Source organism: Phoenix dactylifera, chromosome 15, assembly GCF_051530095.1.
Source record: "Phoenix dactylifera cultivar Ajwa chromosome 15, Ajwa_hap1_PhDact_Kaust_v1.1, whole genome shotgun sequence".
Classification (NCBI taxonomy): Eukaryota; Viridiplantae; Streptophyta; class Magnoliopsida; order Arecales; family Arecaceae; genus Phoenix; species Phoenix dactylifera.
The window spans coordinates 21,849,681-21,992,734 of record NC_143204.1 but is presented as its reverse complement, the minus strand read 5'-3'; the positions used below and the strand labels follow the sequence as shown (position 1 = coordinate 21,992,734).

Below are 143,054 nucleotides of genomic sequence, written 5' to 3'. Positions count from 1 at the left end.
TAGGGCTCCACCTGAGGCATTTTGAATCTCACGGGAACCGGCTCGTCCTCGATCTGGCGGGAGAAGGGGGACTTGGCAGTGAACTCAAAGTCCCCTTCCTGTCTTGCCTTCTTGCCGTGGAGTGCCGCAATCTGGCGCTCCAGATGCTCAACTTTTCGGTCGAGCTCCCCCACCCGTGGGATTGTCGTTGTGGTTTGCGCCGGCCCTTGGCGGTCCGGGGCTGACTCCGCCTCGGAAAGTTGGGGTCTCCGATCGAAACCTTCTCTCGGTAACTCCCTACGGGGAGTAGCCCGTTCTCCGTTGTTGGCTCTGGAGGAGCCATGCAGATTTTGACTGGGGAGAACCGGGCCGTTGGGGAGACACTCCGGCGGGGCCTGGGCCTGCGGGGGAAGCGCCGATGAAGCTTCCACGCGCCGTAGGCCCTGCACGGCGGCGGCCAGGGCCTGGACTTGCTGTACCAGGGCATTGAACTGTTCCAGCTGGACCTGAGGACCTGGGTCAGCTGGAGTTGGGAAATTCTGGACGGAGTGTCCAGGACTTTGCGGGGGACGCCGGGAGACGTTAGAGGCTCCCTTACTTCTCAACTTCATGACTGCTACTCGGGCCCTCCTTCTAGCGCCAACTGTTGCTGGAAATTGGACCCGGGGGCAATCTTCGGTCGAGGAGAGGGAGCGGGAGGTGGTTACTCACGGCGGGGCGGTGGTTCGTCGACGGGCGGCGTCCTCCGTCTGGGGCGATCGGCGAGAAGGAGCGGCTGATTCCCGCGGCTGGGCGACGATCCGACAGTGGGCGGCGTCCTCCGTCTGGGTGCCTGCACACGAGCCGGTGGCCGGGTCTCCCGGCGCCGGCCCTCCGACGCTCAAGTCAGGGAGGGGGCAAATCGTGTAGAGTAGAGGTAAACGGTGCGTCTCTTCAGTATCGATTTTCCAACCCCCTTTTATAGACCGGGGGTCGGTTTACCTGCGATGTAACGGGGCGAAGCCGTAGTACGGCTCGGCATGTCGTTCAGGTCGGCGCTTGGTCAGGCGAATAATTGCACTGATGTCGGCGATGAGGGCGTTGTACAACCCGAACTAGCACGCTACCAGGCGAATTTATTGCATCAGTGTCGGAGGTATGGCCGAGATCAGAGACTTATGGCCGAGATCAGAGACTTATCACAGTTGACTAGACTCTGCTGGGCTTATTTGCCGTGGAGAGCTGGGAGTCCGTAGATGACAGGAGTCACGTGCATTAATTGTTGAGTGAGCCGGAGATCCACATTTATTGTGGAGTAAGCCGGAGATCCGCATTTATTGTGGAGTAAGCCGGAGATCCGCATTCATTGTGGAGTAAGCCGGAGATCCACATTTATTGTGGAGTAAGCCGGAGATCCGCATTTATTGTGGAGTAAGCTGGAGATCCATATTTATTGTGGAGTGTGCCGGAGGATCACAGCGGTCATGCGCAATAAATGCCGGAGGGGCGTCATAGTACGGTCTCTGGCCGGACCTCGGAGACGTATAGCCGTAGTAGGTGGCTGACAAAAGTAGGCCTCGGGCATTGGGGTTTCTCTTAGGTCGGAGGTTCCGAGTTCGGGTGCCGACTTCGGCCTTCCAGGGTCGACGATTGTGCGGCTTCTTTGGGGCATTCGTGTCATTTGGGGGAAAAACCTTATTCCCCCAACAGTTTCATCTATATTCTGGCAAAAAGTACCAGAAAGTTCATAAAACCAAACTCAGATACCAAAAAAAATCCTCATTAGCAAAGTGATATTTCAATCATATAGAAATATTTCTCATATACCATAACCTTTTCATGCTTGCAAACTGAACGGTTAATGGGTGTGGTTGTCAACTTTTGTAAACAGACAATGGTAAATGTTTGATCCTATTAAGGTGCATCTTATGCCTGTGGCATTATGGAAATAGGAGAGAGAATGATAAGAGTGGTAACGATAGGCACCAAAGGAGAGAAGTTTTTTGTATACTTTTCATGTGGCATGAACAGCCGTATATATATAAAGGAAAGGGAACGAATCCCACACAATATGCATCAAGAATGGAAATGTACAAAATCAAATCCCACAAAATATAACAAAATCAAATCCCACACAATGTGCATTAAGAAAGAAAAATACAGATTAGGTGCAAGGCATGATATTCGTAAGAGAGAATGTGTGAATGAATATATGGCTGGCTTTTTCAGATTCAATTCTGAGTTGCCATGAACTGTAGATATATTTGTGAGCGAAGCTATATGAATTTAGTAGCAACCATCAACTGTTGTCAACTCTGGCAAGCTTCGCTAATAATAAAACAAAATATTTAGAGAAGTAACAAGTAGAGAAGACAAAATATCAGAAAATGAAAGACAAGCAGCATGTCTAGATTTCTCCTTTAAAAAGTCAGAGCAAAATCTGACGAGGGCCAAAACTAATCCAAGAATGGGATCATGCCTTCATATTTCAGCCATCTAACAAACATAGCAGTTCCTTCGAACAGCAAATTAAGAGCCAGCAGTATAATTCATCATTCTAGTACTAACCACAACAGATGGACAATTTAATGTACTTGCAGAGTGCCAGATGTTGCAGATTACAAAAAAACTTATTATCCCCACATTTCTGTTTACTGACAAGAAGATACTTGGTATAACAATAGAACATTCTCCCACGGCGACCAAAATGCTTATCAAGCATAAAGAAACAACCCTTTCTGAAGTCCCAAAAAGCTTCTCCAGATGACATTGCTTAAAGCATGATATTCCCTGCATGTCCATGTTACATCCATACCTCAGCTTGAATGCCAGCAGTCGAAAAAAGATAAAGACAAACTAATAAGTTGCGTAATTTCCTTGATCAATAACATTGGTAAGGACAACAGCAGTACTGACATCAGGTGATATTTGGTATGGAAACTAATAAGTTATCTGAGGATCTCTAAATGACCCTGGGCTTAACAGACATAAAACTGAAGCTAGTTTTCCTTAGGTCTGCTATCTCCATCCATCACTTTCTGACAAAGAAACTATCCGTATGTTCCTACATATATTTCCTGAGCATTCGAACCACGAATTTTGTTTTGGTGCATTTATAGAAACAACTTGTGGTGATCTCCCTGGGTGGCAGATTTATGGATATGGCTTCCCATAGTTTCCAGCCTAAATTTTGTGGTGCTACTTCGAGCCACATCTTTACTTAACCTTCCCTAACTACTACATTTCATTTATTCACACAATTATAGCTCCCTTCATGATTCGCCTTATGTTCATGTACCCTTCTCATTATGCAGCACTCTAGAGTAGTTGCATAGTTAAAGCCTTAATTATGCAGCTTTCCTCTGCTAACATTTCTCATTGTATAGGAAGGCCAATAAGCCAGCTGACTGGCTCTACAAAGAGGGTCTAAATAGTTACAAAGGAATATGTTGGGGCTCCAATTTTTTGCGAACTTGACCTTGTTCATATTGACATAAGCGTTGCTTTATTTCAAAGAATTTTTCTTTCTCTTTCTAGAAGATGTTTCAAAGGAATATTACCTAACCTGAATGTTAAAGCCTTAACAAGTATGTGTTATTATTTTTATTTTTTTAGGGAAAGGGAGGGAGACTGGCCCATTTCCTGATTTGGGCTCACCGAGTTTGTCTTAAAAAGCATAAAAGTGGTTTTTGTCATGCCTCAGATCCAAAGCATAATTTGTCACGCCCTAGATTTGGAGCGTGACATATTCGTGCTACTGAGGGGTATAACCCAAGATAACACGAAGCCAAAAGTTTTATTTAAAATTTCAAATCCATCTTAACTTCCAAATTCATCTAAAAAAATATATAATAAATAAAAGTTCAATTTTATTATTTATTAAGTGCAACCAATATTGGTTCAGACCAACTACATCAAACATAAATACCAACCCATAATCCTCGATATTTAGAAGATTACTAAGCTACAAATTCATAAGCAACTAAAGAATTAAAGTTCTGCTATATAACTCGCTAATCTCGCTTACATGAACTCTAAGCCTAGACCGTTCTTCATCCTTACTGATCCTACTCACCTGGAGAGAAAATAAAATAGAGATACATGAGTGACACAACTTAGTAAGTAGATCTTTCATTATCTTACCGGATCAAGAATAAGTTTTCCATGTCAATGTATTATGTAAGAAAAATAACAGTTATTGCCAAAATAAAACGTTCATGGTAGAGTATATTAAAACAAGTCATAAAGCAAATCATGTATGAACAAATCATCCTTCTTTTATAAACATAGTTCTAAGTTTATATTGCAAATAAATTCGTAAAATCATTCTTCATATCATTTAATCCTATTATGGATCAAAACATTGCTCACAGATATGCATACTATTACCGTAACAAAGCTGTAATCGACTGCATGTCCCAGTCTGCCAACTATTATACCCATTGGCGAGGGTCGTATGCCAACTATTATACCCGTTGATAGGAGTCGTTACCAACTATTATATCCGTTAGCAAGAACCATTACCAACTATTATATCCGTTGGCGAGGGCCGTTACAAACTATTATACCCGCTGACAAAGGTCGTTATCAACTATTATACTTGCTAGTGAGGACCGTATATAGGTATCTAAAAGCCTTTCACATACTTATATTTTTTTCTTAAAACATACACATAATAAATGAAAAACACTAAAATGCATAATCATATTAATATTTCATAATAAAGCTATTTTATTTAAAAATTTATAAAACTATTTTTTAATAAATCATGATTTTTATATATTTATGTTGATCCATAATTCAAAAATAATAATATTTCCACAAGTTGTGAATCTTATATAGGAAAAATATTTATGATCCCTAAGCTACTGGTGCCACATACGGGCTGCAGAACAATGTTGTTTCCGTTCAGGCTGTCTGCAAAAACTATTCATCAGCAGTTAAATGGATCGAATTTTATTTACGAGAATTTAAATCACAATCCCTTGTAAAGGCTGCAAACCTTTCGAGCCTTTAGAGTAGGTGCAGAATAATTATTAATAAAGTACTAAATTCATATACATCTATTTACCAGATTGTAAGTTACAGGCAGCGCACAAAGGTTGCAAACAACTTGCAACCGATAGGTATAATATGTTTAGAATGTTTATTGATTGGTCATTAAAGTTTTAACTGTTCAATCCCTATCTGGGATATATGTTTGAAAAGTTATCGTTAACTCCCTAAGGGAATATCACTGTTAGACTCTTAGTATCAAATCTCATACAAAGACTGCAAAGAGCAAAAGTCTCTATATAAAATGTCTGAAAAAAAAATGGGATTTTGAGCACCAATGATTGTAAATTTTTTTAGCCATTCCTAAATAACAAATCTCTCATACAGGTTGCAAAGTTTTAATGTTTTCTAGTTTCTAATTACAAATTTCATGTATAAACTGCCGCTTATTTTCAATCTATGTATGAAAAATAAATGAAAAGGTTATCAATAATTATTTATTAGACCCAAACCAGTCTATATCATGAAATATGTTTTAGTGAAAACAAACAGTAGTTTCTTGAACAGACATGAACTTATTTATCAATCCCTAGGTTACAACTCACATATAGAGATTGCAGATTATTCGTAGCCTATGCATGGAGCATGCTGAAGAACACTCATTGAATAGTTATTTGGTGGTTTTAATCTATAAATCTTATATATATACTAAAAATATTTTGCAATTCTTGTAACAGTGTAACAATTTTTAAGAAAAAGAATAATTAATAATTTCCTAGGTACATGTATAAGCATTTACTTCTCCCTCCAAAATATAATAATTTGCATATTTAGTATTGACTAAGAGTGCAACTTTGCAGGTCAAGTTTGACTGAGGGCAACCAGAGCCCAATACAACTTGACAACAAATCCGACCAACCTGATGACAGTCTAACGCAACGATATTTTCATCTAAAACAATATTCATGTTGGTTTGAGCAAGCTTTAAGCCAAATTAGATTGATAGTTTAACAATTAACATACAAATAGTGTTTGTGATATTTTCAGTTTGAAAGCCACAAAAACAAAAACAGAAAAAGGAGGAAGAAAGCAAGGGTTTACTATTGGGCCGGGCTAGGTCAGATGCTTTATTAAAAACATCAGTTAGGTTTTTAAATTGAGTAAATTTATCGAGTTTAACTATTCTATCGACAATTTATTATATTTACATCGATTTATCGGGCGCCTCTGCACCTAGCATTTAGTAGACTTCATACGATAACTATTCTTGTTCTAATCTTTTCTTTAGTCTTATCTTCCAAAATTATTACAAAATCTTTTTTCTTTATTACATTAGCACCCAACCTAAATTATGGGTTGGCATTAGAGAAACGAGGCCCAAACTACATGATAGCAACCTCTTTCATTAATGCCTACTATAGTCAACACGTTGCTAATCTTTCTATGTAATAATTCAAGTGGGAGGGATTGAACAAAAGGCTCCACCCAATCCCTTGCCTCCACCGGAGGTCAATTACGACGGCGGCTGGATCACATCAACGGGCTTGATCGCACCAATGAACGCCGGGCCCATGACCTGGCCGGATAAAGACCACCCATGTTCATCCCCTGATCCCATATTTATCCTTTCCTCCCACCCTGTCAGCACGAACACGTGTCAACCATTGCTTTATTCTTCAGGAATCTTACGAAGATCCTGATTCCGAAGCTGTATAGGTTAATCCAGAGAACAGCTTTCTCTTACATGAAGATGGCGATTGCGGCTGGAAGGTTTAAAACAGAATGAATACGTGGTGTGTCTCTGTTTGTGGGAAGGCTGTTTTCTGTTTGCGGTAGGCAGCATAAAGAAACCACCAACTATGGACATTCTAGGATCATGAATAGATTCAGCCTCTAGAGTGGCAAGTCCTAACACGATTTCAATAGATTAATTCTCGCTATAGGACGAAATTAGCAAGTATAAACAGAATGGATGCCCCATGGCCAACATTTCAAACACTCGACCACCTCTTGGGTGTAGAGAGAGAGAGAGAGAGAGAGAGAGAGAGAGAAAGAGATGAATTTTGAGCTTCCCCCTGGTTTTAGGTTCCATCCAACGGATGAGGAGCTCATCATCTACTACCTTCATAACCATGCGATGTCGAGGCCGTGCCCGGCCTCGATCATTCCAGAGGTTAACATATGCAAGTTCGACCCGTGGGAATTACCAGGTTAGTTTGCTCGATTCAACTCAACTAAGCTAGTTAATATTCGATTTCATCATAATACTTTTAGAAGCATCATTCTATTTCCTCTATTTTTTTTTTATTTTGCTGTAAATCTTGCCATATGTGTGTAACTATGGCCTACAATGGCCCCCTTTTTTTATATTATTATTGTAGGGAAGTCATACTTACGCGAGGGGGAATGGTATTTCTTCAGTCCGCGTGACCGTAAATACCCGAATGGCGGACGGCCTAACCGCGCCACCGCATCGGGGTTTTGGAAGGCCACAGGCGCGGATAAGGCCATCCATAGCAACTCCAAGCACGTAGGGGTGAAGAAGGCCCTCGTGTTCTATAGAGGCAGGCCACCTAAAGGGTCCAAGACTGAGTGGATCATGCATGAGTACCGGCTGGGTCAACCAAGTAATGGAGTTTTCAAGCCTACGAGAGTAAGTACTAGGTTAGAAGACTTCTTTCTTATATATATATATATATATATATATATATATATATATATATATATATATATATATATATATATATATATATATGTTGCTCTTGTTTTCTAGTTATACTAACTTCGCATTCTCATTTCATTTCATAGGTTGATGAATGGGTGCTATGTAGGATCCATCAAAAGAAGCAGTCAATGAGGATTAGAGATGATGGGCAGGAAGATTGTTTTGTCGAGGAGACACCGCATATGAAAATAATAAGTAATTTGGAGGAGAACATGCCAAAATTTCCGAGATCATTCTCTCTGGCTCGTCTCATAGAGCCAGATTGCAGCCTAGATGCTCAACTGTTTGATGAGTTGCCAAATGGCCCGATCAACGGGCTTTTCGACACCCGTTGGTATGATTGGACTGCTGACACGGTTAAATTTCAATCGGCCGATGCGGCGAAACCTGTAGGAAGTCAGAGTCTTCTGCTCAAGAACCCAATCTCTGTCGGTCCAATCTTCCAGCATTAAGATATTAATGGAAGCAAAAGAGAGGAGGGAAGTCAAGCCAGCTTGAGCTTGACCATGAGCTTCTTCCACTGGTCAAAAGCTTGTACAACTTGTCCTCTGCGGGGGGAAAAAGAAAAGCTTGTACAATTTGTCCACTATGAGAAGCTTGCATGTGCTCTAATTGAGGTGAAGTTAACACACCCTGCTATAGGAGGGATGGTATCAAGAATTGATTATATTCTATCCACAGTTTGTGTGAACATGCGTGTAAATTTATTGGGGCAAAAAGGAATCAGCCAAGACTTGTACTCGGGTTAATTGTTTGAAGATATGAATACCTTTAATATCTATGTGAATGTATTGGAATCTATGAGCATGCTTTTTCTTGTTTTTTTTAGTAGACTTTTTCCTGTTTCAGCAGAGAGTGTTAAAGGAGCTTGTTGGCCCAATCAGCTATAGACCCAATCAAGAAAATACTTTGTTTAGATTTGCAAATTACATACTTGGTCTAGCTCATGCCAGAGAAATTAAAGCCTGTATAAATATGGGGTTGTCTTAGTCTTCTTTTGTTTATTTTAGTTAAAGAAAGAAAGAAGGGTACACCCACTTGAGCTTTTCTCTTTTTCTTTTCTTTTTTTTTTTTTTTGATTCAGGGAAACTCATTCGATTAAGTCCAACTACTTGGGGATGCACCACCTCCAATTTTAACCCAAATCCTCACGGAAAAGTGTGTAACCATGAGGCATTGTGAGTTTGCTCTTAGAATTAACATTTACAATAAGCTAAAAAATATCAAGCAAAATTCTAAGCCAAACCTACCCTTGCCTTGAATGAAGCCACACTTTGGAGGAGTTTTTGACTAGTCTGTCCGAATTGATTTCAGCTCAAGCTCAAGCCTATTGACCAATCATAATCTTTCATCGAACTTAAAAATTTCATCAATGAACATTGTGCATTTATCAATTATTTGTATTTTGTTCATTTGCAAACATTGAGAAAAACATAAAAAGAAGTAAATATACTGGAGAATCTGAAGGGAACCTTCCCTTTCATTTAATTACTGAAAAGTTCTGGTGGCAATCTCCTCTTTTGTTTCTCATCAACAAAAAAAGAAATAAAACATAGTTCTTATTCACTCAACCCGCAGAGTAAAAAAAAATTATAACTATTCAACCACAATATGTATCAAAAGGCAAAGATGTCATTTGGATGATTAACCCTTTACATTACTAAAATCAAAGTAGATAATTAAAACTCCAACTGGAGGTTATATATACTAATAATCAAAGTTCATAGAGATAATACGAAGATTTAAGGGATTTAAATATAGATAAGGAAGTTCGTCTGGGGTTATGTGTAAAACATCATTCATAAAAGGAAGTTTCTTATATCGAATTGGAATTTGGGAATAGATTTAAAATATTTTTCTAGAAGGGAAAATACGTCTAAAATTGTGACAAGAAATAGAGAGCTAGCTATAATTTGTTCTCAGTTTGCAAGATGTACTGAAGTACTAATAAGAATAGCTTTAAATGTAAACCACTATCTTGAAAATTCCTATCTGATTTTTAAGGGATTTTGTCATATTTCTCAATAATTTCGACATGCCCACCTCATTTTGTAGCTTTCAAAACTTTTAACATAAATTTTTCAAAACTTTATGTGTTTCTTGTTTGAAAAAGATAAGGTCAATTGTTAATAATTGAATCATTTAACAAATAGTCATATAAGTGGTTTGTTGGCGATAAAGGCAGTTCCAAGTCTCGAATATTTACTCGTTATAATATGTGCCACATCCTCCTTATCCATTAGCTAGTACAAAATTTGAATAAGAATATCCATATTAAGCACCCACTCACTAAGATAAGGAATCATCATCTAAGATTCCTTCTTTTTTTTTTTTTTTTTGTACTACGGCGGCTTACTAAGATTCCTTAGTCATCAATACTTTAACAAGGAATCGTCTTAGACTCCTTCATCATTACTTTCTCTAACAAATCGCCTTATTAAAATGTGAAATACTGATTAGCCACGGCACGTTCCCTAAAAGGAATTATTTTTGCCTCTTTGTTTCTATACAGGCTTTTGGTTTGTGCTGGACTCGCATGACAGAATATTTCTTATCTTGCTTTTTTTTTTTTTTTTTTAATACAACAGCTGCGCACCCTATCCTAGCATGGGTACAGTCAGCAAAATCAAGAGCAACAATCTAATAAAACTGTAGAAGAAAGATATTCTGGTCGGTACATAGAACCCACCCGGAGTGCTGTGCTGCATAGGATGCAACCCAATCGATAGTTCTAATCGTTTTCCTATACACATTTACTATATGAAAGTCACTACAGTTTTTCACCATCTACCGAATGTCATCGGGTAGGAGCGCGAGCAGTGCTGAGCAGACGTGGCTGGGGGATCTCCGCAGAGTGTGGGACATGTGGAGCTGAGGAGTCGGTGGACCATATGCTTTTCTAGTGTACATGGGCGAGGTTGACATAGCAGTGGACAGGGATCCCGCATGAGGCTCGGAGCGCGAGGCCATAGTTCTTTCAGGCGATACGGCAGGGGCTGGCCAGTTCGAAGACTTGTCAGGAGGCCATCAGAGCGACTTGCATAGCACATCAAATTTGGCTGGCAAGGAATGCTCGTACTCTCGGTAAGCATAGGGTGTTACCGAGGTTTGTTGCGGAGCTTGCTCGAGTGTAGGCCATGAAGATCAGGCCCATCCTTTCTTCAGGTAGACCTTTGATAACTCAGGACACCTGGGTTCCCCTTCTGCTTCGGCAGCTCCTCAGACGGTATTTTTCATCTGGAAGCCCCCACCCCCGAGTTTCCTCAAGGTCAATTTCGACGGGTTGGTACCGGATGGCGGTACGCGGGGCAGTGCAAGCTTTGTCATACGAGGCCCGCACTCCAGGGTGGTGGCAGCAAGTGGCTGCCAGCTGTTTGACACGTCGGTGCCAGAGGCAGAGCTGCGAGCTGCCTAGGTGGGTCTACGTCATGCGCGGGTGGTGCTGCAGGCCAATTCGATCATTCTGAAGGGCGACTCGGCCACGGTTATTGGGTGGATTCAGAGAGGGTTGAGGGGTGACGGCACAGACCATCTTTTGATCCGTGACAAAGTGATGATGATGAGAGATGGGAGGGTCTTTCAGGCCAAGCATATATTCAGAGAGGCAAATTGGGCGGACAACTGGGTGGCTGCCCACCACTCAGGGTACACCCTTTGGTCAGGGGAGGGGGAGTTGCGTTTAGCACTCCGCGAATTGTTATATTTTGACTTTCTTGGATGTACCGTATGAAATACTTGCTTCAAGAAGAAGAAGAAGAAGAAGAAGAAGAAGAAGAAGAAGAAGTAATGTCATCGGGTAGGAAACTCATATCTCCCCTCGGCCCTCTTCGCACAGCGAATCGATCACTACTATGGCTATGTGGCATCTCTTTCCCGGGATCCGAGATGGGATATGGGACGTCCACGTCTGATCTGGTACGAAGATGTTATAATGTCCACGTGTCGAACATGTAGAGATTACGTGGCAGAGGGTGCCTGCGCCCTAAAGCCGCCGTGCAGGGCCCGTGGGGATGACGGTTTCGTTACGACACGAACGTGTCGGATATAGCGCGGTTGAGGAGGAAGCGGGCCCACGAGTTACGTGTCGGCCGGGCGGTTGAGGTGGGCAAGCGGGCTCACGCGTTACGTGTCGGCCGGTGCGGAGAGACCTTCGTTGGAGATATCATCCAAGCCGCCAACCATCTTTCGAGCGTAGCACTTTGCTTTGTGTATGCACACGCAAACACATGCAACTGCTTCTTGTTCTTCTCGCAATTGGTTTAGATCATCATATATTACTATGATGGTGTGTGACAGGTAAATGACAGTGTAGATAGATTTGAGGAGGCCCCGTCGAATCGCAATTTTTTTTGTATAGTCTATTTATTTTTTATTATTATTTTTTTTTTATTTTTAAGATGTCAGATCTCCTCAACATCCATCGTTCCTAAAATATTTCATGGCAGAAATATTTTGCGACCTACATGTGAATTTTTATGTTACGACTTGGGTTGTCATAGCTCTCTTGAGGCCTGGTATAATATATACTAGGTATCCTATATATCAAGCCATCTCTTTGATGGAATAATGCATTTTACATGTTACAAAGCATCTTATGCCCTTTGATGAACCACCACTATTACCATTACATTATAGGCCTAATCTAATCGGAGAGAAGGAAGAATTTTCTCAACCCGTTCAATTCTCAAATTTTTTTTATAAAAAATAAAATATTATGAAAGTAGGGTTTACATCTTTTTTTTCATTGATGATCAATTAATGAATCAAAACTGAGGTATATATATTATAGCCTCTATTTATAATAGTAGGGAAGTCCGTCTTTGACAATCCTAATCAAATTCCTCTCCTACTTCGAACAGGATTAGCTTTCCAACAATAAGCATAACTAATAGAAATAAATACGAAAAAAATATTATAATCCTACAAAATGTAGATATCGATTCCCGCATCAATTTCTTCTTATATCTCTCTATTTTTTTTTAATGGATGGGGAGATACGTTTGATCAAGTTTTTCATAAAAAGAAAATTTTTAGTTTAATCAGCTCGTTTCGTTACCCAAATGATGGAATATGGGCTCATTTTAATCTCTTAAAGAGTTAGTCCTATGTCGTATATCTCAAAAACGTATCCAATTTGAAAAAAAAAAACATCTCAATTGGATGCCGTATGACTAAGTAATAGCCTGTGGAAGTTTGGTGCTCGATTCAACTTTCCGTTGCGGCGAATCTCAGTTTTGGCCCATGTCATGTCCTACACATAGTGGCCAAAACAATCTACATAGAGTTTGATGATCCTTCTAAATTAAAGCTAGGCCATGCATTTGTAACCGTTAAAACTCTAATTCTAAAATAAAACTAAGGAATAGAGCTAACTACGGGAATCACATATAACTTTGCAATTGGTGGCTGCCCTGTAACCCCATGTCTTGGCAAAGAGGTCTGTGACCATGTAATGCATGCCTTCTTAAGCATCATATTGCACGGTCATGCAATACTATATTTAAAAGATCATCTTCCAACCATAAAGATGGATTTTTTTTCTGAATTTTTTGTCTCTGTAAATGGTTGCTCTTAAAGTGGAAGTTGATTCACATGTTTGGTTTTAGAAATGGATTATTAGGTGAGACTTAACTATCTCAAGCTGTTGCAACCAAGTTGGAAATATCCAAGATATTTTCATCTAAAAACAAGACACAATTTTGGGTTCTTGAGATACAGGGAAAACATTGTTCGAAAGGTGTAAATAGAAGAGCGGATGGCCACCTCTCAAACGTAAGCCACAGTATTGAGGCTATCATGCATGATGGACCTTAGGCCTCACCATCTTTCCTCGCTAAACTCCGAGGATATTCGACCAAACTCAGGTCCTTTTGGCCTCCTGTATCTATCAAGAAGCCAATCAGGTGGTGGACCAGCCTTGAAGGTGACCAAGTACCAGCTAAAATACTATCAGAGACACCTTGATCAGGATGTTGAGAAGGTCGACATAGATGGATTTTTTTTTACTATGTGATTGTAGCTCACTTCCCTTATGAAGATATTTGGAGGAAAAAAAATAAAAAATAAAAAAACAAACATTAGCAATTCTAATATTACATATCCCGTCCACCATGAGGATGACACATAGCATGATGATGCCACCTAGGACTCGAAAATTCTCTTGGTGAGGGCATACCTGAAATCAAAGGATATCAGCATAGAATACTATTCCAATTACACCTAACAAGTTTCTTTGCTTTATTTCTTCTCATCTACTATTCCAATATTTGCAATCTCCAAACAATATGCTCAAACCATCAAGCATGGGCATTTAAGGCAATGTGCAGTGCAAATCCCTAGGGATCACTTCTAGCTATCAAGCACATACAACTAGCCAAAGTTGGAGAATATCATACAATTTGGGTTGTGGATGACTACATGTGTGCATTCTCACAGAAGTTCTTTACTTTTGAAAAAATAAATACTATGTAACTAATAGAAAAACACACTCAACCATTTAAGCAATAAAATGAAAGGGCAGCAATACAACAATTTTTGTTCACAAAAAAAAAGAAACATTTAAAAAGAAAGAAATAAAGAAAGGGTGGTAGTACAACAGATTCTATGTTTTAAGAATGTCTCTATAAGATATGAGACATTAGCAAGCCTAATCATGGACAGTGGCACTCAAAAGAGATGCATTGGACACTAGGTGATTCTAAACAACAAAAAGGAACTTTATTATAACCTGTGTTTTTTTAACATCCTTCATCACAAAAAATAATGTAAATTAGTTTGTATTAATTACCATTTGAAAATTCTAGTATCATCATGCCTGTTTTGAGACTTAACATTTGCATTTTCTGACTGCCTTTAATGAAGCCCAAGCAGAAATAGTCATATTCTTTATGCATACTATACTAAGCTTATGCATACTGCGTTCATCAAGCGATGAACAGTTATGCAATTGAAGGGGAACAATAGAAAAGAAGGGGCTTAAAAATACAAGAACTCAGAGTAGCACTGTCGAATTTTACCCTCAGTTATGTGAAATATTTTATTCAAACAGCATATTCAATTCATGAACTCCCTGCTGTTAACAATATTTAGGTTAATGAGATTAACAACTGATGCCTTCAGAATGACAACTTTATCTTGAGGACCACCATGTCTTAATCCCCCCGTGACACCGCCGGCACGAGCAATACAAGACATTTTTGGGGGTTTTTTTAACTTTTTTATTACGCTTTTTTTTTGGCAGCATTCTATTCAGTTTGAGTAACAAGATCAAGAATAAAATTGGCTGATATATTTTCAAATCCTCCATTTTGTCTCGACCGATAATTAAAGTGAAGATTTTGGGACATTTCCACTGAAAGGGATGCAAATTCTTCCCGTGACACCTTCCCAAACTTGGCCTGCAGGCCTTCAGTGCATGTTTTACAAAGGTGACCTCTAACCTCATCTCAGAAAACAAGATCCTAAATTTTGTCACTGGTCAGTTAGCAAGTGCTATTTTAAGGTTAACTTTGTCTATTATCAGATAACCAAGTCTATTATTTACTGGAGATGTGCTTCGCATTTCGCATGCTACTGCATAACCAGGAATATTAAAGCTGTCAACTTCATAGCTAAGTTTAGTCCAATAACCTATTAATAATGAGAAGTTTAGCCCCACACATCATTGATCTATATGACTTAACTACTCCTAAAGTGGGGACGACAAGCATTCCCCTGATGGCCTTGCCGTGCAAGTCTAAAACAGTTTCATATATGAAGGGCTAAAGATATATGCAGACACTGTTGCTGACCCAAAAATTAAGGCTTTTGTCTTGCTGAAGATTTCATTACATCAAGAAGGCAACAAACCACAGTGGAAAATGCAAGAATAAAGAACGGCAAATGGGCATGAACCAAGCATGCAATCATATTGTTAGCAGAAACCAAACAATCGTATTTAGTTCATAGGCAGTATAAAAGAAATTAATGGGTCAGGCTCCTGCCCTCCATTTATTAAGACTTGATAAGAGGCACAAAGAATGCCAGAGAAGCAGAGCTGTCTAATGATATGGAACATATCAAAGAAAAGATGGTATCTTAGATTTGCATATCATTTTTATAAGATGAGGTCTAGAACCTTGCAACTGCCCCCGGATGCTCTTGTTCATGAGGAAAGAATTTTGGGTAGGTGACCTAACTGATGCTGATCACACCTAGAAATCCACATAGTTGGTTCTGCTGGCATCTGATTGACGGAAAGGTTTGTGGGTGGAACAATCAGGGATACGTCCATGGTTTTAGCACCCCATATGATATGAGTCTCATATCATTGAGCCCCCACTGTCTCAACAGAGGACAAAGCATGAAATAGTGGATTAGTGGGTGACCTATGAGCTGGTTCTTTTGTGTGATTGCCAAGGCCCCACGTTTCATCATGCTAACAATAATAAGGTCCTCTAGATAGAGCTCTCATCTCTAAAAGATATCCATGTGAAGGATTTAATGATGATTAAGTTCGTGATCCTCGATCAAGCAGAAACAACAGATAAAAAAAGAAAAGAGAAAAAAAAAAGAGAGAGACTTTCATCAATGCTCAAGAATAATACCAAAGAAGAACTGAATCTTTCATATCATAATGACAGAACAATGCAAACATGTTTCTAAAAGACAAAAACTCCAAGAAACAATCTCCAGACACTACAATTTTCTTACAATCATCTCATTGGAGGTTCAGAAAATTTATACACAAGCCATCGATCTATAAACAAACAAGCAAACAAGCGAATACTAGAATCTCTCTCTCTGCGCCTCCTCCTAAACTAAATTCAGTAGCTCCACAGAGACTCGTCAAGGTGCAGAGGCCCAGCTGAGGTAGATGGGACTTCTTGACCGTCAAAAGTCTGCCTACTCATCTCCTTGTCAGACAGAGCCGAAGAGATCTCAGGGTTCATGTCAGTGGTGAGACCTGTTTCCTGCGAAACACTTGGCATCTCCCTATCGGTCTTGCAGCTCTGTTTCAGGCCATACCCATTACTCTCCAGCAACCGCACCAAACTACCACCAGAGTGCAGCATGTTGCCCAAATTCGGAGCCCCTTGGCCGGCATACAAGGAGCTTGGCAGCGACACCTTGGAGAGAAGCAGCGAGGGCGGCGGTACCTCCGAAGGATTGGCGGAGGCAGAGAGGAAAGGGGAGTTGAGGTACTCTGCCAGCATCTCCTCATGGCCTTTCGGACCCTCCACTGCATTGGAGAAGCAGGTCACGTGGGCCGGGTCAGATACCGATGAGGCCTTGTTCTTGCTGGTGAAGGGAATATCCATCAATGGTGGCAGAAGAGAAGTGCCCAATTCATCTCCGAAGGATGATCCCACTCTCACCAGCCCCATGGCTTTCTTCCCACTTGAATTCTTTTGGAACACCCTACATATCACCCACTCATTCTATCCAAACAGTAAAAGAAAACACAATAGAAGTCATCAAGACAAGTTGAGGATTTCAGATGCTCATAGACTACAAACAAAGGTGACGCAGAGAGAGTGCAAGCTACCTTTGCAGTTTTGGGGAGGTTGTAGACAGAGTACTTCCCCTCCAGTCTGTATTCATGCATGATCCAATTGGACTTCTCTCCCTTTGGTGCCCTGCCTCCGTAGAAGACAAGGGTCTTCTTCATCCCAACTAGGCTCCTCCCTCTGTGGATCGCCCTGTCCTTTCCTGTTGCTTTCCAGTAGCCAGCCTCAGTGGCCCTGTTGGTCCTCAAACCAGTTGGGTACTTCCTGTCCCTCGCACAGAAGAAGTACCACTCTTTCTCTCCCATTTTTGCTCTCCCTAGAACCCCAAACGCGTATAGATTTAAGAAGACAGGACTTGTGAACCAAAAATCTAAGACAGGGACTCGAGGGCTCAGGGAAAGCTTACAAGGCAAATCCCATGGCTCGCACTTGTTCAAGTCGACCTCTCCGATTGCTCCCGCGTTGAAGCTGGCGTCCATGACCTTCTTGCAGAGGTAGTGCGTGATGAGCTCTTCGTCGGTGGGGTGGAACCGGAAGCCAGGCGGCAAGTCCATGTGTTCCTCTCCCTCGTGAAGAACCACAACACCATGTTCCATTGCCTTGTGATGTGCTCTGTTTTAATCACCAAGTTGAATTAATAAAACGGACTCAAAGTAGTTGCAATCAAATAAGAAGCTCTCTTGTATTCTATAGCATGCAATAGACTAGGCATCAAAATAAACTCTTTTATTTGCGGCGAAAATTAAAATAAACTCTTTATAACCACTAATTTTAGACAATCCAACAAGAAGAGAAAAATAAGAGATTAATTACAAACCTAGTACATGATCACACAGTGGCTAATGGAGGGCCGTCACCCTCCCTAGCCTCTGTTTTAATTCAAAAAAAAAAAAAAATGAAGTACATAATAACAACAATAGAAAATTGAATACAGTACATAAAGATATCAGGTGGCGGGAGGAAGGGTAAGAGAGAAGGTACTTGGAGATGAGAGCCTCTAATCTTTGAGAGATTGAAAGAAGTCGTTAAGGAAAATTACGTTGGGGGGGAGATGGCCCTCTCTTATACTATAAACTCTTGTTTTCTGTAGAAAGAGACGTGACCTGCAAGGCACCATGCTACACAGTTCTAGCTTCCTTTTAAACCCCTTTAGCTATTTTATCTTCCCTTATCGTTATCCTAGAATTAACTCATTGACCTGACCAGATGTTGGAAACAGTTTAAAGGGTTACCACACATGGGTTAATTGACTCGGTTATTTACATTGTCATGGCGGTGCAATATTAGTTAGATTTTACAGGCAAATAATGCATCTTCCCAAAGTTTTAAATAATTTTTTATTTAATCATGTTGTTAATTTTTATCAATTGTGATTCAATGGAGAATTTTTTCAATTCGTTCAACTTGAATCTCTTTAAAAAAAAAATTAGAGAAAGATGAAAAAATTATGAAAGTAGAGTTTACGTTCTCTTTTCTTTTATTAATGATCCATTCCTTAAATGAGATATATAGCCCCTATTTATAGTAATGATGAGGTCCTCCTTTTCACAACCCGAATAGGGTTCCTCTCCTATTTCGAATAGAAGTAGATCTTTAAAAATAAATATGACTAATATAATGAAAAACTAAAATCCCACAAGATAAAGATCACAACTCCTATAACAACTTTGCTTTCTGTTGCTCCACTTAATTCTTCTCGAATTGAAAGATAACATCCGATCAAAGTCTTTCCTGAAAAGAAATTTTTTAGTTTAATCGACTTGTTTCGTACCATAAAAGTTAGAATCTAATCCCATGCTAACCCCTAGGAGGTTAGCCCTAAATTATAGATCTCAAAAAAAAAATTAATTTGAAAAAAAATCATCTTAATCAGACACCTTATGACCAAGTTATGACCTTCGAAAGTTTGGCACAGAATTCAGCTTTCTTATAGGGTAAATCTTACTCCTAAACCCTATCAAATCCTGCTTGTAGTGGCCAAAATGATTCATGTCAAGTATGATGATCCTCATACATATCTGTAATGGCTAAAATAATTCTCATAGAGTATGGTGATCCTTTAGAATATCTGCAGTGGCCAAAGCCACATCAACTTTGGTAATTCTTTTTGTCAGGGCCGGCCCAATTTTTAGGCGACTGAGGTGACCGTCTAAGGCTCCGATCCAAAGAAGACCCACTGCAGAAAAGGCCTCAAAGAATTAAAAAAAAAAAAAAAAGAAATTGAGCTCGCTTTAGGCCCCCAAATACATTGGGCCGCTCCTGCTAACTGTAATCCAAAGCATTGCATTGGTTTCCACATACAGCTCATTGTAACTCAAGGAAGGTTAGAAGCATGCATGAGCTGACCTCTCCTATAAAATTTGAGTTTGAGCATAATAAGATCAAGCCACAGGGGTTGAGCTGCAACGATTGGCTTTGATAAGGTTGTACTGTTTGAGGTATCATTTCCTGGTTATTGATGTAGATGGTTTATCTGCAACCGATTCTTTAATGAACTTTTTATGGGCACATACGGGAGGTTTGGTCTCATAGTTCCCACCAGCTCCTCAACCATTGTCGCCTACCTTACGACTTCACATCATCTCTCCTCCTTTTTATTATTTTTTCCTCTCGTTTCACGCACGGCAGGACATCACCAACAAACCATCTTGTCACCACCCCAACGGTCTGAATGGCCCCGTGGCTTGGCGTCATGATAAAGGTGGCAATCCACTATCAGCAAATTTTTTAGCAGGTCAGTGCAAAAAAATTGACTTTTTTACTTATGTCGCTCAAAATTATCAATAAAACCTCTTAATTTCTTTTAATTCCTTAAATAAATCTGATCAAAACTATTTTCTCCTTGAACATTCATTCCATGGATATTCTTCTTCAATAGCAAACCATAGTCAAATTTCCGGAATCGCCGATTGTTAATCATGAGCCTAAAGACTATTTTATGAAAACTATATTTTGATACACCATATCAATCCGAAAGTTTCATGTTAATATAACTCTCCTTTTGCCCTTTTACCATTACCTCATCTGCATCATCTCATCCCCTCTTTGTTAAGCCAATATTGTTGATCCTCTCCATTATCACATATTTTTTTTTAAGAAATATATATATATATATAATATTTATGATCAAAATAATAATTATGCAATACATAGTTGTCGGTCCCACATGATGCTTGGACTCAAAAGTGAAAATTGGCTAAACTATGATGCCCTGAACCATAACAAAATAACAAATTGGTCGTTATCAATTGCATGCATTTTTATTTTTTATTTTTTTTCTTATAGTGTGACAATAAGTTATTTATTGTTTAATGTTGGATTGTCGCCAGAAGAAACAGACTGCCACATGGATGGTGCTTCCCTGATGTCCTCTATAATTGCAATGCGATGCAAGGAATCACCGCTTTCCATCATCATCTCTAACTGAAACCCGTTCCAAAATGACGACATGGAAGCCACACTCCCTCTCCGAGTCTAATTTCTTACCGTAGAGACGCTTTCCCTTTCTAAACTGCGCCAATGATGGCGAGACGCGTGAGGGATTTGGTCACTTGGGAGGAGTTCCAAGCGTCCGGAGAACCATCCAAGGGTGAGCCGACTGGGTCCCGACGTCCATATCCAGCCACCTCAGCAGCCAGCACTTCCTGTTAAAATATTTAAAGGAGAAGAGACAACAAGAAAAATCGATTAAAAAAAATAATTTCATTTCTCTATTCTAAAATATTCAGTAGAAAATAATATATACTGATATAAGATTATGCTAATAAAGAAAAATAATACTCGCTGATATAAGTTGTTATGTGATCCCTAAAATTATTTTAATAAAATTGTGCTAACAAAAAAATTAATACTGACCGATATAGAATCATGCTAACAAAAAAAAAAATATAGACTGATTACCGATTGTTAAGTGATTTCTAAAATTATGCCGATCCTCTCACTTAGAAACCAGCTACCTACCTACCATGTGTTTTGTCCCATTTGTGTAAACATGAGTTGGCAACGTTTAGCTGAATAGAGAACATGCAGAAATCGAACCCTAGTAGAGTGGAGCCCATAAGCATTAAGCTAAGCCAATTGGGAAGGAAGTACATCACCCCTTTACCATATAACATCTGCATCCATAGCAGCTGAGGCCAACCAATCTGCTACTTGATTCTCTTCTCTATAAATATGTGTAACTTGAATCACCCAAATGACTTTTCCCATCTGTAAAATATCTAGGAGTAGAGGATTTAATAGATGTCAGGAATACTTGTTTGGAATTCAAGTAATAACTGTGGCGGAATCTCCTTCTAGCCACACCTGGGTACCTTTAAATTTGAACACCACCAAGCACAAACCCATCCAAGTTGCTGTTAACACCTGGATGTAAGAAGCTTTTGATGTTATTGTATTTGTAGCGGATCTATATATGGTGCTCTTATACTCATTGGAGACTTCATGTAAAATCAAAGAAAACCTATAAAATAGACAAATATTTTGACGAGATGCACCACCTAGGGTATTTTCACAAAGATAATTATTTTTCTACTATGCAGGTAGATTTTATGAAAATTATCGTCCCAAGATACAAAGTTCACATAGTTTCTACATTTTAGGTTGCACCGCGAACTATAGCAGATCAATATCCATACTTGTTGATTTGTAAGAGAGAGAGAGTTATGGTTATAATAATAAAGAGGAGAAGAAGCCCATCAAAGTTTCAAACTTCCTCTTAAGAGAGGAAACCAAGCATTGTGGTTAAAGAACCAAATGGAAAAGAAGAGATTATTTTGAAAATAAAACTCTAACAAGTATGCTTTCATGTAGTGTCATGGTTGGAGATAATTCTGAATACAGTCAATTGCACCAGGCATATCACATGAGCAGATAAGTGGCTATTTATTAGTATGATTTTTCTTTTTACGTACCCTTAAACTAGCAATATCTTATCAGCATATGGTGAATCTAAATCAGAAAAATCTTTTCAGGTCAATAGGAACATCGACTTTTCATTGAGGACTATTTTTCATCCTATGTACGTTTGATAAGCACATTGCATGTCTTGAAATAAGCACAAATGTATTAGGATGAATGTGAATCTAAAGACAGGTTATCTCTAACTAGAAAAATGTAAATTTACATTTTGAAGGACTAGCAAAGATAATATAGTTTTTTTAATTATTATATTGGACTTATCTTAGTAGTCATATAGATTCTAGATTTTAGTATATTTGAGTCCTGGACCGTGCATCTCCAAGTATTCAAATCTGCGTAATTATGATATACAATTTTTTTTTTTTTGATTATAAGCTTGTTTTGTTCAGTAATAATTTTTTTTTTTTTTTGTGAAAACGGCATTCATATAGCTCTTACATGGGTACAGCCTGCCAAGTCGGAAACAATAAAATGATACAAAGAAGAGGGAATCTCAGAGATGTTAGTCTAAAGAAACTCTCCGGTGTGTCGAGCAACGTAAGAGGCGACCTTACCTGTGACTCTGTTCGCCTCCCATTACACATATACAACCTGTAAGAAAGTCAACTCTCTGACCAGTTTGCGAGTTTCAAGAATCAGTGGATGACCATCTCCATATCGATCAACCTTCCGTATCCAATCGATCACCATAGAGAAATTTCCTCGAGGTATATCGTGTCTGCATCAAGTACCCTCCTCGTATAGAAGATGCCCTTCCATGCTGCCTAAAGCTCCACCTCAATGATAGCCAAGCCGAGGGATCACCAACCAAAAACTTTTTTTTCTTTTGAAAAATAGAGAAAGAACTCTATGAAGAACCAAGTGGGTACCTGTTTTTCCACTAGGACGGTGGAGCTGACTCATACAAGTTGATGATGTGTCTGTGTGGCTTCATCAGAGTGGTTCTATCAATTTTTTTATTATTATTATTCTACTCTTGTAATTAAGAGGCGGCGTTTTTCTCTTGGCTGAGGCCCTCGGCCCGGCATGAGGAGAGAAATCCCAGACCCAGGAGTCAAAGACTGGGGCGAATACCAGAAGTCTCCACTAATTGATGGGAATAATATTGATTAAAAGCTTAGTCTCTCATGGCCATCTGGTCAAGTCATCAAGAATCCTAGAATTTGATCGAAGCGATGGCTAATATTCCCACGGCATTATTAGGATTGGAGGACGATAAATACTGGGCTTCCAAGTAGCCGCCCGGCCTAAAGCTAAATCCTTCCCACCACAGAAGAGAATGTGATACTATAAGAAAATATAAAATATATAAATAAAATCTATTTTATGTTATTAGTTTAAGTTTTTAGAATAACCGGTGATTTTAATATGCTTTAAGTTTGAATCCTATCTCCACACTTTTTAACCCTATTATTTAAAAAAAAAATTTTCACATGTTGGGCTCACTTAGAAGTACTTTTAACATAGTGTCCTTGCTTACTAAGAAGGAAACATGGTAATGTAAGAAAATATAAAATATATAAATAATATTTATTTTATTCTATTAGCATAAATTTTTGGGGTAAATGGTGATTTCAATATATACTTTCTTTCTTCTTCTTCTTCTGAGTTTTTTTTTTTTTTAACCCAAATGTAGTACCCTAGAAAGCATGTCCAACATTTTTTAAAGGGGGTGCTTGGCAGGTCAGCAACCGGATGGTTCTGTTGAACGTGAGCCGTCCGTCAGAAGAAGAATGGCTAGTGTTGGATACTTTATATGACACCTGGTATGCTGTAAGAGGACGATTGATAGCTTTTAGTCCCACATCGGAAACGGGAAGACGAGGTAGGGATGGCTCGAGATATAAAAACGACACCTTGGAATGAGCACCGGCATCTTTGCGCTTGGGGCAATGACGCAGCTAGTGAGGTTATAACCGAGGCGCGTCAATTGCTGGTTGAAAACTATTTCCAAACCCCCTCTTTGGCCTGGGTTCGGCCCTGCGCCATTGAGAATTTCTGGAAGGGCTCCCTCTAACCCAGGGTAAAGCCCTACAATTCTGTAATTCTAAATGTTTTGCTCTAACATATAGAGGAATTAGCTTGCAGCCAACAGCCCCTTCAGTACTGTATATAAGTAACCTTAGACTCAGGATCCACGACATCATGGAGTTGTGCTTACAAGCTGTTTGAACAAATCTCCGAGTTGCTACTCTTCCTCCATGCCTGCACCAAGCTCTTGTGGGCCTTTGCTGCAGCCCAGTTCCATGGAATGATCCTGAAGCTTGGGTTTCTCTCATTTGTATACAAGCAAATTGTGGAGATGGGGCGAATTGCTAGTGCTCTTTTTGATGAATCTGCGAGAGGGGATGTTGCTGCTTAGATCTGCTTTCATTGCAAGCTATGCGAGAAGAGACGAATTGAATGTTGCTCATCAATTGTTCCATGAGTCTACTTGCAAAGATTCGGTCTCTTGGAACATGATGCCACTTTGGAAAAGGCAAACGGCAGCATGCCATTATAAGCTTGTTGCTGCTGGAAATTGTTCTGACCTAGATGCCGAGTCAGGTTTGTTGGAGATCCTGGTTTGTCTGTCCTTTCAGTCGAAGAGATCGGATGGAATTGCTATACACCTCCATGACGATGCTTTGGAGCATTGCTGCGCTCGATTAGCGGTGATCCCGACATCAAGCATCCACGGGTCGGCATTGGACATTAGAGGAACAGTTTCAGGCGGCGGGGATGGTTTCTCCTCATCTGAAATCCCTCCTCTTTCTTAGGATATGGAACCCACACCTCTATCTCAGTACTGAGGGCCGTCCTTAGCGGCCCTCGGTACCTAAGGTGTGGGAAGTTGAGGGATTTATGGCCGGGGGATGGTTTCCCCTCCACCGAACCCCTCCCTCGAACAGAGAAAGGATATTTCATTTCAAATCCTTTTCTTTAAAGAATTCAAGCCACCATTGCATTTAATGGACTTCAAGAACCCATTTAACCTAACAAACTATAGGTATTTGGGTAGTATGAAGCGTCTTACCATGCATGTCTTCATGGATTTAGTAGATTTTTGGGTGCTCCTGCATAGTTCTTTCCTGAATTGAACCATTGAATATAGGAGAATAAAAGATCTTCTCCAACCATTCAAGAGGGCTAGTTTAATCACTAAAAGTTGTTAGCTAAAGGATGGGCATACAATTGTTGTATGAAAATGGCATGTAGTTCCAAAAATGCATTTAACATATGAAGGCTTGCTGTGTAATATATGTTGCTGGAGACTAAAAAATAGAAGAGGACTTTATCAGCATTGTAATTCAACAATGAAGAACCAGTTGAAGACATAAATCCACCATTCATGCTTCAATGAAGACCGGAAAAAGCTTAAACTTGATGGTAAGTGTTTAACGATCCATGCAATCATAGTAGTTCCAATGGGAAATAACTTTGATGATTATGACAGATGATATCCAATAAATCAGTTAGCAAAGAATATGAGGTAGATTTATGTATATATTTTATATTTTCTTCCACTCCCCCTTATATATGGGCCGGATTTTTCTTTAATGGGTGAGCCCAACATGTGCAATTTTTAATAATGAGGTTAAAGAGTGCGGAGACAGAGTTCGAACTCAGCTCTGATACCATGTTAAAATCACCACTTATCCCAAAAGCTTAAATTGATAGAATGAAGTAGATTTATTTATATATTTTATATTTTCTTACAGAATGTTAGTGGTACAAGAAAATGCTGCATATCTTTCATTCAACCTAGTCATTTCTTCTAAACTATATAGAGACTAACTCGTGCTTATGTAAAAGGCGAGCAATACACCAAGTAGTAAATCATTAAAACATATCTAAAAAGAAGCAACATATTTCTTTTTTTTAAAAATTAATGCTCATGTTGCTTGACAAGGACCTAGGTTTTTCCCCCCCATTAGCAATCAAAACCAATTATAACAAACAACCAAAGTGATCCAATACTTTCTTCATAGTGCAGAAGATTGCAGCAACAGGTATACTTTTTCATTTTCTTGACCATGCCATCCTCTTCTTCCACTTGATGTATATCATTAAATTGTCCAAATTGAAGAAGGAAGATATTTAGATTTCCTTCTTTATGATTCCTCATCTGCAAAGGGTTTATTGCATTGAGTAACTAATTAATCCTAAAAGTCACCAACAGAAATAGCACACATCCCCCATTTTGCATCATGTGCGTCCAGTTTAAAAATTATGAGACAAGGAGAGAGGAAGATGATCTACCTCACTAATGCGGGACTAATCTCTCTGGAGACATGAGCACCAGGATGCCGTCCCAGGTCCAATATTCATACATCAACCGAAATGGAATTTGGAACGAGCAAGCTCGCGAGAGTTTTAAAAAATCGTCACCTCTTTTTTCAACTTTATCTTTTAGATAAATTATAAAAATTCTTATAAGATTATAGATAAATTATACTTTCATCTAATAATTCAAAAAATCTACGCTTATCTTTTGAAGATTTATTTTTATCTAACAATTTAACAAAATATTAGTCAAATTATTAATCTTTAATAGAACCTAGGTGCTGCATCAGAAAAAAAAACCCATAGATCACATCCAATAATATAAGAAAATTATGGCATCATTATTTCTATTTAAGAGCAATTTGATTTTTCATATAAGATAAATAGTTTTACGAATGCAGTTGCTTTAATTAGTATAAGTGTTAGTTTTATAAATTACTAGGTGCAAGTTTAACAAAACCAGGGAGGGAGGGGGATATGTTTGTCACTAAACTATTTTTTATTGTTAGTTTGAGAGTCTGTCACTGTAAAAAAAAAAAGTTTGAGTGGCCAAGATGTTCTCAATTCCTTGACCCTTATCCGGCTTAGCCAAGTTTCCTCCCATTTCGATTTCCTCTAAAATGTAGAAAGAGAGGATAAATAGGTAACACGTGGCAGAATGCTAGGAACTTAATACCCAACCTTCACTTTCCCCACGCTTCCACCACTAGTAGCTGTTACCTTGCAGAGAATCCGAACGCAATTCATCAAGCTAGCTTCTTCCTCCAATGGGCAGCTACGCGAAGCATATGATCCTATTCCATGCGAACATCACCAAGTCCCAAGGTGACCGCCATCATCGCCGGCTACAACAAGCAGTCCATCCAATATCCTCAACTCGGGCCGCCGAGGAGAAGCCGAGGACAAGGCGGCGGTGGGCTCTGCTGTTCACGGTCATGGCAGCCTCCCCGACGCCGGGGTTGAGGCGACCGCCACCGCCGGCCCGGGCGCAGAGCTGGGGCACGCATTCGTTCCTGAAGGAGAAGTACTTCCAGCCGGGGCTGACGCCGGAGGAGGCGGCGGCGAGGATCCGGCAGACGGCGGAGGGGCTGCGGGAGATACGGCACATGGTGGACACCATGTCGTGGCGGTACGTGATGTTCTACATCCGGCTCAAGGAGGCCTACCTCGACTCCGACCTCAAGAACGCCATGGCCACCGTCCCCGACGCCCGCCGCAAGTCCTACATTAAGACTGCCAACGAACTCGTTGATAGCATGGCCGAGGTTAGTAATGGAAGCCAAGCCCCCTCCTCTTTCTCTCTCTCTCTCTCTCTCATTCTGAGAAGCAAAATGAGATGATAAGATTCCAACGGTCCTCTGCAAAGCGGACGGTCGACATCTCCAACTTGTCAGCGTTGACTGAATGGACGGCTGAGATTGAGCGGACCGCTAAGATCATATGAATTGGATGGTTGGGATTAGAAGTTAATCAAGGTTTGCAGAGTGGACAGCTAAGATCATACATCTCATATAAAACAAGCAGAAAATAATTTAAAAATATTTTTTTAAAAAACAAAAGATAGGTTTACTGTTTATATAATGGGTGGATTGATTAAGATCTTGCAAATAAATCTAAAAATATATTTTTTAAAAAGATAGGTTTATCGGTTGCATAATGGATGGATAGTTAATATCATATAAATATATATATGTATAGACCAATTCAAAAAATTTTGATGGTAATTCTTATTTCTTCTATAATCTTGTTTGTTGTTCCTACAGCTCGACCGTTATGTGAGGTCTCCTAAGGTATATGAATCCTACCTCTACTACGAGAAGACACTTAAATCATTGGATGAACTGATAGCAATGCTGGCTTGATTATGGGAGACCATATGCGCTGAAGTTGGCTACGTTGTGTGTGCTGAAGGTTGAATGAAAAGCAACGAATGGCCTACCAAAACAAATCTGCAGCAAAAGAGCCTATATTGTTCGATGCAAGAGACTTTTGATGGAGCTTGCAGCATCGGGTTGTAGCTTTATCAAGGTGTATTTAAGGGAAGACAGCATTTTTTTCAGTTCATGCCTTCATCATGTTGTAGACCTTACTTCTTTGGTGTTAAATTTTCTAATTTGCAGAAAAATCTCCTCATCATATCTCACTTATATTATCCTAATAATAACACTGCATTGCAACTTATCCTAAAACCATAACAAGGAAGAGTTTCTATATTTATTTTTTTTTTAACAAGGAGATTGATAAGACTTCATTTTGACAACCCGACATTACATCATTTGCCTTGTGGGGCCAAATTCTTACGAGGAAGACAGGAAGGTAAACAGTATGAGCACAACCATGGCATCAAAGAAGCCCGTCAGGGAAACAGAGATGCGTTCACAGGAGTCGATAACGTGAACAAGGGGCACTGGAAGGGATAAAATAATTTAGCTGCTTACCACACATTTTGCAGTCACGAAGAACCTATACACAAACCAAGGACAAAAGAGAATGAGCACAAACATTTCTGCTTTAAGTCCCTGAATTGCAAATTTGCATCCATGTAGCATTTGTGTGAATAAAGAGTGGATAACCTACGTGAAGGTCCATCATACTTAGCCTTGTAGCGGATTAACCGTGCAAAGAAAGGGAGGATCTCATTGGTTGTTCCCATGGCTACGGCACTCCCCATTGTGCCAATGAAGACATGAAGTCCAGCATAGAAACCACTCTGCTGATCCCTAAGCATGGCAGACTTGGAAGCTTCTCTTGTTCCAAGGCTTCCCCTTCATTGTTTAAGAGTTTGGAACGACATTTATGTAAGAGGAGGGAGGAATTTCCCCCAATTTATTAATAAAGAATTAAGAACATGAGGTTTAGAGTTTAAAAGAGCAAGGTGGAAGAATATGATGAGACTAAGCAATCTCAAATCTTTACAAGATTCGCAAACTACCTCTCAAGGACTTGGTGCCCCCAATCCCCATTACTCTTCCCCGTGGGTTCTTTGTTTTTTAAGGAACACCCTAGCATTTCATTCCATCCAAATCTGCTATCAAATAAACAGCGATAGCAGCCAGTAGTCTGATATGACTGCGCAACAACCCTTTATGCATTGAACATCAGCGCGATGAAGCACTTTTTTTGGGACAACATCAGCAGATCTTTTTTGAAGGAAAACTATTGTCAGTGTATCATTCCACAACTTCCGAACTGCATTCAATCTCTTTAATTTGTTACACAAAGCCCCAAGTTATTTGTCACAATTTCTTGAAAATCAAAAACCAAGCTTCCATTCTCGTGGGGCATATTTATAAAGCTTTGGTTTTCCTCTACTTTGGCCAAGTTCTCTTATATAACCAAACAATGCCATGCATATTGATCAAGAAAGAGAACTTCGAAGTTATAGGCCAAAAGACATGTTAACCAATCGATGGTTTAATTCTATTCTTTGATTTGATTCTGCTATAAACCTTATCAAATGTATAAATTATATTCCAACATCTAGATTGTTACCCCAAAATTGAGGATCCTGAATTGGAACCAAAATGATAAACACGTAAGAATACGATCAGCGTGCACTAAATTTTTCTTGCAAAGTTTACATTTTTCTCAATAGGGAAATAAGTGGCACAGAAAACGTATAAATTTCAAAATGAGAATCCGTGAGAATACAAAATAATTATGATGCATCACATTACCTCTGATAGCATGTCCAAGAAGCCAGAGCTACAGAACCTGTCCCTTACGACTTCAACAGATCCTTTTAAAACCACCAACATAACCCAGGAAAAGCAGAACCCAATTAAAAGTGATGGATAAAATTTATATATTGTCAATATAATGTTCTTTCAAAACCCTCAAAAAATATTCCCAGCATGCTGATCATTAGAGCCCACTCAAAGTGACAGCATCTTTTGAAAACCACCACCATAATCCAGGAAAAGAAGAACGCAGTAAAAAAAAATGATGAATAAAATTTATATATAGCCAATATAATGTTCCTTCAAAACTCTAAAATCGATATTTTTTAGAGCAAGCTGTCCCTTAAGCCAGCTTGTAATGACTTCAGTTCCAAGTCAAAACACTACAGGAGAAACTCAAATGAATAGAAATTAAAAACAAATCATAGGTTCTTTTAAATGAAGAAACAGATGAAAGAACCACAATCACGCTTGCCTTCATATGCTATACAGTACTCTACACGGATCCCTCTGGAGCCCAAACTTATCAGACTTCAACAGAGGGCGTCATTTGGATCTCCGTTCTCATAAGAATCAATCATTAGGCCAGCACTGACTAAAATATGCGTAATTGAATAAACAAAAATCTAAATAATTCAATTATAGGATGTTAAATCCAACACTTTTTGAACTTTGCATGCAAAGAAGTGGAGATGCAACTGCCATTACTATGGCAGCTGCCAGCATTATATTCCAAAAATAAATTCCTTGCAATTAAGCATCACAGAAATGAGAAAATGGAACCTAAGATTTGATAAAGCAATGCTTTAACCACTCACAAAATAAACTATAAAGCATCAAAAACTATCGGAATACAAAACCCAATGGGAAAAGCATTATGTGCTGACCAATAAATAACAGCACACAACTAAAGGAGGATTTAAAATTATGCAGTTTTATATCAGTCAAAAACCTACAAGATTAGATGAAACATAATGAGAACTTCCAGGGAAAAAATTGAGCGTATTCCTTGAATAAAACAGTTCTCAGAGTTAAATAACTTCTAAAATCATGCTGTAGGAACTTAAAGATGCAGCGGCTAAACTCCGGCAAGAAAGCTTTGATTTGAAACCTTTGTATACCAGAGAGAGAGAGAGAGAGAGTCCTGAAACCAATCCAAAGGGAGGCAAAGGGGGCAAGGGGGTGCTGATACCTTGATTTTTAGAAATACACCTAAACTAATTAAAAGATCTTAGTTTGAGGATTGTGACAACAGTCATATAAAAAAGTACATACCAATTGAAAGAGACTAAAATTTTAGTCGTAGAAGATAATTACTTATTACAAGAACACCCCACATGCCCAGAGATCTGCAATGCAAAAAGAATAGTGTGCCTCAGATTGATGTCTTTTCATAGTAATTACTCAAAGTATATTTATAACCATCATAGGCACTTACTGGTATCAAAAAGGAAAACCCTAGAACATTAATTACAATACATTATCATTGTGTCCTGATTTGATCACAGAAAGGGCTAAGCCTCCTATTAGCAGAGAAAAAATACAAAAGTATCTAACTAATTCTACCACCCACTGAAGTAGAATTCATAAAAGAGAATAATGATAGGCAGTCAAAAGCAAGAGGATTAGTAGCAGTATTTTAATATATAAGAAAGGAGGAGAAGAAGAATAGGCTTGCAGGACATAGATAGGTAAGTAACCCAGATGAACTCACTGCAATTTCACCACTTGATCAAAAGCCAAAAAAAAAAAAACAAACAAAAAAACACCCAAGATCACAATAAACAAAAGCATGACTTGGCATATAAACTTAAAGAAAACTAAGTAATCGATGACAAGAAGAGTGCAGACATCCCTATCTGTTTTAATCATCATTTGCAACTTACATGAAGTCAAGATAAAAAAATATGAAAGCATCACTAGAATACAACAGAACTTTAGAATGTTAAAAAGAGGAGAAGAAAATATGGCAATGTAAAAAGATTAAAGCTGTCATAATCAAAAGCTTGATTATTTCCAGGGAACGTAAACGAGCCTTTACAAATCATATTTCCGCAGCCTTCTTATCATCTCTAGCATCTAATAACATAATAGGCTGTCGAGGAAAGAAAAACTATGCATACAAAATGCAAAAATGCTATATATGTTTCATAGATTTGCCTTCTTGACTAGTACCATCATAGGGTATACAATGTCAAAAAAGGGGTCAGCTGTTCGAAATGCCAAAAAGCTATATACTGTTAAATATAAATGAAGCATAGCAAAGGCTTGCCTCCACTACTAGGCAGTAAAACAATACGAAATTTATAATTATCCAAAAATCATGTGAAGATATATTATAATTCATTCATCCGTAACCACATAACGCATTTCGTTTGCTATCTCATTACTATAAAAAATTATGATATTCTTTGCTGCATCTAGACATCAAAATTTAAAAAAAGAAAAAAAAAAGAAAAAAGGGGACAACTCATACAGAAAATAAATACAATATCAAGATTATCAAATTTAACATAACAATCACCAGGAAGCATTGAAAATAATTTGAAAATGAGATTCACACATTAAGTTTACAGAGTCAAATATGATAAATCTGATTATTTTGCACCAATTTAACAATATAGCATTCCCTTCACTTGTAAATCCTACACATACAGAATGAAAGTGCTAATCTTCTTGAACAATGATACGAAAACCAGATTACTCTTTTCATGATGTCAATTAAATGGCACAATGTAAGCAACAATGACAAATAAAAAAGGATAACATATAAAAAGGTATGTTAATTTATTTTTATAAAAAAAATCCTCTTGGTCACCAGCGCAAATAGGGAATCAACAATCAATACAAATAAATGTCATCACCCAGATTTCTGTTTCCAAGTAATATTTACATGAAGTAATAAACTGTTCACCAAATCACAGACACGGGTCAAAACCTAAAGAATTAGGTTGAATATACCAAGAAATAGGTCTGCCTCAGCGGTAGTGACAATCTTAATATATCGTCATTTTGAATCCGATAATACGTGCATATTATGCATCATCGGCAGACTAGTATTAAGACTTAAAAACGGAAAACAACAACAAAAACAGAGAATGAAGAGTTCTAACCGCAAAAAAGAAGGACACGGATCACCCAAAAAAGTGGCAACGCAGCGATAAAAACACAGCTTTACAATTGGAAAGGATGCAACCTGAAAATTAGCAAATTTGTGCATCAGAGAGATTCCCATTAGATCAAGTCATCACTCTCCGCAGATAGGAGTGCTGATGTCCCTGTCTGTTTTCTCATCACTTGCAGACTCGTCTTTCTAATCTCCTGAGACCAAGAGCTATTTGGAGCTAAAAACGCCACCAAGTACCCATCTTTTTTCCCCGTGGCCAAAACATCAGTTAATTGCATGCATCCGCCACTACGCTGCCCACGGATCCGAACTTAAAACCATACCAAGTTCCAACATTGTTACTGGTGGGACATGGAAATTCTACCAACAAAGCATACTTGTGTTGCTGGGCAAGATTTCAACGCCTTGATCACATGTTAAGATGCACATGACCAAGATCTCCATCAGCCCGTTTAATCCTAAAATCTTCGTGCAGATAATTTTTTTTAAAAAAAAACTCTTTTCGAATCAAACAATTTCTCCAGATAAATTAAGCATACAAGAAACGCCTCGGATTGGTTCCTTTTCACTAAAATCACAAACCCAAAGCACGCTCAAAACCATACAGAGTGATGCCCAAATCATTAAAAAAAAAAAAAAACTCCGTGGATTCGATGCAAGAACAAAAGGGGGGAAGAAAATAATTAAGACAATCCATCCTAAGAGAAGCTTGGGTTGAGGAGGGGTGGGCTGGCGAACTGACCTACAACAGGGTAGAGTGGCGAGAGGTGAAGAGAGGGAGCCAAAATTAGGGTTTAGGTTTCGCAAATGGAGCGAGGAAATGCGGCGTTGAGACTTGGATGGCATTAATATAGGGAATCGATACGGGTGGGTGCGTCCAGATCTTGGGCCATAGAAACTTCCTGAAGGCCCGCCCAGGCCTGCATCATCCTCCAGGAAAATTCGGGCCATCCTCGGTGGATTCGGGTCGGGCTCCGACACCAGCTTCATATTGCTGTACGACATTCGCATGCTCTAAATTAATTAAGTATAAATTTTGAGAACAACACATATTTACATAAAAATAAATAGTACAACTAATTAAGTGACTTCATTTGTAGTCCACTATGAGACTTTATCTAAACCGACCACATGGCGGTGTCTCACGATTTGTGTTATTATTTTTTTATTAATTCCATTAACTGTATTTAAGCTCGACATGCATAAGCTGTTGTTGTACAAAAAAAAAAAAAAAAAAAAAAAAGCCAGCCCAGCCTTCTGATGTGACTAGTTCTAAGATCGCCGAGGCAAAGAGAGTGTTCTTAGTGACAAAAATATTGGTTATCTTCGTGATGACCGAACGTAGAACCAACTTAGCCAATGGTTCAACGGCTCGGATGAAATCAGGTTAGAGTTAGATCGAGTGCAGAGAACAATATATAGTATCAAGGCATGTATCTCACCTAACCAGATAGTCGAAATCTTTTAATCCATACTCACCCATAAATCAATATTGTTGACCCAATCTAACCTGTGTGTCCTGTGACTTGATTTATTTCACGAGGCTCAATTCCTACACCATCTAATCTAACATGAATCCAATCCTCAGAATTCGTGGTGACTTATTTTTAAGACGATTCATATAACTGGTAATTAAAACTGGACATTCAAAAAAATTCTTTTTTAGTGAGATAGAAGGATGTGCTCATCCCTGTTATAATTAAGGGTACCAGGATAAGAACAGGTCGGTTCATCAGTCAAAAAATTCTTAACTGATGCTGCCCTAGCTAAAGTATTCTAACAAAATCACTAACTCTACTCCTAGGGCTTATTTGATACTGTTATTTTTCTTTATTTTTTTATAAAAAAATAAAAATGCTGGAATCCGAAAAAATATATTTGGTTATATTATTTCTATTTATATTTTTTAAACAACTTTTATTCTTCTAAAAAAATATTTTTTAAAAAAAATTACTTCTAATTGTTTTAAAAATATATTTTCACTCTTCTCCTTCCAACACTTTTTTTTTCGTCCAATCTTTTCCTTGACCGCATCACTTATGCCTAACCAAACTACTTTTATAGATCTCGCTGGCCATTCTTTCCACACTCGATGTTGGGCTCTTCTTTATCCTTTAATCACATCACTGGCTCATCTTTTCTCTCTCTTTTTTTGTGCGCGCTAAAACGGACATTTCATACATCACGAGTACTAATACACCCAATAGAATTGGCAAACAAAAGGTCTCGAAGTGCATCAGACATCTCACCCTCCCCAACCTATAGGGTGCCTCTTGAGTAGCTTACTACATATGTCGCCACCTAGTCTATCACCCTATTAGTCTCACAATATATATGCATAGCCTGAAATATAATACCCTCCCTCACCACCAACTAAATATCACGGAGTAGGGGATGAACTCCTCCATCCTCCCTCCCTCCATCTTCCCTATCACCGGCAGCATCATCGGTTGAAAAAAAAACATATATATATATATATTATGTTATGAGAAATTTAAAAAAAATGTTTTGAGATTTTTTTAATAGAAAAATGAGTAGGATGCAAAACACAATTTTTTTTTGGTACAATGACAGCTCACCTATGTCGAGCATGGAAGCAGCCAGCTAAATTAGAAGAAAAAATATAACCAAAAGCGCGAGGTACTACTGCATGAACATCCCAAATGAAATTCTTCAGCGAGGTGGGCGGCGAATGAAGCCATCTAGTCAGCCGTACTGTTCGCCTCCCTATAGATATGTGTGACCTCATGTAAACCATGTTCGGCTAAGAGCCTGTGAATGTCGCGTAGCAATTGGCTGAAGCTGATATCATGATTTCGGCCCTGGATCTGCTCAATCACGAATCACCCTTAAGAAGGATGTAGTCCGCCTCTAGAATTCGTCTTCCTTTCATGGTGCTCGGATCTCGTCCTCGCCCTCAAGGACCGTGGCGTTAAATACCCCCGGGCCCGGGCCCTAAAAATCCGTGTCAAAAAACTCTGACTATACCTTAAAAACTATTGGCCCGAGAGATAGGGGTTGGTTCGGGCTAGGCTTCACTCTGGGTTAATTTTTATCATCCATCCATCCGGATGTGGTGGACCCTCATCAGTTAATAGTAATCCCTTGGGCGAAATCAACGGTCAAGGTCGCATCTACATGTTGTACATGAAACCGTAAATCGTGTCGGACTCGCACCGTTCCCGGTCCCTTCTTTTTTACGGTAAAGTTTCCATCAGTTTCTTTCCTCCTATCTGGAGTCGGCGGATTTCTCCTCGTCGGATAGCAATCCTCTCCGAGGCGGCCAAGCCCCAAACAAAGGAAAGAAAAGCTCGGACCGAAAAAAGGAAAAAAAAATCCCAAATCCCATATCATCAAGCTACAAAGCCCCAAAATTCTTCTCCATCTGAAAACCTAATCCTAGAAATCCATCGAACGAGTGCAAGAATTCTTCTCCTCCTTCGTCCTTCGGCGCCGCGGAAGGTGATCTAGATATCGGAAGCTAGGTCGGAGATGTCTTCGAGCTCGGGGCAGCCGCAGTTCCGGTACACGCAGACTCCGTCGAAGGTGCTCCACCTCCGCAACCTGCCGTGGGAGTGCACGGAGGAGGAGCTTGTCGAGCTCTGCAAGCCCTTCGGCAAGATCGTCAACACCAAATGCAACGTCGGCGCCAATCGCAACCAGGCCTTTGTTGAGTTTGTGAGTATTTTCTCGCAAAAAAAAGAAACACCTTTTGTTTTTTTTTTTGAGCTATCCGTGCGAAGATTCAATTAGATCCGTCTCATAAATTCCTATTAGGTTTTACTTGTTATCTGATGTCTCCGATTGTATCGGGTGTCAGGGATGTGGCATGGTGGCGGTACTTCTTGTCTCTGTACCTTTTGATGACATAGAATCGGTAAGACCAATGTGTCTGTACGTTCTCATGACATGAATCGATAAGACCAATGGAAGAGATCAGAGAAATATAAAAATCAGGATTCAGCGTTCGTCCCCGGGGTGGATATTTTAGGAATCAAATCACTGATCTTTAGATATAATTCTATGTTTTTATTGTTATTGCTGTAACGGTGTGATGATTGATGGAGATAGATGTGCTGCTTTATGATGAAGTGTCTATTTGCCGTAGTGGAAGATTAGGTGGTCGTCTTGTACTTATTGGCAGAGGGAGAGGTAAAACCTTTGTTGCTTGCCAAGCTGCCAATATATGAAAGTTTACTTTTTGGCAGGGCTGCAGACAAACCAATCTGTTTATAAACAGCTGGGCTTGACTTGGTAATAAGCTCATTGGAGCTCAGGCCAGATATGAAATGAATGGAGCTCAAACATTTTTTGAACATCTGTTCATACCCTTGCTGAGGTTGAACACCTTAGGCTTGAAAAAGTGATTGGGACTTAGTTTGGTTCGATAAAAAGCTTGTTTAATCTTGGTTCAAACGACAAATGAACTGAGCTTGAACACAGCCTATCAAGCTCAGCTTGAGCTCGATTACCCTTTTATATAACGAGCCAAACTTGAGGGTTCAGCTTAGCTTGTTTGCACCCTAGTCTTTCGTATTAATGCGTCTAAATTTTCAGTATTTCTGAGACTATATTTTGAAGAAAAGAGAGGAACAACAAGTGAAAAAAAGGTTAGAGCAAGGTTCTGAGGGCAAGATAGAAGTTACAAGGAAAGAAAGTTTTATTTCCTAATGTGGTTCAAATAGGGGATCACTGGTTTGCCCCATCATGAAGTCATGAGCTTGCCAAACAAATGTTGCAGCTTTTCTCCCACGTTTAGTTCTCAAGCGAGTTACAATCAACTCAGTAATTCTAGCAAATAGACTAGGATTCCACCGCAACAAGGAGATCCAACCCATGAACGTTACCTGCAAATCGGTCAAGGCAGCAAAACATCAAGGGCGTGAAGCATAGGAGTGGCAGCCAGGGCCTGATTGGGGCTTTTGACCGAGAGGCCCCCATTTCGGAAGGTGGGCTTGGAGGGTGCAGCAGTGGAGCCCTTTGAGGTGAAGAAGAAATCATTATCAAACTAAATATTAGAACACCCAATCGAAAAAAAAAGAGACATATCCTGGGAAGAAGTGTAGATGTTGGACCTTGAAACTGGAGAAGTTCTCCTTTTTGCTTCTGTGGAGAAAAAGGAGAAGCTGCTAACCCGGCAGCCAAAAATATCAGGTTGCTTAGTAATATGCATGGATTTGTTTAATTAATAGTACAGGTACGTGTGCAATGAATGTCAAATTTATAAAAAGAGGACAAAAAAATAGATCTGAAAAATTATATAAAGATATACATATGTATAAGAATTGGGATAGGTCAAGAAGATATATACACATAAATGAAGCAACGATCTGTTAACAATGTCATGCCACAAGAATGAAAATAAGACAATCATGTGGTAGAGGCTGTTCTTGTAGGGAAAAAAACTAGGAGGGAGGGGAGATAAGTTGACTAAATGTGAGGTCAGTGGTTACAAGGTGAGAGAATGTAACGTTGTGGGTTGGGTAGGAGAGGTAGAGAGAGGGAGACATGACAATGAAATCAAGATTCCAGTTACCAAGCAAGTTAGATAAAGTAGTTAGAGGGGTATGTCCTAAACTTTTGTTTACTAAATGCGGGGCAAGAGAGAAGAAAGCAGGGAAGGTATTTATGTTTGGGATGGGTTTTTTTTTTTTTTTGGGTGGATTGGGTTGGGGGGAGAATGAGAAACATGTGAAAAAGATGGACAAGTGGACAGCTTGTTCCGACTAGTTACTAGCATCTGTCACTAATATTATTTTTTTTATAAAATTTGGTTACAAAAAGTAATGACAGAGTTGGAAATTAAAAGTTTACGTGCCTAAAGGATCAACATGCTTCGCGCCCCCCCCCCCCCCCCCAGTTTACGTGCCTAAAGGATCGCCCCCCCCCCCCCCCCCCCCCTCCCCAAAATGTAGCCTAGATAATAGGAGGAATGAATCGAACAACACGTAACAATTGATGAATGGTTTGTGAGGATCATCAGAATGCAGAGTTATAGGACTCATTGCATTAATGGTGGTATAATTAGAGATTGTAGGATTAATTAGAGAACAATCATAAAAAATATTTTGACATCCAAAAGAACTCGTCATTCAACTAGTAATTCTTCATCATTCTTTACTTTAGGGCTTAACTGGCTTTCTGTCTACGATGGGGAGACGAGTCACACTTCTCTTAGTTTCTTCTCATGCCTGTTCCATTTTTTCCTCCTTAATCAACTCCTCTGTTGAGTATCCTGTGAGCATCCAAGCAGACTGATAATCAAATTATGTGCCTCATGACATTAATGATCCTGTATTTGTAATTTTTTTTCTTCAAGATAAGTTCAGAGCATAAGAATCTAACTAGGTTAAGTTCTAGTTCAGGGCTCGTAGTAAGTCTTAGTTGAGTTTTGCTATCATAATTTCAGAATCTCCTTTTCTTTTTAGATCTATGCAGACCTCATCAAAATTATTGCATTTTTTCCTTACAAGTTGTAGATATTGGGGTTGAATATTTTCATTGGTCATTGGGTGCATGAGTACTACTCCGTTGTCAAAAATCGAGATTTTAAGAGTATTGTTAGATTTGAAAATGATGCAAGCTGGATTAGGCATGCTTGGAAGAGAACCTCAAGGTTTTTCAAGATTTCAAGATTACCACATACTGTCGCTGTTAATTTGTGTCTTCCTTACCATCTCTTGGTGTATGAAGATGAGATCTATTATATGCGGCAAATGGAGAAGCTCGATAATTGTCTTATCTATGATAGGCATAATTGTTGCAAAGACAAATGTGGCTGAGATGTATGATATTGTGCTTATTGTTTTGTCTGATAATCATAAATAGATCATATATACATTATTAGGTTTAAGCTTTTATTCATGATGTATGCTATTATTTCATTTATATATTCAATTTCTTAAGTATGCTGTTGAATTCAAGGGTTTTGAGTCTTTAAATTTTAACAAGTGTACTAGTTAATCAGATATGACTGAGATATGGTCGTCTTATGGAAGAGCTGTTGACGTTACTAAAAATAATGATTTTGCCATTGATACTGGTTTCCTACATAAAGTTGATTTTAGAGTCTTTCTTTAGTAAAATTTGAGCTATAAATCAGACTCTATAGCTTATAAATGTCTTTAGGGCTAGACCTCAAGATTTTGTGTTTCCAAAAGCCCCATAATCCATGGTAAACAGTGGCTTTTTGCTTTTTCTATAAATAATCTTGTATTTTGTGCTTTTTGGGAGATCTGAAAATTCACATTCGATGAGGGTTGAATGTTGATAACTAAATATTTATTGAAGTTTTGATTGTTCTTGAGTGGACTTCAACAAATTAAAAAATTGAACCATTACTAAAAGAGTCAGTGGTCTACATCAGGTCTCAACCATGAGCAAGGATCACAGTACCATGTTTAGTGCCTGTGCTAGTTCTGATCACTTGCTGGATTGGCATGATAATGATATTGTATGGTACCATGTTGTGCTAGTCAAATGCCAGGGCATGTAGAAAATTAAATGGTTCCTTGTTGGATATTGTCAGGCCACATTGTCTGTCTGAAATATATATTTGGTCAAAATATATTCTTTTATAAGGTTGAACAAAATAAGTAAGCTTGCTAGAAGATTTTCAATTTTTTCTCCTAGATTTAGCTTCAAGGAAAAATTTGGGGGAGTTTTTTTTGAGGGGGAGGGGTACACAAGGGAGAAATATGTTTATGCGAAAATTCATTCACAAGAATGTATTCTTATAGGCATGATCATGAACTAGAAATTTGAATCATTATAGTGTAAAAACTTATATGTTTTTTAGTTCTTCCCTGCTAGGATCTAGTGTAATATAGCTGGCTCCATTTGAATAATCTTTCTTAAATGAAATCTGAATCTTTGCATTGAACAGAACGTCTGCATGAATAATACTGTATTTTCAAATCACTTTGGAGGAAATAAGTTGGTACAGACGAATAGTTAAATTTACTTGTACTGCTATAATTTCAAAAATAATAGGAGGCAGACAAGGCAATATGAAGGGTTAAAAGATGAAGTTCACATCATTTATCAAATGCACAAACAAATTGGGGACCCACCTCAGAATACTTTTCTCTGGATATACGTAGTAATATTTTTATTTTTTAATGCATGTTTAAATTTATATGATTTATATTTATGCAAGCACTCCTAAATTCTTATTTGACTTTGCACTAAACACAAGGTTGACAAAGCAAGGAAATATATTTTTTGGGTTTTTGCTGTCAGATTGTTAGCATTTGATTCTAATTCCTTTCTGTATTGGTTGCTACAAGATCATAAGGAATAGCTTTCCCTTCTTGTTCTTGTTCATGGTTTTCCTGCCATTGTTGGCTTTTATCCTATATTAGCTAGGTTGTATGGAGTTTAGTTCTTTGTTTTGTTATTTGTGAAGTGTTTTGCATTCAGAAAATGTATAGTTCACCATTTTCTAGTATTCAGCTCTATTTTGTATTTCTCTAAGTCAAAAGCTAATGGTTTGCACTTTGCACTATATATAGTAACATTTCCCCCCCTCTCTCAGGCGGATCTTAATCAAGCAATATCAATGGTTTCATATTATGCTTCTTCATCTGATCCTGCACAAGTTCGTGGCAAAACTGTTTATATCCAGTATTCGAATAGGCAAGAAATTACAAATAATAAGAGCTCTGGAGATGTGTCTGGGAATGTCTTGCTTGTCACTATTGAAGGCGTTGAAGCTGGCGATGTTAGCATAGATGTCATTCATTTGGTAAGTCCTATATGTCAAGATTCTTCTGTATACAGGGACCCGTTTAGCTACTATGGTTATCATCTTCAAGTAGTGCACTTATGGTTGATTGGACCGTATTGACGGTTAGAAATGTGTGAGAATTTGTCAAATGTATTTTTTGAAAGCAAGCTGATCTTGCTTTATCTTTTTGGCTTCTAGCAACATTCTCTGCATGGATCAGCAGCAGGTCCATGTTAATATGGAGATATCCTTGTTATCAACCTACAGCATTGGGAGAGACACCATGTTTCTTGCTCTCTCTTTCTTTTGACCATATTTAGAGATTTTTGAACCTAAATAGTGAATGGTGCTTTCTAACTGTACTTGATCATCACACTTCATTGGAGTTTCATGACAAAGTTGATCTGAATGGGCTACGCTTTTTTTAGTCAACTTTCCAATAACTAGTAATCTAATAGTGCTCTTGAATGTTGTAATTTTGATGGTTTTTCTACATGATTTGGTGGGCTTGCTAGTTCTTTTATTTGTGACAATAACTTGTCAAATGTTCTTTTTTGTAAATCTGTTCTTCACAACTGTCAAACTTTATGTAGATATTACAACTTTTTGCTTGGCAACATGATTTGGCTATATTCCCTCTTTAAAGGCACACTTATTGGAAGCATCCTTTTTTTTCCTCATTTTAATTGTTTGTATGGAGGAACTGACGAAAATAATTATCTTGTGCATCATATCCACCCTTTTAAATATACCGTACTATGCATGATGTCCATGGAGTTTTGATGAATGCCATGCTCTTGCCTACAGGTGCCCCTCTGCTCTTCAAATGAGATCAATTAATAGTTTTCTGTGGGAGGCTCTACACTTAACATCTGTATTGTTTATTATTCTTGTTAAAATATTTTGTGCAGTAATCATATTGCCCCTTTATCTCAGGTGTTCTCTGCCTTCGGATTTGTGCACAAAATTGCTACCTTTGAAAAGGCTGCTGGTTTTCAGGTACAAACATCTCTATCTTGGGAGATTATTTTGTATGACTTAAGGGCAGTCACTTACCTCAGTATTTGAATTTTTTGTAGGCACTGATTCAGTACACTGATGCAGAAACTGCTTCAAATGCAAGAAATGCCTTGGATGGACGAAGTATTCCAAGGTTTTACTTTATTTTCCTTATTTTCTAATACATATCTGGGATGCAAAATTTGATCTCCTTTTCTTTAAAAACATGCTGATTGAATTTGAGACTTCCAGATACTTGCTTCCGGAGCATGTTGCCTCATGCCACTTGCGTATCTCGTTTTCTGCACACACGGATTTGAATATCAAGTTCCAATCACATCGCAGCAGGTATAAAAATCAGTTCGACTAGTCTATCAATGCTGGTTATGTTTTATTGTCTTCTTGCTTTTTTATTAATTGATATATTGTGTTATAACATTTCCTAAAAAATTCATCGTGCTTCATATGAATTATTGAGTAATACAACATTTACTTTTGGTTTTTGCGAACTCTCCATGTCACAAGCATGAAGATGATGTACCCCTGCAAGGAACTGTGGCATAACATGTCTTAGGCATTAACACTTAGCATATTTGGCTGGAAACTGTAAATGCAACATTTTAGATCTGTTTTGATAAATAGCTTAATTTATGTCCAGACAGTTCTGTGCATACAAATATTGCTACAACCTTGTCATTTTCACATTGTCCTTATTGCACAATAGGTGTAACCTTTAGAACATCAACAGCCCACCTGCCTCCATCCTGCTTGTGCAGTATGGTGTAACTTCTGTTTCCATATTTAAACATATAATATGCTTTATGCAATTACAAGTAATTATACAGAAAAAAAATCTATTTCATGTTGACTGATGAATCTCCACACTCTCTCTAATGTTATACATGTCTGTGTTTTTGTTATGACAAAGCTTAATTTGTGTTCAGACATTTCTGTGCATACAAGTGCTGCTACAAACTTGTTGCTTTGACATCACCATTATTGCTCAAAGTGGCCCAGTCTAGAATATTGACACTGCTCCTGCTTCCATCCTGAATCCCGGATTGTGTAGTATGGTGCAACCTCTGTAATTGTTAATTATCTATCAAGTAATATAGCAAGATCCGCGATTTTGGTATCGAGTACCGTATTGGTACCTTATCGGTATGGTAAGGTATGGTACACCACTGTACTGAAATAGCTCTCTTGCCATTTTTTCAATTTTTATCTTGGTATGCCCCGATATAGGTCAGCACGCCTTGGTACGGGCCGGTACACATCTCGTTGGAGGTTGGTATACCTCGATATGGGATGGTATACGTCGGAACGGGGCTTGTACCGATTTACAGTTAAGTTTCGTATCGATTTTCTCTTGGTATGGTACGGTACAGTCTGTACTGGGTGGTGCGACATACCATATGATATGGTAATCTACTCGTTTTTTTAGTGTGCACGTGAACTGCGCTAATTTGGTAATACCTAAGCTCAAGGTTACTGTGCCAAGGATCTTAAGGATATCTATTCAATTGCATCAATTGATCTGCATGAGATGCATGCCAACTACTTATTAATTTAACTCTATGACATTGGCTCTTCTAGATCTTTATAGTTTCTCGTAGCAAATGACTTGTCTATTGAGTTATCAAAGAATATAAGTTTTAATTTAAGAATGCGAGAGCCGACAGACATTTTTGAGGAATGCTACACCTTGGTGCATGTTCTGGCTTTCATTTTTGTCCACAGCTTTTGGATCTGGTTGTGTTGGTTAACACTGCATTTTTTTTGTTAGGGACCTTAGGTTTGACTGTGCATTATTATGCATGACTGTGATCACTAGCCAAGTGCAGGAGCTAAGAAACTGCTTGGAGAGGCATAAATGATTCAGTTAACCAGTTTGGATACATCAAAATATGTTCATTAATATAGGCTTTCCAGGGGATCTCTAAATGCTAAAGCCCTCTTGCCCCCTTTATGTCTTTAGATATGTTTCTGGATGGTGGTGGTGAAGTAAATCAAAACTGAAGGAACAAATGGGTAGAAGCAAAATAGATTTCACTTAAAAGCTGGGAACTCATAGTGATGGAAGTTGCACGTTTGGCAAGTTGAATGCATCTATGACCAGTTATAATTTTCTTTCTTTCACATAAATAGTGCCTCTGGAGTTTCAAGTGATGATCCTGGTTGGGATGTTATGTGCTTTCAGATACCAGAGGAGACTCTGGTAATGCATTAAGGTTTGGGTTTTGTGTTGATGGACCAGGAAGAAAAGCATGGAATATTTTAGAGACAATGGATGTGATAGTATTTGAATAATCTGACATCAACATGAACTGTTGCATTGGCCCTCTAGGGGAGCAAATGGAAATAGATTAAATGAACCACCTATATAAAAACTATCTTAAGATATAAGTTCATTACTATTTTGGGTTGCATGTGGTGATTATATTGGGTTATAATGCACTTTATCACTACATATCCCTGTTTTCTCTCTATACTGGCGTTTTACTTTCTCAAATGTTTTATTTTCTGCATTTGCATGGGGATTGCTTTTGTTTAAAATTAGCGCCATCATTCAAATTGTGAATTGGTTTAGATGGTCCTAACTTTTTGGCTGATTGTGCAGGGATTACACAAATCCTTATCTTCCTGTAAACCCCTCAGCAATTGAGGGAACTCTACAGGTGACTTCTATACATAGAATTTTCATGAGTCTTTACATTTTCTTTTTGTTCTTTTTATTTGATGTACTAATGTGAAGTTATTTACAGCCTACGTTGGGTCCAGATGGAAAGAAAAAGGAGCCTGAGAGTAATGTACTTTTAGCTTCGATTGAGAATATGCAATATGCTGTGACAGTTGATGTTCTTCATAAGGTATGATGTTTAATATTTTTCTATAATATGAATTTTGAGTTCTGCATTGATATGCAGTTGAAAAATAAATTTGGCACTTCATTTTTAGGTGTTCTCGACATTCGGTACTGTGCAGAAAATTGCAATTTTTGAGAAGAACGGTGGAATGCAGGCTTTAATTCAATATCCTGGTAGGGATGTTATGTGCATAGTACTTTATATCTTGGTATCTGGTATGAATTCCATACGGTAATTGCAAATATTATGCCTCTGTAGGATGTTAGCGTGTTTATTATGAATATTGTTTTTTTTACATGATAATATAACTGAAATCAAGCACAGACTACAGTAAGATATGAGCTAATAACACGTTGTGGTTCTAATATATGCACTTGCTCATGATCGCAAGAAGCATGCATGCATCATAACAAATGATTCTGAAGTACTGATATTCATGCATATACAAAATTCATGTTTTTGTTGGTCGTTTCTTCAAGCCTCTTGTTAATTAAATTCAACATGGTAATATTTGTAACATTCTACATGACCTTCCTTTGTCTTTTGTTTGGTCTCGGAAGCTGTCTTTGTTTAGAGCAATATTTGCAGTCTTGGTACCAGACCTGTATGGTATCTAATGGGCACACCCTGCCCCAAGTCTCAGCTTGGTGCATACTTTGGTACCAACTCTTGGTATGCATGGTGTATTTAGTCTTTAGCACATTACAGGTGTGGTATTATATGTCATCGTGCTTGGCGGAATGATCTAATACAACAAACCATAGTTTAGAGTCTGAATGACTTCTTTTTGAGCCTTTGTTACAAGTTGTTCTCCCTTAAAGTGTAGTTGTTCTCTTTTTTGGGAAAAAGAGACATCCAGGTGATGTTGGTTTGTTTGCCCTTGGATGTTACATATTCTCAGACAAATTTCCCTGCCTTTAAGCCTGTCCAAGAAATGAGGGGTTGATATGCATCTGCTTGTTAAAGCATGCTGCCATGCTGGGTTTCCTGATATCCGTGAGACACACAACATATATTTGTTAAGGATAACAATGTGAAGAACGGAAAGGGATTTTACTTTACTCAAAAAATTAAAAAGGGACGTTGATGCAGGACAACCCTTGGGAACCTAATATGCAATGTCACACACTTTCAATGAAATCCTAGTTTATAATGATGTGGAACTGATTCCAATATGATAACAAATATAATGATCCGGAAATTAAATTCAGAGACTAGTAGCCTTAGTAAATAAACTAGAAGTTAATTTGGATGCAAAGAGAATGCATGGAATTCATGCCATGTATACAGGTTGCTGAAATAAACATCAGATGATATCTTGCAGATAACTAAACACAAATTCTGTGAAGAATAGATTGAAAATTTCCAAAAATTAGTCAGAAGAGTTTATGATGGTGGTTTTGTGTTCTTTCAGTGTGAATTGACCTCAACCCTGCTGTATGATCCAACTTGTTCCTGTTTCTTGCTACTGGAGTATGTATGGTTGCAATCTAGTTCCATGTTTCCCTTGTGTTGAAGGATATTGCTTACAACAACTTCCAGGAACTAATTTAGGGGATAATATGAATAGGAAGCTCGAATTAGTTTCAGAGCAACCAGAAGAGAGCAGATCTGAAAATCTTGTAACTCAAGGAAATCAAAAGGATCACCAGGTGATAAATTAGCATCACTGTTGGTTGCAGCACTTCTGGAGGTTTAACGGAGGTATAAATGAACTTTTAAGGCTTCAGAAAGTGAACAAGCAGGTTCTTTTGAACAGCTGACCTGGCCAGTCCCTGTAGGGACTGCTTTCAGCGAGCTAGGTCCTCCAATAAGGCCTTGTTTGGATGGATGAGGCTGCTGCTATGTTAAACACGTATGGGGATTGTTAGGGTTGTGAGATGGAAAGCTTATGATTGTGGTTTGGATTGGAAAACAAGAAGGGAAGGAAAACAGAAAACAAATAACAAGAGTGCAATGAAGAGAAAGATAAAGTAAGCCATGGTCTACCGATCACGTTGTTGGCTGTGGACTAACTCCCAGGGCTTCACATCGGCATCCACAACTCACTCCCAGGGAAAAGAGAAGCATAACTTCATTGAGAGAAAGTACCTACATAATATGAAACAGATATAGAGGATCCAGCCAACACATATGAAGGGGTTCCTTTTCTAATGCCCCGATTTCCCTTTTCCCTTCTTGAATTAAGCATGTGACTGAGATATTCACTTGACTCATTTCAAACTAAAACTAAAAAAGGGGTTGAACATAAAATAAACTAAAACACATAGTGAAGACTCCATAACTTCATTTAGGCTCCAAAGGTGCTCTCAACTGATGTTTGGCGATGAATCTGACACGGTATAAGGATATTATGTCCATTCAAAAGGTTGGAAATATTTCAACTGCCTTATAGGAGCTCAAAATCTTTTGCGATCTTCATCAAATGTTAAAGCACAGTTATGTATAACTGTACATAACTGCATCAAAAATTTTAGATATGAAACCATAGTGAAATTGTATTATCAGAGCCAGGTCTGGATTTACCCATTATAGTGGAAACCTACCATGTTTGTTCACATTCAAAAGATGCCTTGCCAAACACAATAAGAATGTATCTGCCATTCAGTGAAAGTCTCCCTCCTCCATCTGCACAAGCATTTTTAAATTCTCGCTACCCGGTCTCATCTTTTACTGTACCTCATTCCTGTCACTTCTACACAAACAAGATCATGCGAAGTCCCCTCAGATTACATATTAATTGATTCTACCATTTTATCCTGTTGCAACTTTGCTTTTACTAAAATCTCCTTTTAAACCACACCTGGTTTTAGTCACCTTGATATTCTCATGTTTGTTTGTCTTTCTCTAAAAGGATGCATTTATTTTAGAAATTATTCTGCATCCTTAATTTTTTTTCTTGATTAGTCTTATTCTCACATGCCAGAATCTGAGTTCTGTATCCATGTCTATGCATAGCACTGTTGAAATGGTGTTTGCATAAAGATTAATGGGCCTTATACCTGTTTAGCTGCTTAGATGCCCATATTCATGGTTAAGGTGGTCATTTATTCTTTTTTCCTTTTGTTTTTTCTGTGAGTCATTAGTTGATTTCATCAATTAAAGGATGAACTGATGCTTCCCCAGGAAAAATATTGATTGGGGGATTGAAGAGGTAATTTGTACAATGATCAATGAATTGGTTCTTTTAGTTTAGAACTGTTAACTTCTAACTACTACTAAATAAATTGAGTATATCTATTATGTGATTTTTGTAAGTGTTTTCTTTCTGTTAATGAATTCATGTTTGTCATATGTATCCACATATCCATATACTCTTTTATGCTGGGATTCTAATGTTGCACTGAAAGTGCCGCGACAATCTTGACAGCTCAAAAGTTTTTTGTCCATAAGATTTCCTCTCCCTGTGATCAGACATGAATTGATTGCATCATATTTCTCCAGACGTTTGAATTTTTTTGTATAATGAAATTTTTGTCTATTTGGTTTTTTGTAATGGTGACAAAATTACGTTTGTGTATTGCTCCAAGTAAATGTTATGGTTGTGAGTGGAATTGATTTTACTTTCAGATGTAACAACCGCAGCAGTTGCCAAAGGGGCTTTGGAGGGACACTGCATCTATGAAGGTGGTTATTGTAAGCTTCATCTGTCATACTCTCGTCATACTGATCTCAACGTAAAGGTATAAATATGATTTTTTGGGTTATATAAAGCAATAATAACTGTTAAAAGAAGTTTATAAAAAGTGATTTTAGAAGAAGAAACCTCTTGTCCATCAGGAAAAAGAGAATTGTTGGGTTCTTGATGTCCATTTGTTGACTGTCCAATTGCGTATGTTTCTTGACACGATGTTTCATATATATATATATATATATATATATATATGTATTGCTCTTCTTGTACTTGATTTTATGTACACAATTTTGTTTTCAGGCACATAATGATAGAAGCAGAGACTACACGATCCCGGACACAGGTATACTTGCGATGCCCCAAGCTCCTGGTTTGCCAACTGCTGCTGCTGGTTGGCAGGCTAATCCCCAGGCTGCATCTATGTATGTTGGTAATGAGTATGCAGTTGGTGCACAAGCACCAGTTCCCAATGGGCAAATGCCAACTTGGGATCCTAGCATGCAGGGAGGGGCCTATGCCTCCCCAAGCACATACCCGGCTCAAACATTTGCACCACCCCCTGTTTCTCAGTACCCTTCTTTGGCAGCTATCTCTCATGCTCCAGCTGAATCACTTCAAGCTTCACAGTCGATGTCGATGCCTCCATATGGTATGCCGCCAAATGCACAGCCACATGCTGCATCAGCCGTCCTGCCTTCTTATTACCCTTCATAAGCTGTATGTTCCCTGACATCTTTTTGAATCCATTGCATCTGTCACAAGTATTCCACGAGTTCTATTCTCCATCAGTGATCTGGTGGTACTTTGAAATGACTGTTTTTACTGTATGTTACTGGTTCTCATCACAGCTTTCTCTATGTAGCCTTGAAACAAGTTGCCCCAGTTAAATGCTGTCTCACTTAAATTTGTCCCTTGGAAAATGTTGGTTCTTTGTTGTCGGCATATGATAGCAAGTTACATATTACATTAGCAAGTGTTACGATGGCCTTGCAAGATTTGGAGCTCGACTTTGTAATGGTCATATTCGAAGAAATTCATGACTTGGAACCAATGCCATTCAAGCGGGCTCGCACTGCTGCGTTTGGGGCCGTCTCTACATTATGTTCTGCAGTCTAAACACCATATTGTATAATCAAAGGCTCTTAAATCATTCCATCCATGACTGTTGAAACATCTTCAAGATCGGTAAACTAGAATCTCACATAGCCACTTTTGAGTTCGATAACCTTAAGTTTCTTTTTTTGAAACATCGGGATGACGAGGCCACAGGTTTGGACAAATGCCACCGTGATGTTGCTACCGGCCAATCACTGCAGCCAAAGCGTATGGGTTTCGTCAGCTTCCCTTGCAGTCGGTGTACATAGACCTCGTGGGCCCCATGGTAAGCTGCAAGGTGCCGCTGAGAGTGCAGGAAGCGACTCTCCACGAAGAAAGACAGCCTTACAGCGCAGGTGCTGTCCCAGAGATGAGGTGCTTCTCTCTTCTCCTAGTGTCGAGTCAAACGGCATGTCAGGTGTTTAAAAAAAGTTTTGAACAATTTAAAGCTGAGTGTCAATTCTGGGTCGGATTTTGGCCGGGAATTTTAGTCATTGAGGCTCCTGTGGAGCTCTTGCTCCCTGTCGTATCCATGCTAACAGCCGGGTTTCCTAGTTGCTGAGCCTCGTGTGACTATTGGGAATGATTTGACCTGATGCATGAGGTTCGTAGTTTTGAAAAAATGCGGAATTTTTGCGGGAAGTTGGAAAGAACATGGGTAACTAAAAGTCACAGGGAAAAAGATATGACTCAACTCCATTAAATCTTAATCCCGAATTAGTTAGGATTGGTTATATATGTATTCTTTTTCTCCATTCTGTTCAGTTTAGAGCTTTCTAGAATATACTATATTTAGTACATAGTAGGTTTTAAGCTTGGATAAGAGAGGAGAGTTGCAGTCGCAAATTTTGAGAAAAATAGAGGATATTAGGCTATTTAAATATTTCTTATGAGAAAATAAATATGTAGTAAGAAAAATAAAAAATGGGCAAAATTTCATTGCTATTTTAAAAACCAAGCACAAAATTAATAATCAGTTTGAATAATTCTTGGTAAGTTTTCTTATCAAGAATAATTTGGAGAATCGTTTGCCGGTGTGAAAAAATGGAGCTACGTACTTCTAAGTGTGGAGAATATTGTGGCTGCTGGACGGCAGACTTGTCGATTGGAGAGGCATCTTTTGTTCTCAAAGATTACTGACCTAGAAATAATAGTTCTTTAGTCATCTTGACCAACTGCTTTCATCTCAATGATCTGTTGTAGATTCTTCCCCTTTTTTTTATGGAAATCCATTCTATGTTTTCGCTGCACATAAAATAGCTTCTTTTTTTTTTTTTTTCTGTTGAGAACACCTAAATAACAAAGTTGGTCGTCTGTCTATCTACCCGATTTTGCTTTTCTAGTATATATAACAAGCACTTCATCACTGGTTACTGCTAAATATACAGGCAATATAAGTTTCCACCGGGCATGCAAAACGTAAGTTTAGGAAGGAATTAATCATCCGAAAACTGGTAACAGTTGCCTGCTGCTGTGATAGAAACTAGTCGTCTCATCCCGGAATGTTTTCCATGTCTCCGCAAATCCAAGTGAAATCTATGATAACTTGTTATATAAAGCAATTAGATGCAAACGAGCAAGCTACCAGTGTGTGCTCTGAACTGAGAAAAATATCACGAACACGCTCTTTCGTAGCCCAAGGAGTGGAAGCGAAAGGGAGCCTGTCCAACCTTCTCCCATGCAAACACGGGATTGCCATGGCTGTCTTTGTGAAGATGAAGCCATGCAGTGCTGTCACTTATCACCGACGGTTTCCATCATTAATGAAAACTTTGCACCCTAACAACCATCCAGTTCTCTTCCTCTTGGGCCCATCAACCCATGCGTGCTGTGGAAGTGGATGGTTCGGCGCGGCACGGCACGGCTCGTCGCCGGTCTTGACAATGCCTGGTTGGATGCAGTGCTCGACCTAGTTGTGCCGTCTACCTCCCCCTTTTTGACTTGCCATGCACATCCGTATCTGGTTACGCTACGATCTCGATGCCAATTCGACAACGACAGCGTTAGAATGGTTACGATCCGCCAAGTTTTCTCAGCAAGGTAGCGATGAGATGGCGGGTGGTGAGACCACCACATCACCATTTAATGGCACTGGCTCGAGTTGTCATTAGACACCCACCAAAAGTTGTCTCCCTCCAAAGAAGGAGGGTGATACAAGGAGCCAGCCCATGTGCATGGATGCTTTCACCTGCAGGGAAAGTATCGATCATTTCCTCGCAGAAGAGCAGGGTTAGTTCACATATATCATTTCTTTTTCAAATATTTCATAGATTTCTATTTTAAGTGCGTCAGGTTAAGAATCCAGATGTATTCCAATTCAATCACAAACATTATGATCAATACTAATGGACCCGTGCTGCAGTGTCGTCTAGTTTATATGGGTTATGGATTAGATCTATCCTGATATCATTATAGCAATTTAGGATCTCATCTTAAAAAAAACTAGCCGACAGCTATCATTTGAGTTTTTTGCTTCTACATAAATATTCAGGATATATCCAGTGCACAACCGATGTGAGACTAAACATGCATCTGTATGAATCCTCACATTAGCCTCCAGACCATGTGATCTCTTCTGTGTGGTTGTAGATAAGAGAGCATTGGTCCACGTTTCTGTTGGACCATATCCTTGGTATCGAGTGCCTTCTAGTAAACACTATTTTCCATGGTTAACCCTATAGATACGTATCCAAACTCGTTAAGAAAGCAACTAGGCACTAGATGGTACGTTTTAGATGTCATAAGCTCTCCAGCTGTCAAATTAAGGCAGCAACTGCCTGGCCCTTACTATCCTTTTCTGAATGTTGATGAAAAGAATCACCAAGATGTGATGATTAAGAAGGCCACTGGCTGAGTTGATGGAAGAATAGAAAGTGAGAGAACTACAACTCTGATTAAAGTGGGAATCGATTGGATCTGTGGGCTATCCCTACCTCACCACATCTCCATCACACAAGTATGCCACCTTTCTCATCAACCGATATCAAAGAGGACTAGAGCTGGTGCGGATAGCTGGATGCAATTGGCTACAGCCTACAGGGAAGTCTAACAGCTATTGAACCCGTTCAATTTCACACATTTATGGCTTTACTTGTCATGGTATTTTTTTTTTATTTTTCTTTTTTCTCTTAATAGACAGCCTATAACTATATACAGTGTCATTTCCTTTTGAGAAAATGTCTTGGATACCTTTTCTTCTTCTAGCCATGGTCATGGTGCCTTGACGCTTTTATTTAGAAGAAGGGTATATGGGCATCTGAAATCTGAGATTCCATCACCTTTTGCTTTGCTGCATTGTGCTCAAGGCTTTTCAATAATTATATCAGGTATCTCGGTGAGTAACTAAGACCGACATGAACAGGGATCTGGGTTTATTCCGACCCATATGAAAAACGGAAAAATTTGGATGGAACCAGGGTTTTCCAAGATTTGGGCTGAGTTTTAGGACTGAGTTATTGAAATGTCTTGTCGCTAATATGGTAAATCCAAGATTAAAATCTATATTTAAGTTTTAATTTCAGTATATATTATTTAAAAAATCAATTTAAGTGAGAAAAAAAATCCATCGATATTAACATATAGTATCGGCAAATATCTCCAATTTTATTAATTTATGTCAACCAAGATATTAAAGCTGAAATTTTATATGTATTGCATTGAAGGGATGCCTGACATCAATACAAACTGAGATCTTAGCCGATATCCTGGAAGAAAACCTTCATTGCGCTTTATCCCTGGTGCGGATACCTGAGGGAAACTTTTTGCTTATAATAAAGATCGAATACTTAATTTTGGTGTTGAAAGTTGAAACAGAATGATTACTTAACTAGTTTTAATAGCTGTACGAGTCTTGTTAGATGGTAGAAAAATTAGTTTAAGTTTCCAACTTGATGCCCCTTCGAGATATGGCGATCCATGATGGCATTTTAATCATCAGTTCATGGGGATGCTTTGCCATCCCTGGCTTTTATTAAAATGCGATTGCATGACTTGTTGAGTGTCATCCAATAATTGTATGCTCTCATCAGTTTTCAGCAGTAATAACCTTCTTGACTTGTTTGCTTTCAATGATCATTTTAAACAGAATAATCGCCATTTGAACTCTGAACTTGGACTGCTTCCTTTTTCACATCGAGTGAGGGTGAAATGGGACAGAAACAACGTATATCAAATTCATCCAAAGTTTCATGCATGTGGACGGAGTCATGATCCACGAACACCTTCTCATGGCTTGCACTTTGTGATGGGATATGATATGGTGCTCACACACGCTCACCGCCCTCGTGTAAGATTGTCCATGCATCAGGCAACGATGTTGGCTCAATTGGGGATATGAAAGCATGTGCACGTACGTGCACGCAAAATTACATATGCCCCCATCGAAGTAGACCATCATGCATCTCAAATCTAGTGAATATTTACAAGTTTAGAATATCCACCATGTCATTAAAGATGTTGAAAAGGTGGTTGGAATCTCATATTTCATGAAATCACTATTCATCCTTGCATGGGAAAGAAGCAGTCCATCTTCCCCGGAACCATTAGAAAAGAAAATGCTAAGAACCTCTATTTTTTATTTTTAAAAAATAAAATATTTTTAATTTTAGAAACATAAATATGTTTAGCATTGTTAACTATTTTTAAAATATAAAAATAATGATGGTGAAAGCAGTGATGGCGGTGGTGCAATGGTACTAGTACCGGAGGCGGAAAGCAATGACGATGTGGTGATATATGCGACAAGGATGGTGATGGCAATGGTGGTATTGGTAGATGCATGTGATAGTGTTGGTAGCATGGTTGGTATCGAGGGAGGGACGATAGTAATATGGTAGAGATGGTCGAGGTGGCTGCTATGGTAGCGGTGGTATTAGCAGAAGTGGTAGTTTTGATTGGAGAGAGGGGAGAGGGTTATGGTGTGTTAGAGGTGACAACGGTGCTAGGGGTAGAGGTAGCAATGATGAAAAAGATGGTGGCGGCAACGATAGCGGAGATGCTGGTGGCGGTATTAAGAAGGTGATGGTGGTGATGGTAATGGAGGCACAAGCTATAGTACAATAAGAGTTTCTTATTTTTAAAAATATTAAAAATATTTTTTTATTTTTTAATAATAAAAATAAGTTAAAAAATAAAAATAAAAATAATTGCTTCAAAAATGTTTCTTATATCAATTTCTATATTTATTTTTTAAATAAAAACAAGAAAAAGATGCCAAACAAATCCTAAATCTATCCTTGAGATACCACGTTATCCTCTTTTGGCCCTATTAGTGATTAAAGTAAAACTTTGGGAGAATTAGGATATGTGTTACTTACAATCTCAAGAAGAGAGGCACTTAAGGTGAATAATGGGGTCAATGATGGAAATCTTTGTTTAACAAAGAAAAATATCTGGATTAAAGCAAGGGTTGAACCATAATTTCTATCTAAGAAGTGGAGAGTATTATGATTCTATGGTATTCTCAAATTAATAAAATATAAAAAATTAAAATAAGTATATTGTTTTATATCAATTTTTAAAAAATAAAATATGTTTATTAATATAATTATATGAAATATAAGTAAGACATATAAAAGTATAAAAGTATATATATATATATATATATATATATATATATATATACACGAAACAATAATCCGTAAGAATTCGACATAACGAACATGGCATCTATATATCCAATTTCCGTATAAAATGAGTGTGAAATAAAATGCATAAAACCTAATTCACCAATACATTATAATGAATAATAATAAAGTAATATCTAAATCTTATTTTAAAAATATTATTATTATTATAATTATGCAAAAAAAAGAGATACAATCAACCAATGAGAATAGAATAAAAAGTACTTGCACTTCACAAAACTACTATCAATAAATTGTAACTTCAATAAAGGACTCCAAGCTTTGAGCATTCGAATCTTTAGCCAATAAGGTATGGAGGGGAGAATATGTAAACATAGAGAAAAAAGTTTTATGCAGAGGAGAACTAACATTTATGATGGAAGAGAGATGATTTAAATGATTAGATCTTAATTTTTTAGTTTTAGAAATTTTTTGTTCATAATCTTGTTTAAAAAGTAGGAATATGGTTGTGAAATTGGATACTATGAGATTCCTTAGCGGAATTATTTTGGTGGTGAAAAAGATGGGCACCATATTTCATGTCCCATATGGCTATGAGATTAGTTTGTTTAGAATTCTAAAAATAATAAGGGCCTGAGACTGGTGCCTTGACCGGGAGATTTAGTTTGTGATATTTATTTATGAAACTAGGATAGTATTTTATTTAAATTTTAACAGGGAAGCGGTGTGGTTGGGAGAATTAGATAGCCATAATTTACTTTATATAAATAATAACCTAGGACCTCACCCACAAAAGCTAGCCAGAATGTATTATTTGAATTTCTTAGCCCTGTATAAGTACCCAAGATCTGCTCGGTGCATAGCTAATGTGCAATTAAACACATACTTGCACATATCCTTACACACTTTCTCAGTTTAAATCCTAGCGTTATCGCTAAGCTAAGAGTCTAAATCCATTCAAATCTAATCACAAGCACCATAATTGACCCGTAGTTAACTCCAAAGGGTTGGTGCTGTGATGTCTCCTGGTCCACATAGGTCGTAAGTCATGGGCCGAGTCCGTCTTGATTTGTAATAACCTAGAACCTCACCTAAAAAGACTATCCAGAAGGGACTACTTGGGTTCTTTGGCTCTGTATAAATACCCAAGATATACTTGGTGCATAGCCGATGGGAGACTAAACACACACTTGCATGGGTCCTCACATACTCCTCTCGCTTAAGCTCTAGCATTCTCGCTGAGCTGAAGGTACAAATTCATTCAAATCTAGTCACAAGCACCACGATCGGCCTGTGATCAGGCCTAATAGTCCCGTGCTCAGTGCCCCCTAGTCCACATAGGTCATAGATCAGGTCCGCTCCGATAGCATTTATAATAACCTAAGATATCATTCGAAAAAGCTAGTTGAAATGTATTATTTCGGTTTCTTAGTCCTATATTCGTACCCAAAATCTCTCCGGATGATCAATGTGGGATTAAACAAACACCTGCACGGATCCTCACAGGGGAATTTCCAGCTTCCTCCCAGGGATATTATGTAGCCCCGACCTTGGATTAAAGATAACTTAAGGTTTGCTGGTTAGCATGCATGCACATGCTTCCATTCTAGGTTCAAGAGATAGGTGAAGGATTCCTAACAGACTCAGAGAAGAAGGGGAAGGAGGCTCATGATTTAAAATTAGAAGCTAGTGATATTATTAGAGAAAAGAATTTAGGTTTTATGCTATTGCTTAGATAGCATGTTTTACGCCAATCATCATATGTTTGCTTCCATACTGCCAAAATGATATGGTATTCTTTTTTGCTCAGGATCCAATTGGGCCATTCCCATATCCCTTTTCTATGATTCTTCCCTTGGCAACATTCAAACTCAGACATTGCAGTTGAAGTGGGGTGTGGGGGCAGACTTTATTCTCTTTGATCTTCCACTAGTTTGAGTTAAAAGGCGCTTCTACTGGAAGCTTGTAAAGCTTACGATATAAAATGCAGAGTTGAAATGATTGCCAGCTACCAAATTGAACTGTTAGCTGCAACTAACTTGAATTTATAGGGTGGCAGTAAGGAAGTTGAAGCCCACAATCTGCTCAAAAAGTGCATCATATTAGGCAAATGTAGCTCCAATCAAGGCTAAACCATGCTTTTTTGCAAAGAATGGCCCCCTCTCACTCTCTAAAGGCCATGTATTGGTTCTTCTTGTCAAGATTTGGTTGAGCAAAATCCCACCATTTCAAAGCCATGATCTTAACTCTTCCATGAGAAATTAGTGGGCTTTTTTTCATTAACCCAAAGACAGCATCTACTTTCTTAGCTTAAATCCTTCTGGCTAGTCTACTCTAGCATATTCTCATTAGTCTTGTGCTTTAATCATGAACTTCATAAAGATACGATGAGTAGGTGATGACGATATAAACATAAATAGAATGTTTAAGCTATTTAAACATTCTATTAGCATATTCTCATTAGTCACAGAATGTTCCTAATTAACATAAATATGAATGACTTTGTCGCCAAACTTTTTCTTTTTTCTTTTTATAAATATACTGTTCCTTTTCTTTTTCTTTTTTCTTTTCAAAAAGATACACGTATACTTCTACAGGAAAAAAAGATACATACTACAGACTCTACTTCTTACAGAACCATAAAGTTTCTGCTAATTGCATTATGCTTACAATAGAAGTCATGAAACTAAATCATCCAAAAAAAATCAATATATACAGTTCCATAGTACAATTACACAGACAAGATGATAGCTTGCGTCCACCGTTATTCATTGTTTAGTACTGTCTTTAAGCATATATCTAATGATTGCAAAGTTACATAGAGATTGGCCAGGAGATTTTGGAATAATATCACAAGCATATGGCATCTTCTATGTAAGGCAAGAACACTAATCAAGTTCCCATCTTCTGGACTACTTCCCTTCTGCTGAGACTTCAGATTATAAGATATAAAGGACTTGTTGCTCTTTGAACTATATTATTGTTAGATCTTTATCCCGGTACAGAAATAGCTGTCTCTGTTCTTTGCCTTTGCGCATATGGAAGATGGTAATCAACTGATCTATTTATTCAGAAGCAAAGAATATAATGCACACAGCAGCAAGAAAGAATTTTAAAGGAAATAGAACCAAAAACATAATATGCTTTAGATGAGATCATAGGTAGGAAAAAAAAAAAAAAACTAGGCCAAGTAATCTTTTCCCTATACTGTGAAGTAGACAAGGTAAGAGAATGGGCAAGGGAAAGTGGCCAAAAAAAGAAGAGGTAAGTGTGAGAGCTGAGACAGGCATCAAAGACAAGCTGCTTGTTTGGTGGTTATAGAGATGGTCTATTAAATTCCTAAGACACAAAAGGATGGACTGCAAATGGCCACAGTCTCTCTGTATATATAGTAACTTTCATCTTTCTTTTTAATGTCCAGTGGAACACATTGATAGCCTAGCATGCCTGATTTAAAAAAAAATTTAGAACCTGAACCTTTTGAATGACTGATACATGATAAAGAAACATATCTTCTTTTCTTTATTTATAAAAGGAACTCTTATCCTTTTAATTGGTCCAGATAAGTGAAGAAAAGATTTTTTTTTTTTATCAAAGTCTGAATTATGGTAGAACTAACTATACGGCAATTAGCTAGTCATTTGAACCAAGTTGAAAAAAATTTGGCCCTGGGTTTTGTGAAAGCTAGCAACAACCCTCTGAAAGCTACTATGGAGAAGGACAGAATAAAGTAAGAATTCTCAGCGTGTTGGTTACTGGTTTCTGGCCTCTCTGGTTCTTTTCTTCGTTGAATTTGGTTTGTAAGAATCTGTGGATGGAATCCAATACTGCGAGAAACTACAAAAAGGGACGAGCAAAGTGGAGTTTGGAGACCAGCACAGGGCCAAACAATTGCATGTGCTCTTTTCATAAGCGACAGCCAAGTAGCTCTTCAAATCACTTTCGAGATCACGCATATCTCAGAAAAGAAAAGCACAACATCTTGCAATTCCTCTTTTTTTCAGAACAGCAGAAAACATACACTGATAAAATTTGTCCTATGTTCTCCTTAGGCTTAATATAATAAAAAATCAGCATACTGCCACAAAATTCTCCTACACGCATCTGAAAAAGATGTACCCACGTCAAGGAGCTTGTCAGAACTGGTAATTTGTGAACACTAATTAATATACATAGGATTTTCTCCTGTGTATAAAACACTTTACCCTGCACTCTCTCTCCTAGTAGCATATTTCTATAAGGACAAAAAGTAATTTAACCATATTCACTCATTTAACTTATTATATTTATTAAAACTGTTTCCAGTCCTTTAAAGTAGTAAGCCTGATATAATCTGGTGGGTGGGGAAGCAAAAAACTAAAAGTAAGATATTTTTTCCTATGCACAGAGGATGACCCATATTGATGATATCCATTTTAGATGAGTTGGGAGCATGGAAGCAGAAGCTTATAGCAAGAGTTTCTTAACTTTTCCTATTTTTATGTGATTAAAATAATCATGACTGGGACGAAAAGACGCATATAGACAATGAAATTGAAGTTTCAAACGTGCCATTTAAATTCACAAGTCTTCTCTCACCACACTAAAAAATTGCTGGAGAACTATAGAACTAGTTTTCTTGCAGCTAGCAAACCACTTAGAAAGAGAGGTATTTGGGGGAGGTGGGAGTTCTTGCAAATGGTCTCTGTTCATTTATTTCCATAAGCAACCAGCTTCAGTTTGCAGACTAGGGTCTGCTGCACTTTTTGGATTCACCTAACTCTTAGGACTTAAAACGATCATAATAATAAATGGGTTGGTTTTCTCTTTCTCAAGTGGAAAGGCTGCTCAAAGTCTTTCATCCACGTGCTGGGTGACATCAAGGTTGGTCTGCAAGCACAGCTATTGTATTTAATGAGAGGTCTTACGAAGAAATATGATGAAAGAATTCTTGAACAAACTAGTCAGATTTCGTTATTAGTATCATTCATGCTTCCAATTCATAGAACTCGGCAGTAACTTCAGAACTCAGAAGATAAATAATCTTCTGATACCTGATATAATGGATAGAAGCTGGTATTTTCATCTTTACTATATTCCTTGTGGTGCTCTGGGTACAAAACTGTTCCATTTCAATGAACTTTAACTAAAACCATTCAAGTAATCATCATACAAACAAGTGCAATCTGGATCGGCAGACTCTCTTTGCAAATATGTGATACTTCTTCCCAATGTAAGGAGCCTGTAAGGATGATTAAAGTGTTGATCATGATGATCAACACTTTAAGCGAGCAAAGGATGGCTTCACAAGAATGAGGAAGGTGTATGTACGACAACAACATGATTACATCCTAGTGGTTGCATCACTCTTTTGTTTGGATGAAAAATTATGATTGTTTCTTGGGAGGTGTTAAGCATGATCCTTCAATTATTCTAAAAAACGAGCAGCAGTGGTGCCACAGTGGTGCCCCATCATTATTATAGAAGATAAATGGGATGTACGAGAGAATCAAGTTAATTCTTGGTAGAAACAAGTATTTTGAGCACATAAGTGACACTCATAATAGAGGAAAAAATCTACTGGTTATTTGAATATGTTCAAGTAAAATAAATGGAGCATGCGAGAGAGAGAGAGAGAGAGAGAGAGAGAGAGAGTTTTTCATGGAGTATCTAGTTGACAAGTCAAACGTTGAGAAAGGAGAAAAGTAGAGCTTTTAGAAGTAGAGCTTTTTGAAATAGAATTTTCTAAAGGAGAGCTTTTATAAAAAGCTATTTCCTGTTTGCTAAATAAATTTCTAAAATTCTGTGAAACTTTAATATGTGTTTGGTAAACAAACTTAAAAAGTACTTTTAGTATGAAAAAATGACTATAAAAAATATTAGTATTATACAATAGAGCATAATAAAATATAATATATATTAATATATAAATATTAAAATATATGATATAGTATAATATTACTATAATATAATATAATAATATAATATTATATACTATAGCATAATAATATAATATAATTTGATATTCTATAACATAACATATCAATATATTATCATATAATGTAATATAATATTATATTTATAGTATAATATAATAATAAAAATATAAACTATTATAATTATTGTTATTATATATTAATAAATATAAAGAGACATTTTCTGTAATTATAATATTTTTTAGGGTATTTTGGTAAAAAAATTATAAATCAAAATAACTTTTCGATGCATTGGAAAATTATAAATCTCGGCCCTATGTGATTGGATGAGTTGGCTTTGCATTGGAGTAATGATCCCATAGAAGATTATCTGACTTCACATCAATGTCGTTATGAAATGTCTGTTACAATTAACTATTGAGCCTCAAAACACTAATAGAAAGGCTGGAAAGGAGGGAGGGAACCTACATCCAAGTAATTGATGTCGAGACTTAGTTAATCCCACATCCAAGTAAGGTTAAAACATCCTTAACAAAAAAAGTTTTAAGATATATGTCTGAAGGACATTTCAGTGATGATCTCTCTTGCATTTTTGCCCAGTAGTCATTCATGTAGATAAATGTCACTTGCTTTGGAAGTCTTTTCAGAGTCCTAGCTCCCCAAGGCTCTTCTAAAAACGCAAAAGTACTCCAAATCCCCAGGACCATCTGCATGACCACAATGGCTGGTCCTCATAAATTTCATCCCTCCGCTTTCACAAGGCCGTCCGGTTCGCCCGTAAGTAGTCCCCAGAGAGTCAGCTGCAAAGAGGGTAAAAAAATTGCCCCTCGACTCTTCAAAAATCTATTTATGCCCCTTCCCTCCCCCAAAACACAAAGCATCCTCCACTTCTCCCTCTCAGCCCTTGTCCTTACTTCCTTCCCCTTCTAAAAACTTAATTCATTCGAAGTAATCACTTCCCTCCTACTCTTTGCTCATCATTCCCACATAGTTATGGTGGCTTGACTCAAAAAACTCTTTACCATTTTTTTTGCAGGCAGATGGCATGTCTTGGGCTACTTTTGGCGAGTCTCCTCCCCTTGTTCTCTTCAGCCCATGGGTATGGGCATGGATGGGGGTGGTCTAGAGCCCATGCCACATTCTATGGAGGTGGTGATGCTTCTGGGACAATGGGTAAGCTAGCAAGATTATCTATTTAAGTTCAAACTATGTGATGCCCATTGAGTGTAGCATGACCTTTCTCTCCGTTTCCTTTTCATTTAATTCTTTGTTCGTAGGTGGGGCTTGTGGCTATGGAAATTTGTACAGCCAGGGATACGGGACCAACACTGCAGCCTTGAGCACTGCTCTGTTCAACAATGGGCTGAGCTGCGGGGCTTGCTATGAGATAAGGTGTGTGGATGACCCCAGGTGGTGCCTGCGTGGCTCCATTGTGGTTGCTGCCACCAACTTCTGCCCTCCCAACAATGCCCTCCCGAGCAATGCCGGGGGGTGGTGCAACCCACCGCTGCAGCACTTTGACCTTTCTCAGCCTGTATTCCAGCACATTGCTCGGTATAGGGCTGGCATCGTTCCTGTTGCTTACAGAAGGTGGCTATTACCAGATCTTTCATTCTTCCTATCTTCCAACCATGTATCTTCTTCTCCTCTGTGATACTTCTCTCGGGTTTAGAATACAACAACTACGATGATGGTAAACTTTTATGGTTTTATTGTTCTATTTGGTCGACTCCATTGTGGTGCTAATGTTCATCTGGTCCTTTTGAAGCCATAAACTAACTCCCTTTTCAGGTAAGCTAGTATTATGAAAAGGCAATCATGTGTTCTGTTGGATTTCTTAACTTCATTAAGTCTAGAATCATGGTCGGCTTAAATACTAACCCTGTTGATGGTAGGTTGGTAAGACTCATCCATCCCTTTTGAAGCCATAACTAATCTTTCTTCCAGGGAGGTTAGCGATTACAATGAGAAAAGAAAACCCTGCTCTATCTTTTAACCATTTATTTTGTTGCTGTTTTTTTCACTGTTTTTAATTGAGGTGCCCATAGTGGCCATTGAACTTGTGACATATGTGTCAATCACAAATCTTGTGGGTCACCATGCTTTCGCTTTTCCATCTTTTGTTCACATGCCGTGCCTTGTTCTGCTATCTTTTTTCCCTCCCTTTAATTTTGTCCCATTATCTGGTCCTCGCGAGCACTAAGGTCTTGCATCTGGCCTTTTTTTGTGGTCTATGCAGGGTCCCATGCAGGAAGAAGGGAGGAATCAGGTTCACCATCAATGGGCACTCCTACTTCAACCTGGTGCTCATCACCAACGTAGGAGGGGCCGGGGATGTGCATGCAGCGTCCATCAAAGGGTCCAGGACTGGGTGGCAGCCCATGTCCAGGAACTGGGGCCAGAACTGGCAGAGCAACACCTACCTCAATGGCCAGGCCCTCTCCTTCAAGGTCACCACCAGTGATGGCCGCTCTGTGGTCTCCTACAACGTGGCTCCTCCGACCTGGTCCTTCGGCCAAACCTTCAGTGGTGGCCAATTCCACTGAACCCTAGCTCTTGATGATCCATCTATCCTTAGAGGAACTATAGCAATATAACTACTAGTAGTAGCTCATACCTATATATTTGGTATATACTTGGAAGTCTATTGACAGTAATCTAGCTAGTGTCCTGGTGGTATATCCTAAGAGGTCAAGATGAGAAGGGTCTATTTTGAAGTGGTCCTTCTGATCATGTTATATAATTGGATTGTGGGATCTCTCCCATTGCAAATGGCCTTCTTTTGTGGGCGTCGTCTCTTTTTGACGGAGGAGGAAAAAGGAGGCTGCGTCCTGCGTTCTCTTGCTAGAACTTGGCAGAGGTGGACTTTTACCACCCGCCAGTAGGCGTTGCTCGTTCTGCTCGTCTCCTTGATTTCTGTTTTATTATTTGGAAGCTTGCTGTAGTTTCACAAGTGGTGTTTGTAACTAGCTTCTAGCTGGGTATGTGAGCCATATTAATGAGAGTAATTTAAAGTTTTATATTTAAGAAATGCAAGTGGATTCTTGGTGTTTGGTGATGTTTTAGTTCTACCTTCTATCATTTCAAAGTTGCACTTGTTGGAGCTGTCTGTCTAACTATACAAACTCGAGCTAGTTAATGAGTGGAAGGTTTCAGATCGAGTCAAGTTGGACCTAACCTGCCCTAACCTGCTTTTATTTACCAGTGCAAGGCTAAAATACTTTTAAGATCTTAATCGTTAGCTAGCGGTAGCAAGTAAAGCTTAAAGACTGAAAGGATGAAAAGTTTGAATATCATTGGAAAAGAGAGGCTATAGTTACAGAATTTACTAATGCTTAAATTATAAGGTGGTTCTCATCCAAATCATAAAAATGATAAAAATTCTCCGTATAAGATGTGATTAAGAATTGCCAAGTATTTTTAGTTCTACTTGGTAATCGTCACATTAAGAGTTCCTGAATAATAGAGCAGACCATAAAATAGAACTTTCCTAAGCTGCCAAAACCTTGAACAGTGGATGTGTGTTACTGCGAGAATCTGGAGGAGACGTCAGCTCTCCATATGTTTGATTTGGTGCAATTATCCCGCTTAACACCTCACCGGGATCTGTACTCTGAAATGTTTTTCATAAATTATGTCAGGATTAGGCTTTTTTCTAAAAAAAATTTGCCGTCAAAAGTTAAGTTAAGCCTTTTTTTTTTTTTTTTATAATGTAGATTGTTAGTTTGAAAAAATTAGGACCGAAATCGGATTGGATACAGGTCGGATGCTAATATATCCATATCCATATTTATTTTATTTGATAAGTACAGATACGAATATGGATGTTAATCAGATGCAAAAAATTATATTCATATTTATTTTAAATATATATAAATTGGATACTTTTAAATCAGATAATAAAATTTTATGACATCAAGATCAAAAATATTACTATGCAGGTGATAAATCAAATTAATGGTATGTTAACATAGTCTTTTTTTTTTTCTCAATAAAACTTTTAGGAAAATAAATGATATTTTTTAGTACTCATCATGTTCGAATTTTACCGGACTGCATGTGAAATACGGGCAAAGAATGTTTCATATGTATGATGCAACAACAATGCCATAATTAATTATCAACAAAAATACATGCTCTTCTACTAAAAACATGATGAGAAAATTTAAGGAACAACATAATGGTAGAATATTGTTATTTGTATAAATGAAAAGGTTTTAGAAACTGCCCAATCTTATTTTGTATATAATGAAAATTTTTGAGTGAAGGTGCCATCCGTTGGCACTCTACCCTCGTGGTCGGGCATGAAATGGAAAAGGGATTAGCATCAATGAGACAGAATTGGATGGATCAAATAACTCACGGAATCCAAGAATCCAAATCAATTAAGATTGCGACTAAATTCTACTCTCAGCATCATTAGAAAGTGGATAAAGGTTCGATAAAAAGGATCCCGAAAGCATCGATCTATATTTATCTCTTTCAAGCCAAAAAAAATAGAAGTATATTTGAATAATCGTGGGGGCTGGAGGGACCTTTCCGTGAAGCTAATGGGGCTGCGGGCTGGGTGGTTGCTTATGTAACCAGTTACTTCGGTAGTACTCTATGGCTGAAAATGTAAAGTTGTCTCTAAATACTTTTAGGTATTTTGTTTTTTAATTTTATTAGGTATATCCGGCGGTATGGTCCATCGGTCTTGGCAAAAAAAAAAGAAAAAAGAAAAAAAGAAAAAAAATAGAAGTATAAAACTCAGCTAGTTATTTATCCTATCGCGTGCATTGCAAGGTGAGATACTAATGATTCAAAAATTAAAAACTACTCAAGCTCCATCTCCGGATAGGGGCATGGGAAATCCTAACGGGACATCCTTCCAATCAGCTTTCTTGTAGTTATTTTTCAATCTACTCGTGTCCTATTGACTGCTCTGCTCTGTTCTGCGTTTCTCTTCGGCCTGATTTCGCTCACGTCTTTTTATGGACATTCATTCTCCTACCTAACCATCAGGGAGCTCTCCACCTCCATGGTATTCTCGCAGCAAGGCTATATTGTCGAACGAGAATAATATAGGACGGACACTATAAAATATTATAGAACAGAATTTTTATTTTATTATATTTTTTAAGTATTTTTTTTTAAAAAAAATCTAAAAAATTAATAAAAAAACTTTTTTTACTAAAAAAGTCCATCAATTTTATAACTTTATAAAAAAATAAAAAATATATATGCGCCAAAAGCGATCCCCCATAAAAAGAAATCATCCGTATCTTTTTTTTTCCCTCATCAAACCTCTCCCTCTATTTCTTTCCTTTATCAAGTTCTCTATTCCATCTGTGAGATCTTCATTCTTCTTCCTAATCTCATTTTTCTCTTCCATACTCTCTTTTTTCTAGAATTTTTGTACTTAAAAGTTTATAAAATCTAAGAAATAATGTGCATAATGCATAAATTAGATAAAGCTAGAAAATTGTGTACTGGTCCTTTAATATGAGTCGGTTTGAGTTTAAGTGGATCGGGTTATGGATCAACCCGACCCATTTATAATTGCTTGTCTTAATAAAAAAAAAAAACTCCGACCCATTTGTAGTCTTATTACTGCTTGTCTTTATAAAGAAATCTAAGAGTCAAAAGACTCTTCTTACTAACATAGTCTCTACCCTATATTTCTTTCTCCAATGCCTGCCTATATTGGAAGCCCGCTTCTTAAGTTTTTATGCATACTTTCTAAATGTACTCCTGGAAATGAAGCCCGACAGAGTTACAGAGATGCAGTAACGATTTGGCTGGACCGAGATAGGTTGGTATGAAGGGAGGTTGGAGACTTTTATTACGCAACAGGAAGGGATCATTCCATGATTCCATCCCTTTACGAGGCCCAGCAGGTGACTGCAGGAAGCGCCTTGAAGGAGGAGCAGCCCGTTTAAATGTGGCGTTATGGTTATGGTGGAGCCTTCACTGCCACCATTAACTGCAAATGCTACTTTTGTTTGCTTTCCCAAGGAAGGGGATGCTGAGTTCCTCGCTCTATCCAAGGCCTGCTGCTTTTTGACCAAGAACGATGCGGCGTGCGCGGGCATATCACAGAGGATCCGCGCTCTCGAAACGGATGGGACGCTCGATGGATTCGTTCACGACAACTGTTTTCTCTGTCCTGAAGGTTATTAGATATCCGAGACCCACGACTCAGAACCACCAAGACTACTGGATCACTGAAATCTCTTGCCCGGAAGGAAATCTTACCGATTACCCCCATTCCCTTTCTTTTTCAATATTTTCTTCTCACTAAGATTCCATGATTTATTTGAACTAACAAGATTGTTTAGTCTGTGTGCTACTCTCAGATGTTATTTTGATGCTAATGGACAGTTTTGACTAGAGCTGTCGATGGATGCAGATTATCTGCTAATATGATCCAAAACCAAAAGGAAGGCTGCATATGAAAAGTAAATCCAAAAACCATTAGATTAGGTTGAGGTGCTGAAATTAAACCCAGATCTTATCTGGTTGGGTTTCGGTTTCGCCCGAAAACCCCGAGACCTAACCTGAATATATATGCTACAAACAACCTATGTATATACATGCATATGTTATATATTTCCATATAGGTCTTGTTAAAATTTTTTTTAATCATGAAAGGACAAAAATCAAGGAACCCATCTTGTTCCAACAAACTTCTAGTCTTCTATCCATGGTGGTCTTTTTCACATTTATTTGTTGTCATTTAATATTATACCGAGCTTTAATACTTCACATCAGCTTTTTTTTAATATTTTCTTTTTCTCCTTCGGGTGGTACAGTGATAGAACACGGGGACAGGGTAAGGTTGCGTTTTATCTAAGAATACTTTCTTTTTTCAAAAAGAAAAATCTCTCTAATTGCATTGCATGAGTAAACAAGCAGCCCGGCATCAGCATGGAATTCGTTGATTAACAAACTGGCAGAGAGAGTTAACTATCTAAACCATCCGGCCACTATGATTGGCAGCATCAACAGAAATCCAAATTACACTTGGAAGACGGGTATAATTCTCTTTTATTTCTTCTACTTTTTTTTTCTGATATTTTTTCTTCCCAAAAGCCTCAAAGAACCGACCGATCATACATGCTGGTATCTCTACCGTTGTATACTTGTTTTAAGTTTTATGACTTTCTACAATTTTAGGCAGCAGCAACAACTCAGCTCGGAAGACAAAATCTACAGCCACAGCACAGAAGGGAAGATCCGAAGGGATATCGAAACTGAGCTGCTAAGACCTGAATAACGTAGGTAAAAGCAACTAGAGATGAGGCTAAGTATATTTTTAGGGAGGCTAACGGTATTGTTGACTGGATGGCCGCTTATGTGGCCAACCATGCAGGTGGTACTTTGTGGACTCGGAATGCGGATTTGTTTGGAACATTCCATGATATTTTATTTTTTGACTTCATTGGATATGTCCGAACTCATGTAGTTTGTCATGTCTGCCTTAGAAAAAAGAAAAGAAAGAAAGAAAAAACATTCAGAGCACAATGTATGGGCTGAGCACCACCTCAGGGGTAAGATCCTACCGAATAAGTGCTCAAACTTGGCATAAGGGAAGGGTTAAAAGCAGGTGAAAGAGCTATTAGAAGTAGGAAAAAGAGCTCCAACGAGGACCAAATTATAAGGACCATAAAAGCAAGATCATGAACAAATCTACTCATCTGGGTTCCAATTATAAGGACCATAAAAGCAAGATCATGAACACCCAAAACAATAGCTGCACTTCTTGGTTTTACTTCTGTCCAACCTCAAACCAATAGCACCACACCACAGAACTGGTGGGTCCACAAGATTTTTCTAGCCCAACCCTTAGCAAGAAGGACCAGAACCAGTCTCTGAGTTGTCCCACATGGCTTTCTCCGGCCAATAGAATGGATTAAACTGATATTTTGGATCCTGCAATTAGATAAGAAGGGATAACGACCAGAAGTTCTTATTGGTCCCCTTGACACCCCAGCAGATCCTAACCAATCCTCCATACCATCAACCATCCACTCCATCCATGAATTCAGACCACAAGCATACCTCTCCACTGAAACACAAAGGACTGAAAGGGCAACACAAAAACACCCACACCTGTTTGTCATTGGCTGAAACACCAGCATCAGGCAGTTTCAATCCTCGCCGGAGCTCATTGATTGGTTGGTAGGAAAGATGGCAACAGTCACAGCCCATGCTTCAGTTGCCGTCTTCCGGCCTCAGGCATCAAAACCCAGGTTTCTCACAGGTTCTTCCGGCAAACTCACCGCCAAAACCGCACGCTCCAACACCTTGAACTCATTCAAGGTGGAAGCAAAGAAGGGCCAGTGGCTCCCTGGCCTGCCTTCACCTGCCTACCTAAACGGCAGGTTAACACCATCAGGGCTCCAATGCAATCGCGAATTCGATCATAAATAATGTCAATTACACCATCAACAATTATTTTATTTTCAAATTGTCTTCTAAAATTGCAGCCTCCCTGGGGATAATGGATTCGACCCGCTTGGACTAGCTGAGGATCCAGAAAACTTGAAGTGGTATGTGCAGGCAGAGCTTGTCAATGGCCGGTGGGCGATGCTCGGTGTCGCTGGAATGCTGCTTCCAGAGGTCTTCACCAAGATTGGGATCATCAATGTTCCCGAGTGGTATGAGGCCGGCAAGGCAGAATACTTTGCATCATCTTCCACCCTCTTCGTCATCGAATTCATTCTGTTCCACTATGTGGAGATCAGAAGGTGGCAGGACATCAAGAACCCAGGCAGTGTAAACCAGGACCCCATCTTCAAGAACTACAGCTTGCCACCAAATAAAGTTGGGTACCCTGGAGGCATCTTCAACCCCCTCAACTTCGCTCCCACGCTTGAGGCCAAGGAGAAGGAGCTTGCAAATGGTAAGTTACCAACAATCATCAACCATCAGAAGCGTTTTATAGAATGGATTGCTAAAACCTGGTTGTTGCAGGGAGATTAGCAATGCTGGCATTCCTGGGTTTTGTGATTCAGCACAATGTTACTGGTCAGGGTCCCTTCGACAACCTCCTACAACACATTTCTGACCCATGGCACACCACCATCATTCAAACACTCAAGGGCTAGGTTCTTTTCTTTCGCAACAAGGATTAGATGGCCTTTTGAGGTCACAATGTGAAACAAAAGAAAAGTAACAGACATGCACAAGGGATCTTGAACATTATTGTAATGCCATCTTCATTGTCTTCCCTATTTTTACCTTTCGTTTGAGAGTAAATTCGTTCATGTTCTTCTCCAATGACAAACTATAGTTAAGACAGCACGAAGGAAGTGCGAGATTTTAATGGATAACCATTGAAAAAGAAATGAGGAAAACTAGTTGACATAAAGTGTGGAATTGCAAGGGAAGAACATAGATATCGTTAAAGTATTAAGATTCACATAAAGCATTTTTACGTTAAGAGTACTGAAAGAGAATTCAATATATAAAATTCAGCAATATCTGAATTTAGTTTACAGCTCCTGTCAATCTGGGGTATCTCTTTTTACAAGTATTACAGTCTTGAAGCTCTGCACCTTACGTATAATTTACAAGAACAAACACTTCCGGCCACGAAAGCAGACCAAGTTGACACAGTCATAATATAATTTACAAGGATTTTGCTCTATGAGAGGTAGGATGGCTAAGATGATCCAGGAAGCATCATGTAAATCTTTTTTGATCCTAGCCAGGTTCCTGTACAAGTATAACAACGAGAACATATTCTCATTTAGTATTCTCATTTAGTATATGTACCTTTTCTTCTGAGGATTGTATGAAAAAGAAGGGGAAAAAAGCTCGACAGCAACTAGAGAGTTGTTCCACTCTGCAGAGGTTAAGGCTAGCAAGCCTGCTTATGCCAAGTTAGCACTGCAAAAATGCTATGCATCATGAAGTCCGGTGGGTTGCTGCAAGAAAAGGTCAAAAGAACCTCAATAAAAACTGAAATTAGAGACCAATTTGCAGATTAAGTAATCATTAGCAACAGGAAAATTTTTGAGACACCATAGTTCCTAGAAATCGAACTTTAGCATGCATTCCTAGGGAGCGGTCTGGTACCTATCTTAATTATGCTTCTCGGAGAGTTACAATAACTTTGTCAATCACAATCATCTAAAGATATTAATTGAATCAAATTGTACACATAAATCTATTCAGTTTCAAGCCCAGTAAGTCTGAGCATAAGATGCAAAATGCAGTATTAAGAACACAACAATGTGTGAATGCGAATGCTGAGATTGCAAATGTATGTCAAAATCTCAAAAAAAGGCTTAAGCATGTGGATTCTGAAACTGATACAGCTGTGCAGAGAAAATTTCAGTAAGACTTTAAAAACAAAAGCGAACTTGCACATTACACATGATTACAAACACACTGCAGAAGAACTACAAATTTGCAGACTTGGAATCTCCACCCTTATCCACATTTCAACAGTAATTCCAATTTTTTCCAACATATCATTAAAAGCGGTGCCATATTGAAAAATGTTGATAAGAGGTATATGACAAGGAGTAGCTGACAGAAATGCTCGCCATTTCATGGTCATGGCCATGAGACTGCAACTGAAATTGGCATCCAGCAGAAAAAGGGCACAAAGCATCTCATCTATGCCAACAGCTGAATTGCAAATTTTGCCAACACCAGTCACCAGCAAAATCATGCTTCCTGAGTTTAACATTGAAAAAAGATTGACAAGCATACACTTCTTGAATGAATTATTTTAGTAGTACTCTCTCCTTCATGTCCTTTATATATTTCAAAAGCTCTCGTTACTCTCGATACCATATGATTTCATATGCCTAATGTTGCCACTGTGCATAGTTCACCATTTTAGTAATTCATATTACCAATATCAACTGATTTTAGCAAAAGATTGACATAAACAGAAACGTAAAGTAAATACAAAAGAACTTACTTGGTGGTAAGAGTGGTTAGAAAATACAGGGACACCACAAGAACCCGATGCAGAAGCCCATGTCTGAATGCTGGCATCATATCTGGGCCTGGGCGGCTCAAAGCTATTCATTTGGTAATCTACAGTTGCTTCTTGTAGGTTAACTTCTGCTTGAGGTTTGAATTTCTTTTCATGAAGCAAATTCAGACCATATGAGCAATATGGGTAGTGGCCTGCCAGCTGAAGCCCCAAGCATGCATTCTGGCCTAATTGATTCAAGGTATCATCATTGATTTGTCCATCAGCCTTTGTTTCCTTCCCTGTGCTTAAGTAGCCAGGAAAGCCTTGAAGAGAAACTTCTGTGACACACCCTCTGATCCACAGAGGAAAAAAAAATAAATATCAGTAATAAAATGGACATGTGGCAAACACTTTACCTGAAGAAAAGAAGATTATAATATCCTACTTTATAATACATGAAATAAATATTCTTTAAACATGGTTGGCACCATATTGCAAATTGATGGTGAGATACATATTAAGATGAAGCTTCCTACCCCCTTTAGAAGCTCAAGTTTTCGACAAATCAAAACTTAGCTCCTGAAAGCTGGATAGTGTCCAGCAATCGGCTTCCAATTTTTGAATTCAATCATAATTAATGACTACTGCGATTTTGCAAGGCTGAAAGTATGGACTCACTACAGGATCCATCCATATCCTTGATATAAAAATCTTTGCACAGATTTAGATCATCTGATATGAACTAAACCAACAATTTACTATATGAAAATTGGAGACTGTATATGGCTATCAGCCAAACAGAACTAAGCAGGCTTCCATGTTGACCAACCAATTTTGAATACCAAATTTTCACGATAAAATAAAAAGAACAGTTATTACTATTCCTAATGAATGTTAAGTCAATCTGAAGGATTCTACAGTGTACTTGGGTCATTATATTTTTCAAATACACTCCTAGTTGATTTCATGCATTAGGGAACCAAATAAAAAATAGAGATTCATAGGAAAATAGAAGAGTATCACTAAAAACAAAGTCATCATGAATTTGCTCACCTCTGTCGCGGCAAATTAGTATCTTCTGGAAGCATCATGGGTTGACCTTCATTATCATGAAGCCACGATATATTTGAGGATTGCTGCTCGCCACCTATTTCCAAGGGTAAATGGATGCCATTCTGGAACTACACATCAAGACAAGATTGATATTCTATAGACATCAATGTATGATCATGCAAATTTTCGTAATTTGAGGAAGTGGAAGCAGATATTTATACTATTAGATAAGTGCTTTACCTGGCTAGCACATTCTAGTGACATTAGTTGCTTTCCAAGGTTCTCCTGTCAGTATTTACCATCAGCTTATGTTACAGTGAAGAAAGAAGCAGAAAGCGTATAATAAAATTAATCAACATTAATTTTTCAACTGATAAAAGTCCACATTCACTTTCTACATATAATTAACAACTTTTAACCATACCTTGTTATACTAACTTTAAAAAATATTACTTCAACCAATTTGGATGTCTCCAATTTTATATAGATCTAAAAAAATGGGTTTAGTGGAACATGGACAAATTGCCATACACGAGAAAATATCTGTAGAAGGTTAAGATTGGATTATATAACCACAACTGGCTATGGTTGACAATTCAAAGCATCTAAAAAGTTGAGGCATCAATTTACAAGGAAGAACAGGGAAAGATGTGACTACAATCAAATCTCTAATCCACACTAAGCATGCAGATAAGAAGCATTTACAATATATAAATTAAACCTACCAGTTCTCCAACAACTCCAAAATAAATGCAACGGTATCACATTTCTCATTTTAAGAAAGAGAAACAGTCAAAATGGCATTGTGTTTAATTCTTATGGAATGACATAGGAAGAAAGTTTTCGTGAAGGATTCAGATTAGAATCGTCAATATATTAAGGATTTCAGAGTTACAATATTGATATGGCCTTTGGGACATTATGGCACCAGGGACTATAGGCAGTTAACATGCAAACAATGATAAGGTGATTGAACTGTCCATTGTAGACAACATAGGGCTGCTTTGTACTCTGAAGTCTAAATGATCAAAAAATGGCAACTTTGATGACATCCAACAGAAAATTATTCAATATTTGTGCATTCATACTAAATTATGCATACAAAATGGTCAAAAATTTTATGCATGCTGTAGACCAATAGGAACTATAAGATAAATCTGAAAAACATGCACCTTTTGCAATTGAACTTGGTTAAGAGAGTGCTTTAGAGATTCTTCCATCGCCCTAATATGATCAATACTATTGATTTTTTCAGGTTCAGACCAGTAACTGAAAAAACAATAGAAAAAAGTAAAGCATGAGTTAAGTCACGAATGAATCATAAAAACTAACTGAAATGGACATTTAATGCTAATGTATATTCATTCCTATGCCAAATCAAGATAAAAATCATCTAGTATACATCTCATAGTCTTTTGCTAAGATATGCATTGGCCTCCGACGGCCCTCCGCCGACCTCCCTCCTCTCCCTCTCCCTCCCTCCCCCGCTCGCTCTCTCTTTTCTTCTCTTTCTTTCTCCTTCTCCTCCTTCGGCGACGGCGTCTCGGTTTTGTTGCCAGAACCGTCCCGGTCCACCGCCGGTACAGCTCAGGACGCTCCGAATTGGGCGTCTTAGGACGGTTCCGCCGACCTTGTACTAGATTAACTGGCATTACTAAAACTCCTATGGATAATCAAATTCATACTGTTTTTAAAGCCTAAATTAGGCCCGACAGACCTAAGGATTGCCAGGCCAAGCCTGCTTCAAATCAAGTTTGAGGCTCGGTTGAAGATCAAGCTTGGCCCAAATGTGACCCAAAGCCCGACTTAGCCTGACCCAGGTCAGCTCGCTCCCTAGCCCCTCACGCTACATATCTGCCTCTCTCTCTCTCTCCGGATGCCCTATCCCTCCCCTTGCTCCCACCCATCCCCACCCCCTACCCTTCCTCTCCATCTCGCATCTCATCTCTCTCTCTCTCTCTCACACACACACTCTCTCACTCTCACTCTCACTCTCTCCTCCCCTGCCCATCCCCCTTCCCCCACCCTTACTCTCCACCTCCTATCTCCACTCTCTCCTCCTCTTGCCCGTCCCCTCCCCCCATTCCTTCCTCTCCACCTCCCATCTCTCTCTCTCTCTCTCTCTCCCCCTCCCTCCCTCCCTCCCTCCCTCCTCCATCCCCCTCCTGATTCCCCCCTTGTCCCTTCCCAAGAGCTGCTGGCCAGTATTGGGTAACTCCACCCCCACTGTGCCAAGCTTAGGCCCGAGTCGGGCATGCTCAAGCTTGATTGAGTCAAGCCTGTTTGGGCTTCTGGGCTGGCTCGAGCTCGGGTTGGGCTTGAGCCTAACCTATTAAAAAAATGCTAGCAACTTGGGCCTAGGTTGCATAGAAATCTGAACAGACCCAAATCAGTTCAAGTCTAACAAGGATGCTATAATGGAAATCCCTAAGTTTTTATAAAAGTAAGCTTGAGTAAATGCAAGAAAACCAAATCTATACAAATATAAAGGGCATATGAACAAGAAAAAGGCTCCAACAAGTGCGTTACAGAGCTCATGTGCAGTCTATGATATACAAGCATGGGAGGAATCAGATAGAATGAAAGATCACATATTCATAGAACAAACTAGACATGTCATGTGCTCTCTCTCTCTCTCTCTCACACACACACACTCTCTGCTAATAGCCATTACTTGACCTTAAGCTATTGTAATGAATAAACAACAGAATTCTTATTTGAAGTTTCAAAACATTACCTCAATCTTTTTTGAACTTCTGATATTTGAGCTTGCAATAGCCTTGAGTGATTGGTCAACTCCTGTGCTAAAAGTAAAGTCAAAATTTAACACATGAAAAAGTAAAAACAACAAGTTAAGAGACCAAATCAACATCTATAATCATAATCTTTCTGACATGTACCTCAACTGTTTGACCACTGCAACAAAAAGAGGAGAATATCAGGAATTTGAGTTTCAGGTTTTGAGTATATCAAACAACTATAAGGGCGAGCTCATACCTTGAACCCAAAAAATCTTGTATGTTGACATCATGATCCAACTTCTTGAATGTCTTTTTTAGTGCCTGTTTCTCACATCAATTTTACACATAAGAACAGTTTGGTTTATTCATATTTTTTTTCCTTACTTCCTGTATGCACGTAACTTAGCAGCAACAATATGTACATATAAAACCCACAAACATTACTTGGGCAAGGATTTGAACCGAGATTTGTTTTCTAAAGTGAATTGGACATCTAAAGCTAAATGACTTATATTTTATGCAACGTGACTGCCACATTTCCCCTCAACTGCCTCTCCACTATTGCCTTTCAATCACTATTCAACAACCTGGGCATCTCTTCATCACAGCTATTACACCTTGACCATTATTACAGCCATGCCGCCAGTCCCCAGGCACCCTTGCTCATCACTGCTGAACCATGCAAGCCCACATCACCCCCACCTATTCCTCACTCAAACTGAGCAGCACTTGCCCTCACCACCACTAGGTGTTCTCCAAAAGGATAATTGTATTGGTGAATGATGAAAAAACGAAGATTTTGCAACGGTGGTGGAAAAGGTAATAAGAGTAGACTATAGTCGGATAGAAAGGAACAAGATTTTAGATATAGATTAACTACATTTGAGCTTTCCGTCCAACATACCCCATTCTTAGACATAAAAAGCATGTTTTCATTGTGAATTCTGGCACAATAAATAGCTTATACATGCAGGGGCTTATCTGTTGTAGCCTAATTTTTTTTCTTAAATCTATGGGAACAACGACACTTAGGGAGTTTATATGGAATTCTTGATATTACTGGAGGAATAGATGCTTAAATCTCTATAATCTCTGATAAATATTTAGAATAAAAAAAATCCAACAAATATGCATATTGTGTATGCAAATCGAAACGAAATAATAAGCGATCTTACTTCAAGGCTCTCCAGCTTCCTATTCAAAAAATCAGAAAAAAGAGTACCAGTCAGTTAGTTATTAAGATTTAATCCAGATGCAAGGAAAAAGAACAAGCAAATCAAGAAAGAGTTCTCCCCCACCTCTTTGCCCTCTCCTGTGGAGTTAGTTGAGCAAACTTTGCAATCACATCCTCTATATTGCTGACAATAAAGTAAATAATGTCGGAGCCAGAAAAAATATTAAAAACTTATGATATCATATAGATGAGTAAAAATATAATCACAAGAAGATATTAAGGAAAGATGTCATCAGCCGGTAAATATTACCAACCCACTAGAAGAGAACTTCCTTCAATCATGTCCATGATCAAGACTGTATATGCTTGTTCAGTTAATTACACCATAATCTGATTCAAATTTTGCCCTGTTTTCCTTTGTTTTGGATTCTTTATTTTCCATGTAATTTTATTTCACTAACATACTAAAACACCGCTTTGGCTTTCAAAAAGTTCGAATTTGCAAGCATGGTAGCCTAGCAGGATCGAATGAGACGACGTTCGAACACAACACAATAGGGTTAAAAAGGCGCATCAAGAGAGGGACGGCAGCAATATACCTGCGTTCTCCGAGACAAGTTGTGGGTTTTCCAGTGGGCGAGAACATAAGAAGTATAATGTCTATGTCACACAATATCGACAGTTCCTTAGCCTTCTTCAGTATCCCGGCTCTCCGTTTCGAGTATGTCACCTGCCGCCCGCTGGTATTTTCCAATCTCTTAATCTTCAGCTTCACCCTTCCCATCTTCCAATCACCTTAATTCTTTATCACCTTTTCTACAGTATTCCAAAAACCAGAGATCAAGAAATTGAGTGCCGTGTTCCCCCAGGACTCAAGAATCCATCTACAACAACAATCAAACCCGAATTCCATATAACGAAAAAAATTATGGAACATTGCATTCAACAGATTTAACCAAGAGAAGAGAAATCACCGGAATCAAACGTAAGAGAGCCATAAGGATAACAAATTGGGTAAGACGGGGGGAGGGGAGAGGGAGGACGAGAGAGAGAGAGAGAGAGAGAGAGAGAGAGAGAGAGAGAATGGAGGAGGAGTTAGATGGGAAGGACCGGCGGAGGAGCGAGAACAGTGGGGGGGAGCGAAAGAAGCGGGAGCGCTTGCCCTCCGACCAGGGAGGGAAGGGTCCCGCTTACTTCTCTCTCGCTCCCTCTCTCCTCGTTACAAGCCGAAACCACGCGCAAATTAAACGAAAAGGGCCCATTTACGACCGGCCCTTATTGCTTGCTGCGCCCATAACCATGCGTGGGCCATAAATACGAAGATATCGCAATTCTAAGTTCACCCATCCATCGAGGACTCGCTCTCGTTCAAGCTTGTGCTACTGCTCTCTGAATAGAGGTTTGATAGTATCCGAAAAAAATAAAAGGACGCAGAAAACTAGAGTGAAACCATAGAAGTTGGTACTAATAGAACTGCTTTGTTTATCAGCTTTGTGCATTGCTGCGATACATGGGACAGGGCACTGATTGACTGAGATTAACCTGTGCAGATACAAAATTAGCAATAACAACTGCAACGAGTCTTGGAACGGATGCTGCTGGCAAGGTTCATGTAGTTTGGTGTTTTTGGATTGAAAAGGAGTCAAAATATGGGTCATCAGGTTCTACAGGCCAGAGACACCCCGCAGTAGGATGATAAGCAGGTCGGAGGCACTGAAACAACAATATTTCCGAGAGCTGAACTCTTTCCGCGTCGCACATGTCTTTCGGAAAGCAAACAGTGTAACGAACTGAATCGCCTCTTATGCAGCACACCATTTTGGGACCAACTTATAGCAGATTTTGAAGCATGTGCCGGTGGCATTAGAGCATGTTTTATACTGTGACTATTCTGGACGTACTCACAGCTGTAGTGAATAGCCGGTGCACCAAAAAAAAAAAAAAAACAACAATATTTGTTGAGATCGGTATCATGTGGGAGTAAATTCATACACAAGGAATTGATTATTGAATCTAGAGAAGGTAACGATGAGTAGCTAAGGAATATGTCTTTTCAATCTTTACGTACAACATGGTAATAACTCATGGGCGACACAAATGAAATAAACCAAATAATTTCACTGCTGACACATGCAATCTGGGATGGGATATGTGTAGATGGATTGTTTGGGCTTCCTCTGCCGAATCCGCCCTTGTCTGTTCTTGTGCCCCGCTCGGACCGCCCGTTGAAACTCTGACCACTCCATGCTCTTGTTCAGAAAGAGCTGTCCTAACAAAGCCATGTTTGGTCTTACGGTCTTCATGTTCAAATAGGTCCGATGGCCCACCTAAAACCACAACAAAGCCTCAGTCAGGAATTTTGGCATAATGAGAGCAAACAAGAATAAGTAACAGTAGAGTAAACGAAAAAAAATTACCACAGCATTGTGCATATTGCCAGGAGATGCAGAAATGAACACATCGCTGTGCATGCTCACATAGTAATCCACAGCAGCTAGAAGGGAAGCCTTCCCTTCAACCTTAGCTAGTTCCTCTTCAGAAGTAAGGCTCTTCTTGTCCTCCATCAATGGGAAAAGCTTGCGCAAGCTAGAAATTCTGGCTTCCCCACCATATACCTATAGCATATCACACTATTGGCATTTGAATATTCGATTTAGAAGGGAAGAAAATTTTCTTATAACAAGGTGTCAGTATGTCGTACCTTATGAGAAGCAAGGTAGAGACGAGTTTTGCTGTCAAAGCCTAAAGCAGCCAGCAGCAATCCAATTTCTTCAGGAGTCAATGGACACCTACCCTGGCTTCGCAGCTCCTCATCAGTGAACTGGGAGTTCAAGACCCTCCCTTGCCAAATCACTTGCCTGTACTTTGCTAAAGCAAGCCTTTCAGCTTTACCACCGCCAAAATCGCAGGCCGAATGTGCAGCCATGTCCTGAACATTGTCATTAAGTTAGAAATTTCACTGCAGAACAGACTGTAGTCAGTGGTTGGACTCAATTATACATTGCTATAACCAGGACCAACAGGCCTTATTTGAACTATATCAGATTGGTTAGTTAAACTGTGTTGGAATTCCCATATTTCTTTTTAGTGAATTTTAAATGCTATAGTGACAGACCGTGGCATTAAGAATACCTCATCAAACTGCTCTCAAGAAAAGAATACCTTGTCAAACCGAAGGTGCAACACCACAAACTTTCCTGATGCCACAGGGACATTTTCATCCACAACCTCTTGTATGTATTCATCAGAGTGTACGCTGACTGGATACCTCAAGCGTTTAACAAGGGCCTCCCCCAAAGCATTGATATGAGGAACAAAAACCAATGCTTGGAAGTTGACCTTGCAACGTAGCCGTTGAATTTCCCCAGGCAAATTATCAAAAGCCAGGCGGTGTGAAAAGGGCGCAATGGCAGCAATCCCATAACTGAAGAAATAACAACAAGAGTAAGATCGCCGATGCAAAACCATACCTATGAAAGAAACAAATAACTAGACCATATGCAGTATAAGATAGATTAGGTCTCATATGATGAAAGTTGTGTTTCAGTTACAGCAAGTGAATCAATCAACTGCAACTTGATAGTAGTAACAGGTAAAAGTAATTATGTGAATCATCTTTGCTTACAAAATTTTATTATAGTTCTGTAATACGGATTATTCATCGAATTTAACAATTGTAAAAGTCTAGAACTGGCATATGAAATGCAAATGATTTCTAGTCAACAAGGAATACTTGGTGGGCCCCTGTTATCCATTCAATTTCATGAACAATTGGATTAGGGTATGAGACTAGGGTAAAGGCTCAAAGGAGTTTGTGTTGTAACAGTAGAGATTAAGACTTGAGTGTTTTGACATAGCACAAAAGCTGCAATTCAATTAGACACATCTCATTGCACACATATCCATTTTATGTGTGAGTACTTGTTCTAGAGCTGACTTCAAGCTAAACAATACGGTGAGACAAATGGTATGGACGATTAATGATCATAAGGCAAACGTCAATTTTTGTCAGGTTGCTTCAAGGAACCTTCATAGGTGTTTTGAGTAGCAAGTAGTGTATTGGTTGAGGTATTGATTTTGAAGGTAACATATCAGGGAAGTGATCCTACAATGTTAGCTATTTATTTTATCTTAAGCATGCAGCAAACTTTAATTTTTGTGGCGGCTTCCCTTCAAATTTAACCCTGAGGTGAATTCTTCAAGTTATTCCCTTATATCTCTTTAGCTTGGATTTTGTCTCCATGAACTTTGAGAACTGCAAGAAATATGATTGCTAATAGATCATGCAAAACAGAGCTCTGTTAAAAGGAAATCCACAGTTGGCATCACATATAGCAAATGTAATGGAACAGAATAAGTGGAGAAAGCTGTGAAATGATCCACAAGGACGAGGCATCAAATACCAGATGAAATAGAATAAGTACATAAAATTATGAAAATATGAGTGTAAATAACATAGGTGATATAATTTCAAAATAAAGGAAATGCCAGATGAATGGATCTGTATGGTGATATCATTCTATAAGAAAGTTTAGGAATATGATAATTAGCTGAAGATTTACTGACAGCCAATACTGCAAACTGAAGTCCTAAAGGCCAACAAAGCCCAGTGTAAACATACAATTTCATGGGTAGGCCATACGTCCAATCTCACTTTGCCGGCATGAGTTTTAAGAATGGAAAGAAAGCTTCATTGTAAATTTTGGGTTTAAGAATGGAAAGAAATTGTAGTCAACCGAGCTCATTGATATCTGTGACAGGAGGCAAAAAGGGTGCATATGCTATGCAAATATTAGATGAGAAAGTTGAGCTTGAAGCCTGTAAAGGGGAAATTTAGAAAAGAATCCATGGCAGGGAGCCGATCAGTTGCTTCATTTTAAGTGAAGGGAACCAAAGTTAATTGAAATGGATTAGTCATGTGCAAAGGAGACTGGAAGATTAGCCAACAAGGAGTTTGAATTTCTGCAAGTCAAAAGTAGAAAAGAAGAATCAATAGAAGGGAAGAAATTTGCCTAAGCACATCTAGAAGAAAATTGTATGAAAAGATGTCATAAATCTATCCTCCACTGAACAATTGACTTTTGATGCCTATGACAGGCAAAGCAGAATTACCAAGAGCATTCTTACTACACAATGAAGTCATGTTAGTGATGGGTGTCAATGAAGGATAGAAACAAAAAAAACATCAGCATGAGCTAATGACAAAAAATGAAAAAAAGAGAACCATATTAGGTAGTGCTGGAAAACCAAAGCAGATGTTTTCTGAAGGACCAGCTTTATATCCCACTACATAAAGTTCACTAACTTGGATAGATAAGGATTAAATCTTCTTCTTGATGAATAAAATGTTGCAATCTACCATACAGATATGACAAAGCTGCTGACTTCCAAAATCAGATGGCCCAAATAATTCATAATAGTAGTTTTTATCATTTCCATCACCAATCAAACAGTAACAAACATGGCAATCTACAACATCTCGCAATAGAGAGTTAACATCAAGAATGATCAAAACAATAGCAAAACAAAATGAGAACAAACATAAAATTTTAGATGACTATAGAAGCTTTATCAGTAACTTATTTGTCAGCAACCAATATAATATTCATCTTTTTTACGAACCTCTGCACAATTGGAAGAACATTCTCAAGATACCAATAAGCTGAAGCATGTACAGGAGCAGTTTTAACTCTAGTAGCTCGAATAGCCACAGCATAATACTCTCTTGTGCTCCATGAGAATTCTTGAGGCAATTCCCTAACTACTGATATCTCATCTTTCAAGACATTAATAAAGTGATCCACATCATAAATTTCCTCAAACGAGCTGCAAAAGCAGATGCAAGTCAATTTACAGGCTCTTCATCCAGATACCATACTTTACAACTGAAAGAACATCAAGAACAAGATGCTACTTAAGAGGTACCTTGAATCTTTCCAAACAGGATTCACTTCAAGGTGAGGTATCACAAGAGTTGCATTTAGGATTTTAGCAACAGCAACTGCATCACAAATCTATAAGACAAAAATTTACCATAAGTAAATCATGGCTTACTTTCCCAGAAAATCAGCACCCATATGGTTACTGTTATACAAAAAACCTATGTTCATATATCAAAGGCTCCACTCAGATGACTCAAATGACATCAATAGCCTACCCCCATTCTCTGTTGGTTCAACCCGCCATCAAGGAATACTTGAATATATCCTGTTGACTTAGCAGGCAGTGATACTGCAAATTGATCAAAATGTACAATAAAATGTCTGAAGAAACAAAAGAGCTTCATGAAGATCTAATGCATCTTGTTTACAAGCAAAAAGTACCCAAAACTACCTCTTTTCTAACTTAAGGTATGAAAGTAATAGAACTCTTGCTTTTATCAAGCATTTACCGGGGTTATTTGCAGATTCAATACATGTTCTCCATCCTTGGTGTGCCAAGGGGGCCCAGATCTCAGACTTCTGGTCATTCGACTAAAGAGGAAAGGGATAAAATCAGATCCACGAGTACACAGTGATGTATAAGCTCAATGAAAGAATTTTCCTGCTGATTCAACAGCTTCTACTCACTATTTGACGTTGTAAAGCGCCCTTCACAAGAGATATATGCCTAGGTTTAGGAGCATTCCACTCCTGCAAGGAAGAATTCCACCATAATATTAGGATCCTACGTAGAAGAGCATAAATACTCGTGTGCAAGCAAGAATACACGAAAATTACACATGCAAACAAAACCTATATGCATCAAAATTGTTTACACTTTGTTGCTCACAAAGCAACCTACTAAAATCCTGGAGAAAAAGAGTTAAACAACTCAAACTACTGAAACAAGAGATTCGAGCATTTAGTAGTAAGTACATGGTCCATGCAATCTTCAAAAATAAAAAAATAAACTATATATACACATTTAAGTGCATTTAGTATTAAGTATGTGATCCATGCAATCTTCAAAAATTAAAGAACAAGCTATATACGTTTAAGCCAGCAAAGCATACATGAAAATCCCTTTAAAAAAAATTTATATGCTTTGAGAACTGTTGCAACTTAAACAACAAATGAAAAGCACATCATAATATAGGGTTGGGATCACATTGTCAACTAGCTCTACGTTTCCTGAAGGTGGATCTGGTCCAAAAATACATCTAGACCAGAAGATGAACTAACTGCAATCTCTCCTACAAAATCAACACCGAACAGCATGGACATAAAGCCAGTTTACCTAACATGTTTAAATGAAAAGAAATTGGACATATCAAACCTTAGTTTAAAAATAAGCATGAGATGCAGAGCCAAATTTTGATAACTGAACTCTGAACAGGTTTGTAATTTACCCCTACTGACAACCAAACCTTTACAAAAATAACTAGTTAACAATAGTGGTACATTTTCTGAGAACTTCAATCCCTTTACAAAATAACTCATTCAATTAATTGCACCCACAACCAAATCAAATCCTTCTCAAAGATAGTACATTCATTGCAAGCCACTAGATGAAACAGATTAAATGGAGCCCCAAGAAATCTTATCCTCGGATCATCCAGCTCTCTGGATCCACTTGCTAACCACTAATTAACAATCAACTAGGCCCGGATACTATAAACAAAATTTTAGTGTGCATAAAAGGTAATTGATGGTTATACGACCTAATAGGAAATCATCACCTTCAAGTTTTAGCCCTGTTATTCTGGTGCATTCAAGCTAATTGAGAGTATGGTCCAATACGAAGTCACCATCTTTAAGCTTTAACGTTAATATTCTTCTCTGCTGACTAAAATTCTCCACCACACTAGAACTACAAAAGAGACTCTTTTTCGTAGATCGCTACACCAAATCTCTCAAACTCAAAGCCGAAGCCGACATTACAACTGTTAGTTATATTATAAATAGATCTAATGGCTAGTACAGGAAATAAATCCATCACCTTTATGACACAACATCGCCGACAACCCCAAAAACGAAGAAATCACAGAAGAATTCAGATAAAAAAGACTACCGTCCACTAAATTTCTGAATCAATTCGATCGCAAGGATTCCAGAAAGGAACAAAGTGGGTGATAGAGGGCAGAACTCACCGAGAACAAAGAAGGAGAGGCATGGCCGAGAGGGGAGAAGAGGGAAGGGCAGAAGACCGGGAGGAGGAGCACCAGAAGGGCCGCGAACGCCCCACCCCTCTGTGACTGATACTGGCACCACAACCGTAGCATCGCCGCCCTCCGCTGCCGCCGCCGCCGGCCCCTAATTCGTTCCGATCCGAGGGAATAAGCGCTCGACCGCCCGCTCCAAACCCTAATCCTAGATCCGAGATGAGTACGCCGAGTGGGTAAGCTCATGGAGACGCGATGCCATCCTCTAATGCTCCGTGTCCCCTTCCTCGGATCCCACGCACTGATGGCCGAGCAACGGAAACCATGAAATTGGGTAGGTGTCGCTTTCGCGGGGCCCTTCCGAGTTCCGCCTCGTCGTTACGGTCGTATAAATTCTCAGTGTTTGACTTGTTCGATGATGATTTGCGGAGAAGGGTGTTTGCTGAGTTGGTATGAGCAGCCGACGGTAGGCTGGTCGTAATCCTCGGTGCCAGCACCGACACTAGCCGTTGGCCCCCCACAGGATCCATCATTTGGGTTCATCCAGAATGGTGGGCTCGTGGTGCTTCCCAGGAGAAAATTTCATGAAGGAAATCCCTCTTGAGACAAAAAAAAAGAAGGATATCTTATCGTTAGCATGGCCTTGGATCACAGCCACCGAGTAAGGATTTCACTATTTTTGGGGAGATCTAGAGAGTTAGGAGGATAGATAGCCAAAAGTTAAGGTCACACTTGTGTGGTATGGTAATGATTGGGATACTCGCTGTACAAACCTTGTAAAAATGGAAGATTCCAAACATTAGCAAGTTAATTGCACCCCTCTATTGCAAACCACCAATGTTACTCTCGGCTAAACCGTAGACTTTTACTTACATCCAAGGTTAAAACCTATGTGTTGGGTATGAGTCTCAAGCCAAGATAGGGCAAATTGAGTTGGATATGATCTTCTAAAATTGCAGCTATTACAATCAATGATGAACTAACCCAATTACAATGAACAAAAAAGTCAGTTTAAAATCTTCTTTAGCCACTTGAACATGGGAAGAGACCAAGACAAATGAATATCGACTGAATAGTTTCTTATAGATCTAGAGCTCGTACCATGAGTTGGTTGGAGTTGAGATCTAAATATTTTTTGCAAGGTCTGAATAGATCTGTTGGATAGTATTTTGTTCGCTTGAACTTCTTGTTCTCAATTTCGATTCCATAATGTTGTGCCTGGCTTCATTGGTCCCAATGATTCATCGGAGTTGCATCGGATTTGGATGTAATTAAGTTCATATAAACATTGGCCAGGTGCAGTATGAACTTTGCAGTACAGTGTAATTAGAGCTGATCATAAGTTCAGACCCTAGGTCTAAACAACATTCATTTTCAGTTGGGTTCAAGTCGAACCTATTTAAAATTTGACATTTTTTTTTCTCAAGCCCGGCGTGGCTGGTTTAAACAAAAATGATATCTTATAGTTTTAGCTAAAGATGGCAGAGAAATCTAGTATGATAGTGTCACATGCTTATCTGACTTGGTTTCTTGTAGTCCAAATGACATAAAATGCATACACAAGTTTTGAATCCAATAGGAAAAAGCATGCCTCTCCAATCTCGGATAAATGATCTTGGCAAGTTGCAGGAGACTTGGGGTCTTGACTCAACACAGTTTCTCCCCAGATGCTCCCTGACATCTATGTTAAATAACCTTCCCGTACAAATAGAAGATTTTATGGAAGTAGCACTCTAGCATTCATTGGCCAGAAGAAGAGATAGATACTTCCTTCTGGCCACTGGCAGGAAAATAGAATCTCACTGGTGGCTTGGAATGACCCCACACTTACAGTGACATTGCCGGCTCTTCCCCTGGCACTTGCATCGACTTGATTAAGACTCTATTGTCCATGTCTTTGCAGCACACCTTGCAACTCTATGGCACCGTAGAGAAATTATGTACATAAAAAAACCTTTTTTTTTGGTAATTGGATGATTTAAATTAATCAAGAATAGGTATATTTGTAGAAATCAAAAAATAAAATATTAAAAAATTGGACAGAAAGATTAGCTGAAATAAATCCATAAAATAGATATAGAGAATTTCCGAGTTCCCTGAAATCCTTTTGGAATTAAAGAGCTTCTGTGCTACAGTGAACAATGCCTGGGAAAGTTTCAGAGAGAAGTTTCAAAGAGAGAAGAGTTTCATTCTATTCATCGTCAACTTCTGGGATTACTACATTCCCTTATATAGGGATCAAGATCGAATTCAGTTGAGTTGTAAACTGTTACAACTGATTCGGTTAGCCGGTTTTAACTAAGTCTGGTAAGAGGAACTTCTAGAACCAGTTGATCTGTCAAGACCCCCCGTCAAGCTGAGAGGTCGAAAGAACATGAAGCTTGGAACATAGAAGATTATGCCGCTGAGAAGAATGGGCTTTCGTAAACAAGTCTGCTGGTTGATCAATAGAAGATATGTGACTGAGTTTGATTTCACCAGAGTTCACCTTCTCCCTTACAAAGTGATAATCAATTTCAATATGCTTGGTTCATGCGTGAAAAACCGGATTAGTGGCAAGTGCCAAAGCAGAGACATTATCACACAAAAGCTCAGTGGGAGTGGTAGTAGGAATGTGAAATTCATGCAGTAACCGGCGAAGCCATATGAGCTCAGTAGATGTAATTGCTAATGCCCTGTATTCGGCCTCCGTAGAAGATCGGGCAACAGTAGGTTGCTTCTTGGAGTACCAAGAAATGGGATTATCGCCTAGAAAGACGCAGAATCCAGTCGTGGACTTGCGATCAATGGGGTCACCTGCCCAATCCGAATCACAAAAGGCGGTAAGGACTAAAGAAGTGGGATGATAGTGCAGTGAAAAATTCAGCGTTCCTTTCACATAACGAAGCACTCGTTTAAGCAGCTGATAGTGAGAATTCAACGGTTTATGCATGAATTGACATAGATAATTCACTGCAAAAGTAAGATCGGGTCTAGTAATAGTCAGATATTGAAGGGAGCCGGCAAGTCGTCGATAGAGTGCGACATCTGAAAATAAGACAGAATTTGCAGAGGAGGTCAAATGCTTTGTAGGTAAGGGAGAAGACACTGGTTTACAGTGCTCTAACCCAGCTCGTTGCAGAATAATGTTTGCATAGTGCTGCTGATGAAGGGAGACACCTTGGGAAGAGAAGACGGACTGAACCCCTAGAAACTGAGACAGATTTCCCAAGTCCTTTACTTTGAACCTGAGCTGAAGTCTGAGCAGAAGATCAGCAATTGCATCCCTATTATTTCCAGTTAACAGAATATCATCAACGTATATTAGAATGTAAATATGGATGCTCTTGCAGTCAAAGAGAAATAGAGAGGGGTCAGCCTTGCTAATAGTGAAGCCTTGCTCAAGAAGGAATGAAGAGAAAGTGGAGAACCATTTACGTGGTGCTTGTTTCAGCCCATACTGAGCTTTCTGAAGAAGACAAACATGCTGAGGGTAGGAGGAGTCAACGAAACCCAGCGGCTGTTCCATAAACACCGTTTCATTGAGTGTACCATGCAGAAAAGCATTTGAGATATCCAGTTGTCTAATAGGCCATTTAGATGTCAAGGCAACAACAAGAAGAACTCTGATTGTTTGAAACTTGGCGACCGGACTGAACGTTTCGGTGTAATCGACACCAAATTCCTGATTGAACCCTTTAGCAACCAATCGTGCTTTGTATCGTGCGATGGAGCCATCTGAATGTTTCTTGATTTTATATGTCCATCGACACCCAAGAACATTTTGATCTGTTGGTCTGGGGACAAGTCTCCAAGTTCGTTGATCCAATAAGGCATTAAACTCCATAGACATTGCCTGACGCCAATTATAATCTAGAACAGCAGTAGAGTAACAGGTGGGTTCAACGAGTGAAGAGGTATTTGTGTTAAGGAAAAATATTTCCTTAGGTTTTAGAGACCCAGTTTGTGATCTGGTTATCATCGGATGCCGGACTGGTCTTGAAACAGACGAAGATGTAGGAACGGCAGTTGAGATGGTGGGTGACAAATGATGTGGTATTGAAGGTGTATCATGATTATTGGTAGAATGAGAAGAAGAAGTGTGGAGAGAATTAGGAGGTAACCGGACAGTGGCCGACGCAGACGAAGAAGAAGGAGATTGAGTTGCTGGGATATGGATTGGAAGAGGACAGATTGGAAAGTCCGGAACTAACAAAGGTGTAGGTAACACTGGTGGACTTGGAGAGGAAGAGGTTACCTGAGAAAAAGGAAAAATGTGCTCATCAAACTGGACGTGCCTGGATATGAAAACACGACCTGTTGCAGGGTTGTAACAGCGATAGCCCTTGTGTTGAGTAGAGTACCCAAGAAAGATACAAGGAAGGGAACGCGGAGCCAATTTGTTTTGCTGATATGGCTTAAGCCATGGAAAGCATCGACACCCAAAAATTCGAAATAGAGAATAGTCCGGGGGATGCCTATGGAGAAGCTCGTAAGGGGATTTGTTGTGTAAAATAGAAGATGGTGAACAGTTGATGAGGAATACAGAAGTAAATAGAGCTTCCACCCAAAATGAAATAGGTAGAGAAGAAGCAATTAGAAGACTTCGAATAGATTCCAGGATATGTCGATTCTTTCGCTCTGCAACCCCGTTTTGCTCTGGAGTATGAGGAGACGACCGTTGATGAAGAATACCATGCTTAGAAAACAGAGAAGAAAATTTCTTGGAGATAAACTCACCACCACTGTCTGAACGAAAAACTTTAATGGAGGCTGTGAATTGATTTTCAACCAAGCTCTTAAAGTGTACAAATATAGGAAAGACATCTGATTTATATTGAAGTGGAAAGACCCAGGTAAACCTGGTAAAATCATCAACAAAGGAAACATAGTATTTGAACCCTTGCTGTGAGGAGACAGAGGAAGGCCCCCAAACGTCCGAATGGATGAGCTGAATGAAAGAGTAGATGCCCTACAAGCCAATCGCAATATGTATTGCGAAAGGTTTTTTCTTTTGATTTTCCAAATCATGTACATGACATTTAAATATGAATAAAGGCGTTATGTTTTATCATATGCTGTTGATTATATTTATGATAAACTCCTTAGTTTAGGGCAATAGTTTTAAGACTATGATGAGATCATACTAGTGAGACTTAAAATCCTAAAATCCTAATCTTAAATATTCCCAGTCATTGGTACATTGAGTCGGGGATCAATGATTACCGGAAAGACTGGCATGTCTTATGTATGCTCGATGCAGAGGATGATTGATCTCACAATCATTTGTGTGGAGACACTAATACAAAGATGTGGGTGCTCATTAGAGGAATGAGTTCACTGAATTGACCTACAAAGAGAAATCTTATGAAGTCTTACTTACATGTCAAAAGATGATTCTCTTAGTGGGAGTTGTGCAACTGATCCTATGACCTGAGATCACCATGGTATCTTGTGCACATGAACCCATATTTTGGTTTACACTCATTCATGACAATAAGTTATGTACGAGGTCTTCTGGATATGGTGAATTGTGTACGAAGATTATGAGTAGGTCAACAAGGAATTAATCACTTCTAGTAAGAGAAGATAGCATCCTATTTATTCTAATCATATGATAATTCAGGAAATCTTTGATCAAAGTAGAATGAAAATTAGAAAGAGTTTCTAATGTTTCATTATTTGAATTATCATTAAAAGATTGAGAAAAATATGAATATGAAATTGAGTTTGACATATATTCATACTCATATGCATATTTGGGATGCAGTTTGATTAAAGGATTGAATTGCATGGTAACTTGCCACTGAAGGGTATTTTTGGTATTTCCACCAAATTCCATATTTTCCGGGTAGACATGACACGTTGCTAGACGTCAATCTTGTTTTATAGGTTTGATCAAATTAAAGAGTTAATTCGATCACCAATTAGAAAGGATTCTAATTGTTAAGTTCGGGTTCGCGCAGTTTGGACTTAAATCGATTAGAAGAGTTCTAATCAAGTTGGGTCAACTCGCACTCACACCTATTGCTGGCTAAGTATGGAACCCAATGGGTCACACACAAGAAAACTTATCAAGGGTCTAATTGGATTAGATCATGTTTGCAAGATAAACATCCTAGCAGGTGTTGCAAACCTTAGCTCCTAATTCGAATTGGATTCGAATCTGATTCGAATTGGATTCGAATCGGATTCTTAATTGATCTAATTTGATTAGATCATATTCTAATATGGGTTAGCCAAGAGTTGGCACCTAATTGGCTTGGTTTGAGTCTAATTGGATTAGATTTAATAAATCATTCAATCTAGACCATTAGATCTTGATCTACTGTTGGATGAAGACATAATGGAGAGTTGGTTTAACCCAATTGGATTGGGTTAGAGGATGGCTACCATAATTGACCATTGGATCTTAATCCCACCATTGGATGAAGACATAATGGGTCAAGTGAATGGCGCCTTGCATTGGAGCCCTTGGATCATCATCATGAAAGATCAAGAGGTGAGGCGTGATGGACATGTGATTAGCATGTGATGTTGACTTGGTCAAAATATGGCACCACATGAAAGGACATATCATTTGATACACCTCTTCACTTGATCTGCACCTCCTCTTATTTGATATAGCCCTTAGATGATGTCCTTTCATGAAAGGATGTGTGGATGGGATGCATCCCTTGGAGATGCATCCCTACACCTATTATAAATAGGCTAGCACTCCATGGGTTTCATCATTCCAACTCCACCCCACTCCTCTCTTCTTTCTTTCTTACATTAGTTTCTTTCTTTCTAGCATTGCTTCTAGTGTGTCCTAAGCCAAGACAAGGTAGTCTTCTTTAGGACAAAAGGATTAGAAGTGATTTTAGAAGGTTAAAGAAAAATAGAAAGAAAGGAAAGCAAGCCATTAGAGTTCTTTAAGAATTCTGCATTAAGGATCAAAGTCTTTGGAGCTTAAGACTTAAATCAAGTTTTCGTGTGGATCAACGTTGGAGGGTGAACACTTGGACACCTAGTGGAAATTCTGCATATTGGATTAGCGTTAGAGGTATTCTTCTATTTCTGCATTTATATTATATTATTTGATTGCTTTCATTAAGGTGATCTTGGCTTATAAGGGTTTTATGTTAAGGAACTTTATCAAGAAATTTTTAAAATTCCTAACTTCCGCTGCGCATTATAACATGCTAAAATCCTTCAAGTGGTATCAGAGCCATCCTTAATTGGTTCAATCAAATAATTATGTATGATGTATGATTATTAATTTACTATGAGATAGTAATGTCATATGCTTAGAGAAATGCTGAAATGTATGATTAATATATGATATGTTATGTAATAAAATATCATGATATGAAATTTTCCATATGAAAATATGTTGAAGCATGTTAATTAATTGCTTATGATTTATACATGCTATGAGATAGCCATGATGCATAATAGTTTATTTTAGACATGTTAAATGTATGTTACAATTAAAGAATGTGCTAGAGACTAGTAAGCCCTCAATAAAAATTATATTAAGTCATAGTGTTGAAAAACTTTGAGCTAACTCATTCTAGAACAATTAATCTAATTGGTGTCTAAGGAAAGCACTAAAGGTGGTTACCTAATTAGGACCTTACTCTCTGAGTAAGGGGAGCCTCCCACCTGCTTACCTGGCCAATTGTTTGATTGCCTATTATGGATAAGCTTAATATTGATATAACACTATTGATAGCCTTCCTTCATACCTCGATATTATTATGTCAAGATCCATGCTAGTTTGTTGTGCTAACACAAGACTTGCAATGGGGACTGATGTTATACTGTCTTGGTGCATTAAGATGCTTATGGCATATTTTAATATATTGCCTTGTTGTGCAACCACAAGGGCAATATTATTCGAATATGACTATATGGAAATGAAGGGTTTGACTTAACTAAAATATTATTGTTTGTTGTGCTAACACAAGGCAATAAGTATTTTAAGAGGACAAGATAAAGTTGAGAATTGCATGAGATGCAATTGGAAAGAGTTTCCTACCTTTGAACTCATAAGAGTTTGTTGTGTAAACACAAGGCTTTTTATGATGAATTAGGATCTCAACCCTACTAAGAAAAATTATATTTTCACGTTTATCATAGGAGAGGGCTATGATATTCGATAAAAATAGTAGGAGACAAATTAGATTAAAGTCCTTATCTAGTTGCAAACATGTCATCATGATTGGTCTGCTTATATTAGTTTTGTTTTGCATATGTAGAATTATTAAATGGTTTCTTCACTTTCACTAAGAGGCATCTTAGATGCCAACAAGTTGACCGGACCAAACTATGTGGACTGGTTGAGGAATTTAAAGATAGTACTCACTCAGGAGAAAATTTCCTATATACTTGAAACCCCTGATCTTGGAGATCTAGGGGATGATGCTACAGAAGAGGAGGTTGCCACACATAAGATGTGGAAAAATGACAGTGTGACTGTCAAATGTATCATACTTGCCTCTATGAACAATGAATTACAGAGGCAACATGAAGGCATGGATACTCAATCCATACTTCTCAATTTAAAAGAGTTGTATGGAGAACAAAGCAGGACTGCTAGGTATGAGATATCTAAGCAGTTGTTCCGTGCTAGAATGAATGAAGGAACTCCAGTGCAAAACCATGTTCTTATGGTTATAGACTTGATCACCAGATTAAGTCAATTAGGTTTTGCTATGGATAGTGAGCTCAGTCAGGATTTGATCCTGCAATCACTGCCTGATTCATTCTCTCAGTTTGTTGTGAACTTTCACATGAACAAGCTGAACACCTCCCTGCCCGAGCTGTTAAATATGCTCAAAACAGCTGAAGGGCATATTAAGAAGGATAAAGGTCCACTCCTTCTTATAAATAGCACCTCTATGAGGAAATCGGAAAATAAGGGTTCTAAGAAACGATTGAACCCCAAGAGTAGCATCAAAAAGAAAAAAGGAAAGAAAAACTCCGGATCAAGTACCTGTTTTCATTGCGGCAAAGCTGGCCACTGGAAAAGGAATTGCAAGAGTTTTCTTGCAAGTATGAAGACCGATGCAAGAGTTGCATCAAAAGGTATTTTTATGTTACATGCCAACTTGTCATTAAGTTCTTCAAATTCAAATTCATGGGTATTGGATACCGGCTGTGGTTTTCACATTTGCAAATCTTTGCATGGACTACAGAAAATTAAAATTTTGAAGAAAGGTGACTTCGAGCTGTATGGCGCTGGAGGAGAGTCCATCCAGGCTGAAGCTGTTGGAACCTACAACTTGGAATTGCCTTCGGAAAAGCTCCTACAATTAGAAGATTGTTATTATATGCCCAAAATTATTAGAAATGTAATTTCCATTCTTTTGTTGTTAAAGAAAGGTTTTGAAATTAATGGAAAGGGCAATGGTTGCTCTATTTATTTTTCTAATAAGCATCTTTGCAATGGCATTATGGAAAATGGTCTTCTAGTTTTATTACTTAATGACAATGTCTTTCATATTAATAAAAGCAATAAAAGAAAGAGAGAGGAAGTGAATAATACCCTCCTTTGGCATTGCCGACTTGGTCACATAAGTGAATCAAGAATTAACAAGTTATACAAAGAAGAGTTCTTTGATCCTTATGATTATGAATCATTAGGAACTTGTGAATCTTGTCTTATGGGAAAAATGACCAAGTCTCCATTCACTGGACATGGAGAAAGGGCAAGTGAGTTATTAGGACTTATACATACAGATGTATGTGGTCCTATGACAACTCCAGCTAGAGGTGGATACTCTTACTTCATCACATTCACTGATGATTTATCAAGGTTCGGATTTGTGTATCTTATGAAACATAAATACGAAGCCTTTGATAAGTTTAAAGAGTATCAAAGTATGGTTGAAAAACAAACCGGAAAGTGTATTAAAATCCTTCGATCTGATCGAGGAGGTGAATACCTTTCTAGTGAATTTTTAAATCATCTTAAAGAAAAGGGCATTCTCTCTGAATGGACACCTCCGTATACGCCACAACTAAATGGTGTAGCTGAACGGAGGAATCGTACTCTATTAGATATGGTAAGATCCATGATGTGCTTTACAGATCTTCCTATTTCCTTCTGGGGTTATGCCTTAGAAACTGCTACATATGTGCTAAACAGGATACCTTCAAAATCTGTATCTAGTACTCCATATGAGATATGGAGAGGTAGAAAGCCCAATCTTAAATATTTTAAAATATGGGGCTGCCAAGCATATGTCAAAAGAAATTTTGGACATAAGCTAAGTGCTAGATCAGATAAATGTACATTTATAGGTTATTCCAAAGAAAGTATTGGATATCTCTTCTATCACCCTACTGAACAAAAGGTATTTGTTAGTAGGCATGCCACTTTCTTAGAAAAAGAGTTTATCTTAGAAAAGGGCAGTGAAAGAAGAATTGAACTTAATGAAGTTCAAGACCTACAAATAGAAACACAAGAAATTCTTCAACCAAATGTACCCATTGATGAAGTACAACCACAACACACATCTCCTCTCCAAAGGTCAGATAGAGTGCGAAATGCACCTAAGAGGTATGGGTTTATCATTGAGAATGATGAAGCCCACATCATCGAAAATGATGATCCTCTGACCTATTCGGAAGCTATCATGAGTAATGACTCTAACAAATGGTTAGAAGCTATGAAATCCGAAATAGACTCTATGTATACTAACCAAGTATGGACTTTGGTTGATGCACCAGAAGGTGTTAACCCTATAGGTTGCAAATGGGTCTATAAGAAGAAGATTGGAGCAGATGGCCAAGTAGAAACCTACAAGGCTAGATTGGTGGCAAAAGGTTTCAGGCAAAAGCAAGGAATTGACTATGATGAAACTTTTTCACCAGTTGCCATGCTTAAATCTATTCGGATTTTGCTTGCAATAGCTGCATACTATGATTATGAAATTTGGCAGATGGATGTCAAAACCGCCTTCCTTAATGGTTATCTTGAGGAAGAGGTTTACATGACACAGCCAGAAGGATTTGTCTCAAGTGGGAGAGCAAATCAAGTATGCAAGCTTAAGAGATCCATTTATGGATTAAAGCAAGCATCGAGGAGTTGGAACATCCATTTTGATACAACAGTCAAAGAGTTTGGTTTTATCAAAAATGTGGATGAACCATGTGTGTACAAGAAGACTAGTGGGAGTGCCGTTGTCTTCTTAATATTGTATGTAGATGACATACTAATCATTGGAAATGATATTCCAATGTTACAATCGGTCAAGACTTGGCTATCAAAAAGCTTTTCCATGAAAGACTTGGGAGAAGCATCCTATATACTTGGTATAAAGATCTATAGGGATAGATCTAAAAGGATGCTAGGCTTGTCCCAGTCTAAGTACATAGATCGTGTGCTAAAAAGATTCAGCATGGAAGGAAGTAAAAGAGGTTACTTACCTATGAGTCATGGCATACGTCTCTCTAAGAAGATGTCTCCTAAGACATCTGAAGAGAGGAATAGAATGAATTCTATTCCCTATGCTTCGGCAGTAGGATCAATTATGTATGCTATGCTATGTACTAGGCCTGATGTTGCTTATGCCTTAGGCATAACAAGCAGATTCTAGGCTGATCCAGGAGAAAATCATTGGATAGCTGTGAAAAATATTCTTAAGTACTGAAGAAGGACTAAAGATATTTTTCTAGTTTATGGAGGATCTGAGTTGAAACTAGAAGGATTTTCTGATTCTAGTTTTCAATCAGATCCAGATGATAGCAAGTCCACTTCAGGGTATGTCTTTACCCTAAATGGTGGTGCAGTGAGCTGGAAGAGTTCCAAGCAGCAAACTGTAGCTGACTCAACTACTGAGGCAGAATACATCGCTGTAAGTGAAGCCGCTAAGGAAGCTGTCTGGATGAAGAAGTTCATCGCTGAGTTGGGAGTAGTTCCTGAGATTGCTGGACCAGTTTCAGTTTATTGTGACAACACTGGAGCTGTTGCTCAAGCAAAGGAACCAAGATCTCATCACAAATCCAAGCACATTCTAAGACGCTTCCACCTCGTTCGAGAGATCGTCGAGAGACAAGACATAGTCATTGAACGAGTAGACACAAAGAACAACTTAGCAGACCCGTTCACTAAAGCTCTACCACAACAGCAGTTCGATCGCCACCTCGATTGTATGGGGATAAAATATAAGAGCGATTGGCTTTAGTGCAAGTGGGAGATTGAAAGAGTAGATGCCCTACAAGCCAATCGCAATATGTATTGCGAAAGGTTTTTTCTTTTGATTTGTCCAAATCATGTACATGACATTTAAATATGAATAAAGGCGTTATGTTTTATCATATGCTGTTGATTATATTTATGATAAACTTCTTAGTTTAGGGCAATGGTTTTAAGACTATGATGAGATCATACTAGTGAGACTTAAAATCCTAAAATCCTAATCTTAAATATTCCCAGTCATTGGTACATTGAGTCGGGGATCAATGATTACCGGAAAGACTGGCATGTCTTATGTATGCTCGATGCAGAGGATGATTGATCTCACAATCATTTGTGTGGAGACACTAATACAAAGATGTGGGTGCTCATTAGAGGAATGAGTTCACTGAATTGACCTACAAAGAGAAATCTTATGAAGTCTTACTTACATGTCAAAAGATGATTCTCTTAGTGGGAGTTGTGCAACTGATCCTATGACCTGAGATCACCATGGTATCTTGTGCACATGAACCCATATTTTGGTTTACACTCATTCATGACAATAAGTTATGTACGAGGTCTTCTGGATATGGTGAATTGTGTACGAAGATTATGAGTAGGTCAACAAGGAATTAATCACTTCTAGTAAGAGAAGATAGCATCCTATTTATTCTAATCATATGATAATTCAGGAAACCTTTGATCAAAGTAGAATGAAAATTAGAAAGAGTTTCTAATGTTTCATTATTTGAATTATCATTAAAAGATTGAGAAAAATATGAATATGAAATTGAGTTTGACATATATTCATACTCATATGCATATTTGGGATGCAGTTTGATTAAAGGATTGAATTGCATGGTAACTTGCCACTGAAGGGTATTTTTGGTATTTCCACCAAATTCCATATTTTCCGGGTAGACATGACACGTTGCTAGACGTCAATCTTGTTTTATAGGTTTGATCAAATTAAAGAGTTAATTCGATCACCAATTAGAAAGGATTCTAATTGTTAAGTTCGGGTTCGCGCAGTTTGGACTTAAATCGATTAGAAGAGTTCTAATCAAGTTGGGTCAACTCGCACTCACACCTATTGCTGGCTAAGTATGGAACCCAATGGGTCACACACAAGAAAACTTATCAAGGGTCTAATTGGATTAGATCATGTTTGCAAGATAAACATCCTAGCAGGTGTTGCAAACCTTAGCTCCTAATTCGAATTGGATTCGAATCTGATTCGAATTGGATTCGAATCGGATTCTTAATTGATCTAATTTGATTAGATCATATTCTAATATGGGTTAGCCAAGAGTTGGCACCTAATTGGCTTGGTTTGAGTCTAATTGGATTAGATTTAATAAATCATTCAATCTAGACCGTTAGATCTTGATCTACCGTTGGATGAAGACATAATGGAGAGTTGGTTTAACCCAATTGGATTGGGTTAGAGGATGGCTACCATAATTGACCATTGGATCTTAATCCCACCATTGGATGAAGACATAATGGGTCAAGTGAATGGCGCCTTGCATTGGAGCCCTTGGATCATCATCATGAAAGATCAAGAGGTGAGGCGTGATGGACATGTGATTAGCATGTGATGTTGACTTGGTCAAAATATGGCACCACATGAAAGGACATATCATTTGATACACCTCTTCACTTGATCTGCACCTCCTCTTATTTGATATGGCCCTTAGATGATGTCCTTTCATGAAGGATGTGTGGATGGGATGCATCCCTTGGAGATGCATCCCTACACCTATTATAAATAGGCTAGCACTCCATGGATTTCATCATTCCAACTCCACCCCACTCCTCTCTTCTTTCTTTCTTACATTAGTTTCTTTCTTTCTAGCATTGCTTCTAGTGTGTCCTAAGCCAAGACAAGGTAGTCTTCTTTAGGACAAAAGGATTAGAAGTGATTTTAGAAGGTTAAAGAAAAATAGAAAGAAAGGAAAGCAAGCCATTAGAGTTCTTTAAGAATTCTGCATTAAGGATCAAAGTCTTTGGAGCTTAAGACTTAAATCAAGTTTTCGTGTGGATCAACGTTGGAGGGTGAACACTTAGGCACCTAGTGAAAATTCTGCATATTGGATTAGCGTTAGAGGTATTCTTCTATTTCTGCATTTATATTATATTATTTGATTGCTTTCATTAAGGTGATCTTGGCTTATAAGGGTTTTATGTTAAGGAACTTTATCAAGAAATTTTTAAAATTCCTAACTTCCGCTGCGCATTATAACATGCTAAAATCCTTCACTGAAGGGGAGCTATAGTAGTATGAACTGCTTTATTAAACGGTAGTCTACTACTTTTGGCCATACGGCAGACCTGACAGGAGAAGGCAGACTGTTTGGTGCTAGGAATAAGCTTCCTTGTCATAAGGGTGCGAAGAACAGCAGAGCCCGGATTACCAAGCCTTTGATGCCATGTATCATGTGAGGTAGTTGAGGTTAGAAGAGCAGTAGAACCAGATGGTGAGGTATGGGCATTGGATGTAGTAAGTTTAGAGAAGTGAAAAGGGAACCTGTATAACCCATCAGTACATCGACCGTGAAGAATCATCCTGTTGGTGATGTTGTCCTTAATAGAGCATCCAGAAGAATTAAAGATCAAGGTGCAGTTATTATCACAGGCAAGTTTGTGTACTGATAGTAAATTATGTGAAATACCAGGAGTATGAAGAACTTGAGACAGTTGAAGATTATGTGACGGTGTTTGAAGAATTCCTGTACCAGTATGGTGAATCGGAATGGTGGAGTTGTTTCCTAAGGACACATGATCATGTCCTTGATAAGGTGCAGAATTCTGAAGGACGGACGAATCAGGGGTCATGTGGGATGTAGCCCCACTATCAACAACCCAATCAGAAGTTCTTGAGAGCTCAGGTGGATTAGCAAGCAGAGCCTTCTGACTGAATGAGGAACGAGATGATTCAGTTGAAAAATTTGAATCCAGTCTGTGCCAGCAATTTATTGCCATGTGACCTCGCTTAAAACAAATTTGACATTCTGGTAAACTTCTAGGATCTCTGCCACGGCCTGACTGGAACCAGTTTCCGGATCGACCTCGACCACGGCCTCTGAAGTAAAACTCCTTGCTAACAGGAGTGAATCGGCCTCTTCCTCTCCCACGGAGAGAAAGAAGTGCCAGATTTGTGTCAATATTAGTCGACTGCTTGTCCTTGGCTATTTGGATTTCCTCACTGCTAAGAAGGGCATATAACTCATCCAGATCAATTGAAGAGCTTCTGACTCTAACAGCCGTGGCAAATGAATCATACGATGAAGGTAAACCGTTCAGGATATGCAGTAGGATATCCTCGGTATCAGGCTTAGATCCGGCAGAGGCAAGAGCAGTGACGATATTCCTAACATGATTCAAGTATTGTTGCATGGATTTGTCATTTTTCTTGATGTTGTGGAGCTCGTTCTTTAGTTGAATTACATGAGATCTTGATACTGAATTCAACCGACGTTCTAAAACAGACCAGATCTGATGCGTGTGTGCCAGATTTATGACAAATGGTAGAATTGATGGAGAGATAGTTGATTGTAGAGCTGATGCCAAGAACTGATCAAGAAACAACCAGTGTTCAGGGTCAGCTGAAATACCTGAGGTTGAGGATGAGGGGCCGTCGAGAAAATCATGGTACCCGCTCGCTTTGAACAATCGGATGATCTGAGATTTCCAGGTGAGAAAATTATCTGCGGTGAGCTGGGTGGGAACAAGGGAATTTATTTGAGAGATCAGGAATTTCAGTTTGGACGGTATAACAAAATCCTCAGATTCCCTTGTATCATCTCTTGTTCTCGTAGTATCCATTGATTCTGGGACGTTTTGTTCTTCAAGTTCTGGTAGAACTACCTCCAGGGTGAATGAACCTGAAGACATATGTTGTGGTGAAGCTCCAGCTCTTCATTGATTTAACAGCAGCAAGGAGATGATATGAACCACTTCTTGATTGAAAATCGGATTGCCCTGTCTCGAAGATCAGTTCTTGAGAGCTTCAAGCGACAGTTGGGAAGGAAGAGGGTGGGAATTTGATGAGGAAAGTAACCTGCTCTGATACCATAAAGAGCTTCTGTGCTACAGTGAACAATGCCTGGGAAAGTTTCAGAGAGAAGTTTCAAAGAGAGAAGAGTTTCATTCTATTCATCGTCAACTTCTGGGATTACTACATTCCCTTATATAGGGATCAAGATCGAATTCAGTTGAGCTGTAAACTGTTACAACTGATTCGGTTAGCCGGTTTTAACTAAGTCTGGTAAGAGGAACTTCTGGAACCAGTTGATCTGTCAAGAGGAATATGATCAAGCATGACCATCTTAATATCTTCATGGAATTCTTCCAAAGATGGGAAAAATTTGAATGCCAAAACTACTCCTACATTTCATTAATCCCAAATTGGGAAGCTGCTACACCCTTCTGATTTCAGGCCAAATAAAGTTTGTGCCACCAAATCAGGCCTGAAGGGCCCAGTGAGCAAAGATTTTGATTCACACGATCCATCCATTCAACGGACAGGATCGTCGGATCACATGACGAGTCCACAACGGTAACTTGGTCGCCGTCACTGACGGTCCACCATTCCCACGGAAACGAGATGGCTCTTCGTCTACAGCTCCCTCCTCTGCCCTCTCCCCCTGAACCCCATCAACACGATTACCCAAATCCTAACCCTAGGACCGGTTTCACTCCTCTCCGGCCTTTCTCCCCTGCCGTCTCCTCCTCCTCTTCCTCGGCCGGCCGCGGCGGTGGCGGCGACGCCGGCCTCCGCTTCCGCGAGAAGCTCCTTTAGCTCGAGCACGAGCTCGACGTCGACTCCTTCAAGGCCCTCTCCCTCAACCCCGCTCTCCGAGCTGCCCACCTCTCCTCCCTCCTCTCGGTCGCCGACTTCCTCGCCTCCTTCGGCCTCCGCCCTGCCGACTCCGGCCGCATCTTCTCCATGTACCCCCAATTCTTTACCTCCGGCCCCGCCGCCGACCTCCGCCCCGTCTTCGACTTTCTCCTTGGTCCCGCCGCCGGCCTCCGCTGCCCGGGCCTTCTCTTCTCCAGCGTCTTGAGCCCGCCCTCTACATCCTCCGACGGCTCGGCTTCGTCGGGCAACACCGGATCAACTGTCACACCACCGTGCTCCCGGTGTCCAGCGTCGATGGCACGCTCATCCCTAGGCTGGATTGCCTCCAGAGGCTGGGGTGTCTCCACAGAGAGACTAAAAAGATGGTCTTGAGGTCGCTGGGGCTGTTGACGTTCCGCATCGTGAACAATTTCCGCCCAAAGGCGGAACTTTTGGAGGGAGAGATGGGGAGGGAGCTATCGGAGCTGAAGGAATTCCGGCAGTATTTCATTTAGACTGGAGGGGTGGGTAGATGAAGCCCCGGCATCAGATTTTGGTGGAGAACGGGTTCTCAATGCCGCTGTCCGAGATGCTGAAGGTCAGTGCTGGAGAGTTCAGGCAACGGTTGGTGGACACGCGGCTGACGCCTGTCGGCGAGAAGTTGTAGCTCATAATGATGTGAGCTTATTTGATTTTAAAATATATAAGGTAAGAGAATGTTGCATATGTGCTTATATCTAATTGAATTGTTCCAGTGTCCTTCTTATTGTAATTAATAATGATCTTTTTTGCCTTCCAATAATACAAGTGTTGGTAGAGAAATAAGAGCATGAATGGTTTATCAAATGCATATAATGCTACTCTTTAGGGGTCCCTCGAAGTTCATCCTCCCAGCATTTTGATGTATACAGATTATTGCAATTTACCAATTTGAAGAGGAATAGGAGGAGAGGAAGAAGAAAGAGAGAAGGAAGACCAATTATGAGACATAGGGGCCGAATTTTACATTTTTCATAGGTTACGAGACTTCCTTGACTGGGTCAAAACTCTCTGGCAGTAATTTGTTTCCCAACAATGGTAAGAATGACTCTATTTCCTCCCACGTAAGAGGCAAACGCCATGGATTTAGAGAATGATTTCGATGGGTCAAGTAAAAGTTTCATCTTTAAGCTTTATGTGGAAGATGCCCCTTATCTTCTTCTGTTCATAGATTGGTTTGGTAGGCCTTTATCTCACTTTGGTTTTGGTGATTTTAAGTGCATTGAGAATTTCTGTTCAGAGGGTCGTCCTACGGTTTAGGCATTTGGATAGATATCTATTCAGGTTAGCTCCATTGTGCCCTGTCTTGTAATGATTTACATCATTTGCTTTCGCAGAGTAGCTTAAGTAGATATTAATAACAGAACCATGTTTCTCCAAGGAAATTATGGGTATTTTGTAAGATGTTTGGTGATGATTGCATCCATACAGTAAGGTTGTTTATATTTGGACCCTTAAGGGTATTTGCCAGGTAAAAGGGGTGTCATTGAAAATTTGAAGAAGCATTAAAACACATCGCCCTAGCGATCTTGAAACCCTTAATTTGATCAACCAGCTAATTCACAAATAAAATCTACTAAAATTTCATCACAACCGTGAATAAGAAGGGAGGTTGTGATTTCCTTACAGATCCTGTGCCCATAATTGAAATTTTGTAACCTAATTTATTGTCCCTGAACTCCACTTTTCCATGATGAACCACATATATTCCTAACTTACATAGGTATAGGTTTTCCAAAGGTAACCTTGCAAAAAATGCCTGCCTTGCCCTCATTTGCATATTGCATCTGCACCAACATGCTCATAGTTGTCTATAAGTAAAAAGTGGACTGCAAGTGGAATAGGTCCAACAAGAGGACAGTCTAATAGTGAAAGATTATCTATGCAACGTATGACCGAATCCTCTGAATAATCAGGTTGAATTTTTTTATAATATGTGATTGGAAGCAAACATATAATGGTAGCAGGGTTGTTGCCATAGACCTATCTTATATTTTCTCTGAAATGACTATTCATTATATTAATCCTTATTTTTATTGAATTAGGAAGAGCAACTCTTTGTTGCCATTCATTTGATCCCTGATACTTACAGCAATGATCTTGCGGTAGATACGTGCATGTTCATTCAGATTTAGATACCATATTGTCACCTTTTCTTTTTATTGATGTGTGCATGTACTAGCATGGTGCTTAGAGACTTTCTTTCCTTTGAGGATAAGGAATTTTATGGTGATGCTTATGAAACTGAGAGAGTTCTTTTGTTGAAGTCACTGGAAGTTCTCATGGTGTCACTCCTAACTCCGCAGAATAATTAAAAAAAATACCAGTTTGGGAGCTTCCTTTCAATTTTGAATACAACTTCCTTTGTGAACATCATATCAAATTCATCACTTTATCTTCTATCATTTCATCTAGTTCTTGCTCTGCAAGTTTTTCTTTATTCTTATAGAACTTAAACAGTAAATATTAATATAGAGGTGAAGATACTATAGGGGCTGGAAAGGACTTATAGGTTTGTCATGATCACTAGAGGACACTGCTGGAAAATCTCAACCGTTGCAGTAACTTTCCCTGTAGTCAAGACTGGGCACAATCTCTAAATCCATAGGTCCCCTAAAATAGTGTAGTCAAGACTGAGCCTCAAAGGACCCAATGGATGATGTCAACCCTATATGATCTTCAGTTTGATCTCATTGTTTTTTATGCCCCATGACTGTTCTTATGCATATCCAAATTATTCGGTGTCTGCACTCTTCCAGTCGATGGTTGATATCAATTGAATTCATGGATTGGTGCAGGAGCATGCTGCAGATAGCAGTGAATTAATATTTCAGACTGAAAATATCCTTTGTTTATGCTTACGATCTTTTGTTAGGCTTCACGAGGACCAAACCATGGGCGTAATTACTTGTCACAATTCCTGTTTCCTATGAAGGATTCATTTGTTTTATTCCCTACCTATCTCCTGGGCAAAGATTTGGTGGGAGGAAGAATCCGCAGTTGAGGACAATCTGTTTCCGGTTGGAAAAGGTGCTGTCTTGCACAGAGAGCCCGGAGAAGCAAAACATTTAAAATACCAGCTCACCCTTAACTCTGTTTCTCCATAGCATCATAGATGTGTTGTGGGTACACTCCTACATTATGGTTGAGACATCTCAGGAACATATAGCAAACTTGATAATGATAACTACTGTCAATTCTTTTTCAGTGATCTTGGTCAAGGTCATGATCTGGACTAAGGAATGCACTAGCATGGGCTAGAGGGCAGTATAGTTCTTACGATGGGACTGGGGAATGGGTATATACTGAAAACAAATGGTAATGTCAAGATGTTGAATTTATTTAAGGTGTTTGTATTAAATTTTTCGTAAGGTAGTGATCTTAGCTGTTGAGATGGTAAGAGCTTCTTCTTCTTCTTCTTCTGTTTTTTTTTTTCTTTTAAGTGGCAGAGTTGCACAGTCTGAGAATATATTAGAGGAATCCAAGAACAAAATATCATGGAGAGGCGTAGGGTAGAAGCAGAAGAGTCCCGAATCGCATAGCCTGAATAGTTGGCCACAAAAGATGGCACCCAGTTCACCGCATTATTTGCTTCTTGAAAGATATGTTTAACTTCGAAGATCTCCAAGGATGCAATAATCTTCTGAATATCGGCTAACAGATGGTAAGAGCTTCTGTTGATTAACTCTCTTCCACTGCGATTCCTTTTTCATGTACCAGAGAAAAGTGGCGTCCATAGGACTTTATTATCTATACCTTTCAAGAGATAACGTATCAAGTTTACCAAGGATGCTAGGGGCTTTGGTTGGATCTGAGTTTTAGTAAACCCAGACCCAAATTCATTGAGGTTTAGGATCTAAATTTTGTTGCATGCCTGTTCCATTAATGGATTGGTCTGGTTTCAGGTAATAAACATATTTTTGAACTCATCAGGTGCTTGGGTCTGGTTCAGGTAATTAAATCTAGGTTCGTATTAGGTATCAAATTGTACGTTCTTTGAGAATTATCAATGAAACACAAGTACATGCTTCAAACATTAAAACATGATCAAGGAGTACTTGATAGTTATTCATATAACAATGGTTGATAAAAAATTAAAAAGATACACTTTATTTAGAAGTCAAAGTACAAACATCTACAAATATTCTAGCATGCAATTACTTTCATTCTTTCTATCCTATTAAATCATCGAACAAACTTCATGTGCCAAGAGTTGAGAAATCAAAGGTTATGAAAATAGAACTAATATTATATATAAATAGACTAGGTAAAAGTTAGGGTTTGGTTGATTCAAGTCTAAACATTTCGAACTCAGACATGATCCAATGGATCTCTGAGACCCAGTAAACAAGGTATGGTCCCCTTGATTGGCCCAGTCTTTTGGGCCAAATGAAATGAAGAAAAAAACAAAGTGCGTCGGAAGAGGAGACCGACTCCGGCTCCCTTTGACTCCATCAGAGGCTAGGGAAACCCTAGCCTCCATGTCTATTTAAGGGCCTCACCCCTCCTTCGAGCCTCACATTGATCACCCGAGTTCCCCGCCGATTTGATGAGAGGATTTTGAGTTTATTACCATGGGATATGTTCGGAGATTTCGTCGTCGATCTAACCGAAAGAGCTCGCCGAAGGTGTGTCGTGGTGGTTGGTCTCTCTCCTCTTTCTTTTGGTTGTTGGGCCACCATTTCTCCTTTGAATCTGGCCGACGAATCATCGGATTGATCGCAAGCAAGGTCTCCCCTATTTTTGTTCTTTTCTCTTGTTTGGCTGACCACCACCGGGCGTGGCTCGCCATCATTGGCCTGCTGTCGGACGCCACCGAGGGACGTGGCTCACCGGTGACTGCTTAGGCAGCTTCCCTCCATTCGAGATGGAGAGAGAGAGAGAGAGAGAGAGAGAGCACCTCACGGTTCTCTCTTCTTCACTTATTTTCTCTCTCCTCTCTATAGTTTTTCTCTCTTTCTGTTTCTCTCTCTTTATCAGTTTCTCTCTTTACTCGTTCTTTGTCTACATGTTTTAGTGGACCAATGACAGGTCTAGATATTTTGTGAAGTCGGGTTGACCCTTAGAGGGGGTCCCGGTTAGTGTTATGTGATCAGAAGGTTTGAGCCAGTATTGGTCTTGGGGGTCCCGGTTAGTGTTATGTGACCAGAAGGTTTGAGCCAGTATTGGTCTTGGGTCGGCGTTATGTAGCCATAGGAAGGATTCCAAGTCGGCATTATACGACCGTATGAGGGGTCCCAAATTTTTGGGTTGAGTTCTCTCTCTATCTTGTTGTTTTTCTCTCTCTAGTTGATCTGGAAAAATTTTTGGTTAAAAGGATTTGATGGTAGTTTGAGGTTACTACGTGATGGTGGACCCTTTAGTAGACCTGTAGAGGGTTCTGGGTTGTCAGATATCTCAGATGATTTTTGATGTTGATTTGGTTTTATAGAAAAATAATCTTCTGAGCAAGAGGACATTGAGTAGAGTTATGTGCATTCTGGTTCGTAGATCGTGGTGTAGGCAGATGATTAGTCCGTCTGGGTTGTCAGCAAAGAGGTAAGAATTCTTGTACACTCGCCTTTATGATTATAGATATTTTGTATGCATATGTATGATATGTTAATGATCAAGATAAGTAAGATGCAAGAATTTCTTTATGATGGTTTCTGTATTAAACCATATTTTGATTATGTATGCTTGTGATTGATAGTATGATTGATGCATATATGAGTATAATTTACACTTACATAATCGGACTAATGGTGTGGTACTCTATACTAACCATGTTATATTAATTGCCCAGTCACAGCTGGAAATGTGATACTTATTAATTGTCCTGTCACAAGTGGGAAACGTGATCGTGGTTAGTCTAAAGCTAGAAATAAAAAAAGGAATTGATGTGTGAATGTGAATTTGATTGAATGAATAAGGACTTTGGGCTGATTTCGTTATTATCGGTTGACTCATCACAGGTTGAAAATATGATCTCATCGAAGGCCCCATTGCAAGCTAAAAATGTGATACTATCAGTTGCCCTATCACGGACTAGAAACGTGACACCTATTGATAGCCCATCACGGACAGAAAACTTGACCGAAATTTGGCCCAAAGTCGAAAAGATAATTGATCTTGGATCCGAATCAAGTTAAAAGGAATGGAATGAAAAGTATTGAAAATACTATTGAAGATTTATGAGATATTGTATGATATATCACTCTTGAGTGGTTGGATTTTTATTGATATTTGATGTACATATTTGTACTGATTATTTGAGTATTACTGATAGTCAGTTTGTGATTTCATGATGTGTGCAACGATTTCTTGCAATTTTCAAACTTATATTATTATGGTGTTGGTGTGGATGTGTGAGGATTCTTACTGGGTTGGAAAGTTCACACTGCCTGTTTCCTTTTCCTTTCAAAGTTGCAAGTCACTTGGTACTTGGCTATAATTGAGATCATGGGTGATTTCACCTGAGTAGATAGACCATCACATATACTGGTTATATGATTAAATTTTGTAGTTGTGCTAGTTTTGTTAATTGTTATGAATTGAGTTCATTATTATTCAATGATATTAAGGTTGTAATAGATTTTCAAGCCTTGCATATTCTCTAGGGCTTTGCCCTGGGGAGTATGCGACCATGTCACATAGCCGACCCAGGTGTTGGGTTCAGGGTATGATAGAATGGTATCAGAGCTTATGTTTAAGATCATTGGGGATCGTGACAGAATGGTATTAGAGCTTAGATTTAATATCATTAGGGATCGTAACAGGATCTAACTTTGAGCCCATACCATGGATTGGGCCCATACCATGGATTGGGTCGAACACCAACTGTCTGGGTTAGAGTGGCAGCCCTAGTGTTTGTCACAACTCTTGTCAAATGTAAGCATTTGTACCAACCCATGGAGATATTACCAATAGACTACATATTGTTGACACCACAATCGTAAACCCAAAATCTTTTCATCTTCTAGCCGACCCAGGTGTTGGGTTCGGGGTATGATAGAATGGTATCAGAACTTATGTTTAAGATCATTGGGGATCGTGACAGAATGGTATCAGAGCTTAGATTTAATATCATTAGGGATCGTGACAGGATCTGACTTTGAGCCCATACCATGGATTGGGTCGAACACCAGGTATCTGGGTTAGAGTGGCAGCCCTAGTGTTTGTCATAACTCTTGTCAAATGTAAGCATTTGTACCAACCCATGGAGATATTACCAATATACTACATATTGTTGACACCATAATCGTAAACCCAAAACCTTTCATCTTCTACTCTATTTTCTATCTGCCGATGAAAAGTAGAAACAATAGTAGTCTGAGAATACTTCAGAGAAGGTACTAGACAAAATAATATGGACTCGAGACATTTTAACTACAACTTTTATATTGTATTATAACATTTCATATCCGAAAATCTAGTTTTACAGAATTTTTTGTAGGACCTATCTCTTGGATAAGTATGAACTCCATCTGGTGGTCCTCCTCCTCCCTGAAGCTCTCCGTAAATGTAGAAGAGAGAGAGAGAGAGATTCTGGACCCATGGCTTGTCCCAGCTCGCAGTCGTGGTGGACTTTATCAAGGCATCACCACCTACGCATGCCACGGCCTGAAGCAGGTCTCCAGAGGGCAAACTGCTCTCTGTACCCTAACCTGAACTCTGACCACCCTAAGTTTCCATCAACTGATTTTTTTTTTTTTTTAAATTCTAGGCCTGGTCATCTTAGGCATGTCCTTCACACCTACTCTGCTGTTGGGTCCTCCTGCCGCAGTTCATCCGTTCCATTCATTTCTAGCAAGTTGGCCATTGTACAGAACCTATTCACATTCATGTAAGGGATTTATTTATCAGATACTGACCCTCTAAAGTGTTCAAGGGATTTAGTGATGATCAACTAAGACCCTTGTAATGGCTTCAACTGGAATGAAGTTCCATTGCACCCCTCAATTCTTCAACCGAGAACATTTCAATATGAAGAAATCTAGGTGCATTATATGTATTGGAGTGTGTCTAACTAGGCTACAGGCCAGTTTCATGTTCAAACTTTAGTACGTGTTCTACTCAGTCCTTGATATTGGAAATTTTCCCAATATATCCTTGGAATCGTTGGTGATGCTCTTGCTGAATATATTTGAGAATAGGGCAAGGACTTGTTGAAAGATTATCATATCACTCTTGCACCATAGCCATTGAGTGGGATCTGTTTCATGAATAAGCTGATGGTGAATCAAGGGCTTCCATTGACATTATTTACTGCTGTTCTAATTCAGCTGGTAAGCATTTTGCTAACTTGTTAAAATAGTAGGAGAGGACCTTCACCATTACATCAATACTGGTCCAATATTTTGTCTTGTTGCTCTTATCTAAACCTACAAAAATAGGATGAGGTTCTAAAAGGCAAAGAGAGAGGTTTTTGTTACAAGGGATTGCTTCTGGGGCTTAGGAATTAGATACTTCCGTTACTACTAGAAAAGAACTTTTAAGGTTTAAAAATCTATTATTGTAAGAACACACTTGTTGTTGGTAATAATAATCATATTTGTAGTATTACCACATTGTATCCGGTTGTCCTTCAGTCTTCTTGTTTTTACTGTGGTAAATGTAGAGGTCTTGCCCTAAGAACAAAAAAAAAAAAAAAAAAAAAAGAAAAAGAAAAAAAACTACTCTTTTGATAATGCTAAAACAAAGAGTCTTCATTGGATAACCCTTGACAACGAATCTTGCTCTATGAGGGTTGTCGACTGTCACTTGAGTCGCTTAGGCTGTTGTTATATCATCATCGTTCATAACATATTCTTACGTTCGGCTAGTTTTCTTTGAGCACAGCGTTCACAAAGTTTTTCCGCGAACGCACGGGCTGATGAACATCTATTAAACTAAGGGACTTCAAAAAGTAGAGATCTACGAGCTGGCAAATATTTGGTTGGTGACATGACGATATTGACATGAGAACTGACCACCCGAATCACCAACCAGACGCTGTGGCAGCTCCTACCATCCCTCTTTAATTGCTAGCCTTCTCTATAGGATCTTTCAAATTGTCTTCCTACTGGAACTCACAAGATTGCTTTAGCATGGAGAAAGGGAAGCGAGAGTGAGAGCCTCCTACCACCAAGTAGTAGGTTTTGGTCACCGGTCTCCCTGTTCTGACACCAGGTATCCGCCCCTGCGGGAAGAAGGAAGGATGAGTCATGACTCAAATATAACATGTAGTTGATTTGTTTCCTTGGAAATGGCCATGAGGTCTAATCTTAAATCCCATTGAGTGCCATGTCATACATGTCAAAGACCTTGACAGCTCAGGACATCTGGGGTTCCCATTTTGCTTCGGCAGCATCCCGTACGGTGTTTTTCACCTTAGAGCTCCCACCCCCGGATTTCCTCAAGATCAACTTTAATGGGTCTGTCTTGGACGGAGGTACGCGCGGCTGTACGAGTTTTATTATTCGGGACTCGTCTTCCATGGTCATGGCTATAGGGGGCAAGCAACTCTTCGATATTTCAGTTCCGAGTGCGGAGCTGAGGGCCGCTTGGGCGAGCCTCCGTCATGCCCGGTGTGTTTTACGGGCCAGTTCCATTATCCTAGAGGGAGACTCGGCCACGGTCATCAGCTGGATCTGGGGAGGCCCAAGGGGTAATGGTTGTGTCCACTCTTTGCTCCGAGACATCTGGGCATTGGTGAGGGACGGAGGGGCCTTCCAGGCCAAGCATGTTTTTTGTGAAGTCAATGAGACTGCAGATTGGGTGGCTGATTATGTAGCCAGTCACTCTGGTAGTACCCTATGGGCTAGAGATGAGAAGCTGCCCGTGTCATTCCAAGGTATTTTGTTTTTTGATTTTATTGGGTGTATCCGTACTCGTCAGGTATGATCCACCTTCCTTAACGCAAAAAAAAAAAAAAAAAAAAAAAAAAAGCTGCACTATTTGTGAATGAGAGACCAAGTTATCTCAGTCTTCTTTGGTTCTTCGGATGTATTTATTTAGTTTTAAATGGAAACACATTAGGGTACCATGTTTTTAGATCTTTGGAAGGAACAATGACATGCATGTCCCGATTTAGTGGACCTATAAGAGCCTTAGGAAAGCCATGTCCCCCGTTCTGTACCACATGACCCACTTTGATTTAAAGCATAATAAATGGTGACATGGAATAGTGGAAAAACTTGGATAGAATCCAAAAAAAACATTTATACATCAAAATCATTAGACTATTATATCAGCCAAAATGTAGCTATAAGCATACGGTGATTAATGGCTTGGACTCTACATGAAGCTTTCCGAGCAACGACTTAGGTTGGTATCTAGTTCTGGTCACGGAACAAAGGACAATGATTCAAATTATTTTTAAGTTCTCGCCTAATTTCAATTATGTTATTGTATCTACATTTAATGGAGTTGTAAGCTTCATTTGCTGTTTTTTTACTGGCTAAATGAGTCTAAACAACTCCGAACTTCACATCTTTTGAATTCTCATATTTCTAGGACGTGTATAAAGTGATTTCTTTTTCAGAGAGTGCAGAGGATGTTTAACTCAAGTGCTGCATCCAATGAGCCATATTTAGAATCGTGTCTTGGTATTAGTTGGCATGTAACCTGAAGTCCAAGCAATTTAATTTGCAATATGAGCCAAGTGTGCCGAACGAGCACTCATGGATCCTCTCATGAAAATTTCCTCCTCCTTCCGCATGGTTTCTTTCCCAAGTACTTCATTACTCCATCTTGGGCATAGTATCAATGACTCGGGACTTTTGTCCTTTTAGTGTGCTACCTTCATAGTTAACACCTATAAGCACGGTACCACCCCCAAATTTGCATAAACGGTATTCACATATCATGCATGCACAGGATTCTATCATCAGTCGCCACTCTGTCTCTCCGTCAGTTGGTCGTAGGGGATGGGACATGTTTGCACCGGTGGATACGAGTAAGATTTCATGTTAGGCTTCTAGTGTAACAACCCAGAACCTCATATAAAAACGCCTCATATAAAAAGGCTTAGTCTTCCCCAACATCTTTTTTTTTAAATCAATATGAGACGAAACACATGCTCGCATGGGTTCTCGCATACTCTTTAGGCTAAGGATCTAAATCCATTCAAAACTAATCACAAATACCACGATCGACCCATGATCAGCCTTCATGAACCCGAGCTGCAGTATCTCCTAGTCTACATAAGCTATGGGCTGAGTTCGTTCTGATATCATTGATAACAATCCAGAACCTCACCCAAAAAGACTAGCCAGAAGGTATTATTTGAGTTTCTTGATTATGTAGAAGTACCCAAGATCTACGCAGTGAATGACTGATATGGGACTAAATACACGCCTGCAATAGTCCTCACATCTAGTGAAAGAGATTTTTCGGAAGAGATCATAAAAGAAGCAACCTTTAGCACTTGTCTTTGGAAGCGCATAGCAACTTATTTTGAGTCATAGGTTGTTATTATTGTCTCAGGGACCGCAATGACCATTGTGGCACAGGGACTTAATTGATATCTTTTCTCCCCGCTCCTCCATGGCGTGGAATAAAATATGGGTGTTCCCCTAACAAAGGCTTGCCGTTTGTGCAATATGTGAGCATGCGTTGTTGTCATCTAAACAACAATTCACCCTTGTCGAGCCATGTTTTATGGTAAGTAGTCTTCTATAAATTTTAAACAACACTAATTCAAACGCATGAATACATGAGTTTGTAGAACTCTGCCTCGTTCGTTCGTTCATCAAAATTCGAATGCGAAGGCCAATTAGCTTCTTTTTTGTTACAACAATGAGCTTTTCGCTGGATTACATATATGCAAGGAAGTCAACAAAGTACATAACTACAGGTACATAAACGGTGCATCCTTGACAACCAAACCACCAAACACTGACCCTTTGTGGAGAGTTTGAGATAGCCCGATTCCAGAAGATAAGCAGTAGCATGTAGACCGGCTGATGATACATACAGCAATATATGTTCTGCAGCAACCTGAGGTATACGATCTGACAATAGTTGCTGCAGCCCTGCTACATCTTTCAATGAGAGTGCCATATATGGTGATATCTACATCGAAGTGTGAAGACTTACAAGTGAACCAACATATCAAAATTACTAATAGTGATTGAACTAAGCCCAAACCATCTTCATTAGAACATATATACATCACCTTCTGAGATAACCCATCAGCTTGAAGAATAGATATTAAAGCGGGAGATAAACAATTGCTTGTATAAAGGTCAATCTCTCCTAGGGCTGCAACTGGGTTGGGTCGGGTCGGGTCGGGTCCACTGTGGCAATTTTTGACCTGATAGATCATTCAGATCAGGTAAAAAAATTTTGGTCCGGTTCAGGTCAACCCATCTATGGCTTTATAACTTGTATTTGCACTCCGCAGGTTGCAACCCACGAATCTAAATAATTTTACAGATTCAGATCCTCCAAAACGGGTCAGGTTGTGTCTAAGCGGGGTGGGTCGGGTTAGGTCACGGGTCAATCCGATCCATTTGCAGCCTTAATCTCACCTATCAGCACCCGATTCGCCATGTAATCCGCTGCTTGGTTTCCTGATTGCTTTCCAAGATAGAATACTTTCAGCAAGGGAGATTGTTGATGCCTGCTAATATGAGAGTTAGTAATCCACTTAAGCACTGTTAGAGAATCACGTTCTAACCATACTTGTTGTGCCCTAAATTCAACCACGGCAATGTAAAATTCCAACCAAGCAGCCACCAATTCTGCATAATATGAGGCCCAATAGTCTCACATTGGAAAGACTCGTTCCAGAGCCTGGGCATATGAGGCGGGTGTCTCCTAATCCTGCAGACGCATTTTGGAAGGAAAACAAAACTGGGGAGCGATGAAGGACGCTTGCGTGAAGCCCCGGAACCGGACAATATTTGGCAGGGGAGCTCCGCGGTCCCTCCTCATGTAGCCCCCATGCGGGCACTGGGTGCCTCACGTGCTCCGCGCAGGCGGGGGCGTGATATTTGGTATCAGAACCGAGGACGGCTATTGTCCGATGGTGGAAAGGGTGTGAGGCCCAATAATCCCACATTAGAAAGACTCGTTCCAGAGCCTGGGTATATGAGGCGGGTGTCTTCTAATCCTGCAGACGCGTTTTGGGAGGAAAATAAAACCGGAGAGGGGTGAAGGACGCTTGCTTGAAGCTCCGGAACCGGACAATATCTGGCAGGAGAGTCCTGCGGTCCCTCCTCATGTCGCCCCCATGTGGGCACTAGGTGCCTCACGTGCTCCGCGCAGGCGGGGGTGTGACACATAAGGAACTGAAAAGGGAGGCAATGATTTGCCACTAGCTCTAAGCATATGTCCAGAATGGTCTCTAATCACAAAGCTGATTTATTTTTAATACTCCAAAGGGAGGCGTAGCCAAGACACAATCTTGATTCCAGAATGTATATGAAACTATTGCAAACCACCCTACTACTTTAGTGGAGCGTGAATATTCTGATGTTGACTTTGTTATGTAATTTCAGTAGAATTACATAATAAAGTGATCATGCGTTATGGAGGTAATAGTTTTTGCTATTAAGGAGAGGGGATCAGCTTTTTGTTTAAGGAATTAAACAAGGAGGGAGAAACTTACGGCATCATCTCGAAAGCGTAGAAGAAACAAAGAAAGGTTGCAGTGACGCGTGATGTGTCCTTGATTTAAATGATGCCAAAGAAGGATTAATAAACCGGTTGGGGAAAAAAAAATCTCAACCCTCTTAATTCGAATCTCTCTCTCTCTCTCAAAAAAAAAAACATTGGCAAAAGTAAGATTTAGATTTCTTTTTCTTTCATTGATGATTCAAAAACTGAAGTCAATAACCTTTACTTATAATAATAAGGTCCATCTTTGTACAATTTGGGTTGAATTTTTCTTCCGATTTAATAAATACGAAATAGCTAAAATTTTATAAGGGGTAGATCACGACTCTTACATCAACTTTGCATGTTGTCTCTTCATCTAATTTTTTCTAGAATGAGAGATACTCTTGATCAAAATCTTTCTGGAAAAAAAAAAATGATTGGGTTCATTTAGGAGTTCAAAAAATAGAATTTGGACCTAATTGCTAGCTGTATGACACCCCTTATGGCGCAGTGCCACACGGTAAATCTCAAAAAAATACCCAACTTAACAAAAAAACATTATAACCGGATGTCGTATAACCAAGTTATGGCTTTTAAAAGTTTGGTATATAATTTGGCTTCCTGATATGCTAGATCTCGCTTCTGGATCTTGTCTAGCCTTACTCATAGCGGTCAAAGTGGTCCTTATGGGATCTGATAATCCTCCTAGATCAATTAATAAGTATAATATGATATTGAACAGATGGAGCAATGCTTTTGGATGTCGTATGGCCAAGTTATGGCTTCCGGAAGTTTGGTATATAATTCGGCTTTCTGATATGGCGGATCTTGCTTCTGAATTTTGACCAGCTTTACTCATAGTGATTAAAGTGGTCCTTCTGGGATCTGATAATCCTCCTAGATCAATTAATAAGTATAATCTGATGTTGAACATACGGAGCAACGCTTTGCATTGATATTGCTCTCTTTTACCTTAAAAAAAAATATTGATCTCACCAAACTGTAAATAGCATCATTTCTGGATTAATCTACAAGCACTTAAACGCATTATGAGATGCCTTTTTAGGAGGTTTGCTAACTTCTTCAAGTAGAAACAAGGTGTTTGCACAAACTACTGAACAACCATTACATCCATCCTACCCAGAAATCACAAGAGGATTTCAATGGATGATTCAAAAGTTGTTTGGCTTCTCTCTAGACTTAAAATACTAGCATCCTCCTCATAAACTCGTTTGTCACCTTTCTGTAGCTGGTAAGATACGGGTCCACCCAGTACTCTGTCCAAATTGCTAGCCTGGGACATTTTCTCTTGTATGTGTTTCTTGCCTAGCATGACTAATTACCAGTCAACTTTAAATGCTTTGCATCTCAGCGCAAATTAGGACCTTACTGAAGCACAAGTTATACATGTGGCTGCATTCAATCACGACCCCATGGTCTCAGACTTTTGAGTGGGTGCAAGCTACTAACAGACTAGCTGGAACCACAGCAGCAAGATGGCCATTCATGGGCTAGGCTAAGGATTGTCATTTGCCCTGTTGATGCCCTATCACAAGGGCTCGCAGTCAGTCCCCACACACGTTTAGTTTGGTTGTTCTCCATATCAATCCTTGTTTAAAGCTGTTTTTTTTTTGGTTTTTGACTGCAGCTCCTCAGTTCTCCTACCTTCCCCTGCAGTGTACAGTACATTCCTACTGCACCGTGGCGTACGCCTCATTGAATGAAAACGTCTGCCACAGGGTTGCCCACAGGGTAAACAGTGGCGTCTGGGCTTTCCTTTTGAAATGGGGGGCTGCGTCTCAAGGCATGGTAGTGCAGGCCAGAACATTCCTCTTATAGAAATTTGTAGACCCTTGTATCGGGTTTTCTCTTGTGTGTACTCTTGTTTGGAGTTGGCAGGGATGAGAGGCACATACACGAAGGAGTTTTAGCGAAAGCTAACCTCAGGAACAGTTGGAAAATTGCTAGGGACTCAATTGGAAGTCTGGAATAAGCAGTGGGAATTTTCAGGAACAAGTTATTTAACTGATTAAAAGGTGGCTTTGACTGAAAACGGAAGCTCTCTCATGACTGGCTGCAGAAATCTAGGAAGTGGATTTGGTATAAGTAAGGCCTCAAAGTCGCACTCAAACTCGCGCAAGAGGAAAAGAAAGAAAGAACCTTTGGAATAAAACGGAAGAAATGGATATTAATCCAACTTGGAACCATTGATGTTCCCTTTGAATTGTTCCTATTAGTTCAGAACATTTTCAATGCCATTCTTTTTATGGGTTTCTTTTCTTTGTCCAGTCTACTTCAGGTGGTCAGCTGAAACCAGGTTAACTACCCTCTCTAGTTAAAAGACCGTGTGAGTGCGTGCGTGTGTGTGTGAGAGAGAGAGAGAGACCGATCGAGCGAGCGAGCGTGCGAGCGCCAGCCATGTGTAAGAGTTACAGGGGCTGGGGTTGGACACAGGAGTTGTGTCAAAGCTCGATTTCCTGCCGCTGAAAAAGGGAGGTGCCTCTTATGCTCCTGCAGGGCTCACGCAAAAACAGGCAGCACAGCAGAGTTTATTTTGTCAAGGGAGAGAGGGACAACCATTAATTGGTCTGAGGAGGGGGAGGGAGAGGGAGAGAGAGAGTACTTGCATCTCACACATGTGTTGAGATAGCATCCACACGTGTGGTAGGGAGAGAGTCCGGGGTGTTAAAGAAGTGAAAGGGTGACAGCTGGGCCAGTCGGAGTGGTGAAAACCTGAAAGCAAGGAGTTGTGTGGATTCCTGTTAAGGACACTGTGCTCTTTCTAATATTTCTCCCACTCAACCCCGATCCTCTCCCTGATCTAACCTCTACTTTCCTAGCTACCATCTCTTTCCGTCTCCTTCTCTCCCTCCACTGCTTGTCTCTCTTAATGGCCTTGCAACAGCGTGGTGGAAGTGAGGGCATGGAAACCAGCTGTGGCTTTAGGAGCTACTCCTCCTCTCCTTCCTCTTCCATAGGGGTGTTCGCTGACTTAGGCTCCCTCTCCATCATCCCTACCACTTCGGTGGGGAGCTATCACTGCACCAAGAACTCCGAGAAGGCCTCTTGGACCTTCAAATTTATGCAAAGAAGTGAGGTGGGGCGCAGGTGTTTTGATGGCAGTGATGGCTCCGGAGAGGAGGAGCCCAATGCCATCAGAGAAGAGAGGCCAGATGGAGAGAAGACCAATGAGAGCGCACAAGGTGGGAAGGAGACTGTTGACTGCGGTCAGTCAAAGCTCTGTAACCGAGGCCATTGGAGGCCTGCAGAGGACTCAAAGCTCAGAGAGCTTGTGGCTATCTATGGTCCTCAGAACTGGAATCTCATAGCAGAGAAGCTTGAGGGTAGATCAGGTAAAGCGAAAAAAACGTTTTCATTTTTTTCCCCATTATAATATTGTTCTGCTGGCTTGAAGCTAGAAGCATTTAGACCTTTTGATTGGCTTTAGTTTGTTTGATATACATTTTCTTTGGTTTGTGGGTTTGAAGGGAAGAGCTGTAGGCTGCGGTGGTTCAACCAGCTGGACCCCAGGATCAACAGGAGGGCTTTTAGTGAGGAGGAGGAGGAGAAGCTGATGGCTGCTCACAGACTGTATGGGAACAAATGGGCCATGATTGCAAGGCTTTTCCCAGGGAGGACTGACAATGCTATCAAGAACCATTGGCATGTGATCATGGCTAGGAAGTATAGGGAGCAGTCCAATGCTTATAGGAGGAGGAAACTGAGCCATGCTGTCCAAAGGGGACTGGAGGAAGGTGCAGCAACTACAACTACAGCAGAAGTCTGTGTGTTTGGTCACTGTCCATCTCCCTCCTTCAAATTTCCTGCTGCCATCAATGGCTCCACTGGCTTACATCACATGACACTTGGTGCAGGGGATTCAGTCTCAAGTCACAATGGCTTTTATACCCAGCAAACACCTTTTAATTTCCTTTCTGGTTTGTCCCTGCTGTCCCATTTTCCTCCTCCTCCTCCTCCTCCTCCTCCTCCTCTTCTTCTACGAAAAAGCTGCTATATCTACTACCTAGTTCTGGTACTCTGATGCATTTGTTCCATTAAACTCTTTTCAATGTCTCACCTGTGGCATTGGTTCCACTGTTACTTAAAAGCCCTTTCTTTTTTCTCTCTTTGCTTTCCAAATGGCTAGCTTTAATGATCTGGACAACTAGTTCAGTACATATTTTCCTCTTCCATGACCCAGCTCCCATTAAAGCTTGCGTGAAATGGGAAGTGTGGAACAAAGCTAGAACCCACCAGGAATTCAAGCAAGGCAAAGCAAGGCAAACTTCTACAGAAGCTGTACTTCAGCGTCCACAAGATCAAGAAGTCACGTTTCTTTTCAGCAGCAGGGTTAACATGTGTAGGAAATTACTATAAAAAGAAACAAGAAGGGGCAAAAAAAAGTACGAGAATAGTCTCTCCATATCAAAAACCATGATAAAACTGGTCTAACTCCATACCAAAGTCCAAACCAACAAGGAGAACTTATTCTTTAACTATGTGAAAGTTGAATAGGTCCTCTTTTCCTCTATTTGCACAACTTCAATGTATGCTTGATATGGCTGCAGGTAAGGAGGGTCATGACAAGGCCAATTTCCATAGCAGCAGCTCCTGGGATTGGCCAAGGGATGACTCCATATGTTTTAACCACCACCCTCCTTTTATGGTGGCAGTGCAACAGTCAAGCCATGCATCACACTATTCAGCTTCCACAGCCATGGCTGCATCCCGTGTCTCAGCTATTGAGTCATCATCATCCGAGGAGAACAGAGAGAGCAGCCACTTTGAAGCGACCATCTCACAACCGTTCATAGATTTCCTTGGAGTAGGAGCAACATGAAGGGACGGAAATTAAGACCAGGCCCAAGAAGAGGAGGATTGGTTTTTTTAGAGGTGCATGGTGGTTAGAGCCCCAGAAGCCATAATGGGTAAGTGAGAGCATTGAGGTTGAGGTGGGTGGCAAAAGGAACATGGGAAATATTCCCATAGCTCCAGTTCTATGTAACTTTGTCACCTGGTCGAAACCTAACCTTTTCATATGAAAAGAACAACAAATGGTCTGGTAGATTACAGAGTTACCCTTCTACATTCTCTCTCTCTCTCTCTCTCTCTCTCTCTCTCTCTCTCTCTCTCATTTAGTTAGAAGAAGAGACTCGCTAAACTCAATTACAAGATACATAGAACACAATGTAAGGTGACATACGTGATGTTTCTTCTGACATCTAGAAAATTGTGACCATTTTATGTGAATAGAGTTTGATGTTCTCTTCATAATTTGATAAAAGACATCTATCCCCGAAGCAGGGTGTACCAAGTATTGACTGCAGAGATGCTAATATTTTGTAATTAGTTCAGCAGTAAAAACCTCCTAAGGTTGAGTGAAAACTGAGGAGGAGGAAAGGAATAAGTTGGTTCCGCAAGTTCATCAACTATCATAATAAGTATTAACAAAAAATTCATAACAATTTGAGTGAAGAGGTTTTTATTTTATGTCAAAGGCTTCTTTAGACATAGTAAAAGAATTACCTATGACAAGGAACCGTCCCCAGGTTGGAACAAATTGGAAGAGGCCTACAACAATAGAAACACAAAATCTCACTAATAATATTTTTCAGAAAAAAAGAGTTTTCGCTGCCCTTCCACAATTTTGAGAAAATGGTTGATACTACCTCATCAGTGGTTGAACAATAGAACTGAAAATGATTAGGATACACAAGGTACGTTGGCATATTTATGTCCATGTATCAGGATTTGACACATCCTGGGTCTCAGCTCGATACCGATTTATCTGTTATAGAACATTATGCACGGCACGGCAACTATAACTATTTTAGTTGAGCTAGTAAGACTTCTAAGTTATAAACTTTAGGTTTAAGAGCTGATTGCTAATAGTTTGAGATGCAATTCATCAAATTTAGGATGTTACTGCTTGAAAAAACAAAGTTGAAGACATATCGATGCTATCATTTATTACCATTTGGATTTTTATACTGTTTAGATTTTATAAGAGTTATATGAAGGTAGATAATGCTGTGAACTGGAATAAAAATTGTATTGGGAGCCCTTTATGATGCATTATAGAGGGGGCTCTCTATAAAACACCGTGTCCGTGATTTTTAGAATCTTGATGCATGGCTCGTGAGGGGCCAAAAAAAAAAAAATGGGTAATTGACTTTCCCATCCCTCTAAAGACTCCACTGTAACAAAAAGTCCTTGTTAATTAAATCTAAAACAACCGGTCCAGAAACTTTCCAAACTGTAATTCCCGGTCCCTGAGCCCCTTTTATTTTGAAATAAGATACCGAAAATGCCCCTTCCCTCATGATCTCCCATCCTTCCGAAGAAGAAGAATTTCAGAGACTTTCCAAACTGTAATCTCCCAGCCGCGGCTGCTGCCAACCGCGGCCTGCCCCCTCCCGCGGTCGCCGCCGGCCCGGCTCGCCTCCTCCCGAGCCCCCTCCCGCGGCCGCGCCGCCGGGAATGCCTCCGCCCCTGCCCCCATGGTGGGAAGGTGCCGAAGAAGAGGAAGAAGGGCGCCGTCCCGCGTCCTGCGGCTGTCGCCGGCCACGGCCCGCCCTCCTCCAGCGTCCGCCGTGGCCCAGCTCCTTTCCGGCGCCGCCGGCCTCGCGGGAAGAGAAGAAAGAAGAAGAAGGGAAGAAGAGAAGAAAAAAAAGAAAAAGAAAAGAAAAAGTTTGAACTGGGGTCGACTCCTGCTCTGCCGGGGTCGACTCGTGAGAATCTTGGGTCGACTCGCTCACTTCTACAATAATTTTCTAAGAACACTTAACTGTGTGCACAGTCCTGTTAACTGTGTTCGCAGACAACTTAACTGTGTGCCGCCAGCTCGCGAAAGGAGAAAAAAGAAGAAAGAAGAAGAGAAAAAAAAAAGAAAAAAAAAAAGAAGAAAAAAAAGGAAAACATAAAAATAAAGTTAAATAAGCTTGGAACATATTTAAATCATCCCGGAACATACTTATTCTACCCCAGAACACAGTTATTTCGACTGTGCACACAGTTAAGTGTTATTAGAAAATTATTGTAGACTTATGCTGAGCTGGGGTCGAGCTGGGGTCGACCCCTAAAGAGCTGGGGTCGACCCCTGAAGACCTGGGGTCGACCCCTAAAGAGCTGGAGTCGACCCCTGAAATCAGGCAGAAAAACAACTCTCTGGAAAGCCTGAGAGAGTCGACTCCATGTGAGCAGGGGTCGACCCCAGGTCTGTGAACACAGTTAAGTTGTCTGTGAACACAGTTAACTTGTCTAGGAACACAGTTAACTTGTCTAGGAACATAGTTAAGTTGTCTGTGAACACAGTTAAGTTGTCTAGGAACACAGTTGTTTAGGAACACAGTTAAGTTATTTGGGAACACAGTTAACTTGTCTGGAAACACAGTTAAGTTGTCTAGGAACACAGTTAATTTGTCTAGGAACACAGTTGTTTAGGAACACAGTTAAATTGTTTGAGAACACAGTTAACTTGTCTGGAAACACAGTTAAGTTGTCTAGAAACACAGTTAATTTGTCTAGGAACACAGTTGTTTAGGAACACAGTTAAATTGTTTGGGAACACAGTTAACTTGTCTAGGAACACAGTTAACTTGTCTAGGAACACAGTTGTCTAGGAACACAGTTAAGTTATCTGTGAACACAGTTAAGTTGTTTAGGAACACAGTTATCTAAGAATACAGTTAAGTTGTTTGGGAACACAGTTAACTTGTCTAGGAACACAGTTGTTTAGGAACACAGTTAAATTGTTTGGGAACACAGTTAACTTGTCTAGGAACACAGTTAACTTGTCTAGGAACACAGTTGTCTAGGAACACAGTTAAGTTGTCTGTGAACACAGTTAAGTTGTTTAGGAACACAGTTATCTAAGAATATAGTTAAGTTGTTTGGGAACACAGTTAACTTGTCTAGGAACACAGTTAATTTGTCTAGGAACACAGTTGTCTAGGAACACAGTTAAGTTGTTTGGGAACACAGTTAACTTGTTTGGGAACACAGTTAACTTGTCTGGGAACACAGTTAATTTGTCTAGGAACACAGTTGTTTAGGAACACAGTTAAATTGTTTGGGAACACAGTTAACTTGTCTAGAAACACAGTTGTCTAGGAACACAGTTAAGTTGTCTGTGAACACAATTAAGTTGTTTAGGAACACAGTTATCTAATAATACAGTTAAGTTGTTTGGGAACACAGTTAACTTGTCTAGGAACACAGTTAATTTGTCTAGGAACACAGTTGTTTAGGAACACAGTTAAGTTGTTTGGGAACACAGTTAAGTTGTTTGGGAACATAGTTAACTTGTCTGGGAACACAGTTAACTTGTCTGGGAACACAGTTAAGTTGTCTAGGAACACAGTTAACTTGTCTAGGAACACAGTTGTTTAGGAACACAGTTAAATTGTTTGGGAACACAGTTAACTTGTCTAGGAACACAGTTATCTAGGAACACAGTTAAGTTGTCTGTGAACACAGTTAAGTTGTTTAGGAACACAATTATCTAAGAATACAGTTCAGTTGTTTGGGAACACAGTTAACTTGTCTAGGAACACAGTTAATTTGTCTAGGAACACAGTTAATTTGTCTAGGAATACAGTTAAGTTGTTTGGGAACACAGTTAACTTGTCTGGGAACACAGTTAAGTTGTCTAGGAACACAGTTAAGTTGTCTAGGAACACAGTTAACTTGTCTGGGAACACAGTTAAGTTGTCTAGGAACACAGTTAACTTGTCTAGGAACACAGTTAACTTGTTTGTGAACACAGTTAACTTGTCTAGGAAAGCCTGAGAGTCGACTCCAGGTGAGCAGGGGTCGATTCGTGCTGTTAAGGGGTCGACTCCAGGTCTGTGAACACAGTTAAGTTGTCTGTGAACACAGTTAACTTGTCTAGGAACACAGTTAACTTTATTTTTATTTTTATTTTATTTTATTTTCTTTTTTTCTTTCATTTTCTTTTTTTTCTTTTCTTTTTCTTTTTTTTTTCTTCTCTTCTTCCCTTCTCCTTCTTTCTTCTTCCTTCTCCTCTCGCGAGGCCGGCAGCTACGGAAGGGGGTCGGACGGTGGCGGCCGCATGATGGGGCCACCGGGGGGGGGGGGGGCAGCGGCTCCTCTTCTTTGGCACCTCCCCACCGTGGGGGCGGAGGTATTTCCGGCAGCGCGGAAGGGGGCAGCGGGTGCGGGAGGGGGCGGGCTGTGGCCGGCGGCAGGCGCGGGAGGGGGTGGGCCGTGGCCGGCGGCTGCCTTTTTCTTCTCCTTCTTCGGTGGGAATGGGAGAGGCGGGGGCATTTTTGTCCCATAAAGCAATGTTAAAATATATATGGACCGGTTGTTAAACAACCGGTCAACAGGGATTTAATGTTAAAGTTCGGTCAATAAATGGACCGCTGAGCAAGTTTCCCAAAAAAATTTACGTGGGCTTTTCCCCTCTTCTTCTCCCACCCATGTCGTACATCCAGCCACCACCTTACGCAAGCTCTATCTCACGGGCCGCCTCTGCCCCCGATTGCATCACCACCGCGGCAAGTACAGCCTTTGAGCATGACCCGTGCTTCCTCTCATCCTTTCTTCTTCCCAATCTCTAGAAAGCTTTCGCCCAGGCCATCGCCACCAATGGTTACCAAGCCGACTACCGGTGTCGCCATCCCATCGAGCGACCCCCGTCTTACTCTCTTCTTCTCTTTCCTAAGTTCTAGATGGCTTCACTACTCTCTCATCACCACCACCATATCTTGCAACCAAAGGCAACGTTGATGATGATCACCAGCGTCCATAACTTCAAGCGAGCCAACCCCATCAAGCGACCTTACCTATATGATTTTTAGCAAATAGTGCTTTAATTAGACTTCATATTTTCCAATAAAGGATTTTGATGCTTTGCACCATTAAAACCCCAACAAGAATCTAAATTTATAATGGATGACAGGAGAAAGTATGACCCCTTAGCCATCATTCTCTTGTGGGTTGTCGAGAAACAGGGGAAAACCTTACCAAGAGGAGAAAATGCACCAGGGAAAAAGAATTATCCAACAGGAGCTTGCAAATGCTTGGAGAAATTTGAAGTAATGTAATCACAACGACGATGATTGCGACTACAACCAAACAAAAATATGAAACATTAACGGCATAGTAGCAGGTGTTAATATCTTAGCATGTATAGTACTTGATAAACCTTGGTGATAATATTGTCCAGCCTGAAAATGGAATAAGCAAAGGATATCCCCACTTCTAAGTTGTTTGTTCCCATGCGTATTTGTTTGTTAACCATGAGAAGCAAATGAATTTAGTTTTGTAAAGAAACATATTAAGGTTTACATGTATGTTTTTTTTGAAAAGAAAGTGGAGGTAGCAAGAAACTTCCCCCTATTTATTAATAGAAGAAGTTATGCCCAGGAGGTGGTTATGAACAATAGAAAGAAAGGATATAAGAAGATGCTAGCAAACTTTAGCCAGTCGGGTTGTGCGTCAAGGTCACAAGGCTGTTCCATAGCCTCTCATGACAATATTTTTTTTTCTTAGAACACAAGTGCTGCCAATTATGGAAGGTATGCAGTGCTTTTTAAAGAGTTGCACAAACGGAGGAGGTCTTCTTGGTGAAGATTCTTGCGTTTCTTTCCTTACAGATTTTTCAACATAGAGCTGCACAAAGTTGGTCTCCCATGCACCTTCCTCATAGAAGGCCAAAATTTCCTTCGCCTTTAATCCAAAGATCATGCATGTTTGAAGGCCACCCTGTCAGTCTTAATTGAATTTTGATGGCATTCCACAAACTACGAGCAAAGGGGCATTTGGTACATAAATAAGCCACAAAGAACACAACCTTGACTTATTTGCCAACCTTTCTTAGCCAACAACTCCCCATTGTGGAGTTTGTCATGCAAGTCAAGCCAAGGAAATAGCTTAACCTTTTCTGGGATGGCAGCCTTCCAGATGACTTTGTTATATGGGCAAATGAGACCGCCATTGTTGATAAACTTATAATAGAAATCAACTGAAAAGACACCATTCTGAGTGAGCTTCCAAGTGGGTATACGGTATACCGGCAACCCTCGAAGGTCTGACATGGGAAAGAACATCCAGAAGGGCCTCCAAATGCTCCGCTTGCACCCTAGATAATAGGCCTCTTAGTTTAATATTCCAAGTAAAGGGACCTCCAAGGCCACTGAGAGATAACTGAACTTTTCTGCTTAAAGGCTTTGGAGAAAAGGTCATCAAAGAACGAAGCAAGTGGCACTTGACCTACCCAGATATCCTCCCAAAAGCGGATGTCACGCCCATTCCCCAATTGAAGGATAAACAATTCCAGAAGGCGCCATGATGCTTACTGATGTCCTTCCAAATAGAAGAGAACTTCTTGTAGTATTTTTTAATTCTCATCCCAAACATTCGCCTAATATAATTGGCACTTCTGATTTGCTTCCACCAGGAGGTCTCAAACCCAAGCGTATACTTCCAAGCTCTTTTAGCCAGTAATGCAAGATTCATCTGGCGGTCAAGGTTCTTGATGCCCAATTATCCTCCCTGCTCCTCGGACCTGCACACAGTGTCCCAATAGTGTCCCTTCCTTTCCATAACAATGCTCGTCGCATCAGATCAATTGTTTTCAACACCCATTTTGGAAGCTTAAAAACTGACATAAAGTAAGACGGTAAAGCATAAGTACCGAGTTAATTAGAGTGAGTCTACCTCACCTGGAGAGCAGCTTGCCTTTCCAAGTTGCCAATCTTGAGTTAATCTTTTCAAGCAACGGCATCCAACATTGTTTTGGTATCTTCTTGTTCACAAAGCGGGATGCCTAAGTAGGTGAATCGTAGAGAACCTTTCTTGCAATTCATCATGGATGCAAACCTGGTAGCTTCTCCCTCATCAATGTTCATGCAGATTAAGGATTCTCAATACTGAAGCACCTTCAGATGCAAACAAAATTGCTTCGGCAGCCACAATACTTTTAGTTTTGCTAGCACAAAAGAGAAATGTGTTGTCACAACCTAAGACCTCACCCAAAAAGGCTAGCCGGAAGATATTATTTGGGTTCCTAGCTTGATCTTGTATGAGTACCCAAGACTTCCTCGGTGAATAACCGATGTGGGACTAAACATACGCCCGCACGGATCCTCACATACTCCCCTTGTTCAAGTCTTAACGTTCTCGTTAGGCTAAGGGTTCAAATCCATTCAAATCTAATCATAAATACCACGATAGGCATGTGGTCAGCCTCCATGAACCCAGCTGTAGTGTCCCCTAGTCCACATAGGCTATGGGTCGAGTTCACTTTGATAACATTTGTCACAATATAGGATTTCGCCCAAAAAGACTAGCCGAAAGATATTATTTGGATTGTTTGATCCTGTATAAATATCCAAAATCTCCTCGACGAATAACCGATGTGGGACTAAACGTACACGTCCACACGGATCCTTACATATATCATATACAAAGAGAAGACATCTAATATCGAAGAAATCTTGGTTTGTACCAATCCCTTCGATGAGCCCTAAAGCCTTAGCTTGCTTAAGCAATTTAGCGAGAACAACAGTTGACATTATGAATAAAGGTGGTGAGAGCGGATCACCCTATCTAAGGCCTTGCTGGCATTTGATCCATCTACCAAGTTTTCCATCCACTACGAGGGCAGCAGAAGCAGAAGAGAGGAGGAGTTGGATCCATGCGACCCACTTTGGGGGGAAACCTCTGGCTTGTGACACTGCAAAAACGATTAATCTTGTCGAATGCCTTCTCAAAGTCCAGCTTGCATAAGATCCCTTTCAGTTTGGTTCATCTACAGTATGCAATCATCTCATGGGCACTCAAAAAGTTTTCAATGATTGATCCACCCTTGACCAAAGCTGACTAGGACTCATCCATAAGGAGAGGGAGAAACTTAGTTAGTCGTTCAGATAGTATTTTTGAGATGATCTTATAAAGGCTGTTAAGTAGGCTAATAGGTCAAAGATCTCTCACAGTGAGTAAGCCTTCTTTTTTGGGGATGAGAGTACTATAGGTGAAGTTTAATCTGGATAATTCAAGCTCTCACTTAAATGTAGAAGGTATGTTATAGGGCAGGAAAGGGATTGATAGCCCTAAGAAGATCATATGCATCAACTAAATATAGGAAGCATTGAGCTTTTAGGTATACCTTCTGAAGGAGAGAAATGAACTTAAGACTGTGGATAAACTTGATCTCATTTGCGTATTAACTAGAAACAAATTTTAAATTTGAGGTAAATATTACATGCACAAGATTTTTGATGTTGAACCTATAGAATTAGGGAATCTGTTCTCTAAAAGAAACTCAGCAATTGGGCCATGAGTGACTGAGTCACAATAAACCTGTTTCATGTGTTCTTTTCTTTTTCTTCTTCTCCAGAACTGAATATTCATGCTAATTATCAACATGTTTAGCTAAAATCCAACCAGACCAATTCAACTTGCAAGTTTTGAAACCATTCTATGTTTTAAGGATAGAATTTCCCTTTGTTTTTGTCACGCCCCGAACCCGGGGCCCGGGGCGCGAGTAGACGCCGCGCACCTACAGGGCGGACCCCGCAGGCACGCAAGGCAGATAAATCAGATCAACTATTAATAACTAATTAAAAATAAATTCCAGTTTTCAGATCAAATGTCCATATATACATAAGTCAAAAGAGAAAGTCTATATCCACTAGCTAACTACATCATGATCACTCCATCCCGTAATCCCCATAATCATATATCATCACCTGCAAAAATGTAAATAGTAGGAGTGAGCTAACAGCTCAGTAGGCGACATCATGCAATAAAGTCGTCATATAACATGTCATAATGCATATAAAAGCAGCTAAACACATAAATCCAAAAATCCACACAATAATCTGTAAACCCAATCCGAGACTCAAAATAACTCAACCGCATGACTACGGCCACATCACCCAGTGGCATGGTTACACCGAAGTGCCAATACAACTCTCCGAAGAGCCGCTCCACTGAGCCAACGCACCACTGTGCCGCACCCCCTGGTGCCAATCTCACGCTCCGCAGAGCCAATGCACCACTGTGCCGCACCCCCTGGTGCCAATCTCACGCTCCATTGAGCCGCTCCGCAGAGCAAAACGCACCCCTGTGCCGCCACTATTCTATCACCGGTGGTCACGGTGTCGGAACCAGTTCCTCAGTACAAGTCGACAGGGCCAACGTATCATCCCATTGGCGGGGTCTAGACTATAGTCACGCGGTCTTTAAAAATCAATAAATAAATTTTCCACATCGTGAATTTCCAAATCAAAGTCATGAACATGCTCCCAATAATAAGTCACATAACAGTTTATAAAAAAAAAAATAAATATTTAATTCTAATTCTAACACATAATGCCAAGAATAAATCATAACATCAAGATATGCAAGATACATGTTATAATTCGATTTAAAAGCAATAAGTCACCTACCTGGGTTCGCTTAAAAGATCCCTGCCACAGATATCACGAACCCCTGATTAAACATAAATATTAATTATTTAATTAATTAATAAACATAATTTAAACTAATTTCAACCCCTTAAACTCCTAAGTTCATAAATCCAAGAATGGGCCCCCAAGATCAAACATATACCCTAAAATCAGAATCCTTTAGACCCAAGTCAATTGTGGCCCAAAACAGATTAGGCCCAATTGAACCAAACCGGATAACAGGTTCATATCAAATTTCGGGCCCAACCCAAACCAGTCCACAGTTCCAATTTGGCCCGACTCAGCCCAACACAGACCCCCAACCCAATCCAGACCAGGTCTGATCAGACCATAACAAAACCCATTCACTTAAACTCAGACCCAACCCAATTCAAGAAATGGGTGGAACCGGTACACGGTCTGATCCACACTACCCAACTCAAGTTTAGGCTAAATCCCATGGTTCAATCAGATCAGGGTCTGTTGTGTCTGGTTTGAGACCCAAATAGGCACGGAAATCAAAGCAAGGTATACGCCCAGGAAGAAGAAAGAAGAAAAGAATAAGAAGAAGAAGAAGAAGAAGAAGAAGAAGAAGAAGAAAAGGAAGGAGGGGGGGGGGTGGCTGGTGGTTCCGGTCGGCCCTCGGCGGTCGACCGTGGCCCTCGGCGGCGGCGCTCGGCCAGCCGCCGTCGGCCACGCCACTGTCACAAGCGGCGCCGGACGAAAAGGAGAGCAGAAGGAGAGGAAGAAAGGAAGGGAAGAGAGGGACCGGGGCTGGAAAGCCCGACCCCTGTTCACCCATCTCCGGCCGAACTCGTTTCGGCCGGATTGACCCCGGCCGGCCACCGTCGGCCGGCCGAATCCCATCAAAAAAAATTTTCCAAAACAGGGGATGAAGACCGGTTGCCATCCCTCATTTCTCTCCCCTCAAATCCAAAAATAATGATAAAAAAGAAACATGTCTTTCTCACCTCCGGTCGTCGACGAAAGGACCCCTGGCGGCGTTGGCGGCTCCGGCGGCGGCTACGGCTCCGGCAACTGTCTCTAGAAGGGGGAAGAAGATGAGGGGAAAACTCAAATTTTTAGAGAGATGGGGAAGGGATGGGGCTCGGATGAGGCTCTCAGAGGAGAGAAAGAGGGAGAGAGAGAGCGAGGGAGAGAGGGAGAGAGGGAAAAGGGGGGGGAGGTGCGAAGATCCCGCTGGCCGTTCGGCCGGCGTGGTCTTCGTGGGGCGACATGAAGAGCGAACTGAAGTCGGCATCCATTGCCGACTTCAGTTCTTTGGGCCCAATAACAGGCCCAAAATTCAGATCTTTACACTCTAACCAACTAAAAAAAAATTTCGTCCTCGAAATTAAAACATACCTCAATCCGAGAACATGGCAGGAAACTTCTCTCTCATCTCCTCCTCCAGCTCCCAAGTAGCTTCTCTCTCACTGTGATTGCTCCACTGCACCTTTACATAAGGAATCGTGCGCCTCCTCAAAACTTGGTCCTTCCTATCCACTACACGGATAGGCTGCTCAACATAAGAAAGATCTGCGCGGAGCTGCAAAGGTGCCACTTCAATCACATGACTGGGATCAGCAATGTACCTCCTCAGCATGGAGACATGAAATACAGAATGAACTCCCGATAGAGCAGGTGGAAGTGCCAGTCTATAAGCAACAGATCCAACTCTCTCGAGAATCTCGAAGGGTCCCACATATCTCGGACTGAGCTTGCCTCGAACTCCAAACCGCATGATCCCTTTAGAAGGGGATACTCTGAGGAACACATGATCTCCGACCTGAAATTCCAATTCCCGCCTCCTGATATCTGCATAGCTTTTCTGTCTACTCTGAGCTGCTCGGAGTCGTTCTCTGATCAACTGAATCTTTTCCACTGTCTGCTGCACCATCTCTGGACCCAAGATCTTCCTCTCCCCCACATCATCCCAACAGATAGGCGATCTGCACTTCCTACCATATAGAGCCTCATAAGGAGCCATCTGTATGCTTGCCTGGTAGCTATTATTATAAGCAAACTCTACCAGTGACAAGTGATGATCCCAAGAGCCCCTCATATCAATAGAGCAGGCTCTCAGCATATCCTCTAGAATCTGGATGGTCCTCTCAGACTGTCCATCTGTCTGTGGATGAAAGGCTGTACTGAAGCTAAGGGTGGTCCCCAAAGCTCTGTGCAAGCTGCCCCAGAAATGTGCCACAAACCGGGAATCTCTGTCTGATACAATGGATACTGGAACTCCGTGCAGCCGTACTATCTGCTCGATATATAATTCTGCCAGCTTCTCCAGTGTCATCCCAGTCTTGATTGCCAGAAAATGAGCTGTTTTGGTCAGTCTGTCTACGATCACCCAGACTGAATCATGACCTCTAAGGGTACGAGGTAGTCCTGATACGAAATCCATAGTGACATGCTCCCATTTCCACTCTGGAATCGGCAGAGGCTGTAGCATACCTGCTGGTCTCTGATGCTCAATCTTAACTTGCTGACAAGTTAAGCATTGAGATACATGCTGGGCAATCTCCCTCTTCATGTTATTCCACCAAAACACCGCTTTCAGATCCTTGTACATCTTGGTACTGCCTGGGTGCACTGTATATCCCGTACTGTGAGCTTCATCCATGATTTCCTTCTTCAGACCAGGATTATCTGGAACACAGATTCTGTTAATAAACCTCAAAGAGCCATCTTCATGTATACGGAAATCTGACTGTGTACCAGACTCGATATCCCTCCTGATCTTCTGGAGTCGAGGGTCATCAACTTGCGCTGCCTTAATTCTATCAATAAGTGTAGGCTGGACTCGCAAGTTTGCCAATTTCATAGTAGCCTCATGTAGATACACCTCTATCTCTGCTCTCCTCAGATCTTCCAGAATATCCTTCTGAGTAGTAATCAAGGCTGCAATATTTCCTGAAGATTTCCGGCTCAGTGCATCTGCTACTACATTTGCCTTTCCAGGGTGATAGTGGATAGTCAGATCATAATCTTTTAACAACTCCAGCCACCTCCTCTGTCTCATGTTCAGCTCTTTTTGAGTAAAGAGATATTTCAGGCTTTTATGATCAGTATATACCTGACATGTCTCTCCATACAAATAGTGCCTCCATAATTTCAGAGCAAATACAACTGCTGCAAGCTCGAGATCATGTGTGGGATAGTTTTCTTCATAAGGCTTGAGCTGTCTAGAGGCGTAGGCAATAACTTTTCCATTCTGCATCAGCACACAGCCCAAACCCTTCTTGGAGGCATCACTGTAAATAGTATAATCAACACCCGTGACTGGCAGAGTCAAAATAGGTGCTGACACTAGCCGGCGCTTCAATTCCTCGAAGCTCTTCTCACACTGATCCGACCACTCGAATTTCACTCCTTTGCGAGTGAGTCGAGTCAAGGGCCCAGCAATACTAGAGAAGCCTTCTACAAATCTTCTGTAATAGCCGGCTAATCCAAGGAAACTGCGGATCTCTGATACATTTGTCGGTCTGCTCCAGTCAACTACAGCTTCGATCTTCTTCGGGTCAACCATAATTCCTTCTTTAGATACCACATGTCCCAAGAACATCACCTGATCCAGCCAGAACTGACATTTCTTCAGTTTTCCATACAATTGATTCTGTCTCAAAATTTTCAAAACAATTTTCAAGTGTTGCTCATGCTCAGTATGACTCTTGGAATAGATTAAGATGTCATCAATAAACACAATTACAAATTTGTCCAAGAAAGGTTTAAATACCCTGTTCATCAGATCCATAAATGCAGCTGGAGCATTTGTCAACCCGAAAAGCATCACCAGATACTCATAATGGCCATATCTGGTGCGGAAGGCAGTCTTGGCTATATCAGACTCCTTTATCCTCAACTGATGATATCCAGATCGCAGATCAATCTTTGAAAATACCTGGGCACCCTGAAGCTGATCAAACAAGTCATCAATCCGGGGTAGGAGGTACCTGTTCTTGATAGTCACTTTGTTAATTTCCCGAAAATCAATGCATAGCCTCATACTGCCGTCCTTCTTCCTCACAAATAACACTGGTGCACCCCAAGGAGAGACACTGGGTCGAATGAAACCCAGATCCAATAGCTCCTGCAACTGTTCCTTCAGTTCTTTTAGTTCAGCCGGGGCCATTCTGTAAGGAGGTCTAGATATGGGTGCCGTACCAGGGTTTAGATCAATGGCAAATTCCACCTCTCTAACTGGTGGTAAACCAGGAAGCTCATCAGGAAAAACATCAGGGTATTCCCTGACCACGGGTATGTCTTCAATTTTCTGTTCCGACTGCTCAGAATCCATGACGGCTGCCATATACACAGAGCACCCCTTCCTGAGAGACCGAATACCCTGTAAGGCTGCCACTATCTGAGGGGAGACACACCCTCCATCACCCACAAAATAAAACTCTTCAATGTCAGGGATTCGGAAAGTCACCCGCTTCGAGAAGCAGTCAATGGTAGCGTGATATATAGCTAACCAATCCATACCCAGAATTAAATCAAATTCATGTAAGTCCATGACAATAAGGTCAGCTTTCAAGTCTCTACCCTCTACAATTACTGGGCAAGACTTGCATATCAGTGAGGTGATCATCTTACCCCCAGCTGGGGTACTCACACATAATTCCCTCTCCAAGGGTGAGCAAAATATATCATGCTTATACACATATGTAGATGAAATAAAAGAGTGTGTGGCCCCTGAGTCGAATAGTGCATATGCATAAGTAGAATGTACTAATAAGGTACCTGTCACTGCCGTGTTGGATGCCTGAGCATCCTGCTGTGTCAGTGCATATACCCGTCCCTGGGTGCGAGATCCTCCTCCCCTTTGCTGCCTGGGGACAGCTGACTGGGTAGCCTGTACTGGAGTGAAGGAAGTCTGTCGTTGAGGAGCTATAGAAGTCGGTGGCCTCTGCGCGGATCTAGTACGAGGACAACTGGAAATCCTGTGACCCGGCTGACCACACCCGAAACAAACTCCAGAAAAAGTCTGAGTCTGAGGGCACTCAGCTATCCGGTGGCCCTGCTGACCACACCTGAAACATGCTCCAATACCAGGCCGTGTCTGACGACACTCAACAGCTCTATGTCCCGTCTGGCCACACCTGAAGCACACTCCTGATATCCCCCTACGATCCGGTGCAGTCCTCCCATATGGAACTCGCTGCCCTGCTCCTGGACGGAACTGCATAGGTCGGCGCAGATGCCGCTCACCGTCAAAATCAAAGTCCCTGGTCCTCTTTGACTTCCCTTTCTGAGCATCCTGTGTCTCCTTCCAGATGATCTCCATATTTTTAGCTCTGTCAACTAGGTCATCATAATCAGTCGAGTGAACAGCAGCTAAACCCTGACGCAGGCGAGGCCTCAGTCCTTCCTCAAATCTACTCATCCTAGATTTAGGGTCTTGGACAAGAGATGGTGCAAAACGGGACAACCGATCAAACTCAGCCTCGTAGTCCTCCACAGTCATACTCCCCTGAGAGAGACTCAGAAACTCCCTCTCCAGCTCCCTGATACGACTGGAAGGGAAATACTTGGAGTAGAAGGCCATGCGGAATCCCGGCCAGGTCACATATCCTGCATCCTGCATCATAGTCCTCTCCACAGACTCCCACCAATGATGAGCCCGGTCCTGAAGCATATAGGTGGCAAATCTGATCTTCTCCTCCTCAGTACAACCCATGGCCCTGAAAGCCTTCTCCATCTCATCTATCCACCATTCGGCCTCTTGGGGATCGGTAGTTCCCTTGAAGGCCGGAGGAGCCAACTTCCGGAATTCTGCAATGCTCCTCCCCTGATCCGACGAGCTAGCAGAGGGATGCTGTGGATGTGGGTCCCTCTGCTGTCTGACCAGCTCAATCACCTCCCTGACCAGTTCCAATACTGGGGTCGATCCTCCCGCCTGATCCTGTTCTGGTCGGTCTAAAACTGTCGGAGCAATCTCCTCTTCCTGAACTCGCTCAGCTGGGCGAGGAGTCGCCGGATCATCTCCCATCGTCTCAATCAGACGACGAGGTGGTATACGAGTACGGCGGGGCGGCATCCTGATACAGACATAATACCACAAGTTAGGGTTAAGTCAAAAAAAATCTTCCTATGAGTTTACTACCCCACTCTCATTTCCTCACATGTGTCCCTATGCTCCTAGGGTTTTCATTAGTTTTTTTTTTTTTTTTTTTTTTGTTCTGATGTCCCTAGTGATCGTTAACCTAAGCTCTGATACCAATAAATCTGTCACGCCCCGATCCCGGGGCCCGGGGCGCGAGTAGACACCGCGCACCTACAGGGCGGACCCCGCAGGCACGCAAGGCAGATAAATCAGATCAACTATTAATAACTAATTAAAAATAAATTCCAGTTTTCAGATCAAATGTCCATATATACATAAGTCAAAAGAGAAAGTCTATATCCACTAGCTAACTACATCATGATCACTCCGTCCCGTAATCCCCATAATCATATATCATCACCTGCAAAAATGTAAATAGTAGGAGTGAGCTAACAGCTCAGTAGGCGACATCATGCAATAAAGTCGTCATATAACATGTCATAATGCATATAAAAGCAGCTAAACACATAAATCCAAAAATCCACACAATAATCTGTAAACCCAATCCGAGACTCAAAATAACTCAACCGCATGACTACGGCCACATCACCCAGTGGCATGGTTACACCGAAGTGCCAATACAACTCTCCAAAGAGCCGCTCCACTGAGCCAACGCACCACTGTGCCGCACCCCCTGGTGCCAATCTCACGCTCCGCAGAGCCAACGCACCACTGTGCCGCACCCCCTGGTGCCAATCTCACGCTCCACTGAGCCGCTCCGCAGAGCAAAACGCACCCCTGTGCCGCCACTATTCTATCACCGGTGGTCACGGTGTCGGAACCAGTTCCTCAGTACAAGTCGACAGGGCCAACGTATCATCCCATTGGCGGGGTCTAGACTATAGTCACGCGGTCTTTAAAAATCAATAAATAAATTTTCCACATCGTGAATTTCCAAATCAAAGTCATGAACATGCTCCCAATAATAAGTCACATAACAGTTTATAAAAAAAAAATAAATATTTAATTCTAATTCTAACACATAATGCCAAGAATAAATCATAACATCAAGATATGCAAGATACATGTTATAATTCGATTTAAAAGCAATAAGTCACCTACCTGGGTTCGCTTAAAAGATCCCTGCCACAGATATCACGAACCCCTGATTAAACATAAATATTAATTATTTAATTAATTAAGAAACATAATTTAAACTAATTTCAACCCCTTAAACTCCTAAGTTCATAAATCCAAGAATGGGCCCCCAAGATCAAACATATACCCTAAAATCAGAATCCTTTAGACCCAAGTCAATTGTGGCCCAAAACAGATTAGGCCCAATTGAACCAAATCGGATAACAGGTTCATATCAAATTTCGGGCCCAACCCAAACCAGTCCACAGTTCCAATTTGGCCCGACTCAGCCCAACACAGACCCCCAACCCAATCCAGACCAGGTCTGATCAGACCATAACAAAACCCATTCACTTAAACTCAGACCCAACCCAATTCAAGAAATGGGTGGAACCGGTACACGGTCTGATCCACACTACCCAACTCAAGTTTAGGCTAAATCCCATGGTTCAATCAGATCAGGGTCTGTTGTGTCTGGTTTGAGACCCAAATAGGCACGGAAATCAAAGCAAGGTATACGCCCAGGAAGAAGAAAGAAGAAAAGAATAAGAAGAAGAAGAAGAAGAAGAAGAAGAAGAAGAAAAGGAAGGAGGGGGGGGGTGGCTGGTGGTTCCGGTCGGCCCTCGGCGGTCGACCGTGGCCCTCGGCGGCGGCGCTCGGCCAGCCGCCGTCGGCCACGCCACTGTCACAAGCGGCGCCGGACGAAAAGGAGAGCAGAAGGAGAGGAAGAAAGGAAGGGAAGAGAGGGACCGGGGCTGGAAAGCCCGACCCCTGTTCACCCATCTCCGGCCGAACTCGTTTCGGCCGGATTGACCCCGGCCGGCCACCGTCGGCCGGCCGAATCCCATCAAAAAAAATTTTCCAAAACAGGGGATGAAGACCGGTTGCCATCCCTCATTTCTCTCCCCTCAAATCCAAAAATAATGATAAAAAAGAAACATGTCTTTCTCACCTCCGGTCGTCGACGAAAGGACCCCTGGCGGCGTTGGCGGCTCCGGCGGCGGCTACGGCTCCGGCAACTGTCTCTAGAAGGGGGAAGAAGATGAGGGAAAAACTCAAATTTTTAGAGAGATGGGGAAGGGATGGGGCTCGGATGAGGCTCTCAGAGGAGAGAAAGAGGGAGAGAGAGAGAGAGGGAGAGAGGGAGAGAGGGAAAAGGGGGGGGGGGAGGTGCGAAGATCCCGCTGGCCGTTCGGCCGGCGTGGTCTTCGTGGGGCGACATGAAGAGCGAACTGAAGTCGGCATCCATTGCCGACTTCAGTTCTTTGGGCCCAATAACAGGCCCAAAATTCAGATCTTTACTGTTTTAATCAATTCGCACAAATCATGGGACTCATCATTTCCATAAACGTACACTGACAAATTAATACTAGTGTAATTACTTATTTCTTAATTACAAATCCAAACCTCCCGATTCAAAAGATAAAATTTGATATAAAACAAGTCGAGCTAATTTTATGGGTGACTCCACATATGTTGCTCCACAGTTGTTCCCTATAATCTGCATCTGAGTGATGTCTGACTAAACCCTGTCTTTCATAGCATGCATGTATAGGTGCAGACCTAAGTTTTAAGCGTGTGGAAACGAGAGAGAGAGAGAGAAAAAAGAAGTTTAGTGACGTGAAAAAGAGGAATAATGGTCACCTTAATTTGGAGTCAATGTACCTATGCAGCTGTCTCTGTGGGAATAAGAATAGTTCCTCAAGTATGGGGCTGTGGGAGAATCCAACCAGCCTTCATGGCTTCATCCCTCGTGGGTCAGCAGCAGAGCTCATACTTCCACATAGAAACAGATTCTTTCCTCCTCTTTCAGCAAAAACTTGACAGGCATTAATGGTCAAGGTGCGCAACTGTTATTGCTGATCACCAACAAGGGAGTCATGGCAGGTTGTGTCATGCTTTCCTCCCTCCCTTCCCATATGGCTAGGTATGGAAGCCCTGCAACTTCTGCTCCATACTCAATGAATGGCCAGGGCTTGGGATCTTATGCGTGTGCTGTGGGCTCATGCATGACACACTCCCTTCTCACACGACATCATCATGAGATGATGTACGCCCACCAACCAGGCCCAGTTCATGATATAGTTTGTCAGATCAGGTTCCTGCTGCCTGACCCCAGTTCATGCTTGGTTGCCAACGTTCCCTTTTCTTTTCTATCATTTGTCCCTTGCTTCTCTAGTATCGAGCCAATTAATTATTTCAACCCAAACTGGTTGATATAGCTAGCCAGTCACAAAAATTGATGACCATAACCTTGCTATTACGGAACTGCTTTTGGATGATGAAAGGGTGATTGTGGAGAAGCACCACAGAGAGATTCATCTACTTGATAACATGGATCAATGGCATTGTATTTGTGTTGCTGATACTGCTGGCACCATGCATGCAACTCGGCAGCCCACTGCACTGCATGGATCATGATAAACTTAGACATAATCACAACTATTAAGCCTTGTCTAAAATCTAAACTATTTGGGGTTGGCTTTGTGGCGGAGATAAGTCTGGGAACTTAAAAGCCAGATTTTAGAAGGTTTTTTATTACCTCAACGTATGCATCTGATGTGCCAACTTGGATGGAAAAAGTTTTCACCCAGAATTTGGAAAATATCGGCTGAGGTTTCTTGAAGATCTTGGGCCTTTTTATATATCTCGGTCTCCGTCGCCCATGAAAATAGACGATATCATGGTTATGGAAATCCTTGGCTTGATTCGTCCAATGGAAATGCCAGGAAAACATATATTACGGTTGCATTCCACGCGCTTGAGATTTTTTTGTAATATCTTCCAGCAGGATCATATTAGGTCGATTTGGCCTCAAAGGAGAAGAGAGATGCGAGTGAGAATCACTCAAACGGAAAGTCCGATTCAATGGATAGAAAGAAGTCATTGGAGTGCTTTAAGAGCTGTGCAAAGTCCGATTCAATGGTTGATGCAGCGAAAGAAGATCAATCATCCTTTCGCACCACCAAAGATGCAACCAAAACCCAACTAGAACATGTGACCTTAATATGTCAAGGTGTCAGCATGCCATGAAGACTGAGGTAGTATCACATAAATATGTCTGAGCAGAGCCCTGCCGACCTATAATGGTGGCGTCTTGTACCGTTTTCTGTATGGGTTCCGGCAAACCCTCAAACCAGAAATTGTGGCGCAAACGCTTGGTTCCATCAGATAGGAGCCTATTCTTCGGAGCGACACTAGCGGTAAAGCAGGATCAAATGGCCTATCCAAGGTCCTTGCAGCCAAGGTTCACTTGGTGTACAATTGCCAGGACTGAGCGAGAGTTTAGGAGAGGATTGACAGGGCCTTTGCCATGGTAGAGTAAATCCAGTATTTTCTAGACTACCACGTGCGTCACCTATTTCGTATTGGGTCAGACCACTGCTCAATCTTTATTGGTATGTAGTCCTTCACGCCTTATCGATGCCTTTTTTGCTTCAAGAAAATTTGGCTCTCCTATCTGAGGTCATGCGGCATTATCAAGACGATAATCATTTTTTTCTTCTACTTTCTATGTTCAATAAGCAATTTTATCCATGATATCCACTTTTTTTCTTCTTGCACATCTGATGCAGCTTCCACTTATCTCTGTTCAAGTCATAAATTTCTGAATATACTATGAAATTTACAGCAAGCCATCAAACTATAGATGATGTTATTTCATGACGAATCCTTTGCCTTTTGGACCTTTGGCAGTCAACAAAATTAAATGACCATCAGAGATAAGTCATATTGATGGTATTTCAAAGGTGATCATTATAGGACGAAGCATTTTGTAAATTTGACCAGATTTGTATTTCTTGTAGAGGCTTTTGCTTCATTGGTCATACTCTAAATTCTAAAAAACATGTGCAACTCTTGTCAAACAATTGAAAATTCCCAGGTGTATATTAACATTTTGTTCTGGCAAGTTACAGTTCAACTTGATGTAGATTGAGCCAAGGGACGAGAGAAATGTAGATCCGTCACAATCTTTTCCATTCATTCTTCCCCTCACCATTAAAATGCACAGTTGCAATACCTATCCTTTTTGTTCATTCTGGAATCCCCTCCCAATTTCTTCCTCTAGTGGGAACTGTAGATTAGGTCTCCACTTTTTTTCTTTTTGATAGGATAGGCGAATAACACAAATCTAATATGAGTACGAAGTCAAAAAAACAAATTATTTTAAAAGAGGGTGGCAAGATCACATCACTAGTCCATAACACTTTAGCGGAGTGCTCGGCAATAAATGATGCAACCAAATCTGCAGCTCTATTAGCCTTGCGACAGAAAAAGTGACTCGCCTGGAAAGTAATACAATCCCTCACACACTACCAAATGTTCTAGGGTAGGGGTGTCCGTCTGCAGCTGCGGTCTACCTTCAGATCTATTCAATTATAGTAGCCGAGTCATCCCTCAGATGGATGAGATCCGTCTGCAAGCAAAGTCTTGCATAGTTGATAAGCCGCCCTCAACTCGGCTCAAGGGATAGTGGTGTCACAGATCTGGCTTCCGCCAGCAGTAATGAGACGAAAATCAGGGTCTCTAATCACAAACCCGGCACCTCCTCTAGTTTTTCTTATTTCCGAAATGGTCGTATATTTTAGATTATAATCCCCACAAATTTTGCCTGCATTTTTCAAAACGTAAATATTCTGAAACCTTCAAGCCCACTGGTTAACAGAGAAAACCGTGGACGATTTAGCATTGAATCTTTACGTCCAAAATCATTTTCATCTACCGTTTTATAATCTAGTACGCAACTTGATCTCAGCTTGCGTTGTGGTACATAGGAAACTGGAAGGCTTAGAGGGAACCTAAATGTTGAATTGTAATAACAAGTGTTATGTTGATACTTTAACTGTATTAAAAAAAATGAATAAGTACCACTTAAAGCTGCATTAGCGACAAAT

At 39.9% G+C, this 143,054-nt stretch overlaps 8 protein-coding genes, 1 long non-coding RNA gene, 3 other non-coding genes and 2 pseudogenes across 25 annotated transcripts; 7 read left to right on the top strand and 7 right to left on the bottom strand.

Annotated features, from left to right (window-relative positions):
* Positions 1-6,930: 6,930 nt before the first annotated feature.
* On the top strand, positions 6,931-8,477 carry LOC113462247 (NAC domain-containing protein 2-like). The gene is made up of 3 exons (XM_039134326.2): positions 6,931-7,163; positions 7,335-7,606; positions 7,762-8,477. The coding sequence occupies exons 1-3, from the start codon at positions 7,010-7,012 to the stop codon at positions 8,128-8,130; spliced, it is 795 nt and encodes a 264-aa protein (XP_038990254.2). The 5' UTR covers positions 6,931-7,009; the 3' UTR covers positions 8,131-8,477.
* A 7,780-nt stretch (positions 8,478-16,257) lies between these two features.
* On the bottom strand, positions 16,258-18,306 carry LOC103716378 (NAC domain-containing protein 100-like). 3 transcript variants are annotated; one of them, XM_008804347.5, is made up of 4 exons: positions 18,148-18,306; positions 17,573-17,778; positions 17,205-17,482; positions 16,258-17,097 (listed from the first exon to the last, which is right to left on the bottom strand). In XM_008804347.5, exons 2-4 carry the CDS (start codon positions 17,760-17,762, stop codon positions 16,483-16,485), a joined length of 1,083 nt encoding a protein of 360 aa, XP_008802569.1. In that variant the 5' UTR covers positions 17,763-17,778; positions 18,148-18,306; the 3' UTR covers positions 16,258-16,482. The 3 variants fall into 3 exon arrangements, with proteins under 3 accessions (XP_008802569.1, XP_008802570.1, XP_038990253.1); XM_008804348.5 differs by having other exon boundaries at positions 17,984-18,192; XM_039134325.2 differs by having other exon boundaries at positions 18,104-18,182.
* Positions 18,307-23,960: 5,654 nt separating this feature from the next.
* Positions 23,961-24,117, top strand: LOC113463339 (U4 spliceosomal RNA). Its single transcript, XR_003387441.1, has one exon. It is a non-coding gene; the product is annotated as a U4 spliceosomal RNA (small nuclear RNA).
* Positions 24,118-26,879: 2,762 nt separating this feature from the next.
* On the bottom strand, positions 26,880-30,166 carry LOC149751266 (uncharacterized). Its single transcript, XR_016398467.1, has 2 exons — positions 30,030-30,166; positions 26,880-27,782 (listed from the first exon to the last, which is right to left on the bottom strand). It is a non-coding gene; the product is annotated as an uncharacterized LOC149751266 (long non-coding RNA).
* Positions 27,120-33,640, top strand: PNSL2 (PsbQ-like 2). Its single transcript, XM_008804349.6, has 2 exons — positions 27,120-27,617; positions 28,116-33,640. The coding sequence occupies exons 1-2, from the start codon at positions 27,120-27,122 to the stop codon at positions 28,212-28,214; spliced, it is 597 nt and encodes a 198-aa protein (XP_008802571.3). The 3' UTR covers positions 28,215-33,640.
* Positions 28,566-29,080, bottom strand: LOC103716381 (casparian strip membrane protein 3-like; annotated as a pseudogene).
* On the bottom strand, positions 31,400-31,469 carry LOC113463341 (small nucleolar RNA Z267). The gene has a single exon (XR_003387443.1). It is a non-coding gene; the product is annotated as a small nucleolar RNA Z267 (small nucleolar RNA).
* Positions 33,246-33,336, bottom strand: LOC113463342 (small nucleolar RNA R44/J54/Z268 family). Its single transcript, XR_003387444.3, has one exon. It is a non-coding gene; the product is annotated as a small nucleolar RNA R44/J54/Z268 family (small nucleolar RNA).
* Positions 33,641-36,323: 2,683 nt separating the features above from the next.
* On the top strand, positions 36,324-50,307 carry LOC103716382 (polypyrimidine tract-binding protein homolog 1-like). 9 transcript variants are annotated; one of them, XM_088711180.1, is made up of 13 exons: positions 36,391-36,837; positions 39,286-39,336; positions 41,636-41,905; positions 42,824-42,886; positions 42,967-43,040; positions 43,139-43,234; positions 45,507-45,564; positions 45,652-45,756; positions 45,845-45,926; positions 49,324-49,436; positions 49,688-49,730; positions 49,974-50,104; positions 50,250-50,307. In XM_088711180.1, exons 1-12 carry the CDS (start codon positions 36,652-36,654, stop codon positions 50,099-50,101), a joined length of 1,269 nt encoding a protein of 422 aa, XP_088567306.1. In that variant the 5' UTR covers positions 36,391-36,651; the 3' UTR covers positions 50,102-50,104; positions 50,250-50,307. The 9 variants fall into 9 exon arrangements, with proteins under 9 accessions (XP_008802573.3, XP_088567308.1, XP_088567304.1 ...); XM_088711181.1 differs by lacking the exon at positions 39,286-39,336 and adding an exon at positions 36,980-37,036 and having other exon boundaries at positions 41,696-41,905; XM_088711183.1 differs by lacking the exon at positions 39,286-39,336 and having other exon boundaries at positions 36,384-36,837; positions 41,696-41,905.
* Positions 50,308-62,681: 12,374 nt separating this feature from the next.
* Positions 62,682-65,040, top strand: LOC103716383 (expansin-A10-like). The gene is made up of 4 exons (XM_008804355.5): positions 62,682-62,930; positions 63,019-63,155; positions 63,260-63,572; positions 64,222-65,040. Exons 2-4 carry the CDS (start codon positions 63,023-63,025, stop codon positions 64,526-64,528), a joined length of 753 nt encoding a protein of 250 aa, XP_008802577.3. The 5' UTR covers positions 62,682-62,930; positions 63,019-63,022; the 3' UTR covers positions 64,529-65,040.
* Positions 65,041-70,154: 5,114 nt separating this feature from the next.
* On the top strand, positions 70,155-71,246 carry LOC103716384 (chlorophyll a-b binding protein 4, chloroplastic-like). The gene is made up of 3 exons (XM_008804356.6): positions 70,155-70,348; positions 70,454-70,869; positions 70,941-71,246. Exons 1-3 carry the CDS (start codon positions 70,155-70,157, stop codon positions 71,072-71,074), a joined length of 744 nt encoding a protein of 247 aa, XP_008802578.1. The 3' UTR covers positions 71,075-71,246.
* A 186-nt stretch (positions 71,247-71,432) lies between these two features.
* On the bottom strand, positions 71,433-79,713 carry LOC103716385 (agamous-like MADS-box protein AGL65). Of its 3 annotated transcripts, none has more exons than XM_039134322.2 (12): positions 78,846-79,713; positions 78,471-78,755; positions 77,996-78,055; positions 77,873-77,891; positions 76,954-77,018; positions 76,857-76,872; positions 76,694-76,755; positions 75,129-75,225; positions 74,197-74,241; positions 73,957-74,084; positions 72,904-73,255; positions 71,433-72,799 (listed from the first exon to the last, which is right to left on the bottom strand). In XM_039134322.2, the coding sequence occupies exons 2-12, from the start codon at positions 78,653-78,655 to the stop codon at positions 72,788-72,790; spliced, it is 1,041 nt and encodes a 346-aa protein (XP_038990250.1). In that variant the 5' UTR covers positions 78,656-78,755; positions 78,846-79,713; the 3' UTR covers positions 71,433-72,787. The 3 variants fall into 3 exon arrangements, with proteins under 3 accessions (XP_038990250.1, XP_038990247.1, XP_038990248.1); XM_039134319.2 differs by having other exon boundaries at positions 71,433-71,896; XM_039134320.2 differs by having other exon boundaries at positions 71,433-71,896; positions 78,471-78,687.
* A 133-nt stretch (positions 79,714-79,846) lies between these two features.
* Positions 79,847-86,588, bottom strand: LOC103716418 (O-fucosyltransferase family protein). The gene is made up of 10 exons (XM_008804400.5): positions 85,943-86,588; positions 84,441-84,503; positions 84,263-84,344; positions 84,029-84,102; positions 83,797-83,885; positions 83,494-83,697; positions 81,034-81,295; positions 80,573-80,800; positions 80,289-80,486; positions 79,847-80,198 (listed from the first exon to the last, which is right to left on the bottom strand). Exons 1-10 carry the CDS (start codon positions 86,198-86,200, stop codon positions 79,989-79,991), a joined length of 1,668 nt encoding a protein of 555 aa, XP_008802622.2. The 5' UTR covers positions 86,201-86,588; the 3' UTR covers positions 79,847-79,988.
* A 15,465-nt stretch (positions 86,589-102,053) lies between these two features.
* Positions 102,054-121,608, top strand: LOC103716419 (uncharacterized; annotated as a pseudogene). The gene is made up of 6 exons (XR_016398465.1): positions 102,054-102,140; positions 102,907-103,458; positions 118,199-118,302; positions 119,456-119,903; positions 120,039-120,488; positions 121,119-121,608. The product of XR_016398465.1 is annotated as an uncharacterized LOC103716419 (transcript).
* Positions 121,609-143,054: the final 21,446 nt, after the last annotated feature.

Coding starts and splice junctions, on each gene's coding strand:
- LOC113462247 (XM_039134326.2), top strand. CDS start 7,010: ATGAATTTTGAGCTTCCCCCTGGTTTTAGGTTCCATCCAACGGATGAG. Junction 7,164..7,334: donor CGACCCGTGGGAATTACCAG/GTTAGTTTGCTC, acceptor TTATTATTGTAG/GGAAGTCATACTTACGCGAG. Junction 7,607..7,761: donor GAGTTTTCAAGCCTACGAGA/GTAAGTACTAGG, acceptor TTCATTTCATAG/GTTGATGAATGGGTGCTATG.
- LOC103716378 (XM_008804347.5), bottom strand. CDS start 17,762: ATGGAACATGGTGTTGTGGTTCTTCACGAGGGAGAGGAACACATGGAC. Junction 17,483..17,572: donor CGAGCCATGGGATTTGCCTT/GTAAGCTTTCCC, acceptor TTGGGGTTCTAG/GGAGAGCAAAAATGGGAGAG. Junction 17,098..17,204: donor ACCTCCCCAAAACTGCAAAG/GTAGCTTGCACT, acceptor CTGTTTGGATAG/AATGAGTGGGTGATATGTAG.
- PNSL2 (XM_008804349.6), top strand. CDS start 27,120: ATGGGCAGCTACGCGAAGCATATGATCCTATTCCATGCGAACATCACC. Junction 27,618..28,115: donor TCGTTGATAGCATGGCCGAG/GTTAGTAATGGA, acceptor TTGTTCCTACAG/CTCGACCGTTATGTGAGGTC.
- LOC103716382 (XM_026808200.3), top strand. CDS start 36,652: ATGTCTTCGAGCTCGGGGCAGCCGCAGTTCCGGTACACGCAGACTCCG. Junction 45,927..49,323: donor GGCTTTAATTCAATATCCTG/GTAGGGATGTTA, acceptor TTTTACTTTCAG/ATGTAACAACCGCAGCAGTT. Junction 49,437..49,687: donor ATACTGATCTCAACGTAAAG/GTATAAATATGA, acceptor TTTTGTTTTCAG/GCACATAATGATAGAAGCAG.
- LOC103716383 (XM_008804355.5), top strand. CDS start 63,023: ATGGCATGTCTTGGGCTACTTTTGGCGAGTCTCCTCCCCTTGTTCTCT. Junction 63,156..63,259: donor TGATGCTTCTGGGACAATGG/GTAAGCTAGCAA, acceptor CTTTGTTCGTAG/GTGGGGCTTGTGGCTATGGA. Junction 63,573..64,221: donor GTTCCTGTTGCTTACAGAAG/GTGGCTATTACC, acceptor TGGTCTATGCAG/GGTCCCATGCAGGAAGAAGG.
- LOC103716384 (XM_008804356.6), top strand. CDS start 70,155: ATGGCAACAGTCACAGCCCATGCTTCAGTTGCCGTCTTCCGGCCTCAG. Junction 70,349..70,453: donor CCTGCCTACCTAAACGGCAG/GTTAACACCATC, acceptor CTAAAATTGCAG/CCTCCCTGGGGATAATGGAT. Junction 70,870..70,940: donor GGAGAAGGAGCTTGCAAATG/GTAAGTTACCAA, acceptor TGGTTGTTGCAG/GGAGATTAGCAATGCTGGCA.
- LOC103716385 (XM_039134319.2), bottom strand. CDS start 78,655: ATGGGAAGGGTGAAGCTGAAGATTAAGAGATTGGAAAATACCAGCGGG. Junction 75,226..76,693: donor GAAGTTCAAAAAAGATTGAG/GTAATGTTTTGA, acceptor TTGTTTTTTCAG/TTACTGGTCTGAACCTGAAA. Junction 74,085..74,196: donor CACTAGAATGTGCTAGCCAG/GTAAAGCACTTA, acceptor CTTGATGTGTAG/TTCCAGAATGGCATCCATTT.
- LOC103716418 (XM_008804400.5), bottom strand. CDS start 86,200: ATGAGCTTACCCACTCGGCGTACTCATCTCGGATCTAGGATTAGGGTT. Junction 84,504..85,942: donor CCTCTCCTTCTTTGTTCTCG/GTGAGTTCTGCC, acceptor TCTTCCTTGCAG/GAGTGGAATGCTCCTAAACC. Junction 83,886..84,028: donor TGAACCAACAGAGAATGGGG/GTAGGCTATTGA, acceptor TTTGTCTTATAG/ATTTGTGATGCAGTTGCTGT.